Below are 144,179 nucleotides of genomic sequence, written 5' to 3' on the forward strand. Positions count from 1 at the left end.
GGAAGAAACCCAACTGACTTTGTCATGTTTTTAACTACAGTTTTGCAGACACAACTGTTTGAATGGTTTATACAGAATTTTATCACAGAGGGAAACCAAAACATCTATGTCTGAGCTGCATGGGAAGCTGTAAGAATCCAAGTGAGAAGAAATTTATTTGATTCACATGGGAAAAATCTGGCCATGTAAAACCCAGTCTCTCCATACTGTAATTAAAAGTGAGAAAGGGATGCGTGTGAAGCAGAGACATATCTTTGTATGATGCCTTTAAACCATTGGAAAGTGCTTGTGTAACGGCACTGGGGGATCCAGGTACAAGCCTTTGTAAGTTACATTTGACTCTGTTAAGTAAAACCAAGTGAAGGACGTGGTGGAAGCTTTGCCTGTGGAGCAGGTGAATAAGGTGTCAGTGATCCCCTGACAGGGCACATCAGTCTGGTCCATACTCACATACATATTTTTCAAGGCCAGGCTGGATGGGGCACTGAGCATCCTGATCTAGCGGACAGTGTCCCTGCCCATGGCAGGGGTGTTGGAACTCGGTGATCTTTAAGGTCCCTTTCAATTCTAACCATTCCATAATTCTATAATGTCTTTTCTACTTCATGCCAAAATCAAGCATTGCAGAACTCTTGGGTGGTATCAGCTAATACAGTATGGGGAGACTGCATTTGTAGCAAGACTGTGCATGTTGTCTGTTCCAATCCTTTTACATCACTAACCCTTTTTTCAGGAGTTAATTTATTTATGAAAACCCAGTGACTTTCTCTGAGAAGTCTGAACTGCTAGGGAATTCAAATTTGATGATTGATTAATTGTGAACTTAAAAAGCCTTGCTTTAAAAATTTACTGCATTTGAGATTCTTGTCCTCTGTGCTCTGAATGAAGTAGTTTTACCCTGAATTTGTTCTGCTATATCACATTACATGGTCCTGTGCTAAGTAGCAACAGCTGAATGGCTTCATCTGTTCAACATTGTAGTTATGTACCTTATGCAAAATCCTTCTACAGCAAGAAATTATGATCAAGTGTTGACCATTGCTCATCTCTGCAATTCCATGAATGATTTCAGAGGCCCTCATGGATCCCATCCATTTGTCTTTTCCGAGCACCAGTGTCCTAATTTTTATAGCTGTAACTTGTCTGGAAGCTACTCCATGCCCTTGGTCACCTTGGTCACTCTCCTGTGTCCCCTGCCAGGTTCTATGGTCTTCTTTTGGGAGGACTGCCCAGGATATTAGACTGCACAGAATATTAAAACCAGGTCTATAGAGTGGCATAAAACTTTTTGTCACAAAATGATGATAGATGCTTCATCTGCAAACAGGACATTTAGACATGACCACTGCGTAAATAAAATGTCCTTATAATGAAATTCTCAAGCGAATTTTCACAATAAACCTCTCCATTTGTCTATCTTTCCCCACTCCTCCTGAAACGTACGATAACCTCTGCCAGCTTTGCACCTGCCTGGGTGGAGCCCTTTTCCTCATTGCCTCTTCTCCCGTTTCTGTCTGGTGATGTGCTTTACCCAGACTGTCCTTCTCCTCGGCATTTCAGCGCACGACGTTACATTACTCGAACCCTCCCTTGCAAGCACAACAGCACTGTTCAAACTAATAATGATAACCATGTAATGAAAGCTAGCCACACCTTTTGGCTACTCTCATCTAAACTCTCTAATCAACTCGCCTCATCAGGGGTTGAGGAAATATTAGTGGATAAACATTTATGAGTCACAGAGGCTTCTAGAGGTCACCTGCCCGGGAAGCAGGAAAGTGCCCAGGCTCACGTAATCCCTCAGCCAGAGAGTTCTCTCAGATCAGCACGGCATCACTTAAGACAGATTCAGACCCACTTCTACTTACCCCCCCCCCCCCGCCCCCGAAAGAGACAACATCTTCCATGTTTGATCATCAGGTAGGTGTTTTGAAAAAAATGTTCCTGTGTTGTTCTTTATTTATTAGTGTCAATTAATACCAAACAAAATCCCACTGTCAGGACAGCAGGAGCCCCACTATGAATTTCCAATAGAGTCAATCATTATTGACTGTTTGTACTATAAAAGTCTATAAATACACCCAGTCATTTCTGTAACTATGTATTAATCCTAAGATAGTGGCAGTGCAAAAGCCTGGTATTGACACACCTTTCTTCTTCCTTTCTTCTGTGCAGGCAACACACCATCACAGCAGTCACTGCTTTTCAGCTCTCAGTATTTTGCAGCCTCCTCTGCCCCGGGGTGTTCAAGCAGATCAGACAGACCTCGTTGAACTCCTGGGTGACCCCCTCCAAGGCACTGAAGTGTCCCTCATTTATCTTTAATTCATTTCCCTTCCAAACTTAAGCAAACCAAATCAAATTACTGTCACAGTAATTCTGCGCATGTGTCTCTACACAGAGATTAATGCACTTGAATTTGTAAACTTTAAAAGTTAATTCAGATTAACTTCCCTGGCCACCCTGTGCAGCAAAGCCTTCAGTGGTTTCCCACAGAGCCGTGAGACTAGCATCTTCTAGGGAATTAGAGAAATGAAAATACCTAGGGTGAGATTAATGTCTCTCAAGCTCATAAAACCCTTTTCTGGTCCATGCAGGGCAGTGAGGTGCATCTCTGCTGTCCTCTTGTGGACCAAGGTACGTTAGGAAGTGCCCTGGAGTGGTGAATGGAGGGCAGCTGGACCCTGATGGGTGTTTGGCACCATGTCAGATGATTCTCCCTCCTTAAGATGGGTCAGTATCCTAAATGTGAAGGAAACAGCATTAGTTCTGTAATATAGTGATCAGTGATGGCTATAATGTCCCTTGAGCCAACTGTGCTCCAGAAAAATGCCCCAAATAATTATGAAGTGGAAGAGCTCAGCATTGTGAGAGGCAAAGTCCCCTGAATGTGGGAGCTGGACTAAGATTCATCCATAACAGCTTGGAATGACTTTGCAAAAAATTGAATTTCTGTCTTTTGTTTTATTCAAATCAGTTTTCAGAAATCATCCCTGCAGCATTACCTACTGAAAACGAGTGGATCACACTCAATTCCCTTAATCTGCTGTGTCACATGCCAAATGGGAACTGTATAAACACGGGCATCTAGTGCCACTGGAGGTGTCAGGGAGCTCAGCCACCCACAACGGCTAGCAGGTATGGGATGGGATCCACAGGGAACCCACGTATTTCTGGAGCAGTGAAGGGAGACTGGGATTTCCTGAAGCATCATAGATGGCACTGTTTGCCCCTGTCAAGGCAGAATCGCTCCATTTACTTCCTTATTGCTGGACCTGGGTCCTCTCCTGTCTCCAGTTGTTGTGCTGACGAGTGCCCATCTAGACGTCCCTAGAGCCCTTCCTTAGATGGCTGCTAGAAATACTTTGTCAGGATAAACTTATCTTTGTGTGAAGGAAGGAAGAACCAGCTCTACTGGTACCTTCATGGGCCTCACAGGGAACTGGTGAATATGGGATAAGTGCTTAAGATTGTGGTTTCATCAGCATCTGATCCAACCTGATGGTTCCATCTTCTCTCCTGTCCTTCCTCCTCCTCCCTGCGATGTGACAGCTCTCCCTCATTTCCTCCTGGCTTCAGGCTCATTGGTTCCTCCTGCAAGATAGTTCAAAATTGTCAACCCATTTCTGGTGGATTAGTGAGTTAAACTGGCTCAGAGCAGTGTTGCTATAGTTGGCATAATGTAAGCATCAGAAACACGGATGAGAGCAGAAGAGGCAATTGGCGAAGCGGAGTGGTGCCTCTCAGCAGCAGTGAATGGTTAAATTTGCTCAGATCGCTGCGTGATACCCCACAAAGGATAAATGTCTAAACTAGACAGCACAAATGTGTTCCTGAGTGTTTTCCCTAGTACCTAGAACATCTGTGCTGACTAGCCAAGTGCTAAAACAGACATAAAATCTAAAAATAATCAAACTTTTAAAAAGATCCAAAGAAATGTTGATATCCTTTATTGTGTCACTCTGACACAACCTGTTTTTAACCAAGATGGAGACCAGTTTCTGTTTGGAAAGATGTGAGTTACCCTTCACAACATAAGACATTCCTCTTGACAAGAGATCGAGCTTTTCTTCCCCAGAGATTAAGCTTTGTTTTTCTTCCCCATTTGCTCCTCAACACAACTCTTTGCCAGCACTTGAATGTGAATTGCAAAGCTACTGCACTGAGTAGCAGAAGGACTACGTATGCAAGGTACTGCATAGTGAGCCAGGTCTACTCTTTTTGTGTTAATTGTATTAATTGCAACAGCTTGTTTATCCTCTTTTGTGAATAACATTTTTTTAATACACAAAACAGGTTTACTTTTGCAGAACTGGGCAGTACAGTGAACTATGTACATATTTTTATATGAGAGATGAAATGATCAGCTAGTTAATACTCACTGTATTTGGTCAGCAGGTTGATGGTTGGTTAGTTTAATTAGGTTAAGCAAGACATTGCTAAAATATGCCTTTGCTTTGCCCCAAAGTTTACATTTGTATTGCTCTAAGAACTAACAGAAACGTTTTGTTTGCTGTATTGCTGTGACACTGTAGAGCATCATTTGCTGTATGAATAATTTGAAAATATTATACTGTGCTTGCAAATGCCCCAGGGAAATAAGGAGCTAGAATCATTCCCATATTGCACCTGCATAAGCTGTAGCTCAGAGATGATGCATGACTTGTGTGGTCACAGTAACATCGACATTGTTACAGGGAGCAGATTTCATCCTCAACCCTGCTGTAAATCCTGATATACCTGCATACACCATTGCCAGTATCAGGATATAGCATCATAAGACGGGATCACAGGAGAAATGAGGTTGTAAAGGCTGTTGGGAGGTCTTTAGTCAAACCTCTTGCTCCAAGCAGAGTCAACCATGAGCACAGATCAGGTTCCTCAGGCCTTTGCCCAACCAGGTATTGAGAATCTGCAAGGACAAAGACTGTACAGCCTCACTGAGCAGCTTGTGTTACTGCTGGGCTGTCCTCATCATGACAATATTTTTTTTTTGTATACCCAGGGCATACAGGGAGCAATACCTCTGAACCCTGGAAGGAACCAAACTCCAAGCTTTTCTTGTACATATCCACTCCACCAGTCTCTATTATCTTGGCCAAACTTCCATTGATTTCATTGAGATATTTGTAGACCAGGAAGATAGCTTAGACTGGTAAGTATGGAGAGGTCTGTGCATATGGAGAAGGAGCAGAAATTGTATTATTAGTGTGGCAAATACCTGACTTGCATGAAGCCCGATGAAGGAAGATGCATACCCCTTTTTGGCATAGTTGTACCTCAGAACATCTATTCTGTTGTGTTTCTGGAGCTATTTTGTGAGCCAAAATGGTGGCCGAGTCATAAGATTGTTCTACCTGACCACAGCAGCAGAAAGAACCCACTCGTGGCAGGAGGAGGAAGAAATGTCTTTGTAAAGGAGCACTGTGAGCCAAAACCACAGAATTTTGTAAGGCTTCACTAAGCAGCTAGCTACACTTGTACACTTCACTGCTTTGGGAAACCTTATCTAGAATGAAAGTCATGAATATCATTAAGTGTTTAAACAGCCTCACCCTACTGTGGCGGATATCTTGGTGAGTTAATCATAAACACTGGCAGAATCCCTATGGCAGCTCAAGGAAGAAAAGTGGTGTGTCTTGCAGGTGCTGGATGAGCTGCTGAAGGCCATTTTGACATCGGACATCAGGAAAGCGTAGGAGATGGAGGGAAAAAAGCCAAGGTAATGTCTCTTTTATTTTTCCCTTTTTTTTTTCTTTTCCCACTGAAAATATAAGGCATTCTGGAGCAAGAAAAATAATGTTTAGAAATACTTAAAGACTTGAAAATTTAACATTCAGGTACTTGCGTTAGGGTTTCATTTATGTCAGCAAATTTTATATTGGTAAAAGTTTATCCTTTATAAGTCCTTGAGGAAAGAGCATTAATTCCACCGAACTGCAAACAGGAGAAGATGAATGTTATGTCTTTAGGGTTTTCTTTTCCTATCCACTGTTTTTCAGAAGTGAAAGTCTTTGGGATTACTCTGGTTCACACTTGGTGTGCATCAGGTCATTGTGCAAGTAAGAGATCAACCTGGAGTGCCCTGGTCTGGGTCTTTGGGGCTCAAATGCACGAGAGTGGTTTCTGTGGTCTAACATCATTGGGATTTCTCTCTGTAGTTTTGTGATTCTGCCTTGAAGTATGTAGAAAGAGCAGGACATGCTTCTTAGGTAGATGCATGTATTCTGGACTTTACTCTGTGAGAACTTATTTTGATTTCAATAGGATGCATCTAAAGACAAAATTTGACGATTAAGTCTTTTAGTGCTTAGGCGCAGCAGCTGGAAATAATCTCATTTTCCTGAAATTAACCCAATTAATGATCTGAGGATTATCTCTAATTTGTGAAGTGCTTGTTTTTCATAAGGAAAGGATACTGGCTTTTTGCTGAATGAGAACAGAGGAATGTATGGATGCTTCTGCCTATGAGTGTATATGTATGCATATAACCTTGCTTATTTGTATGTTTCTGTATTTCTGTTTACAGTAAGATTATTGGTGTCCTGCGTATAGAGTATTTTCTTGTTTCTACTTTCTTTTGCAGTAGAGCTGAATGTGGTATTAGCAAACAAATTTTGTCCTGGCTGTGGTTGGCAAAATCCAGAACTTTGTCATGGATTTTATAGAGTCTTTACAGATTCAGAGATGTGGAACTGAGATAAAAGTTTGGCCAAAGTGCTCAGAGGGTTTGCCTGAGAACTTCCCATAAATTACTTTATATAAATAGTAAATAAATGATAGTAGTTAAATAAATTGAACATAATGACAGATTTTAATTTGTGCCTGCTCTAAATTCTAGGACAACTGCACAAGGTTTTGTGCGTGAAGAGAAAGTCATGTTTTGTTTCACTAGTTTGCTTCCTTCATTGAAAAAATCTAAGCAAATGTACCTAAAACTAATCTAGCATTAGCTCTGGTAAGATTTAGAGAAACTTTCCTATTTCTTCTATCGAAATAGATTTTTTTTCTGCTGAGAAAGAGAAACGGTTCTGGAACCAGACTCATTTACTGTTCTGTGGGTTTGATCCTGCAGAGAGCAGCAATCTCTGTTTGTTAGATGTTTGGGCTGTTGGATTAATCTCTGCACCAGAGAGTCCTCAGGCTCGAGGCTTTTAAAATTCACTCGAAACAGTTTATTAGCTTTGGAAAGTGATAATGGTGGTTTCTTTCTTGGATTCATCTCATTTCAGTTGATGTAGTTGATTTTTAAGAAGCCATAGTCACAATAATGCAAAGTGTTGCAAACAAGCAGTGCCAAAGCACTTGGGAATTTGAATTGTTCACGGGAAAATGTGAAATAGCACAATGGCATGAATCCAATCTGAAAAATATTAATACCAATTTCTTTTGCATCTTTTGCTTAGATGGCTCTTTCTGACATCAATAGATTTCTGCTCTGAGGATGCTGAACTATTTGGTTATTTCATGCAGTTCCTGGTCTCATTTTCTTATGTACTGCTGTTGTAACTTCAGAAGAGAACCTAGTTTCTATGAGTAGTAGGGAAATATGGGTAATATCAGAGCTGACATTCTACTTATTGATTCTGATTTTGTCTCAGATGCTGTTCTGGGATAGCTCTAGAGAAATAAGTAATTGCTATAGAGTTTGCATCAGCATACCCTGCAGCAGGATTTTATCCACTAAGAATACATGATGTGACTTTGGCTATTTATTAAGGTGTAAATGACTGATTTCAAAAAAATTGCACAATTATTACAAATGAGACCAAAAATTGTTTTACCATTGAAAGCAAAGTATGGTTGTTTTCAATTGTGTATATCTCTTTGCCACCCCAAGGCAAAGGCAGCTTTGGGCTGAGGTAGGCGGAAAAACCACACAACATGCAGCAAGGAAGGAGCTGGGCCTCTCCTTGGTGAGTTCGGGGAGGCTGCAAGAAGCATCTAGGTATGTGGACACTGTCACTGCTTTGAAGAAGGGTTTTGGTTTCTCTGTAAGCACTCATAGAATTGTGATCCCTCATTTTTTTGCTCCGTGCTATGGATTATCATCTGCACCACTGCTGTGGGAAAGGCTCGGGGAGAATCCCCTCATGAGCTTCCTTGAGGAGCATTTTACTCTCATCAGCCCTGTGCCTAATGGGCACAATCTTGTCCTCATGTGTGAGCATGAAATCAACATCTGCTGGGGCTCCGGGGCGCTGGTGTGTTTTGCTGGTCATGGTGACGTTTGGCATCTTCAGGCTCCATTATCGGTTGACCTCTCCTGACTTGGTTTCCTACTTCCAAGTGTGGGGTTTGGATGTGTCAGTGTTTGCAGTTTGGCTCAAGCCAGCACTTCTCCAGCCCTCATGTGTAAAAGTGCTGGTACATGAAAAACTTGAGAGTTCAGATTTAGAGTTCTGAGTATTGGGCTGTTGCTCAAGATACTCTTAATTCATAGCAAGCTGTGCACTATGGATGCAAATTTTGCTTGCTGGGAAAGGCAAAATCCAGCTGTATGACCTGTGTAGAAGTAGCTCCTGGAGATAATTCTGTAAGCACAGAAACCTTCTGCTGCTGATTTTGCACCTAGATAAAGGATGGTAGCTTATGAGGCCCAGAAACACTGAGAAACAAACAAACAAAGAAATCAATGTATTCTGAAGTATTTTGAGCAAGTACCTCCAGAACACTTTTTGCCTCAAGGATGCATAAAATGCAGCCTTCTTCCTCTTTCCTCATTACATGCCTTGAATAATTTTTCCTGGCATTTTCATGAGTCAGGGAGATGTGCAGACACTGGAGAGCAAATGTGTGCCTCCAGTAGGTGACCTGGGAAGTCTGGGAAAGCAAGGTTCTGGTTTCACACTCTGCTGATGGAGAAAGCTGCCGTGGGGAGAAAGGGATCTTCTACAGTCCCCTTTCCCCTGGGTAATGTAGGAACTCATTTGTGATCTGCTGTGACAACCAGCCACTTGGTGCACACATGGTGGCAGTGAAGCACTGGGACACCCCCTGCTATCGGTGAAACTGCTGCTCTTTGAATCAGGTCATTCCTCTTCTTCCTGACTCCTTGTTACTTTTTTATTGGTATTTTGTTTTCATGTTAGTGCCTTTTTATTGCTTATTACAGAGCTACTGTAAAAGCTCTGGGAGGTTGGCCTTCAGGTCTTGCTCCTAAAGCTGCTAATGGTATCACAGAATAACTTCACCTAACTAAAAGGAACTGCATGGAGATAAAAGGTGACTGATTATGAGGTCTTTGGATAGGACTTCGAAAACATGCATTGACTCCTGTGTGTAACACCAGCCTTGGATGCACACACCTCAGGAAAGTTTTGCTGAATTGCTTCTGATGCAGCTTTTACCCGCTTTCTGTTGTATTTAATGTTACTTGTACCAATATTTACTTCTGTTTTAAAGTCTTTATTAAAAGCCCATCAAATAAATATGTTCAATGGGGACCAGACATCTACAGGCATCTCCATTCCTGCAAAAAGCTTGCTACTCATAGGACACAACTCAGCCCTTTTTATCCTCAAAAGATGCCTGTATTGATTCGACGGGGCTTTGAAGAGGCACCACCAGGTGGCATTTGAAGACCAAAACACTGGTGGCACAGGCATGCTTTGCAATGTCATTTGCTCCTCCATCGGAACAGAGTGATGGATAATCTCACTCAAGAGTGGGGAGATTTGCTGACTCCAACCATCAGCAGGCAAGAACTCTCACCACGGTTTCCCCTTCACCAACCCAGAGAAACGCGGGCATCAAGTTACTCATGTAGAGCCCTGAGGTAGAACTACACTGGTCATGGTCATAAAAAGATGGGCTGTGCTTCATGTGGAGGTCAGTGCAAGAGCAGGGAAACCCTTATATTTGGGCTTCTCTAATGAAATCCCTGAGATTTTACAAAAACTTTTTTTTTTTTTTAACCTCAAAACACTCTAAACCTATCTCTGTATTTGAAATCTCTCTCTGACTCATTAAGAAAGTTTGATAGATGGTTATTTTGTTGGTTTTACACCCTCTTGCTCAGGTTTGCCACATGAGGATGAGATTAATCTGGACAAATGCAGATGTCTGAAGTGTCGAGACTCCCTTCCCAGTTGATGGGGAGAAATGAGCACTTCTGGTGTCTGATTCATTTGGACACATTTCTGATGTCTACTTGATATGGATTACCTGGGATGACTGGCCTACCTTTAGATGTCTGAAGCTAGGTGAGATAAATGTCACTAGTGTCTAGATGTGTGGCCACAGATCATGCTCAAATAAACACCATACTGTGAGTTTAATGGGGTATTTATGTCTTTTTCCTCTCATGCTTTTTGGTGGAAGTGCTGGCCGGGTGGCTGAGCTGGATCCAGCTGGTGTAAGCAGGGAAACTGTCAAGGAGACAGTCAACTAAAAGTCTAGCCTAAACTTCTTTTTCAATGTTTATCCATATTTCCTACTTTACTTACATGCAAGTCACTCTGGAAATCTTGTTTCCTGGGATTGTTTTCTTTTTTTCAGATGTACTTGTCAAATGTCAAAATTGAAGTGTATTTTTTCTGCTAGCTCTTTCTCTTGCTGCCTTCCGACAAAATGAGGTGGATTTTCTGGGCATTTTATAGAATTTCTGAAATACACAATCTTTTCAGTGACAATGGATATCTTATAATTTTTTTGTTTCTGGCTGTGCAGATTGAAGCCCCGCAAAAAGCCTGGAAGAACCATTATCCAACCTGCCCATGCAGACCGAGGCTGAGACATGACCACTCTGCCTGCTCAGCAGTGACTCTGGGATTCTATACTCTTAGAAAATAGGAAACTATTTGATTTAATTTAGCCTGCAACAACAGACATTTATGTTAAGTGAAATTACTTGGCATTTCCTGCAGTTAATGATCTATACTAATACAAAGCAACTCAATTGTGTCTGAACCCTGTCGTTTTGGGCTGTGTCTCTACCAAGCTGTAGCTCAGGGTTTTGGCTAACTCTAAAATGGTGTTTTAACCAGCACTGTCAGAAGTGGTGCCCTGGTAGAAGTGGCCAAAAAAGGCACATTACGATGGACTCCACAGATGGAAAACTATCAGGCATTGGTGTGTCCCTGCTGAAGGCAAAGTGGTCCGGAAGTTTTCTGTGCATTGTGGCTTCCTCCAAGACAGAGATGTTGTAGGATGATCTCTCCACTGAGAGAAAATAGTTGTATTGCCTCCTCCAGAGTGTCTCGTATTGCTCCACCTCATGCTCGCTTGTACTGGAGATTTGTTGGTGACAGGGAATTATAGAAGATAAAAAAGAGACTTGCTATAATGCACTCCTTGTGACAAAAATAAGTAATCCTTTCTAAAGCCAAAATCAGCTTTCACTTCTCACCTTTTTTTTTTTTTTTTTCACATGCTTTAACTATGTCCCAAATAATCCTGCCTTTTGTGAAAGCAGATAGGAGCTGTGAGCTATGACTTATAGCCCAGCTTCTGTAGGACCATTAACTTCTCTGTTCCTTGATTTTCCCATCTTTAAAAATGAGTCTATGCTTGCCTTCGCAAAGCTGTCTGAAATCCTCAGAAGAAAACATTTCTAGCTATTATCAGATAGATATTTCTGCTGCGTTACTGAGGAATAAACAAAAGGAATTGAGAAATAAACAAAAGGCAGCGGCTTCTGAATAGGGCTTATCACAGTAGGAAGGCAATAGGATGCTGGGTGGGATTATTCTGATTAATTTTAGGTATTGTACAGGATCCAGGCTGCTTGTTGTCATTGAGGGAAGTATTCCCGCTGAGAACAATTCACAGAATATGAGATAAGCCTTTGCTGTTAAATGCTGTCTGCAAGAGCCTGTCTGTCACCACCGGTCTATTGGGGGGGATCCTGCCTGCTAATAGGCAGTGGGACCCTCCCTTCCTCGACCCCAAAAATGATGGTCTTAGTGGGTGACTTTTATTTCAAGTTTGGGGCAATAGTCCTATTCACTACAGCTCAGCAGCTCTGTTAGGGATGGCAGCAAAAGGAAATCAATTGTGCTAGGGAAGAAATGTTTTTGAAATAGCGGATATGGAAAATTTCTTCAGTCATGTATCGCTTTCCTCCCTTGGTAATATAATATAATAATATAATAAAATAATATGAATACCCTGAGCAAGTTTACAGAAAACACTAAGCTGATGGGTGTGGTTGATTCACTAGAGGGATGGGATGCCTTCCAGAAGGACCCTGACAGGATTGAGGAGTAGGACCATGTAAACCTCATGAAGTTCAACAAGACCAAGAGCAAGTCCACATGGGTTGGGGCAATTCCCAATGTCAGTGCAGGCTGGGGGTAAGGAGGCTGAGAGCAGCCCTGTGGAGAAAGCCGCTTGTGGATGAAAAATTGGACATGAGCTGGTGAGGTATACTTGCAGCCTAGAAAGCAAATAGTGTCCTGGGCTGCATCAAATGAAGCATGGCAAGCAGGTGATTTTGCCCCTCTACTGTGCTCTTATGAGACCCCACCTGGAGTCCCCTGCCACAACTGTGTCCAGCTCTGGGGTCCCCAGCACCAGAAAGTCATAGACCTGTTGGAGCAAGTCCAACAAGTAAAGTCACAAGAACAATCAGAGCAATGGGACACCTCTCCTATGAAGAAAAGTTGAGAGATCTGGGGTTGTTCAGTCTGGAGAAGAGAAGGCTTCAGGGAGATCTTATTGTGGCCTTTCAATATATAAGGGGCACTTACGAGAAAGATAGATGAGGGGCAATGTTGTTAAACTGAAAAAGATTGGACATAAGGAAGAAATTCTTTATGATGAGGGTGGTGAGACACTGGTTGGTCTCTGGACCAGGTTGCCCAGAGAATTTGTGGATGCCCCATCCTTGGAAGTGTTCAAGACCAGGCTGGATGGGGTTTTGAGCAACTTGGTCTAGTGGGAGATGTCTCTGCCCATGGCAGGGGGGCTGGAACTCAGTGATCTCTAAGATCCCTTTCAACCCAAAACAATCTACGATTCTGTGATTCTATGAATAAAAGATTAATTATTTCCCTGTATGCTTATACAGATGGGGGCATATTAGTTATTCCTCCAACAATCTTTCTTCATGTAATAATCTGTATCTTATTTCATGTTTGTTTACTTTTCTTCTTTATTAAATAGTCCCAGTAGAATATGAATGAAATTTGAAGCATGAGGCTTGCAGACCTGATCCTTCACAAGGAAGCTCATTCCAAATTTTTATTTGGAGACAAGCTCCTTGCCAGATTATGCACACAGCTATTTTTGGCCAGCCATTTCCATCTCTGATACTAACAATGCTTGCAGCAATTGCTGGAGCTTGGCTGCTTCCAAGCACCTTCAGTAATACTGAAGTAATTGAAAATGCTGAGTTCAACCAAATGTGCTTATTGTTGACAAAGTGTGAATCATACCCCAGAACAGCAAGCTCCTTTGAGTTGCACCCTGGGAAGGCAGGCTGCTCTCAGGGGCATTGATGAGAAGCAAATATTGAGACATAAAGATGTTTATTTTAGGCTCTAGTAGTGCTCTAATCATTATATACAGCCTTTGTTTGAACATCTTCCCTCCGACTCCAGTAAAATAAAGGAACAATATTGATGAATGATGCCATATTGATGGCTATGATAAAAGTGGAGGGAGGAGATCTGCAAGATACAGCTGACTTTGAATGAAAGGATGATTTTGTGGAAAATCTGGGCTGGTTGCACACTTTCTTTTTACAAGTTTGGGCTTTCTGTGGCAAATGGAAAGTGAATTGCTGCAGTACTGGTTGAGACTGATTTCCCATCCAGTTTAAAAGGGTTTGGCAGCCCCAACATGAAGTACATGTACTTGTGGCTGGCCATTGCTACTTCCCTGATCAGCACCTCCAGCAGGTCACCTGGTGCTGAGTGGCAGCTACCCAGTGTCCTGCTTGGAGTCCTGGGAAGCTTCCTGGGATTTGGCTTGGGAAACAACCTAATGCTCTACAAATAATTGTTCAAGGTGATATTTTTTTCTCTCTCTCATGACTAGTTCAGGACGGAGAAGAAAGGAGTTTATTTGACCTGGCAGGGTAGAGGCTATCCAGAGGGACAATCAAATCACCCTGCAATGATTCTGTCTGAACTTGGACACAATTGCTGTACCAGCTATTTAATAAAATGCTCAGTTTAAACTCAGTATCTATAGAAAAGCTGAAGGCAGCATCTGCTCTTCTGGCTTTCAAAAGATGTAAGTCTGTTATGAAGATAATCCTCTAAAATCGTACTGAAGATTAATTTGAAAGTTTTGCAGAACAGGAGGTTATTCTGGAAAATACGGCTGCTAAACTCCAACATTTCACAGCCCCACTGAGCCAGAAATAAACGAATTCTTAGCACTTCAAGAGAAGTGGGATATTCATCCTGTTTCAAGAAATGTCAGAAACACCTGCTGGTAGCCTCCTTATCTGGGAGTGTCTTTTACATTGGTCAACACCTGTCTTGTTACTTATTCAGACCAGGACTGATGTAGGCACAATAATAACAGATTTATGCTGGAAGGATAGGCTTAAAAAGGAAAGAGATCCAGTGTTGGTGAAGTAGGATCACAGGAACATAGGAATTGAAAAGTTGTTGTCAGCACATGGGCAATGCAAAAATCATGACTTTAATCTCATACCTACACAGCTGTAAATAGACAACTATATTATGTGCTCAAGAATTGGCAGTAGCTTGTAGTAAAACTCTGGGAGGGCAACCTACATCCCTTCTCCTCCACATGTGCCCATCAGGGTCCTTGCTACAACATTTCTGGTGATAAAATAAAATTTTAAAAAAGGCTGGCTGCCAGATAGAGTGACTTTTTAGCTGCTTTGTGCTCAGACACCCTTTTGTTTACAGAAACCAACCTTCTTGGCCAGCTGAAACGTCTTTAAACTTCATGTCTACTTGGTAGAGAATCTTACCATGTATGTGATTAGCTCAGGTGCTAGCACTTCCTACAGCAAACAGTCTGGTTTTGTTCCTTTGCCAGAAAGGATTCATTTGGGATTAATACTTCCCTGCTGAACAGCCAACAGTTATGTTCCAGTGCAAACACCTTGCTGATAAAACAGAAGCATCTTTGCAAATGTCACTGCTTAATTGGCAGCACAGAATATTTTATGTCATCACTGGAGAATGATGAACTGGTCAGAAGTTTGGAGGTTGTATTGGTGGGATGTGGTTTTGGGCCAAGAATCCTGGATGCAGGACCCTGCACTGAGCAAAAGGTAGAGCATTGTATCTTTATCAGAGCATGAGAGAGCCCATGGCTTTGCCTTTGGGACCAACAGGGTTCAGTAAAAAATAGGGCATCCCTAAGGATGTCTCATATCCACAAGCCAGGCGTCCTTCAATGACTGGGAATGTGTGTGTGGGGGAGGGAGGGAGAGGAGTTAAAAGTTAAACCCTGTGGCTTGATTTGTACTTTGACAAAAGACCAACTTCTGACTTGGGAATGATCCTACAACCATGCCCAAACCTTACATCTTACTGTGTGCTAAGTCCACCCAGATGAACTTATTATTCCTCTCCCATTCTAGCTCCACAGTAATTTGCTGACAAATCTTGCCAACAGTCTTCAGAAAGTTGAAGATTAAGTATGTTCGGGGTACTGTAAAATAACAAGCCCCTTTGGGAGAAGCAGGATGCACAGCTGAGCTACAGAACACAGGCTTGTGGCCCTTCTCTATAACCACTGTGGTTTCAATCAGAGCACTTCTGAAACAACACTTAAGTCTCCTGAAGCTCTTCCCATGGGACAGGTAAATGTTTTAAATCCATTAACTTAACAGACCACCCAAAACTCGGGAAGTTAATGGTTGTGGCAGGAGTGAGGCCAGAAATAGACTCTATATCTTGACTTCCTTCTTACCCTTACCCTTTCACCGGAGACCTGGCTTAGCCCAGGACTGGTCTGTTTTTTTTTTTTTTTTATGAAGAAGAGGGGCTGAGTCACTTTTTAAATGTATTGACTATTGAAAACCTCCCCTTATGTAAGCTTTCTGTTTCTTTACACTCCTATGACTTGGTGCTGGGCAGAACCCCCACCTTGGTTTATCAGGCAGCTCCGAGAAACACCCCTTTTGTAAATACAAGGGAGTTTTCTGTTCAGTCTCAGGTAAAATGAAAGCCCAGCACTTTCTGTTGAGCTGTTCTCGTGGTACAGAGCAGTTCATCGGGCAGGGGGATTTCTGTCCTCCACTGCCTTGCACAGCCAGCACGAAGGCATCGGTGCTGTGGCCGACAGGTGATGCTCACAGCCCGGTGCGGGGGGTGTTTCTACTGGATGGCAATGGGAGACGCAAAGCCCAGCCGGTCTCCCAGCACAGTGGGAAAAAATAAATGAGTTCAACAAGTATTACCGGGGATGGATTTACTAGGGGAGGGGAGAAAAGAGGCAAGGCTTAGGGAAACATCACCCCCCAGGCAGTGATCTGTGATGTGTTTTGTGATCTGTGAAGGACAGGTGGTGAAGGCAGGGGACCTGCGTGGCTGTTTGTTGTCGCTTTCCTGTGTTAACGTCACAGCTGGAAGCAGCCGCCTTTATTTTACAACATTTCAATAAGATGTTGTCAACAACCTGCTGAAGAAAGCTTCTGTTTTGGCCAACGCCTCCCTGAAGCCTGTTATCCTAGTCCCGGGCACTGTGCCCTTCAGGGAATATTTACTGCATGCCACAGCAATAGCCATAATTATTCTGGTGATATTTTTCACTGCCAGTGAAAATGGCAATTACAATGGCAGCTAGAGGCCAGGACTCCACTGTGTTTGGGCCAGGATATGTGCACAGAGGTAGTCTCTGTCCCAGCTGAAAGGATAACTATGTGGTCCTTCCTGGCTGTGAGAACAGCAGATAGCACCCTCACAACTTTTCCTTACCATTACTACAGTTAGTTATAAAATAAGTCAGTGGGGCTTCTCCTCTATGCCAACACTTCCCAGTCTGGAGGCACATGGACTGAGGACCAGCGTACACGTTTACATCCATGTCTTTCAGCATTAAGTCTCCTCTTAAAAAGCCCTGTAGGCAGCTAAAGAAAGGCAGGCGTCCCATATAAACTGGGGGCTGATTTACACCTCTTTGCACATTGAACCTTGACTGTTAAAGCTCCTAAGTCTGAAAATATTTCAAATGTTCAAACAAAATTAAACAGTCAAACCACAGAAAATCTCTTCTTCTTCCTTCTTGCCAATAAAGTAACTCCTCTTTAGACCTCTTAAGCAAGAGCTGGTTTTGTTACCATCTCAAAAAAAAAAAAAAAAGAAAAGAAAAGAAAAAAGTTTTGATTAGGAGAGAGCAACTGCTAAAAGGTCACCCCAGCTTTTGCTGCTCAAGTACTAATTGCATGCTCAGGGTAGAGCCACTGTTACCAGCTGAGGAAAGGAGATGCTTGCTGTTTCAGTTCTTATAGGAAGCTTTGTGCACTTAGGAAGGAAGCTGTTTGGGACCCAGATGGTGTAGGTGGCTTGCAGCCTTTCTAAGGAGACTTTGGTTGCCTGTCAGGATAGGATGCTGGTGAGCAAAACTGATCAGGCACTGGTGGGTGCCCAGGACTGTCTCTCTGTGAGACCTCTGCAGAGCTGCTAGTTCAGCTCATTCAGTTGCAAATTTTAGGGAAAGGTAGGAAAACTGTTCTTTGTTGGTAATTAATATTTTCTGAATTCAGCTCTGCAAGAGAGATGTAGCTGGAAGTCATGCAGTGAAAATTTGATGTTGTCTTTTTGTCTTTTTTTGAGAGGGCTCACTGGCTGCTCGTGGTGTTTGGGTTTTCATCTAGAAACGCAGTGCTGTAAAACCTGATGTTGGTGAATGTGTGTGTTGTGTGGCATGTCCCAAGGGATCACACTGTTCTGCTGTCAAGGAACTCGATGATCTTTAAGGTCCCTTCCAACTCTAACCATTCTATGAAGTCTCCCTGAGCTAGATGTGCTATTATACATATTGCTATACCCTTCCTTAGATTAGCTCCTAGTTTTCACTGAAGAAGTTATTTAGCCTTTTAAGGGAATCAGAGAGCTAAAGCAACACTAACTGCCTGGGGCATAGGCACATCACCGCCAAAGGCATGTGCTGCTGGTGATTTCTGTTATTGTTATTATTCCTTATGGTGGCTTGTTTGGTTTAAAAAGGGAAGGAAGATGAGAGTAAGTAAGAGAAGAAATTGAAGAAAAGCACCCCCGTAAAAGACCAAAGTAAGAACTTGGGGCTAACTGTGAACTTCAGAAGGGTGAATGAAAAAAAGCAATTCATTTTCTGCTCCACTGGAGAAAAGGGGATTTGGCACATGCTTTTTAAAGATATAGGATTGTATGAGATATCTGATTTAATTACCGTTTTTCCTCCTAGCAGAGCTTTGCCCAACCACTCAAGTCAAACAAGGGTATGATCGGCAGGGCAGCTTCTGGACAGCTAGGCTGGAAGCCTGTCCCTTGTTGAACTGAGGCAGAGCAAATAAACTTGACCTGCAGAAGCAGCTGTCTCCAAAAAGTCACCCAAAAGAAACAAGAGGATGTAGAATTTTGAACGTGGCTGATCACTTGGGTTAAACTGCCTAACGTTGTTATTTCTCTGCTGTACTTCTCACTCCAGTAAAGCCACTGATGCTTCACGTGCACGTTCCCTTCATCACAGCAAGGAACTTAATTCTGTGTCCTGGAAGAATGAATCCCCTGACTCTGCTGTGGTTCAAATACTTAATTCCAAAGATACCTGCAAAGAGATGTTCAGCCTCATGGTAATAATCCTCTCTATAGGCCAGTTCCCATAATAAAAGACTCTATTATCTGTTATCTTCTCTATAGGTCAGTTCCATAATAACAGACTGTCCTCTCCATGGGTCAGTTACAGTGCCTCTGTAACCTGTTCTCAGCAAGGACTGGAGTATGCCCAGGAGGAAATGTCAAGGAAGTAACTGTACATATAAGACCGGAGGCAAGAGTGGTGAATAATGTGAAAGTTTACTAACTAAAAATAACACATATTAATCCTTTTAACTGGGTGAGATGGGAGGAGTAGAAGGGGGAACCACATTCCCAAGCCCTGTATGTTGGGCTGCAATAGAGAGAAGTCAAGCAAGTTATGGGTGGAAAAAGTGAGAAAACAGAGAAAAAGAAACTGTGGTTTTATTAAATAATAACTGGGCGTAAATACATGAGCACTTAACATAGACCTGTTTTTCCCAACAGTGGTTGCTTGGTCTGTCTGAAATCTAAAGCTTTGCAAAGTGTCTTGGTGGGTGCGAAAATCTCAGTGTCCTTTTAGCTTGGAGCTGTTGCTCGAGGGCAGCGTGTGGCTCACTGGTTTGCTCCCACAGGTCTCTGCAGAGCAAGAGTAGTCAGTGTTTGCACAAGGATAAGTCTTTGCTCTTGTTCAGTGTTTACCAACTTAACTAACCAGGCACTACGCTTGCTACCAGCAAGTAGCAAACTTCAGTGCAGCCTTAAATGCAAATATCAGCTTGGAGAGACTGTTCCTGATGTAAAAGGTAGTGACTGGAAGAAAGACAGAAGGATGGACCCCTCAGCAGTGGTACCTCAGGCCCACAGGTATGTCTAATATCCTCAAGTAATTCTTCCAAGGTTTGAGTTAAATTCAGCTACTTATATTTAAAGAACTCTTCTTAAAGGAGAAGAAAATAAATGAGTTGTTCAATGCTTGTTTAACTGTTCCTGGCAGATATGATTATTATTGCTGGTATTTACCTATTCCATACTGCTCTTTTGCTTTCTTTAATCATTTCTACCTGCAGAAAATCATGGTAGACTTTCTGAGACCAGCACTTGATGGCTCAAGCTCCCTGTGGAGGGAGGAAAGGATTCTAGGAGGGGGAGGAACAGGAGAAAAGAACCTCCAGTGTGTAATAACCCCGTTCTTTGTTTTGTAGGCATATATTAGTATTTAGTAGATCTGTTACCCAGCTCTTGTTAATTGACATAAGACAAGTCATTGAAAATGACCACTAATTTGCACCTGTTCAGGATGTGGCGTCTTTGCTGTCATGACTCATGATGTATAAGGGTGCTAAACCTGTCAATAAAAAGTCATTGCTTTTCTGCAGAAGGGACAATATTTGAAAGAACCAAGGCTGTATATACCTGGGTAAATGGCCACTGTTTGCAAAGGTCCTGTTCCATGGTGCTGCTGTCTCTGAAGCCTTCTCAGAGCTTTGGAGTTTAAGATCATTTGTGGCAGAACTGTGCGCAATTCAAAAGTTCAAATTATAGGTTGTTCAGAGCATGTTTGAATATACTTGGCATTTCTTCTTCCAGATCATCTTTTAGTCATTCTGCATATAACAGTGTATAGGGAAATAATTTTTTTTAATTAAAATGCTAAAAGCATGGAAGCAACTGGGTCAAACCATAAGGTCTTCTTCACCCTAGCGTCTGCCTCCCAAGAGGGGCCAAGGGCAGATGCTTGGGAAAAGAGTCTGTGAAGCAGGTATGAGGGAGGAGAGATCCTGCCCTTAGCAGTCTGATGCAGTTAGGAAGTTTACGAGCTGGATGGATATTGGACCCTCTGGCCACAAGCTTCATAAATTTACCTGAAATCTCTTTGAATTCTTTGGTCTCAACAACCTTCCTTGTAATGTACCTTATGATTTATGTGTCTCACCAAAGAACACTTCTGCTCATTGGTTTTAAACTTGTTACATGATAATGTAATTGGGTGCTCCCATTTTTTGGTCTGGGGACCGAAACTGAGAAACTCCTTCTCTATTCATCTCTCCCTACCACTCACTATTTTACAGTTTACTTCCAAATATAATTTCAGCTGCAGTCAGACAATACAGTAGATCCAGGTACCCCTCAAGAACGTGGTGATCACATGAGGCCATGCTAATTGGGGATGAACTTACCTTCCTGTTCAAGTGTTTTCCAGGAATGGATTAGTTTTTTCACTATCAGACTTTATACTGGATTAGGTATAAATATACCTAATTTTTGGAAAAAGCTTATGTTGTGTGTTTTGGTCATTCTGACAGAAATGTGATAATGAACTCATATGTGATTCAAATTTAGCATGACGGCCAGGTGTCCCAGCCAGGGACAGATCTGGTATTTATGATCAGGGAACCACCAGAACATGAGAAATACCCTTTGAGGTCAGATCCAGTACCATCTGGCACAGTGCTCTGTCTCCAGCAGTGGCAAAAGGAGGTGATATTCAGGGAGAGCACACAGGCCTGAACACTCTCTGTGCTCTGTTCCCCAGCATCCAGAACATTTTTATCATGAGTGTTAATGGATACATCCCTGCCTGGTCCTTTTAGTGTTTTCTAGACCTCTTTCATCAAGTGCATCCTCATTCTAGTGTTGTGGGTTTTGTTGAGTAACAAGCAGCTCTGCTTTCACCTTATTCACCAGCTTAATTTTATAAACTTTGATCCTATTTCCACTTAGTCACCACTTCTCCGACTGAAGAGTCACAGCTGTTTCAGTTTCTCATAAGGTGGCTTCTCCTACCCTTTTTCTGCACCTCCTCTAACCCCGTTGTCTTACTTGAGAGGTGAAGAACAAAGCATCATACGGTAGCTGAGATCTCAACCTGAATTATTCTGTGATCCTGTCTTACAATCTTGTGTGGGCTCGCCAGCACTTTAGACGTAAAATGACACTCACTGACTTCTTCATAATATCCATCCTGACAATACCCCACACTGTTGGCTTTTTTTTTCTTTCACTGATCCTGCACACTGAGTTGCTGGTTTCAGAGACCACCAGTGATGATTCCAGGACTGTCTCCTTGAGTTGATAGCCAGTTCAGTGCTTCTCAGGCATGCTTGATCACTTTTACCTCACTGCCCCACCTTAAAAAACACGGGCTATCATCTCTTTTCCAGCCTGAATAGTCTCTGCCAGGAGCCATTACCCTCCTCTCATCACACTTACCACTCTTTTCTGCACATTCATGAGTTTTGAGTTCCTTTTGAGAGGGGCAATCAGAGCAGCAAACAGTAGCCAAAATGCAGTAATTCAGTGGTGTATGATGTTTCCTGTCATATTTTTATCTTATTTTTTACACTTCCCAATGGCCGATTACAGTTTTTGATGGCCGCAGTGCAGTAAACTGAAATTTTACAGAGAATTCTCCACGAAGAGAGCAGAATGTCTTTCCTGAGTTGTAATAGCTAATTTAGAGCCTGTTCTTGAATGTTCAGAGTTGGTGTATAACTAATACTGACCACAGAATTGTCATCTTGCAATTTTGTTTTCTTATTGATGAGATATTAATATATATTATTAATGTCATATGTAATTCTCATAGTGACAATAATGATAAAATGTCATAGTGTCACATAGATATGAAAACTTCCCAAGCTTCAGAACTGATACATGTTTGTGTGTGACAGCTGTTTTTTAAATAACAGCTTGTCATACAGGATTGTGTACTTACCTTCTTGAGGAGCTGAAGCTTTTCCATTGCAAATCCTTGCACCTGTCAAAATAGTGGAACCAGTGGGAAATCAGGAAAAATGGGGAAAAGTTAAGACAGCTAGTGAGAGCTCTGGGCTGTGAAAGAACCACAGCAGAAATAATGGATTTTAGGATAAAAAGAGTCTCATTACTGAATCAGAATAAGGTATCTGGCAATATACTGCATGAAACAACCCTGCCCTGGCAAAGGAGATAAATTACATGAATACACAGGCAAAATGTTCCCTTAACTTTTGTAATCCTGAGAAAAGAAGGCATGAAATGAGTACATCATTAACCATTCATTAAGTTTTTTTTTACTTTCCATATGTCCAAGAAAATAGATAATATTTTATTTAGCCCTCTTTGACAATTAAATATAATGCAAAAAATTTCTTCCCTGGGACTTCATTTATTATAACAAATGACATGCTAGCTTAATAAAAAATGTTTCTGAATTCACCAATTATGCTTGCATTATAGTTTTAGATTGATTAGGCTATTTATTTTGAAGCCCCATCTTTGTATTGTAATTATGTTTTATTCTTTGAAATGAGTGGTTTAAATTAGGAGATGATTTACTTTTTATTTCCTTGACTAGTACATATTGTGGAAGTGATAAAATTAGGCAGGAGTATTTCTTATGTTTTTGCTTTTAAAAGGAAAGAGAAAACACTTTTATAACTGTGAGAATTGGGTTATTTTTTGCTTGTGTTTATTTGATAAAAATTAGAACTAATTATATGGAGATAATTATTCACCTAGTGCCATACCGTTTGATCTACTGCAAAACTCTTTGGAAAAGAAAGTTATACTTAAAGAAGCAGAATTTTAACGAGCTGCAAAAAACAGGATACACACTTACTAAATGCAAATAATAAAATGCGAAGATACAGAGCCACCTATCAAATTTTACATTCATGTCTGAGAAGGCTGAAGGCTGTTTTTCCTCTTTCTTCAGTGTCTAACACTTTCTCAGCCAAGGCAGTCACTTACCCATAGCTTTACAATCCTTAAGCACTGGATCTGGCTCGGATCTGAGCTGCACAAACCTTTGATCGTCCCTGAACTAAATCATTTTGATGGTGTCAAAAAGTTTTCTGAGGTTGCTGCTTCCAGGGAGGAAGGGACTTGGGGGAAAAGCAAGGCAGCTGCTCCAACAAGGGTTTTCTGCTGCCGGGAGCACGCTGGCAGCTCACTCACCCTCTCCACATGAGGACTTCTTGATGGTCTCAGGAGACATACTGGATAAAACAGAGGGTTTTTTTCCTGTGTCTGCCCTCTGTGTTTCCAAATCTCTCTCCCTCATGTTGTTCCTCTGTGCCCACCAGGAGCACAGCTCATATGCCAGCACTAGGGAAGGGCTCATGGCTGCAAAAATGGTCCTTGCAAGTGTCTTGGTCTAGTGCGGGTTAAGCCCAAGACTGGATTTGGCTTGAACAGAGGTACAAAGCTGCACTGAGAGGGGGGCCTTGTGGAAGAGCACAGAAGGTCCCTCCTTGAGCTACGCAAGCCTATGCTTAGATGGCTTAAGTTATTCTTCTGACTTTATAACCAATGGAGAATGATTTCTGCCATTCTACATCTATGGTGAGTTAGATAACCTGCACCCTAGACCTGCCTCTTTGTCTCTGGATGACATGTGACCATTCCCACAGCAAGAAGCTGTTCTCCTCATATGTCAGTTCTCCGAGAACATGGACATCTGGAAGTATTTTGCTGCAAGAAGAACCTAAGTTTAAACAATGTAAAGAAACTCCAAGGAGACTCAGTATTTAGTAAGGTCACTTTACTCTCTTGCTGACAACTCTAATGTGCTTTTTTTGCCAGCTTTCCTTTAAATTAGACTGCAAATTGCAATTATCGGATATCTGAGAGAACATTATGCAGTGCAAGAAGTGATCATGAAGCCTCTGTGATGATGTGACAGCTTAAATGAAAAAGAAAGGGCATGAAAGGATTTTTTGGAAAGCTAACAAGCTGGAAAGCTGGAAGCTGCCATGGGTAAATCTTGATGAGAGGACAACACAGTTTGTGAGTCTTTTTCAAAAAGAGTATGAAAATTAATTCAGAGACCCAGTAGACCTGTGGCACTGATAATGGGAAATGAACCCTTGTATTTACAGATTTCTGGTGCATATACAACGTCCTGAGTATAGTCCCCCTCAGTTTTAGTCTGGAGAAGAGAAGACTGAGGGGGGATCTGATCAATGCCTACAAATACTTAAAGGGTGGGTGTCAAGAGGATGGGGCCAGTCTTTTTTTCAGTGGTTCCCAGTGACAGGACAAGAGGTAACAGGCACAAACTTGAACATAAGAAGTTCCATCTAAACATGAGGAGGAACTTCTTTACTTTGAGGGTGACAGAGCCCTGGAACAGGGTGCCCAGAGAGGTGGTAGAGTCTCCGTCTCTGGAGACATTCAAAACCCGCCTGGACAAGTTCCTGTGCAACCTGCTCTGCATGGAACTGCTTTGGCAGGGGGTTTGGACTAGAGGTCCCTTCCAGCCCCATACAATTCTGTGATTCTGTGATGGTCAAATGTTGTGATATGGCTGGTGTCCTAGTCTTATTTACTATTTATATAAGGGAAACCTCAATGAATCAGTCATAAACTAGAGCCCACATTTTCACTGTATGTACATAGAAGAGAAAAAGTTGTCCTTACTCCATATTTTTTTACAATCCCTGTGTGGAAGGAGTTAGGAGACACAGTCCTCTTTGAACTAAGCAATGTTCTTGATTAGTCAAGATGGGTGATTTTAAATTGCTTCTAATCAAGGCATTTACAAATGTTGGTAAAAAACTGCTGGTAGCTTGTAGGAACTCTTTCTTTCAGAGGGGTTTCTGCATGGCCACAGCTGAGACAGCCCTTGGCTGAGGTAACCGGTGGGAACTGGGGTGCAGGAGATCTCAGGTGCACCCTGATGCCTCTCTGTGCCTGAACCTCTGGGAGACTAAAAAGCTGAGATTGAAATCTGGTTTCCTTCAAAGATAGATTTTGCTGTTGGCACCTGTGGAGTCATCCCAAGCTTGGCTGTTTCTCTTTCTGTCACTCTGTGGCACCTTCTGCAGTTCTGTCTTTAAGCAGTTTGGGTGTTATGTAAATATAATAATCATGGAAGACAGCCCAGTTTCCACATCAGGCTTTATTAATGGCCATTCCCTCCAGTTGTCCTCTGCCTCCTGCTTTGCTTGAGCCATTTTTTGCCATAGTACTACATTCCCACTCGTACTGGTCAGGTTTTGGCTTTACTTGACCCACTGAAGTTGTGCATTTTCTGCGATTGTGCCCAGCATTGCTAACATTCCTCTTGGGCCTGGCCAGTAAGCTTAATTTGCTTGCTCTAAATGCAACTTTTAAATGTTATCAGCTTCCCTTTCCAGGTTGCGGTAACTTTCCCTCCATAGCTAAATGCACCTCAAGTTTGCAGGTGATTTCAGATGTTTGAGCAGTGATTGCTCTCAGGTTTGCTCAGCTCGTAGGTGCCTGCCTGTTTGGGCTACTTAGGCTCTGCGCTCCCCCAGCTCAGTTTTTATTCTTACAGCAATTTAGGCAAACAAGTCCTCTGATGATAGTGGAAAAATATTAATGTTTATCGCTGCCTGCCTGTGCTTTCAGTACCTGAAAAAATGTTGCCATTATGCTAAATCCTGTGTGTTTCCACTCTCACTGCCTGGTTGGTTTGTCAGTAGAGTTAATAGCTCAAAATTCTTGAGCAGCATAAGTTGTTTCTCTGTCTGAAATATGTGGCATATTTGTTTCTTCGGAAAAACTCTAATACGAAATCATGCCCACAGAGAGCTCCTCTTGAACCAATGTGACTAATAATTAGGAAAATAGTACAGAGTGGTATACTAATAATAGTGAAGTTCCAGGTGGGTTGAAATCCTCTACTGTTTGAAAATTTGCATGGGATTTAGTGAATGTTTCAGCTCTCAATGTGAGATTTAAAGATTATATGTATATTTTCAAAATATAAAAGCAAGTAATTTCAGCATTTCAAAATGAAATGTTTTGGATATGCTGAAATGTTTTTCTTGACATTTCAAATTGAAAAGGACCAAATTGCCTGCAAACAGAACCACATATTTCAGTACTATATAATATGAGATCAGAACTATGTCCATTTCAGCAAACAGGTAAGATCTGCAACAGTAAGATTTACATTTTGACCATCAAATAAAGTGAATAGTTTGCAATGACTTTGGATTTCTGATTATAAGTCAGATTGGTCTGGTTAATTCAAAATTCTAAGTCCACAGGCTTTTACTTAATGAAAATAGCCTCTCAAACCTGGTTTGGTTCTACTGATTTCTTTTCTCATTTTTCTTTTTTGTTTCAGTTCAGGCATTCAAAGCCAAGAGTCCATTATTGCCCACCCCTGCCCCTAGAACTGTCCAGTTTACCATTAAGGAAGAACTTCTGTGTATATTTCTTACATTATTGTTACTGTTTTGCTATACATATATTCGCAGCAGCATAGAAGTGCAGAGTCTAAGGGTCATTATTAAGCACTGGTTCAAGCCTCCAGAAACCTTCAGAAACATGGAAAAATTAAACTGCACACTTCAGTGCTCAGGAATTTGATTTCCACTCCCCATCCCCCTCTCGAATGATGAATCATGGGGCTTAAAAACACGCACTTTGTAAAAAGAAGAAAAGACAAGAAGACCATGAAGATAAACAAAAACCAGCCAGTCCTTTCCCAAAGTGTAAGGCATTTGCAAGCCAGACAGCTGCTTCCCCCTTTCTCCAAAATCTTGAGTTGAAAGGGGCTTTCTGGGCACAGCTTTAACACAGAAAATGCTGTCTCTCTTCCTTGTTGCTGAGAACAGATGCTGTGCTGACCCTGCTCAGGGACAAGGGAGGGGGAAACTGCATCTTCTTCCCATAACTTTCCTCCTCTGCGGCATCAGCTCCTGCCTCTGCTCTGGGGTGTGAAGCTGGAGCAGTAGGTTCAGGTGTGAGCTGGAAACTGTTGAAGTTATTAGCCTTGTACTCATACACTGTTTGGTGCTTGCAAAATGCCAGAACAGCATCAGTGTCCTATTGCAGGACCAATACTCCTGGACCACAACAAAATAAACAAAATTAGATGAAGCATAAACCCAGGGCTTTCTCTTGTTTGCTTTCAGTAAAAGGAAAAGCAGAATATAATGATCTCACTTGGAAATCAAACTCCCTCTTACCACTCCTTGAGTTAAATTAGAGTCCAGCACAGAAAAGAGCTTGAAGATACTGCACTGATCACTTTTTTTTTAACTTTTTCAGAAAGGGGCTGTTTGCTGGCATGAAGCTGAAGAAGAAGAAAAAAGGCGAGAAAGGGTTGACTATTGCAAACAAAGATGCACTGGGTAAGGCCTCATAAATCAATACTGCAACTGGGAGGAGCAGGTGGGGAATTATATTCCAACAAATTTCATGTGAACTCATTTAAACCATGTCTTAGGGCTTAGTATTGATAAAATGGGCAGTAAACTCCATATCACTCCCAAGTAAACAGAAAGCTAGTTCTTTTTGCATTAACTCTTTCATTAAGCCCACCTTCAGATCCTGTGAGTTCAGACTGCTGTATCTGGTAGAGTAAAACCAAAATGTCAGCTGGACTCACCATAGAGAAACCAATTTTTGAAAGTTTTTTTTTCTCCTATATAGATAATTCATTACAGGTGTGTCATTCCTCCAGATCTGGTTCTTTTAGAAACCATAAGAACATAACCTGAGTGGGTTCTGATGTTGGATGGGGTGGCTTAATAAAGTAGGGAGCTTTATTTAGCAGCAATTCTCCTCTTAAAAGTGCAGCAGTTGTTTTATTTTATTTTATTTTTTATTTTTAATTTTTAATAATTATTTTTTATTTTTAACAGAGGTGGATACATGCATTAGACATGCTGAGTTTCCTATTTCTTTCCTTTAACACACCACTGGTTTCCAAGCAAAGGATACATTCCCCTGCATATCCTACCACTGTCATTTTTCTCCTATCACCACTGCCCTACCATTCACCAAAACCTGTAGTTCAGCCACAACAAAGTCTTCACCTTCTGTAGCTTTATTTTGCAGTCTCATGCCTCAAATTTTATGGAACTTTTAAAAGATGGACTACTATGTATTTAGTGCAGGCCTTGAATTACAGTGTTGTAATAAACCAGCCATATGTGTCTTGACTCCCCATTGGGCAGAAACACTAATAAATATTTTGTGCCATAAGCATCATTTAGATAAAGGGCACTACTTTTCAAAACCTTCTCCTCTGGCCCTTACAGGAAGGGGCTTAGGCTTTTGGAGAAGAGAAAACTAAAGACCATTAAACTTCTTACTAGTTACAGATATGTTGGAGTTTACTTACATTGTGCTTCATGCTATACAAGATACGCTATACTGTAGTTTACTTTAGTCTTCCAGGTGAACATGCAGATCTCTGTTTATTTCAAATTATTGTGTTAGAACCATTGGATAGATTGGGATCCTTATGCTGCATCTTCATCTATTTCATTAGCATCTGTGTTGCTGAAGAGTCTGAACTAGCAAAGATAGAGCAATCACGAGTTTTCTCTTGCCTTGATTAGGAATTGGACTTAGAAGATTTATTGGAGATTGTAGGGGAACGTTGTCATTCACTGAACCATTTGCGTTTTCTGTCACTGAATCCATACAGGGGAATAATTCCTGCTGATCAGTTAAGCACAACATACATATAGTTATTGAGGGGAGGAAGGATAGCAATTCAGACATTAGAATGTCAGGAAAATGGAGCTGTAAAGGGAAAGAAGCATTGCAAGGAGTTTACATCTCAATAGAAACAACATGGAACTTACAGACAGTGGTGAAAACAGGGCGTCACACTGACACATGCCTGTCCCCAGCTGGGATGAAGCTTTATCTGCTTTAGCCTCAGAGCAAACAATACTACAAGCCCATAATCAAACAGCAAACAGCTCTAGAGTAAATAGGATATGGAGGGTAGTCATGGGAACTTGGTGCTACAGATGCAAAACGGCAGACAGATGCCTTTACCTCAAGGGCTGAAAATCAGGCTGTGCCTACACAAATACAGAGACCAGTTCACCTTCCCTGTTCTAGGGAGGCTGGGCAAGAAAAGCAGTCAGGGAGCTTATGTGTTATATGAGATTGCTAGTGGAGGAGCCTTCACTAAACGTATGTTATATGAGATTGCTCATGGGGGAGCCCTCATGGAGCTGGTTCATGCCTGGCTGCCTTTTAACACATACCAAAGTTGTATCTGTCTGTACCTGTCTGTTGGTTTGCCTCAGACTAGGGTCTTGCGTAAGCCAGCCAAAAAAGGAACATTCAGATCTGATGAGAGCTATCCAAGTGAGTTTTACTGTACAACGGTTGTTCCTTTGCTACCATCACTAGTTCCTAGACACCGCTCAAGCAAGCATACTGTGGCAAAGAGACAAGGAAGCATTGCTACAACCCTTTGTCTAGTTTTGTAGTGGGAGCACACTGCTGTAGAGTACTTGCAGAAAAGGCACTTGGATGTTTCATTTGATGCAAGGTCATCCGTAAGGTCACGTAAGCTCCTGGATATTTCTGGGCAAGTCATCTTTACTGTGGTGGGTACCCCTTGACAGCTTTTAGACCAGAAATAACTCATGTCCTGAACATTTCTTGCTTATAAATATAATTATTGGAATGAACTACAGGCACAAACATTTCAAACTTTCACCTAAAACACACAGCTCCCTTCCCAAGGCAGATGTTGAACACAGACATGCTCAGCAAGGGGCAGAAATGCAGAGCAGTGTGGGAAGAGCTTCTCTGGCCAAATGCAGATGCGTACTTTGGAGCTACTTGCAGAGATTCTCCTTATGGTCAGGAAGAAAAGGAAACGCTTCTGGAAGTGATTTGTCTCATCTGACTATAACTGTCTACAAAAGAACCCACGAATCATGCTCTTCAGCTCCCTTTTTCTGTCCTTGATCTTCCAACTCATCATCTCTGCAAAGAGGAAAGGTGGGAAATGACTTTTAAGCTAGGCTCAGCTTTGGTCACTTGGAAGGGACCGAAGTGTGTCAGATTGTTATGACAAACCATGGAAGGCAGATGCACTGATGCTAAATAATACATGCAAAACCTGGCAATAATCTGTCCCACTATTTTTCTAGCAGGTGAGAGATGGGGCAGTCAGATGCGGTTAGTGAGCATGTGCCTGTTGTGGGTGCACATGGGGTGAAGAGATTGGCCACAGCCCCAATTTATATGGTATATGATTTTGCACAGGAGGAGAGCTGCTGTTGTACTCAATGCTGCTCAATACAAACCACTACTGTATCTCTAATTGTGATACCCAAATAAACAAAATATTCAATTCATGATGATGAATTCACTGATCTGCTCCAAATTAGCTTTTTGCTAGTAGAAATCAGAGGAGGGTTTTACTTTTTTGATTGTTTTCTTCATCAGGTGATCATGATGAAAGTACAAATCTTCACCACGAGACTCTCGGAAGACAAGAAGAGGGAGAGGAAGACCTAATGAGTATCAGTGAACTGTCCAATGTTTTTGGATCCTTAAGCCCAAAGAGGAAAAGGTACTCCTTGGTGTACTATACCTAACGTCCCCCAAAACACCTTTTCCATCCTTCTTAGGAATGGCATTGCCCTAGGACAATGCACCTGCTGACAGAAAATCCATTTGCTGACAGCAGCAATCCCTTTACTCCTGCTTTCCCACATGACAGGGTAGGATGTACTTGACAGCAAAATATTATCAGCTCAAGACAGATTGTTGCCAGATGCCATCCAGTGCAGGGAGAGATTGAAATGGATGCTGAGAGTGTCTCAGCTGTGCTAATGAACTCTGCTAATGAAAATGAACCAAAGGGGACAGCAATCTCCACAGCAAAGAGCTTGTGTAGTTGTTTTTTTCATACAGGGGGAAGAACGGAGTTATGTTTGATGGGATCAACAAATGAAATCATTCCCATGCATGGCAGGTAGCTGCACTGGTCTGTGTGATTACAAAACATTTGCCTTTTACCAAGAAAATGAGAAATACAGAGGTGGTCTCTGCTGATGAAATCAAGCAGAATCACAGTTCACAACAAAGCTACCTGCCATAAACAACGCTTGCATTGTAACGAGAAGTCTTTCCAACATGTGTTCAAGTACCTTGTACAAGCTCTTGCCTAGAGATGCCTAATGACCTGTTTTGTTATTTAAACAGGGCAAAGCTGGTGACCAGGATTCATGAAGAGGAGATGAAATCCCAGAACTACCAGGTGAGCTGGGGGTGACAGCCTTTATGCACTGTGAAATCCCTGGGCAGGATGGACCTGAGCCCAGGAGTGAGAGTGGTGTCCTTGTACCCCACAGATTGCCATCACCATCATTGAGGCCAGGCAGCTGGTGGGTGAGAACATCGACCCTGTGGTGATCATCGAGATAGGTGATGAGAAGAAGCAAACATCAGTAAAGGAAGGCACAAATGCCCCTTTCTACAATGAGGTAGGTGCTTTCTCTTGAAGAAGGCACTTTCTTCAATGGCTCTGGGTGGTCTCCACCACTTGGTAGCTTAAAAGGGGATGAATTAAGTTTGCACCACCTGCATGTCTGAGCAGGGAGGTCTGTCCAGGAGCTGTTTGAGTTTTAAGCTTGGCCAAGCACCAGCAATAGCTCCCTTGGGTTTAGCTTGCTCTTTCTTTTCTCAATCTCTACCCATCCTGTTTTCCACCCTTTCCACTGCATTCTACCCTACCACCACTACCTCTGTCCTTTCAAATGATATATTTGGGAGCTTTGTCTAAACTGCCCCCCAATCTCCCTTTTCTACCATTTCACTCTTTCAGCCTTTCCTTGACATGTGTTTGTCCCAGCTGGTGACAAATAAGAATAAAACAACTCCGTAAAACAGCTTTGGATTTCCTTGTACCTGCTGTCCCTTTTGACAATACCCTCTGATGTGGCATGAAGGCCACGGGCATTTGCAAAGGGCAGTGCTGGGCATCCATGCAAGGAGGAGAGCAGAAAACAGGTCTGGGCCACAGCAGCCATGAACCACAGAGCAATGAAAAGGTGTCCACCACCACATCCCCAGCACCCCCAGTATCTCACCAGGACTCTGTGCAGTAACCCAAAGAGCTAAACCATGCTGCTAATGGGGCTGCCTACCAGCACAAGGGCGATTCTGATCTGCTGTCCCCTTTTCCCACAGTACTTTGTGTTTGATTTCGTTGGACCACAGGTGTTCCTGTTTGACAAAATAATCAACATCTCTGTAAGTACCTAGCAAAGTTTAGCACAGTAACTAACAACCATTTTTGTCTGTGTCACTTTGGCTCTAAATGATTCTTCTTAATCTAACTAAAGTTATGGCCTCTATATTTGTTTCTGTCTTGGTTAGTATCAGCACAATAGTACTACACTACACTATTGAGGCACCAACTCTTGTGAGCTACTGCTGCTTGGGAATGTATAGCTATTTTTCTTCAAGATACAGCCAGTCTTTCCAATCTCACATTCTTTTGATAAGGATTCTATATATCCAGTGGCAGACAGGAAAGTGCCAACTTTCTGGCTGTGTGGAAATGTGTCACCATAACCTGCTGTAAATCTATATGGTTTCATCAGGCTCAGCAAACTTATTTGATTTATAGCTGGGGAAGGTGTAACACTAAGAAACTAAAAGTCTTCTAGATGAAAATTTCTTATTTTTTTTTTCTAAAAAAAACCACCCAACAAACTAACCCAGTGCAATGCTCATATATGCTACTGAAAACAGAGATCCATTACCTTGCAGCATGTTTTTGGAGAATGCAATATATCAGGGGAATAAAAACAAATAGAGGAAATATGTGTGCTGGGAGTGAAGGAACCTCTGGGGGATAGAAAGTTTCACAGCATTTGCTTAGCATGAATCTCACTTAAGGAGAAACAAAGATTGGCAACCTCCATTATCAGCTGTCATTCATGCACTGAATTTGATTAACCTGTGAAAAAAAATTCATCTGCATATAGAAGTTCAAGGAAAACAAAAAGGATTTCAAACTTTTAAGCTATTCTGAAAGTAGGTGAGACACGTTTTTGGAGAAATACAGTTCTAGAGCAATTTTTCCCTTTGAAGATGTTGCTAGCCTCTGCCTTGACTGTGAAGTGAAGCACATGCATGTTTTTGAAAACTAGACACAGAAGCACATAGATCCAGGAGGCATGACAAAGGAAAATTATTAATTAAATTTGAATTGAATTGAATTAAATTAAATTCATTACTTGGCAGGAAGGATAAGGGGACAGACTCACTCTCACACGGGCCTGCTTGCTATCTCATTTACATCTATATCACTTCTCTGATTTCATTAATATTGGGGGGGATAAATCAGAATTGAGTCTCTTGGTTCATGTGCACATTGAAATGTTGCAAAGGAACAGTTTAATTCTTTCTCCTCTGGGTGTACTCAGTTCTTATGGCAATTCAGCTATTGCACAGAAAGTGATATGATTTATGCAGCTTCATGTGAAACCAGTTATGCCCCATGTGTTTATATTCATTATGATTTATTTAAAACTGCCAGGATAAGTAATATAACTGCATCTGCTCTGAAGACACATCCATCTGATTCCTGCTCTATATAATCCTGGGACCTGGGATGAACCTGTGTGATTCCACTTGGATGGAATATAGAAACTGATATAGATTGGTTTCTAAATTGGCACAATATTGGGTAAAGAACAGATTTCAAATGCTTGCTGAATCTGCTGTGGCTATGGACACCCAGTTTTGGGTGGTGCTGTATGTCGCTGCTTATTACCTCTGAACCAATTGTGATCTTTGTTGGGATTGCTCTTTCTTATGCTGATTGGGAAGAGAGAGAGTGACATTCTTTAACTGGCCTTTTTCTAACAGGTTATGCACCATAAACTGATTGGGAGCATGCTGATAGGCTCCTTTAAAGTAGATCTGGGGACAGTGTATAGTCAGCCAGGTAAGTGGTGCATTTTCTTCCCTTTTTGTGTGTTAAATAAGATGTGAGGAAGGGAGGCAAGGTGAGGCAAGGAGAGGAGAGGTATGATGCTTTTCCACTTAGATGCTTGTGGCTTATGCCAAGGGAGAAACTTAACAAGGTTTTGGAAGGGTTGTTTTTCTATTTGGAAACCAGAGCACCAGTCAAATTTTTGGAAAAAAGTTCAATGCTGAAAATACCTAGACAATATGCCCATTGGTGGGAAGCACTTATCAAGGATGGCTTTTCTTTAGCTGGTCAGAGTGGGCAATTCAGTGATCTACAAAACCCAACTTCACCCATTCATTATGGAACATCCAAAGCTCTGCTGCATGCGTTGGGGTAGGAGAGATGGAGGGAGGGAGGGAGAGCAGAGTGGAACATGAGAGGAGCAATGGGGAGAGCATGAGACAAGAGGAGAAGCAGACCATAATGGGAGAGAGAAGAAGGAGATGACATAGAAGTGACCATGGGTCCACTTGATCTGCCATCCTCAGAGCTGTCCAGTGCTTTCTAAAATCAGAAGTGAAGAAAGCCTACCTTTTTTTTGGCCTGTTTTTACAACCAACCACAAAACATGTATCTTTCTGTCTTCCATAATTACTCAAGGACCTGATTTCTTCTCAGTCTTTGGGAATAAACATATTTAGGCCACTTGCTATAGATGTTACCTTGTTATGACAAAAGCGTAGGGTCATTCAGGCCGTCCTGTCTTCAGGGCTCCTCCAAGTGTCAGTAGAGAGAAATTGCCTGACTGAAGCGAGCAGTCTATGTCTGTACTCAGACTGTGTTAGTGTCTGAATCTTGCCCTGTATGTCCTGCTCACACTTTTAAAGGACGGTGGTGTCTGAGGGTTGATCTTGAGCTCATAACCCTTGTACACTCCGGTCTCTCCCTCCCACTCCTTTAACACCCAAGGTGATGGCCAAGGACTTAATGTAAGGTTTTAGGACCTTGCTTGAGAATCAGAGCTGAAGCAAGGGCTGTTGTAGGTGAATTTTCTTGTTTGTTTTCCCACTGAAAAGATGGGGCTGGATCTTCTGGCTGCTGCTCCTTCCCCTGATGGCCATCCACTGTCCTTCCTCCCTTTCTCAGCTGGCTGCCAGTGTTACACCTGGCCACAGCTCCCAGCAAGGGATTTGTTGCCAGAGAGTTCTGAGACCTTAAGACAGTTCTCATAAAAAATTTGGCCTTTCCTTATAAAACCTCAGCCTTAATTTAGATGCTGAAATCTCATCCAAACTTCCACTGGTCTTTAGTCACTGATCTTAGTAACCGTTGATGAAAATGAGCTTGTTCCTGATGAGCTCTAGATCAATCCTTTATTTGCCTTTTGATCTCACAACATCTTGGATCCTCAAGATGTGCCTGGTAAAAACGTGTACTTCAGCGTGATCCTCCTGAAAGCACAAATGTTGTTTGCAGTGCCCTTTCTGGAGGTGGAAAGGAGAAATATTTGCACTGTTTTCATCCTATATTTGGGTGTTTAAATTTGTCCATCTTACAGGTCATCAATTTTGTGACAAGTGGGCGCTTCTCACAGACCCTGCTGATATTAGGACAGGAGCCAAGGGATATCTGAAGTGTGACATCAGTGTGACTGGGAAAGGTGATGCAATGCAAGCTACACAGAAGACAGCTGATACTGAGGAGCAGATTGAAAAGTACTAAAATAATTTCCTTTTTTTCTGCTTTCTTCTTTACTAAATACATCAAGAGTCTTCTGCCCTCCTTTCAGTCCTTTCCTTGCTAACTTGGGGTTAGTAGCAGGATAGCATTGGGGTTAATAGCAGAACCTGGCTGTTCCGATGTGTTCAAAGAGAGTTTTTACAATTCTCTCAACTAAATTGAAGGGCATGTTAGGGTCACTTTTCAGCAGCTGATAGAGTTGACCATGTCCCGTGACTAAGTGCCAGATTATCCCTGACAGAAGGTTCATTGATCCAAAACCAGTTAAATATTTCTGAAAAGCAGTGAAGAAGGAAAAATATGAGGAAAAGCTCTTCCTTCTCCTCTGTCAGATGCGTGTGCATGGATATTTTCCATATCCTTAGATAAACTCAAGCCCATTAGTATTCTTCTTATAAAATACAGAAGTTCAAAGTAGTAAAGTATGTTGCCAGCATACTCCATGGAGAGTCACCAAGATGATGGAGGGCTGGAGCAGATGGTCTGCAGGGAAAGGTGTGTGTGAGGTGTGTGTGTGCATGTGTGTCTGTGTGTGGCAGGAGTGTGTGTGCAATTTGTTTCTTGAACCTTAAGAAAAGCAGGTTAAGAGGCATCCTACATGAAGAGGATGGAGTGAGACTCTTCCCAGAGGAATACAGTAGGATAAGAGGCTTTGGATGCTGGTTAGATCAGAACAGATACAAGAGATATTTTTTTATCATTAAGGTGCTCAAATGTAACAGGAGCCTAGAGAGAGTGGGAATCTCCATACTTGGAGATATTCAGAATTTACTGGACAAGGTCCTGAGCAACCTGATCTAACTGGACCTGGTTCTGTATCACATAAACAAGTTTGCTGAGTGATGCTGTACTGCTGAGTAATGCTGATGTGTCCCTTTCCATGGCAGGGGTTTGGATCTAGATGATCTTTAAGGGTCATTCCAACTCTAACCATTCCATGATTCTATGATTTTCTCATGGTAACCAGAAAATGTTTTGGTTTAGATTCAGAAGCAAATTCATATGCCTTTCTGTGTTTTCTCAGGATGCAAGCTAACTCGAGATTTTCTTGGAAAAAATATCACTTTGTTGTCTGAGTTTTCAATTTAAAAGAAATGGCTTCCTTTTTCTTTCAGGAACCTCTTGATCCCCAAAGGTTTTCCATCTGAAAGACCATGGGCCAGATTTTATGTGAGAATTTACAAAGCAGAGGGACTTCCGAAGATGAACTCTAGCATCATGGCCAATGTCACCAAAGCATTCATAGGCGATAGTAAGGACCTTGTGGATCCCTATGTGGTGGTCATGTTTGCAGGTCAAATGGTAATTGGGATCCTCTTGGTCACAAATGTAGGCCTTCTTTCCTATTAGCTGTGCTACAGGCAGGGCGTTATGCTGATGTCCTTTAACTTCTAGTTATATAAATTAAGTAAAACACATATTACAGTCATGAGAAATAAATTTTTCAGTTCTTAAATTATGCAGGAAGAAAGTGATGGAAACACTTCATGCCAGCAGATCTAATACCAGCCTCACAGCAGTAGGTTAAAGTCAGGCAGCAGGAGGGGAAAGAGAATTCTGTAGATCTGTTACTAAAACATCAAATTACAAGACAGTGAATTACCCAGTGTGGTTTTAGGCAGGTGATATGTTCTGGTCTCCCTCAAGTGAAAAAAAGGAAGCAGGGCTGAACTTGGTGAAGATGGTCCAATCTTTAGGATTTTAGGGCTGTGTATCAACTTCTGAATTGCTCTGCTGTAATTTCCTCACAGCTTTTCTGTGGGAAACAGAAGAAGAAATATTTGAGTAGACTCTGTCTCAGTGTTGCCTGGTTTCATTGCTCCTGGAATTCCTTCAACATGAAAGATGGTGCTACAGATTGCTGCTGTGAGGGACCTTCTGACTTTGATGGAAGAGGAGTGCAAAGGAGGTCCAGGGGCCTGGTTCCTCTGGGGTGCACCCATTAAACACCGTGTCAGGGAGCTTGTCTTAAGTACTGGTGTAAATAAGGAAAAAAACAAACTGGAAATTATTTTCAGCCAGCAATGCTTTCTGTGTGCAAGGAAGCCTTAGGTAGAACTCCAGTGAAAACTTTATGGACCTTTCAGCCACTGGAATGAAGGCCTTGGTGCTGATTTGGATACCAGAAAGAAATTCTTTACTGTGAGGGTGGTGAGATGCTGGAACAAGTTGCGGATAGAAGTTGTGGATACTCCATTCCTGGAAGTGTTCAAGGCCAGACTGGATGGGGCTTTGAGCAACCTGGTCTAGTGGGAGGTGTCCCTGCTCATGGCAGGGGGGTTGGAACTGGATGATCTCTAAGGTCCCTTCCAACTCCAACCATTCTATGATTCTATGAGAGCAGAAGGCCTGCCACAGCCTGTGGCTGCACGGACTGTGATACGGTCATGCCGTCTCCTTCAGGCGAGAGGGGATAGCTGTGGTCTCTACATCCCTAGCACACAGGCATATGCCCAGAATGCGATCCATGGTAATCATATTTTATGCTAGATAAATTGCCTCATTTAAGGTAATTCCATTGGTACATGCAGCCTGGCAGCTGTAATGAATTTCATCTTTTATGAGACAAACTGCACTGCATTACTACTACCCTGGTATTTCAAAAGCCATTTGAAGATGTGCAGTTTGTAGCAGAAATGCCAAAGTCTTGCTTCACAGATATGTTTTGTGCATAAGGGCCCTGAAGAATTAGATCTTATTTCAGGCTCTGTTGTGTGCAGGTGAGAATTCTTCAGCTATAATGTGGTCTTTTATTAGATGTGGAGGGGAAAATAAACAAGCTAATAGAAAAGCTGAAGTACTTTCATGATAGGATATTTGTGCTTTAGAAATGATGGGAAAGTACAATTTGTGCTATACTTATTGCCATTCTCCAGAGTCTGACCCCTCTGGAGTTAAATTTGCTGGACTTTCATTTCAGGGTCGGACAACAGTGCAAAAGAACTGTGCAGATCCAGTATGGCACGAACAGATTATCTTCAAGGAAATGTTCCCTCCACTCTGCCGAAGAGTCAAAATCCAGGTCTGGGATGAAGGCAGCGTGAATGATGTGGCCTTAGCCACCCACTTCATAGACTTGAAGAAAATATCTAATGAACAAGATGGTGACAAAGGTAAAGGGGAAAATATCTGTTCCAGAATATGACCTTGAGGTAAAATCTACTTGCTTGGGATCTGGGCACTGGCTAATCCCATTTTAGGAATGCCTAGAGCTCAAGTGAATGTCCATAGTTTTTGTTGGTTCTGAGAGACCTTTTCTTGCTTAATTTGAAGTTATATTGCATTGTGCTCAGTGCATGGTGGTCTTCCACTGCCTTTCTCGTTACAGGGCTGCTACATAGTTTGGCACCTTCTTTCTGTACTGGTTACTGTCTGGCAATGAAAGCACAAAGTGCAAATCACAGGCAGAGCAGGCTTGTGTTTCTGATCTACCCAGTAAGAGCAAAGATTCTAGGGAGGGTGCTATCACAGATTAAGGACGTACCATGGACTAGTGTGTTTGTCCTCACATATGTGAGGTAAAGCTCACTATCTGGAGTCTTTTCACTGATGCTTGAGCCTAGTTGTATATCTTTATTTATGCTGTGTAATTGAAGTGTGGAACATATTTAACTGTCACAGCTCAGCAAAGGCACAGTAACTCCTTAAACTTGGCAATTCAAATGTGGATTTGAGTCCTTAATCAGAAAATAAAAGATAAATCATATAAGGTAAGTAGTGGCATGGGCTTGGGAACAGTTTGGGCAAGGTAAAAAGGCCTCCATTCCTCTCCCACCATGTCCCAGCCCTCAGTCTATGGGAGCAAGCTCATTTTTTGAAGAGGTGCAACAGGCCTCATACCCCAGCCCATGCGGTATGAACATCTGAGAAAGAGCTCCATACCAGCAAAGTCGCTGGTTGGGTGTTGGCAGAGGCTCCTTAGTGCCTAAGAATTGTCCTACAAAACAGTGCTTTATGTGAGGTAGTCCCCAGCTGCATAGAAATGGGTCCAGGTTTGGCTTTTGTTGTGCAAGAGGGCAAGACTTCTTGGAGCAGACAGTGAGGAGAGCATGCTAACACCTAACAGAAATGCCAAAAAATGTTCTTTATCTGCAGGTTTTTTGCCTACGTTTGGTCCTGCCTGGATCAATCTCTATGGCTCACCCAGGAACCACAGCCTCATCGATGACTACCAGGAGCTTAATGAAGGTTTTGGAGAAGGAGTCTCCTTCAGAGGACGTCTCTTCATTGAGATTGCTGTGGAGATACTTTCAGGAGGAGCCCGTGAACTGAAGCTTTCAAGTATTATCAAGGATATCAAATCGTCATCCAAAGATAAAGACTTCAAAGCACCCAAAGGAAAAGACAAAACTGAGAAAGCTGGAGAGGATCGAAAGTCAGCTTCTCCTTCAGATAAAATGAATTCAACTGAAGTGGAAGTTGAGCCATTTGATGTGCCTTTAGAGGTCAGTATGATATTAAGAGATTGATTGACGCATGTCACTAAACCTCCAAGAACAGCACTGATGTTTGTGTTTAGGTTGAGGCTATGCAATATGTTTTTTTTATATGCTCTCTACAGCTTCTCCATAGTCTTGGGGCCTTCCCATAATAACACAGCACAACTGTACCTGTAACTACTAAAAAAGATCTCAAGTAGGACTTGGTTTCCGTAAAACTTCACCTCCTGGCCTGTTGTCCCTTCTGCACCACCTGCACCCATGTGTTCCTCCTAGAAACTTATACAATGTAATGTATGCTGAATGACAGAGAGCCCATGGGGGCAGCTGGTAATTATAGAGTCTGATTTCCTCCATCCATTTGAGAAAATCAGTAGTTGTCAATTGAAGTCAGTAGGGAATCACTGAAGTAAAATTCATGGAAATGCAGAGAGATAGAACCTGGCCTGTTTTACTCTCCTCCTTTAACCCCACATTGTCAGTGTAGTTTTAGGTTGCTAATTGTTTTCAGAGAGGGGCTGGAAATCACGTGCTCAGCTTCAACCGATAGTACTGGTGTTATCTGATGTTACTTTCCCAACTCCACCTGTTGTAGGGGGTTACCCCACAGGAAGATCTGTGCTATGAAGCTTTGAGAAGACTTTGCAGTTGCAGCAGGGCTCAGGTGCTGAGCCAGTACTTGAGCTTTGATTCTCTGCTCCATCACATCACTGCCTGGGAGCAACACCACACTGGTGCATATGCAGGCTCTATTTTTTTTTTTTCAACCCAATAAATAGGAAGGAAAATAATCTTATAACCAATTTTCTTCCCCCTTCAGTATGTCATTGATCAAAATTTTGGCTTTTGTAGTGGGAGTCCCACCTCAGAGTTTATGGCACTCATGACTTTTATTAGATCTGATTCTTGGTCTTTTGGTTCCATCTCTACAAGTAAATAGGAGAGGATAAATTGTTCTTTGGTCTTGAGGCCTAGTCTTGACAAGTGCTCCTCCTTATCCTGTGCCCTGGCATGAGTGCTAGCTGGAACCGGTCAAGGACTGTGTTAGCAGAGCAATGGCAAGGGTGATCACAAACCAGTTGTGTGAACCTGTGCCCTGGTCTTGCTTTATACACTCATATAGTTGTAAATTACCCCTGTCTCTCAGTTCTTCTCTGAAGACTGTAATAGAGATGACATGAGAAGAAATTTATTTTCATATAAATTTTCCTTTATATGGAAGAAATCCATTCTTGTGAGTGGCTCAAACACTATACTCATAAGTGCTAAATACTCCTAAATACTCCAGGTAGAGGAACAAACCCTGCTGTAACACCAGTAAATATTAATAGTAGTAATAAGGATTTATTTCTGACTACTGTGCTTCAGTTTCAGACTGAGTAAAAGCCAACAATATAATACAGTGATGCTTGATATTCTTTTGTTTTTGACATTCAGCAATATTTCATGCTACAGTAGACACAGTAATTGTATTACAGTTCTCTGAAAGGAAAAGCAGGAACTAAAGACATTACAAATACGGCGAAAAATGTCTCATAGAGCCTCTGAGACAACAGAGGCAAATTACCCAGCCACACAGCACAACTTTATTGACCTGTTCCAGCAGCAAGAAGACATTAAACATTTGCAGTTTTCTTTCTTTATAATGGGAGACAGATGTGTGTGTCATAGTTTCTGAGTCTCGACTTTATTAGGCACCCTGTGCTCTGGGTTCATGCTGAAAATAATCAAGGCTCAGGGAAACTAAAGCTACTCTGGAGCTGCAATCTGTTTGTGGAGTTAGCTTTGATATGTGATGCTGCTAATCCTTTCACTGAAGACCTGTGCCCTTCTACTCTGTATAGCAGAGATTTTTCAAAATGAAGCAATCATGGGCTGTGTCAAAAGATGTTTCTGCTTTGCAAAAGTCAGGGAAACAAATATTCATATGCTGATGATGTTTTATTCATTGCCTCACTCTGTTGCAAAAGAAACTAGTACTGATCTTGCCTAAAGGACTTCAGTACACTAGTGTCCATGCTGTGAAATCAGTAGGGTTTGCATTGGAGCAATTGTGGCAGCCAGGGTGAGAGTTTGGGGAGAACTCAAAACAAAACACTTATCTCCTTTGAGTTTAGTTTTGGTTTGTGGCTAAGAACTTGTTTTGTTAATGAGCCAACAGCTCTAGAGGTATTAGCTAGCCGTCCTTGCATGAAAGTGTGTGCCAAGGACAGGCAGATGCTGGGGCTCCAATAGGTTTAAACAGAGCCAAACAGTGCCTTAAAACTCCACAAAAGGTCATTACACTTTTCAGGGTGTGCTGCTGCACCAAGACCCTTTGGTTCCTATGCTTTCAAATTCTATGAAAATCTGAAAACAGGGTGACTGGTTTCTTTGTTGTGACACCAGGGAAGGCAGAGAGCAGAGGACTGCACCCCCTGCAATGAGACCACCTTTGGGCATGTAGTTTAAAGCACAGCAGGATTTGAAAAAATGAAGCATTGGATGGTTTCAGCAGGATTTTGCACAGGACTGCCATCTAATAAAATGTGGATGCCAGAAATCTTTAAGTTTTACTGCCATCACTGAGAACTGAGTGTCCCTGAGCAAGATCAAAGTCTTGATGGTACAAACACAAGGGCAGTAGGTTAAAGCCATCCCTGGGGAGAGCAGAGCTGGGCGAGCACTTCCCTGCCTGGATGCGTTAGAGTGGCCCATTTACTGTTATAGTGCCAAGGAAGGCACTGTGCTGTATTTGCTACTAAATGACTTCTATCGGGATGGTGATATTTTCTTGCTTTTGCACTAAAAGGGCCCTTGAGCTGCCATAGATGTACAGTTTGAATGATGGTATAAAGACTATGCGAAGATATTGAAACCATTTGATAGTGACTGCTTGTGAGGCAGAGTATGAAGTGAGGGATAATTACTTTTATGTAATCAATTACGATATAACTGTGAAATGCCGACAAGACGAAAGTCACACAGATTTATTTCTTTTTCCAATCATATAAATTTCTCAGAGAAGAGGTATTACTTCTTCCTACAAATTGTGCCTCACTGACTACCTCAGATGGATAGATCTACAACAGTAACACAGCTGCTAGAGACTTACAAAGACTCCTCTGTGCTGTAAAAAAAGAGTAGAAGGTAAAATAAATGTCATTTTTCTGCCTCCTTCTTCCCCAATAGATATATGAAGAGAAATCTGAGGAATTCCTCCTCTTTGGGACATTTTTTGAAGCCACAATGATTGATAGGAAGGTTGGGGACAAGCCAATAACCTTTGAGGTTTCTGTTGGTAAGTGTATTAAGTTCTTCTCCAAAGCAGAGAGGGAGTCTCAGGAGCAAGGGGATGCTGCATGTTATTGACAGCTGTGTCTCAGGGCTCAGGAATCAGCTTCAGAGCAGGGCTTACCTGTTTGAATTAAACCCTGATCATCATTTCTCTGGGTAGCAGCCAAGCTGGGCATACTGATGCTGAGGTCTCTCTACTCCCAGACACCCTGTATCAATACAAATCCTCTCACCCAATACATACAGCGACTTACACGGTATTTAGCCTCCTGATCTCTTCAGAGACCCAACTCAAATAATTTACCCCAGGGTAGAGTTCATTCTGTGGTACCCATTGCAATTAGTCCCTGGCTGTGAGGGAGTCCCTTTGCAGGGAGGATCCATGTGGATCCTCTTGGCCAACTCCATTGACCTACATGTGGGTCTGTGAAGAAGAGAAAATGAAAGCATTTTCATGAACATTGAGTGGATATTTGCAAAGCAGAAGAAATTTCCCTTAAGAGAGAAGCTTGAATTAGTCTCATTTCCCTTGTAGGGGTTTGCTTATCTCTGTACTAGCCCCACTTAGAGTCCAAGTGCACAGTATCACCCTGGCAGTTCCCATCTTTGTGCTTGGGTTACCTGTGTGTGCTCAACTGTAAGGCTTTATATGCAGGGAGAGCTGTCTGTAACAAACAGGGCAATCAATGAGTGATATTGATTCCTGCTGGAACTTAGCAGTAAGCAGACCTGATAATGACAAGAAACTCATTTGTGTAGTTGGGTGAGAAATTATACTGATTCTGGTCAGAATTAATACTAAAGATGAATCTGGCCCTGAATTCTGGACATGAACTTTTACCAGCTATCTGTGCAGTTGAAATTTGGATCCAAATTTGGCAAATGGCCATTATTTGCATGAAAGGCTGAACCAAAAGTCCAGATCAGAATGTCATATGGAACAATTTAGCACATCCTTCTCCTGCAGGGTATGTTTTCTTCCTGTTTCTAATAAAATCTGTAATTACAAGTCTGATGGATGTACCTCTTTCCCAGTGCTGATAATGCACCTACTACACAAAATTTGCTTGTCTGAAAATGGGCTTTAGCACTTCTGAGATCATCCATATGTTGTAAAGAAGACATACATTTGCTATGTAAATCAAACACATATTGGGGTTCCTGCATCTAGAAATATCAACAGCAGTATTGTTTCTGCTTCTGAAATTCTTTAGCAAATGCAGAAGGTCCTGGGGATCAGCAACCATAGGATCACATCACTTAGTGGTGAGGGTAGTTTACTAGGCGTATATCACATAGGGCATGTAAGGAAGCATTGTCCTGGAGTCTGAAAAGTCATTGAGACCAATGTACTCTGTCAGGACCTTTATAAACTGTGGTATGGCCAGAACAAGTAATGAACAAGAAGGGACAAAGATTTTTCACTGGTATGACTGGTCTTTCTCTTTTTTTAAACCTTGTCCAAGTTTATCACCTCCAAGCTCTTCACTTGTAACTCTGTGTTTCTAGGTAACTTTGGAAATACTACTGATGGGGTATCAGCAGGAGCTGGAGGGAAAAAGAAGACACGTGATGGAGAAGCAGAAGAAAGCCTGTTGCAAGAGGGGGAGGATGAAATTTTTCGTGACCTTGGAGTATCTCTGATATCCACCACACCTCCTGAGAAGCCACTGATCACAGGTGGGAACAGGTGAGGATCTGAGTTTCAAAACCTTATCATGCAGGACTCTGGTTCCTATTTTATAACCCTCAGGACTCATTAATGAACCCCAGCAGCATGAAACAGGTTGTGTGGAAATGAGGCTTTCAAATCCTCAGTTGCATCTTTCACAACAGTAAATTTTCTAGGCTCAACTGAAGTGAGTGGGCTCTGAGCCATTTTATATTCACCTTCTCGTCTTGGCCTCATGGGCTCTGAACTTCTGGGGTTTCCAAAAGGACTACATTATAGCAACTATAGATTGGAAAGCTATAGGAAAGTGCAACTCCTTCAGTGCTATCCCTGGTTTAGGGGTAACATCCACCCAGTGACCAGCTCCAGAAACAGAATAACACATCAAAAATACTGAAATCTGGTCAAGACAAAGTCAGCTTCCCAGAATGCTTTCCAGACTTAATAATTATAGATGTAGTCTTAAATGGCAACAGAAGTAGGAAAAAATAGTCCTTGAAAAAAAGAATGGAGCAATGGCTGAAAACATGCACAATAGTTCTTCTAAATGGCCTTGTTTATTAACAGAATTGTAAAGGTTTAATAAATTTCAAAGGCGTGCACAGCCATTGCTTTTGAAGAGGTGATCAGATTTTAATCTTTGCTCCTTTTTCCCTGCTGCTTCCCACCATTAACAGTATTTCAGAGCTTCTCTGCGTGAATCTGCCTGGCTTTTCTCCCACCCTGGAAAGCACTGAAATTAGGTCCATTCATTCAAGCTTTTTCTCTTCAGGGATCTCAGAGATAGCATAAGTGATGTTTGTGTTTGTTTTTCCCAGTATTTACTGGTCAGCACATGTGAACTTGTCCTTTCATGTCTGCAGTTTCTGTGCTGTGAGAGAGCACCAGTTTTTCTTTCCCACACCTCTCCATGAAGTCCTCTCTCACCTGTATGATCTGCTCTGTACTTTGTTTTCACAGGAACTACCAGTATCTGCCATACGATGAGAGAAAGCCCTGTATCTGTGTCAAGAGCTATTGGGGTAACCAGACCTTTCGTCTGTACACTTCCAACACTCTTGAGAAAATGGCAGAACACCTGGTAGGTGGCAACCACTCTCCCAGGCTCATGTAGTCAGTAGAGTACAGCAGTGAGAGGTCACGTTCCTCGAAACAGGCCTTCAAAATTTCTCCTAACTGCACTTGTTGCTTATTTATGAAAGAGTAGATCGTATCAGCCCCTTCTCTTTTATTTCTTTCCAAATTGCTTTGATCTATTAGAGCTAGTCAAGCATTCCTGTCCTCAATTATTATTTTTCTTTGGCCATAAGGATATCTTCTTTTCTCAGAAATGTTTTATTCTTTATAAGAATAATCAAACAATTAAAATATGAGATATGAAATAATTCTGTCTCCTATGGCACTTCCTCTGATGTCTTTTTGCCCAGACCCCATGGTTTAACCCATTTTTATGCTGGAGATTGTTTAAAAGATACTCTTTGGTTTTAGTTTTCCTAAAAACATTGATAGAGACAAAATGGAATACCGTCTCATGGGCAGTCACTGTGATGCCCTAGTCATACTGTTTTCCCATAATGATGGGTTTTCTACCCTTGTTTAAAGTTGACTACCAACAGTCTCAAGAAAGTAGCAGTATTTTTTTTTTTTCAAGTGACTTCTAATGCTGACTATTTTAATTTTGGGCACTTAGATTAAGAGTCTGATTCATCCCTCATTTATCCTTATACACCTCATGAGCAGCTAACACTGAAGTCACACTCATGAAGGTAGTACCCTGAGAAGACAGTAGCTTACAGCCCAACATTTTGTACCCAGGTATTTGAAGATTAAACATCTGAATATATATATGGAGAGATATGTTTGTCAGTGTACTTCAACAACCACAGGCCTTGCTGAAAATCCAGTCATTTATTTTAGTTTGTAATAACAAACTCCGTTTCTCAACGATAACAGAAGGTGTTGCAGTAGACCTTGCATATGGATTCAGGTGCCCACTGAAGTTTAAGAAGTTAACTCCAGCAACTTACTAAATTTAAGCAGCAGAGCTGGAAACAGAACCAAGGAAAACTACTGTTTTTCCTCCTGCCTAGTGCAGAATGTTTCCCACTGACTGATCTTCACCAAAGAAGTGAGAAAACAAAGCTGCTCCAAGCAGTAGTAGCTTGGACTAGTACTTGGAGAGACTGGGGAAAGGTCAAAATAAACCATGATGCCAGAGTCTTCTCTCTGCACACTTCAGCGTAGTGATACATCAAAGGTCCTGTTCTGTCAGGTTACAAAGTCGCCTCCCTCATTCTTGCTAATCATAGAGTGAATAATAGTGTGATAACGCTGGCAGAATGACAAAGTGCCCTGCTTTACATAACAGCTTTTTTCATATGTTTTTTTGTAGGAAGAATCATTAGAGAAAGTAAAGGACTTGATCAAGGTTTCAGAGGTTGCATCTGAGGAGAAAATGAGGACAACTCTAAATGATTTTATCAATCAAAGCAGGTAACTACACTTACTAGAGGCAAATAGAAAATCAGCTTTAATGTTCACTACAAACTCGAGGCTAGACAAGGAAACTGATGATAATTTTTTTAAAAGTACAGTAAACTTATTGAGATAGATATTTTATTTATTCTGCTATAAAAGCAAAGGCCTTCCCAAATTGCAGTTTATATTTATACAGAGAAAATATTTTATTGTTATTTTCTATATTCAGTATTGAGAGTAGACTACTGCCAGTCATTTTTATATTATTTTGGCTTTCTGGACTCTAAGAACAGAACGTGTATGGGATAACTAGGATTTAATAAAGTGTGTGATAGACATACTGTAAAAAAGAACAAGGTTAAGATAAAAACAAAGGATTGCACATGCTGGGAGAAATCACCCAATGGGCTCTGTCAGGTGACATGACTGGGCTCAAAACAGATATAAAACCTAATTCCTAGATATTAATGCTGTTTCTGTGAAATGTGGTGCAGAGTTTTTGGACTCGATTCTTTGACTCTTACAGGTGTTCAATATTTATTTTAGAGAACTTCAGCATCTCTGTCTTCTGGTTCATGTGCTGCAGCAGACAGGGAACGTTTCTTTCCAATGTATTTTTGCAGCTCACATTGAAAAAATAACACATTTAAAGAACTTGTTGTTCTTGTGTCATAGGGCCTTCATTACCATTGCTGAAAAGAAGCCCAAAGGGTTGAACTATACTGCTTTGGACAAAAAGAGACTCATGCTGTTCAAGCAAGAGCTGGTATGTGTCTTTTTTCCTTCAAGTGTCGATGTAATGATGTTAACTGAAAGCGCAATGGTTGTATGTATTTTAATTTCTATTTGATTTCACCGTACTGGAGTGCTTTGTAATTAATATGAATATAGTATCCAAGAACATTTTTTTAAGTAAACCCTACTGTGCTTAATAAAGGGTTGTAAGATACTCTAAAATAATTCAGAATATGTTGTTTTTAAGTACAAATAAGACATTATAATAATGAGCTGATTTTTTTTTTCCATGCATCTTAAAATGGGATGAAAGTCCAGTGGAAAAACACCAAATTAACACTACTGTTAGGCATCTAATTACTGTTGTGGGCCTGAACTTCAAGACTAGTAAAGGCTGGCATTTGAAATTCTTGGACTTAGTCAGCTCCTCCAGGAAACCAGTAAGAAGAAACCAAACTGGGTGGAGGTTGTCTCAATGTTTATTAGCTTTATTTACTTTTTGTAGCACAGATTTCAGTTGACTTCTGTCAGGATTGAGGCCCAGCAATTCTAGGTGACAATCACATCTCTCTTGGGACTTCCATACATGTGGTATGCATACAAAGAGAAAATGGGAGACATTCACATTTTATGTTACTCAGTTCCAGAAAGTTGATTACTTTCTGTTGTGACAAAGAAGATAATGTTACCTTGAACCAAGTGTCCCCATCTTCTCTTTTCAACTTGAACTGAAGACTGTTTTCTCCTTCTGTGTTCAGTTGAAACTACTTGACAATGCATAAAAAATGCATATTGTCTTTCCTGACTGCAGGAAGCAATGTCCGATGATGCCAAGGGAATTGTTCAGCAGCAGAAAAAGAAGATGCCTCTGGATGAAATGATGCGTGAAACTCAGAACTTTATAGATAAAATTCGATTCTTGGTTGATGAGGTAATCCACACAGAAATTCACATAAATTTAACATCCAGGGCTTTACTTTAATTTTCATGATCCTATGTGAGTAATAACTCCTGGCCTGGTTTTCCAAAGAGTTCTCCTTTGAATATCTGGATGCAATCCTGTTTTGCTTTAAATGGAGCTGTTGACAGATTGGGGTAGGAAACACTGGGCTGTGTGATATGGAGAGGATGCAATACAGAGCAGTTTTTTCTTTTTTTTTTTTTTTTAAATAAGATCATCCCATGTGTACTCTGGTGGTTTGGAGGCAGCCTGCTTTTTGATCTGAATTCATGTCTCCACCTGTATGGACGCAGTGATTTGAGCTCAGGGGTCTCTATTCTATACTTCACTGTGCACACACTGCTTAGAGATGCTATTAAGCCTGAGAATAACAGAAGAACAGACATATTTGGTCAGGCCAAAATCCAGCCGGTGCAGTGCCTCCAAGCCCAAGTCTGTGCTAGCAAACTACACAGGGCCATGGCTTTTCCCTGGCTCAGAGAGAAAGTGGCACAGTCTGGCATGGTTTGCAGCCTACACCCAAATTCTCTTCCTTCCCAAAACAGAGTGACCTTGCTCATGGTGTCTCCTGGGAACAGCCCCTGGGCTGGTCTTTGCTTCCAGCCACATTCAGGCTTTGCTTGGGGGCAGAGAGTGTTTTAACAAAAAATAATGGTGGTAGCTCATAGAAAGAACTCAGTTCAATGTTCATTGTCATTTAACAGCCGCAGAATACGGTGCCTGATGTGTTCATCTGGATGCTCAGCAGCAACAAGAGAGTTGCATATGCAAGAGTACCAGCAAAAAGCATACTGTATTCTCCAGCAGAAGAGCAGAGAGGCAAGGATTGTGGGAAGATTAAAACCCATTTCCTGAAAGTAAGTCTGGGGCACTCTGCAAACACAGGTAATACGTGGGGAGCATTCAGAATTCAAATTCCTTCCAGGGTTTGTATTTTACAGGCTCATCTTTGAAATGTACTAAAAATGTGTGCATGTTTATATCTGCCATCTATTAATGTTTGCTGCTTACATTTATGCTTGTCCTTCTTGAAGCACTGTGTCATTGCCAGACTTTCAGTGTATGAGTAATTAATTCTCTCATTACTTGTTATGGCGAGTATGTAGAATTGTTTATCTATAACTGTATACATAAACAGAAGAGGTACAGCCTCTTTGCTAGCAAAGATGTCAGAATGTAGTGCATGGAAGTCCGTGAGGAGACTGGTAAGAAATAGGCAGGAAGGCAGAAACTCAGATAGCAAAGAAACCTAGGTATTCAGTGGTAGTACAGAAATTATTTATGCTTGCTATTTATAATGTGCCAAAGTTTGTGCAGTATATGTCCAAAATATTGTTATGGAATTAATCATCTTGAAGGAAAGTCTTAGTGGATATACTCCTACAAAGGCAGTGTGACCGGTGGCACCTGGCAGTGGAACATTATGTAATGGAATTGTTACTATGGCCATCAGGAAAAAGCCAAACACATAAGAAAATAATAACTGCATATAATGACTTTTTAGTCATTTAGTTATATGGGAAGACTCCCATATAACTGCAGCTGAAGAGCAGATAGAAATATCTAAGCTCCTGATAGTTGCCATAGGTACATTAAGTGCAGTACTGTTTGCCTGCATGAAAAAAAAAATACCATAGTTAACTTTTCAGCCCCGATAATATCAAGAATTACCTTAGGAACAGAAAATGCTAAACACTGAGCTTGGCAGAGCAAGACGGAGTGGGAAGAGGGAGGAAGAAAATAAGAGTATTTTTTGTCAAGACTAGTAACATTTTATACTGGAATATGCTTTCTGATGTGCCCAATAGAAGAATATTTTTAGTAATACATGAGAGTAACTACTGGAGATGAGCAAAACAGCATGAAATGGAAAGTGGGCTGAAGTCTGTGAAAAGTAGGGGATCAGCTGGCACTGGTATGCTTGCAGCTATTAGGTAGCCTGGACACACCTCTGCGTATTAGGCACTATGCCATTTATGTAGACTTTCTTCCTTAAGAATCAGAGAAGTTTCTTGTGCTAAATGAGTCTCAGGGCCACTCACTATGGATAAAGGCTGTTTATCAGTCTGTCAACTCATTGAATGCTCCTTTATTTTACTCTGGCTTGGTAGCACTCAGCATCCAGCCATCTCTCTTTCTTGAGCTTGTTGGTGATGGGTGTATTTTGTTCTTCAGTTACCGGGCAAGCGCCCACTGGGCTGGACTGTGCAGGCAAAGGTGGACATCTACCTATGGCTTGGACCTGCCAGCTATGCCCACAGCATCATGGAGAATTTGCCTGTAGGATATGAGACTGAGTTACCATCTGACACCAACTCAGGGCACAGTGCGGTGCCCTCATCTGCCTGCCTGCTGTATAAAAGTAAGGAACTGTTTTTTCTCCATATTAGCAATTAAGAGACATGGCCCCAGAAGCTCTAATTCAGAGGGTGGCACAACCTCTATGTAAAATAACTGTTCTAAGATGATCACGACTTAGCATTTTTCATCAGAAATGGCTGGTTTCATTTCTAAGTCATCGGTGTTGCCAGTGACACTTTACAGATGTCAGGGAAAGAAAGGACCTGTTTGCTTGCAATTTCTGTTCCCTGTCCCTTGGGTCTGTCTCCTTGTAATAAGGAAGCATCTTTCAATTCTCCTGATGAAGCTTTGGTGCTGAACACTGAGTAGATAAACCAGTGATGCGAGATAAAAACTGGCAGTTAACAACCTTTCAGTAGAGACTTACATCAGACATTGATTTTATTCTGAGTGTCTCAGGTGTTTCTTTAGTGAGACATCACTGGCAACACTTGTCCCCTTGTCAGATCCTGGTTGGACAGCAGGTGATGTCTTCCCTTCCTACCTATGTGCTGCATCATTTCCATGAAGCTAACATAACTTTTTCTTTGCAATGACATAGCCCCACACCTCTTCCAGCTGAGAGCCCACATGTATCAGGCGAGGGGGCTCATTGCAGCTGACAACACCGGGCTTTCCGATCCTTTTGCAAAAGTTACTTTCACATCGCACTGCCAGACCACGAAGGTAAGTTCCAAAGTCTTTCAGTATATGAAACTCCCCTTTTTTTCCCCCTGATTAAGCCATGAAAAGGAAAAATCTTAGATTTGCTAGTAGGTACCTAGCAGGAAAAGTTAGATGCCTGCTGTTAAAGGGCAACTCCTGACAGTCTGCTGCAAGCAAAACAAAAGTTTAGGTGTAATCTATTATTCTAACATGAGGTGCAGTAGTACTAGCTTATTTTAGCTCAGATGTCAGATTCTCTGGGGCTACTGGGACTTTGTAGCGAGTGACCTTTCTCTACATCTTTTTCTATATATTTTAAGTTTGGGCTGTTATTTCTTGGTATGAGGATGAATCCCTACAGTTCTCTTTTCTGTAATCTATACGTACAATGATTGAGCAAAGAGTGAAGACCTTTATTTGGCTTCTGTAGCCATGTGAGCCAGCATGGCTGTTTGCAATGGACTTTGGCAAAGCACTTTGGTGGTTTTAGAGTGGCAAAGTTGAAATGAACTGAAAAGAGAGAGGTGTGAGACTTTCTGCACCAGTTAAATGCTGCAAAAAAGTGCCCACAGGGAGTGGTCTCACATCTCCCTCAGGCATCTCCAGGGGGCACATGGTCTCCTGTGGATATTTGATGGAGCCTCGAGAGAGAAGGGGGAACTTCTGCAGAGCTTCAGCAGGAAGGCTGAAATAAAGTAGGAGAATTCTTCTTCACAGAACATGAAGACTGGCTTTCGGAGGTCCCGAGCCCTCTACAACTACCCCAGAGTTAAAATGGGGCCAGGAGTTCTGAAACCCGTGCCACAGGCAGAATTTGCTGGGCCAAATACAGTCTTCCTTCAGAAAAAGTATTTAACCACCACCACTGCCATCTCCTCATCCATCCCCTCCCTCCAAAACCTCCACAGAAGATAGTTTTAATTTAATTAATTCTAAAATTCCTCTGACACCCACTTCTCTTACAAAGTGAGTTCTGCTGCCAACAGCAGTGAGAAGTAAAAACCTTTTCTCTCCTCTATTCATAGGTATCTCTTTGTGCTGCTTTTGCCTTAAGGATGTTAATTGATTTTTTCCTGTAATGTGTTTTTAACTTCTACTAGACATTGGTGGATGAAGCCAATGAAGTTATTGTTTAGATGCACCAGATTCAGGAAAGTAGAATTTGGCCAGGGAAAACTAGGATTCTATAGGCACAGAAGTGTTAAGTTTATTCACTGCCTTAATAAAATGTTGCAGCCAATAACTTGCATGTTTTTAGAAGTCTGTCAGCCAAGTGCCAATAAAGTGTAGTCAAGAGCCTTATTTCCATTCAAAAGAATGATAGCAGGTTATGAGTCATTTTGCAGTTGGCACATATTTTCCTCTTTAAATGTTATCTTTGTTAAATATATTTCCTGCCAAGACAGTTAAAACATTGTCTATGATGAAATGTCATAAGCATCCACATAAGCCAAATTACAACAAATTAAAAACTATTGATTTATTATGAGTGATTCATTAAAATACCTTTTTTTTTTTTTTTTAATAAAGTGTTGTATGTCATTACACTGAAGTAAAAACAAGATTGAAAAAATGTACCCTGGAGAAGTGAAAACTTTAGAGCAAAGGCTTTATCTTAGTAGCACCAGGCACATGCCTGCTTTCCTAAACCAACAGCTTTCCTCTAAATTTAATACTGAGCTTTGTCTACACAGACCTGGTGGTCATGTATTGATATGCCCATGAGGGGTCTGTGAGCCAAAGAGGGAAATAAAGATAACAGAGATGCTGGCCTCAAAGCAAAAGAATCATATCTTCTGGCTGGAAATAGCTGCTGGAAAATGTGGTGTCTCAGACAAGGGAGTTGTCCAGGCCTTGGGAAAGGACATCACCAGTAGATCAGTACATCCTGCTGAAACACACCTAGCCAAGCAATGCATAACTCATTAAGCATTTCCTCTCTTTCATTAGATCATTTCTCAGACATTATCTCCCACCTGGAACCAGATGCTGCTCTTCAACAGCGTTGTGCTTCATGGCGACAGAGAGGAGATCGCTCAGTTCCCACCAGAAATTGTCATTGAGCTGTACGATGACGACGCAGTGGTAAATTCAAAATCCTTTTTAGAAAAAGAATCGGACTTTTACATCTTACTGCCAGTGTAACAGCAAAGCATGTCACTGAATAGGCATTAAATGGAAAATTGTCAATCAACATGCATGACCCCAGTGAATGCAGCTCAGGGTTACAGTGGTGTGCAGTTTAACATCCGAAAACATCCCTGAGACTCACTTTCTGTCCTTGCAAAGCTGTGGCCTTGTTTTTTCCCAAGTGAATATTGCTCCCAAAGACTAGCTTAGAGAAATACGAAGCATCTTTCCGCCATCTCCCTTGCACTCTCTTGTAAATAGTGTGTCTGAGGGAAGCACAGATTTTTCTCTGACCATGCAAACTCTGACACAGTCCCACCGGCTGAATATAGAGCTCAGAAACTTTGGGTGCTCTGAAGAGGTGACAAGTACTCAGTGCTTCCACTTTCATAGCTGCCTCACATTTTACCTCGCTGTTTACTTCAGATGAAGTTTTTTTTCACAAATACTAAACTCTGTATCATCTTGGCTCCTAGGACAGCGCTGAAATTCAAACGCATTTGACACCTATATTTTCCTTTTTTTAGGGTAAGGCAGAATATATTGGGTCTACAGTGGCTGCCCCTGTGGTGAGACTTGCTGATGAAAACTATGAACCGCCTAAACTTTCTTACCACCCAGTGCATTGTGGAAGTCTTTCAGGAGGAGACCTTCTTGCTACATTTGAGCTTCTGGAGGTAAACTGGACTTTCTGGACCATTACACTTTTGCACCCTGGGCTTACAAAAAACAGCCATTGCAGTGACCTGCTCTTTGGGCTAGCTTATGGCCCTGACTTTAGCAACATCAGAGCTCTCAGTACTACTTTCTCTCTTAGGAAAAGGGAGTGGTGAATAATAAGGAATAGATTAGGGAGAGTGAGTTTTCAGATACCCCTAACATATTAACAGAAATATTGCACTGGTTTCCAACTGCAGGACAAAAGGCAAATTCAATCTATCTCTGGGGCTGGCCCAGCAGATGCATGAGTGGGGTGTATTGTGTCTGGGATTTCGGGGGTTTTCAGTGGAATTTGCAGAGCCACCAGTTAGAGGCAACTTATCTTTGCTGAAAACTTACAGAAGTTTATTCTGAAATATGAAATGGGAAAAATGTGGAACTTCGTGACACATTTTACGGATATTCCCAAGATTAAACAGGCTTTTAAGCATGATGGCCTAATTATATTCTTGGTGAAATACAACACCATGTGGAACATTTCCTCATTATGACGGGTACCTAGGGATAGAGTCTAGTACCTTAGCCGTAATTTTTCCATTTTTTTATTGAAATCCACTTCTTTGTGAACAAAGAAAGCATTGTATCTTGTTTTCCATCTTTCGGTACAAGGAAAGCAGCAGTGCTTCTGGGATATACTCAAATATACCCCTAAGACTTCTTTAGAGAGTTGACAAGAACTGTAAATAAAGACCCTGCAGTCAGTTTCATGGGCTGTATTATTCCTCTCAGTGATAACACTCTAGGGCATTCTATGATTCTATGATCTCACATGGCAGATAATAGCAATATAGACATTAAAGAAAATTTCAGGAAAAGATACATATAAACATCTGTGAGGCTTCAAAGCACTCCCAGAGCTGATGTGCTGGTGGCTCCTTCTAATATCAGGGGATTCCTGATGATGCTCTTTGTGAGGATGGACACAAAAGTCTCTCATCAATAATTTATTCTCATTCTGAGCCCATAACCTTTCCCATGACATACTGTGCTCTATAACTCTGATATGCAGGTACCATTTGGTGCAGTTGAAGAAATGTTGTGCAAGTGAATGCTCCTTTCTCAATATGAATACTGTTATACTAGGGATATATAGCCGGAGGGATAAAATGATTTTTACAATAAAGCACCCTGGCATTTAGAAAAATAGTAGACTAAAAAAATACTAGGAATCTTGATTTTGCTCAAAGTGGGCTCAGGATTTACTGATTTTCTTTTTTTTAATCACAAGTGCAAAATCCCCTTGTAAATATACTTTGTGGGTATTTCCTCTATTGCCTTTTGAGTGCTAGATCCTTTTTCACCTTTTGTACGGTGCAGTTTCAGTATGGCCATGAAGCAAAGTCCTCTCTGAGTCATACCGAGCTAATTTCAGTGAAATCAAGAGATTTTCAGTTTTTAATGCAGAATCACTCTCAACTTGACTAGTGGTTGTTAGGTCTTGGGAAACTGTGGCCCTTGCAATATATTGGAGAACTTTGTTCAGTTAACTGCAATACTTCAAAAGAACAAAAGTGAAGATCCAAGGAATCTTGATTTGACAGCAATCTTAGATTTTGCAGTCTTGAAGTGCAGTTCAATCAAACTCTTTGTGAGGCAACTCTGTCCTCAAATGGCAGATCTCTCCCAGCCTTCCTTCCCAGGCCATATCCTTGGGAACTAATCACTTCTTACAGCTGTAAAAAGAGATGCAAATAACTATGTGTGTTTTAGTTATTATTCACGGTATTATTCACAAAGTTGTTTCTGTCTGGCTTTTTAAACAGCGTCACAGAGGTGGCTGATAGAAACCAGATACATTGGGGAACAACAAAATTAGACCTACATCTCTGGCCTTAAGTTCTACAAAATCTATGAAATTAATTGCTTTGGATTTTTTACTTATAAAGGGCAATAACTGTGCATGTGAATTATTGCTGTTAATTATGTATTAATTACTCATGTATGCTGTAGGTGCTATGCTAGAAGATATGTTTTCCATCCATCTCCTCCTTCACCTAGAAGGTACTAGGGAATACATCTTTTCTCCTTTATGCTGATTAAACTCCCACACAACTGTACCTAGCTGCAAATAACAGACAGATGGCCTAGTTAAAAGAAGCAGAAGACTTCAGCTTTACAGGTCCTTTGAGAGCTGTACCTCAGATGCTTCACCTTTCAACAGTGACAATTTAGCTTAGGAACGATGAAGCACTCCATAAGTTGTGTTTCTTTTTCCCAGAAGCTGTAAAACAGTACACTTTAAGTACCATACTTCATAAGAAAGACAAGGAGACCTCTGCCTGCAAGTTGTTAGCTCACCTGTGAAACTTGTGTTCCTGCTGTTCTTTGCTTTTACAGCCTGAGCTTTTGGTAGGAGGGATTATCAGGTCCTGGCTTTAACTGGTTTATGTGAAAATTTGCTAAATCAGGCCAGGCTTCAGATCTGCCCTGCATGGGCTGAGAAGGTCATAAATACATGGTTAAAAATTAGGAAGGGATTGGGAAGTGAAACCAGGGAGCTTTTCCACAGAAGGTGAACCAAACAGGCTGGAGAACCTGGGGCACAGCAAGAGGCAAAGAGATGGTCAGAGGTGTGGTGGAGCGTGCTCTCCTCCCACCCACCTGGCACAGGGCAGCAACGCACGCCCAAATAATCTCCTGAACGTGGGACAGGCTTATGTGCAATCACACACAAAGGACTTAAGTGCCGCCTGCTGCAAGATTTTAGTAGTTGCACAGAAGCCCTAACACTGGAGATGTGATTTGCAAGTGGTGACAGCATGCAATAAAGCAGGACCGCTATTTCCTGGTGGTTTAAGAAGATTATGTGTGTAGGGCAAATGTGCAGTTTAGCTGATGTGCACTGTCTGTTCACCAGCCTTTTTTAACTAGAATCAGATATAGAATTTTCCTGTGAAAGTCTTCTAAGTACTTTTGCTCAGGATTTTTGCTAAATAGAATTACCATGCTTTCCATTTTTAGCAAATAGAATTACCATGCTTCAGTACATGCATGTCTTTAGGGCAGGCTATGTCCTGCTAGGACAAAGGAGATTTCTTTTCAGAAAGGTGCATTAACCCAGTCTATTGAATACTCTTCCTGCCAAGTGTTTCAGCATCACAGCGGGGCAGATAGCAATCCAGGTCACATTCTTCTCACAGCACCACCCGTCTGCTCTGCAATGTGTTTTGTAAAACTGCATAAAATTGATGTGTTCTATGTACCTTTTGCAGACACTTGTGATACTGGTTTTATTCTTCGAAAAACCAGCCTAAGTTTTGACTGCATAATTTTTCAGATTCCTCAGTCAGATCCAGATGCACTTCCCCCCGTGGATCCACCAGATGTTGGCCAGATTTACCCAGTCCCAGCCAACATCCGACCTGTTTTAAGCAAGTACAGAGTGGAGGTGAGTTACTTAGAATATTTCCGTTTCCAAATCTCAGCTCCTTTTATTCTCTTATTGAACTGTAACAGAAAGGGATGATGAGAGAGTGGCTGATGGACCTGCACTCTGTGCACCCAGGGAAGTTTCTGCTGGAGAGCTTCTCCTTGCAGATGACCTCACTGAAGGTGAAGTTCAACATCAGCCTTTTCTGGGTCCCAAACTTCAGCCAAGCAATGTCGCCCACCTGCATACAAATGTTTGTGCCTTCTCTCCCCTCCATTTGGACCCAAAGTCCCCTTGTGTTAGAAAACAGGGAACTGTGGCAGCTTTTCATGTCAGTGTAATGGATGCTGCCCACCTTCACCGTTCCTTGTCACTCATCCTACAGCCTTCACACCACCTGCTTATTTTCCATTTTGTTGTGCCAAGTCAGATCCTGCTTGTGTAACCTGGTGGCCCTTCCCCAGAAATACTCATTTGGGAGCCCAGAAGCAGTTCCAGCTTTGCCTTCAGAGATCAAGCAATTGAGCTGCTGAGAAGAAAAGAACAATTATCAGCTCTGCTATATCATTTAGTTAAGCTACTGTTTTCTGTACATAGCGAAGAGGTTTTATTAGTGGTATTCTTTTTTATACCTCAAGTTGCAAGGTAAATAAGCCCATGAACTACTCTGCTGATGCTAAAGGGACAACTTAAATCCTTGAACGTAGGTGTTCCTCCAAGTATTGTGCTATGAAGGCCTTCCCATTGCCCCTGCAGCAGGGTTTCCTTGTGCTGCTTGTACATTTTCTTTATTATGCTGCTGTGACACTCATCGCAACTATCTCTAAGGCACCCAGCTTAGAAGCATCTTCACCGTAGGCTTTTTGTTTGGACAGCTGAGCAGAGCAGCCACCCTCCCAGAGTGATTCAGAGCTTAAATAGATTAAATTATGTTTTGGAAGCACATCTCTGTCTCCTTTGGTTCTGTAGGGAGCCCATGACAACTCTACTCCTCAGTCTGATACCTCAGGCACCTTAAAATCAGGGAAATTGCATCCAGATCCAGATCGCTTAATTGCTAGGAGAACAGGTTTATAGTCAAAGTGTGCATATATATAGTGAAATATGAACTCTGGAGGGTATCCAGCAAGGAAATAACATGGAATGAATATAAACCAGCTATTTTTGTTAAGATATTGTAAATTCTATCTCACACTGGTTAAAATGGCTGTGGAGCTATTATAACTACAGAAGTGTGCCCAATTTTAACTGGGAACCTCTGGCAACAGAGCAGGATCCCACTGATCCTCACTCCCCTCCAGTGCCCCTTGCCACTCCCCGACTCACACAAATCCTCAGTCCTGTCAGCGTTCAAGGCGTCCTTGAAGGCCCCCCACACTCTATTTCAGTTCCAGTCTTCATTTCAGATTCATGAGACTCATGGCTTCTCTCACCAGCTGCAATATAACCATTTTCCCCTGCCCCAGCCCTCTCCTTCAGGGCCCCCCAGTGTGTGCTGTTTAAAGTCCTGTTTTTCCTGTAGAGTCCTATTTCACAGATCCAGTCTCCTTCTTGTCCTCCAGACCAGGAGCACGGCCCTTTGAAGGAAAGCTGCTTGGAGACCTCCTGCCATCCATTGCAGACCTGAGGGCTAGCTCAGCTGGCAAACCCCTGTTAATCACCTCTGATCCTGTGGGATTTGTTTGCTCCTTCAGCAGCTCTGACACTTTAGAGAAGTTGAGCCCCTGCAGTTCAGATGAATAATCCCCTTACCTTGCTCAAAAGATAACTTTAACAGATGTGATTACTATGGCTTGTAGTTGGCAATAACTTCTTGATAACTGTTCGCTGTCATTAATTGGCTTAACTTCCACCATAATCCTGATGGTTATTGGATATCAGATTTAAGTTGCTTATTTTTTTTCTGGTAGTCCTCCATGCCAAAAGGAGGGGTCTCTGCAGGCTACCGATGTTTCTCTCTGCCCACCACAGGTCCTGTTCTGGGGTCTTCGAGAGCTGAAGAAAGTCCAGCTCCTCTCTGTAGATCGCCCCCAGGTTCTCATTGAATGTGCGGGTAAAGGAGTGAAATCATCTGTCATTCAGAGCTACAAGAAAAATCCCAATTTCAGTGGCCTTGCAGACTGGTTTGAAGTGGTACGTACAGCATGCTGCTCCTTGCCTGGAGACCATGCAACACCTTGCCTGTTCTCTCATTAGGCAAGGTGTTAATTACTAATTTCCTTTCTTGTCAAATAATTTCCTCTGTGTCTTGATTAAATACTAAGGGGCATCGGTTCTTATCTGAAAGCTACTGATTTGGAGATGCTTTAAAAGATGTCTGCTACAATTGAATGATAAAAGAATGTGATGTTCCTCATGTAGTATCCTAAGCAGGAAAAGAAGTATGTTGCAATCAGATTTTTACTGATAGATTGGAACTTGTTAGCAGATAGCAGGAATATTTTTAGTACTTTTTTCCTCCTTTCCCATTTTGCAAGGTAGTGCTCAATTTCCTTTATTTTCTTTCAATTCTTTCAATTTTCCTTCATGTTACTGGGCTGCTAAGGGGATGGATCTTTTCTGGCTCATGAGCTCTGGACCTTTTCATATTTTAACACTTGCTGTTGTGAACTGGAATTGTAATTATTGCCTGTTGGCTGAGCTATAAGAGCTGGTACTTTCAGTGGACAAAAGTCAGCATTAGAAAAAATAAGCTATTTGATTTGCTCTAGTTGTTAGCATCAAAAGAGAAGTTTATTTACAAGACAAAAGGATATCAAAACACTAACCTGGATACTGAAGTGTGATTGCTACAGTATTTTTAGCTTCCATTGTACATCACATGTCCAAAGATCTGCTTTCCCTTTTTTAATTCATCCTATAAAGCATGTAACCACCCAGTGTCCATATCTCATGATTGGGCAAACTGAGGCAGATAGGCTTTATAGCCTTCAACAAAGCACCAGTGGCATTAAGACCCACAACTTCCAACACAACGTTCATTCCTTCTGAACATTCCTGATTCTCCCAGTTTGTTCTAACAAGAGATGCTTGTATATGACAACATGGGACTCCACTCAGTTGCACAATCCATATGGTCCACTGTATTCTTAAGGACAAGGCTTTGCAGAAAACTGTGGACAGAACTATATTGCCTATTCTGTATGCATTTTGTGTTTTGAGGATGGGGAGCAGAAGGGAGGGAAGATTAACAGTCTTACTGCTGTGCACAACAAATATTCTATATGTGTTCTATATTCTGTAGTTCTCATGCTTCCATCTGTCCTTCTCCACTAGGAGCTTCCTGAAAATGAACTCTTGCATCCGCCACTAAGCATCTGCGTGGTCGACTGGAGAGCATTTGGGAGGAGTACTCTTGTTGGAACACACACCATCAATTGCCTTAAGCAATTCCTATGTAATACCCAGTTGGGTCCTCAAGCTACACCAAACAGACTAGACATTGTAGAAATTGAGAAAGGTAAATGTCCAAACCTTACCCCAAATGAAAAGACAAAGGACCTACTCAGAGGCTTAATAATAGGCACATACTTAGAAGGTATGCGTTATTGTGCTGAGTGTAGGGTCAAACCCCTAAGCATATGATCATTTGATGATGACCAAATGTGATGATAGCATTTCTGGCAAAATCTTACCTAACTTGCCAAATTTCAATTTCAGCTACATCTGAGTCATCCCAGCCTGCTGAGTTATCCTATGAAGAACCATTTTTCGCTGATAACATCTACGCTGAGGTAGAGCAGGGTAGATGTACAGTGGTAGAACCAGACCCATGTCTCTCAACACTTCCTGCCCCTGAACCAGCGCACTCTGCATCTGAACCAGAGAAAAACAGAAAACAGAAGGTGGGTAGAGCTGAAACTGCCAGTTAACTCTTTGTTGAAATCTTGCAGACTCTAGCCTTTCCTTATAGAATGGTAATCTCTTACTTATCTCAGGATTAGAAATTCTGGGTGCTGATGTTAACACGCACACTATCTTGCTGGCCCTTGAGAGAATGTGACTTTTGTTTTTAATGAAACAAAAATTTCATTACTTCCATTAATAGAGACTTCCTTCTTTCCTTTTATGCTAGGTGATCATCTAGCACGTGGGCAAGTACTGCTAGAGCAGTAGGATTTTTACTTTTTGTGGCCTTAAATGATCTATTTAATTGCAAAACTCTTGCTGTGATTGACTGATTTTGTGTCCCTGGTGTTTAGGCAGTGATGAAAACCTCTTGTGTTAGATGTTGTACAAAAGTGGAGGAGAAAGTCTGTTTCCAAAAGATCTTACATTGTGATCATGGTGAAGTGTCTTGTAATGAAAGGCAGAGACATTTTATTTAGCTCTTGGTGGTTGACATTTTCTTCATATGTGTCTGTTTATGCTTGATGTCATGAGTAGGGTGATTAGTTTTAATAAGCTCTATAATTCAACAGTCTTTTCCCCATGCTTTGGTAGGATATGAAAAAATCCATCCGACGATCAACAAAGCGGAGAAAAAGAACGATTGCAGATGAATCAGCTGAAAATGTTATTGACTGGTGGTCAAAATACTATGCTTCTGTGCTCAAAATGCAAAAGGTAAGTCACCCAGCGTGCCCAAATCTCTCATGGATGAGCAATGTCGTAAAAGTAGATTTACTACTGAATGATTCCTTTTCAATGTTACATTCATAATGAGGAGTTTGTCCATCGTCTTTTTCTTTTGAAAGGCAAAAGAAATATTTTCCAGTGAGGGAAAACCTGAAGAGAGTAAGTAAATGATTTGCATTTTTCTATTACTCTTACTAATAATGCTTTGCTTCTCTACTATTCTACCACCAGCAATGTCTGGTACCAGAGTACTGCTGATATACTGGGCTCTTTCCTCTACAGCTGGCCAGATGATGGGTAGGTTAAAACTTCTCAGGCAGTGTTGGAATAACATGGGTTTCCTGTCACTGAGCTCTCATGCACAAAGGTTTGCAAATTCTAAGTTCTAAATGATAGAAGATGGAGATTATCCTAATGTTATGTTGCACTTGTAAGAGTTCAGACAAAGAAGCTTCTCTCAATTTTTAATCCAATTCAGGATCAATGATGTAGGAACAACTTCTGCTAAGAGACTCTGTAGCCACGTGTGTTACTTCCATAGCTGAAAAGCTTTGTGTCTAGCTCAGGCTCTAGTGGAAAGATTTGTTAGTTTACACCTGGGAGGAGTCAGAGAGGAAGGAAAATGGTGTATCACCAGAGTGATAGAGGACATTGTCGCACTTCCTCCTTGAAGCTCATCAAGAAGGTTTAGCCACAGAGAGGATAAAATGCCACCTTCTGCCTGGGAGGAGCAGTGGGAAAAGCTAGGACCCTAAACTTGGCAGTAGAAGACTGAATGGAAAAAGAACAAAGGGGAATCTTCAAAAATGTATTTTGCATCTTTATCTGAAGCATTTTGTGTGCTTTGCTCACTAAAAACCTGTATGATGTCATGAAATCTCTGCAGACAAGCAGACTTCTGACCACATTGCACTGGTGATAGAAGAGGAGCCAGACAAAAAGAAGAAGGATAAGACATTAAAATGGAAACAGAAAGAAACTCCAAACCTGGCAACACTGCAGGTAAGAGAGAAGTATGGCTGAGGGGCAAGGCTGTTGCTATTCTCTTTTGCCCTGAAGCTTGACATCAGTGGCTGAATTTAGCAAACCTTCCTTACCAGACACTTTAAAATGAATAAAACACACAAAATTATATTTGGTCATGCTCATCAGCATAAGGGACCCAGAGAAAAACAGAGTCTTGTAGCGTGGATGTGACCCACTTGGCCTTAGACCTTTGGTTTACCAGTATGGACACACCCAGAAAGAGAAGAGAAAATTCAGTTTTGTTGTTTGCCTGTAAAGCACTGAATTTGGAAATTCCAAATTTCATGTTGGAAATATTGCAGCCTATTAAGAATGACTTAAAAAAGAGTATGGAAAGCATTGCTGCAATTGCTAGTGCATCCTGCCTGATGGGGAGGTAATATTCAGCTTGCATTAGACTTGGTTGGGTAATAATAGAAAAAGTTCAAAGAGAACTATATGGGTCATGCAAAATGACTGGAGAGATGAGGGGGATTGAAAAGACTAGGAATGCTTGGATTAGAATATAACTGAATAAAGGGGAATTTGAAACTGCTGTATCCAGTTTTTAGGAGATGGCACTAGTCTAGCCCCTTCTATTTCACACTGAATAACACTTCATAAATTACAGGGGGAGAGTGTTGAAAAAATACCCATCCTTTTAAAAATGATTTGGTCTTTTTGCCTATCCTAAAGTTCTGTCCCCACAGAACTTTATTGCTCTGCTCTCATGTTCTGACACATTAACATAACAGAACGGGTCCGTACATCAAAGACACATTGCAGAGAGGAAATAGAAGCAAAGAGCAACAGATCCACACCATTTTTCACTCACACTAGTGCTTACAAATGTTCATCCTGACCCTTCTAGAGCCACTTCTACCTGCTGCATTACTGTGCTGTTGCAGTAGCTGGGAAGGACTTTGGTTAAGAACAAAACTGCTCCTGTTTTAAGTGGGGAATTAACTTTTTTCCCTCAAGGACTTTTGCAAAACCTTGGTTTTATTAAAATCTGTATTTTGAGTCAAAATGGATTTCTAGTCATCCTGTAATAAAAAAGTTACTATAAATATATTCACTGCACCACAAAAAATAAGCATTCTCCTATTTTCAAAGATTTATGAAGGGGACTTGGAGAGTGAATTTAATAACTTTGAGGACTGGGTGAAAACTTTCCAGCTATTAAGAGGAAAATCTAATGATGAAGTTCATGCTGACTCTGAAGACAGAATAATAGGAAAATTTAAGGTGAGCTTTAATGTTGATTAAATGGGTAATAATTTAGAAACTATGTTTTTATGCATATTTCAGGTATACCAAAGATGAAAGAAAAAGACATTGACAGTCTGTTGTAAATAGAGTTATCTTTTTTACTGGATTTAGAGTCATATTTTCCTTTCCCACTATCTGGTAGATGAAAGCAGCATCCAGCACCAGGTGTTCACTGTTGTTATGAAACAAGGAATTAGAAAAAAGTTTTAAATCACAGAATGGAAAGAAGAGATATATTATGTAGCCCAGATTTCACTAATGCAACTTCATTACTGCACTATCAGTTACAGCACTTTCTATATAATATTCAGTAATTTAAATGGAGGCCCTTACAGCAACTCCAGTTGGAAACAACTGCACAGCCTGATCCAGGGCACCATTAGGCAATCTGAAAATGTAGTTCAAAGCATGAATAATGATAGTAGGATTGCAAGCACTTTGTAGTTTAGAGAAACTGATTAAACTCATTGATACCTCAATTAGTTTGCAATGCAAATTTCTGTTCAAATGACTTGCTAGTTGGTTTCAGGCAGTATGAGCTACTCAGCAGCATGAGTCAATATTGATTTATGTGAGTGGTATAGTGGCTGCAAAAATACAGTTGGATTCCAGTCACAGTTGTGAAAATAACTCAGTGGAATTATCAATTTGCAAATATACAGTTAAGGGCAAAATATTATTTTTAGAATATTAAGAAAACTAGATTCAGAACACCTGCATGTGTTAGTCCTTTAAATAATAAAATAGAGAGCATGCAAGTGCTTCTTGCAGTCACTTAGATGTGATGGTAGTACTATGTTATAGAGCAAAGACATTTTTAAAGGCATTGTTTAGTGCACCGAAGCCTGTGTTTCCTTTGAGTGGCACCACAAAATGTGTTGTGTATAAGCAGGTGCTACAGCGCAGGCTGCATGAATGATATTTTGTTTGTATTCAAAGGATTGTTTTTGTATTGCACTTGATCTGTTTTCGAGGGAGATAAAAGAGAGTGTATTGCCAGGGCTCCTTCTGCATATACCCGAGTCCTGAGGATGGCAGCTTGCTGGATGGAGGGCAGCCCCGCATCCTGCAAGGGATACCACCAAACCACTCCGTCCAAGTCCTCATCAGGGTTTATATTGTGGCAGTAAGTATACAGATATTCTTTTAACCTTAAAATAACTTGGATATTTCTTTTCAACTCAGTGTACCTTCAGTGTTTTTGTAGTGAAGCCTCGGATCCTAATATAGATCATAGAAATGTTTTTAGTTGTATTTCAGACAATGTTTCATTCTGTAGAAATGGGTGTTCAGAGTAGAAAAAGTTACATATTCCTCATGATAAAAAACAAGACTGGAGAATCACTTTACTTGTTCAAACTGAAAGGGCTAGAGATGTAACTAACATGGTATGGACAACCTGTTCCAGCCACGTTATGCAAATGCAGCCAGTTTTAATCAGTAGAGTTGTTCCAAAATGACACACATCTAAACAAAACTTTCTCAGTAATGGGAAAATGGGAGAATATTTTTTGAGGGCTGTGAATTGCATGTAATCAAAGTGGTAGGCACTTTCAGAATACCCATAACTGCACAGGAAACCCACAGTCCTGTATCATGACCCAGCTGTACTTAACCAAGCTTCTGGAGGACACCACCATCTTTCTTCCTAACAGGCATTTAACCTCAGCCCGGCTGATCCAGATGGCAAGTCAGATCCTTACATTGTGCTGAGACTGGGCAACACAGAAATTAAGGACAGGGAAAACTATATCCCCAAGCAGCTAAACCCAGTTTTTGGAAGGTCAGTGACGGCTTATTTTTTTATTCAGGGGTGATTTCTGCTTTATCACTTGCCACCACTATTGCTGTTACTATTACAAAGTGTTTGTTATATGCTGATTTCTCCCTGTTTGGATATTTCATTATTCTGCTGGCTAAAATGTTGAGAATTGGTGCCACCATGTATGATTATAAATTATTTCATTTTCATACCAGTCAAAACACATCATGCAATGCAATCTGTGAGAGGTTTTGCAAAATGGTGCATGAGAGGAAATGAGACAACAAATTATCTCTTCTCTGTGCAAATTAATGCAATTTTTAAGTTTAAAGTGAAATAAATATCAGCACAGGAATGTGTGATTTCACAATCTTTGCTGCTATTTCAGGATGAATAGAGTGCCAAGTAAGTCTTGTAATTTTAGGACTAGGACCAAAAAGACAGTTTTTTGAAACCACCCAGTCTTCTGAATGGGGGAGCCAGGCGAAATACAAAGTTGATGTCGGTACACACCAACTTTGTATTATCATTGCTTTATACTTGCTTATATGGTTAATGTTAATGGCTGTGATTTTTTTTGCCAGTAACTTTCCCTGTTTTAAGAAGATTGAAAATGCTTTGAACTGGGATGGAGTTATTCTGTAAGAACACTAAGACTTAGAAACTATACTATGTTGGACTGAAGGCCCCCTAGGCCAGAGTCCTGTATGCAAAAGCAAAGACTTAAAGAAAAAAGTGTAAGGAGAAAAGACAAGAACAGTGTGGTCCCTCCATAACATGCCATCTCAGTTGCTGTGATTTGAGCTCTTCCTTAGTAGAGGTTGCAACTGAACCGTCATTATGATAAATTGCAAAGCACAGCTACTATAGACATATAGATGGAATGGGAAATCACCACTGTGTCTGTTTTAGACAAGTTTAGGAATAAGCTGTTCATTTGGGTAGGCCTTGCTGCTGCTTCCAGTGGCAAGACTGGGGTGACTGGCCCAGCAACTCTGTCACAGCAGTAGCGTCAGTCGTGGTAACCACTTCTCACCATCCTAGAAGCCCTGGTCAGAATGGTGCCACCAACCTCTAGCAATCCCAGAGCTTTCTCAAACCTCTCTCTCCTCCAAAAACTGCTCTGCTGTTGCTACAAAATTGACTTTAACCACTGTGAGAAACAGCATAAAACTCGACTTTCAGGAGGCAAAGCTCAGTTTTGCCTGTGCTGTGGGGAAATCCAGAGCCAATCTTGTGCTGATGAACATGTCCTACCTTCCACTAATCTGTCAAATCCATTTGAAAATCACTTTTATACTTTCAGCTTTGCTAAACAGCTCAAGGACAACAATTCCTATCCCTTTCAAATGGACTGAGTGAAAAGGGACTTCTGATCTATGCTTTTTTGTATCTTGTTTTAAAGCTTTTGCCTGATACTTTTTTTGGGTGCCCCAAGATTCGTATATTCAATATGTAATCTGGAGCTTTTAGAAGAAAACAGAAAAGACTCAGATGTCCCTTTTGGGGGCTCTGAAAACCATTAGTCTTGTAATTTCCATACTTCCACCTGTATTGGATACAGGATAAATCACTGCAGCTCACCGGCTCGGTCACATTGCTCTATCTGCTGTAGTAGAAACAATCCTGTACAGGGGGCGGTGGGGAAGCAGGAGCGAGAAAATACGTTTGCACTGTGTGTTTCCAATATGTTCAGATATTTCATCAAAAAAAACCATACTACCAAAAACCTCCCACTGCTTATTAGAAGAGACACATTGTTTGCACAGTATTCATTAACTTAGTCTTTTAGACTTCAAAACTGATTTGACTGCAGGTAGTTCTCTTTTTTTTTTGCTGTAGATCATTTGAAATCCAAGCTACATTCCCCAAGGATTCCTTGCTCACAGTCCTGATCTATGACCATGACTTCGTGGGAACAGATGATCTCATTGGAGAGACTAAAATTGATTTGGAAAATCGTTTCTACAGCAGGCATCGAGCTACTTGTGGTCTACAAAGTCAATATGAAATGTCAGTACCTCTTCAAACAACAGAGAACAGCACACAGTGAATGACTTGACTTGAAGGAGAAATTCCAGATGTGGCTAAATATTATACTTTCTCTAGCACAAAAGTGTCACAGGAGGTATTTTAATTAAATTTCACCAAAGACCTTTGGGTAGCTGCCAGCCCCAGTACTCATTTACCAAGTATTTTAGATAGTAAACAGCCTATGTGTAACATACATGCTTGATAAACTGCCTTTGGATAGGCATACAGAACATATGGAAAATAATCTGTCAGAGAAATTATGACAGTCCTAAATTCTGCTCTCCGTTATTGAGCTGCAAGGGGCGTGATTGCAGCAAGGCTGGTGGGACTGGCATAGCACTGGGAGGACTGGGAGCAGTGCAGGGCTGCTGGCAGGACAGTTCTTGGTCCCAGTCACACAACTGTACTCTCAGGGCCATTTTGCGTAAAGGTTAACGCAGGGAAATTAAAACTAAAATAACTCCATTGCCCTGGCGTGGGGCACTAACCTGGGAGAGTAGGGTTTGGGTTTCTTCCCCTATGATTGTTTTGTTATTTTATCTACAAACAAAGGGTGGATAAAACAAAAAAACAATCCAGGAGCGCAGGCCAAACCCCAGGAGCTCCCTTGCCAGCTCAGTCTCCAGTATGAGGTATTTCTTTATATCCTTGTTGCACGTCCCAAGATAATCTCAGTTTCTCCTCTGCATGTGGGAGCAGCAGAATGCTTCTTCCTTAAATGTCATCCTGGAGGTAGAACATGTAGAATTGAATCCTTTAGTTAGAACAGGGAAAGAGCTCTGGTCCTTGTCTTCTTGGGGAAGATTCTGGTGGCTGGGCCACTTTACCTAAACTCCAGGTAAGGCTGCATCAACTTCTGTGTTTTAAGAGAAAAGAGTGATTTGTCCTAGGACCTGAGCAGGCCAGAGGGGTTGTCTCAAGTAAGAGGTAGCACTGACAGTTCAAAGGAAAAGTTTGGCTTAGCAAACATCAGGGCTACTGGTCACAAAGCAAAAGCCTGCATGGGAAGTCCTGATTTGCCAGTGAGTTTTGCTGAAGGAAAACCTCACCCATTTCTCTCCACTCTCTGTTCCCTCCTTGCAGAGAAGGGTACAATGCATGGCGAGATGCAACCAAGCCAAGTGAGATCCTCACTAAGCTGTGTAAGGACTACAGAATAGATGGTCCTTTTATGCGGCCGGGGGAGATACAAGTAGGAACAAAAGTCTTCAAAGGACAGACGGTCTTCATGGAAGATGAGAACGGTAATGAAGTAGTTTGTCAGTTTTCAGCTGCACTGTAACAGCACCAATAGGCTGCCCAGCTGTAGCTGGGGCCCTGTCGTGCTATGCACTTTAAAGTCACATTACTGTAACCTGTCTGTTTTAAAATACTTGTATAAATGTGGTGATGAAGTCTGTGTCTATATTAGCTATGACTGTAGCTTCTTTGCAGAGATTCTGTAAGATGAGATGGTTATTGTTGATGACCTGACACCTCTATAGTCGGTGTTAGGGGGTACTTTGGACTAGGTCCTGCCTGGTCCCAAGGATGGGGTAACCAGGAGTGGCTGGAGTGCACGGGATCCTCTTGGAACACATATTCTGTCCTAGTTTCATCTGAAGGGAGTACAGTTTGCATGCTCTGAGACCCCTCCACACAGCAAAGCAAAGCACAGGAAATCAGGATTACTGGGAGATTCTTTTCCAAAATATGTTCCCTATCTAAACTGAGACACTAGTGTAGACAGACCCAAGCAGTAAGAGAAAGGGGAAAGGGAAACACAGATGTAAAGTGAGCTACTTGAAGTCAGACAAGTCTCTATTTGACCACAGTTAGGTTCCAGGCCACTTATCTGCTAGTCCTACCTTACCTACTTGGCTTTCCACCTCTCTGTTTTTTGGGGTTTTTTGGTAGTGTTTTTTTTTTCTTTTTTTTTTTTTTCCCCTTGATTATTACCACTCTGACTGTTCTTCTGAAGCACTAACACAGCTCTGTGTAAATTCAGGTGGAGTGGGACAGAGCTGTCGCTGAAAGATGTCCCTGCCCATGGCAGAGGTGGTTGGACTTGATCTTGAAGTCCCTTCCAAATAAAACTATTTTATGATTCAGGTTTATACTTAAGGTAAAGAAAAGAAGTGTGAGGATGGAGATTTTCAAAGGGGAACAAAAAGATCTGGTCTTGGAGACAGTAATGGACACTGTGACAGTTTAGGGAAACCTCTACTCACTTATCTGTGGTTATTCATCTTTGAGCAAATTCACCTTGGCAGCTACAAAATACAGCTCACATCTTAAGTGTAAGGCTGCTCAGGTAGCATTGTTGAAGGGAAAAGAGTTGATCCATTTGGTTACTTGGTCTGAGAGATTTATGGCTCCAATATTGCTGTTTGTTTTCCTCACTAGCAGATGATTGAGTGAGACTGACAGCAACAGATCTCTCAATAAAAATTCCGGTTTACTAAAATGAGCTTCAGAAAAACCACCATCAGACAAGATGATGGAAACCAAAAGCAAGGAAATACAGAACCAGATGGTAAAAGCAAAGAAATGTAGAACCAGATGGCAAAGTCCAAAGTACTTGTGTACACAAGTTTTTCAACATGTTATAAAGAAATAGTTTACAGCATACAGTCTTCTGCATAATTCTTATTCAGATTGCTGTTCTGACAATTACATCTGGGTCATTGTTTCCTGCTCTGTTCCTGTGCTGGTTGTCTTTGGTCTGTAAAACTAACAAAGACCATAGATTTGAGCTCTAGAGGAATACTAAAGAGGGGAGCAGTACCATTTCCACATTATAGGTAGAGAAAATTATACATATGTCTTACATCCAGCTTTAAAGTTCAAGGGAAAGAATAATTTAACTTTTTCTCTAGGAGCATACAGGTTAGATATCTACTCCCAGATGGTCTAAAAGTACCTGTCATCAGTGGGAAGAAATATGCATCTTCAGAGGGTGAAAACAATCTTTAGAAAGGTGCCTGAGAGAGGGCTTGGGTTATCATGGGACAATCTGTCCTGCTTGCCACTGAGGTTGCTTGACTGAGTAGCTCAGCCTAAAGACCTTGCTTTTAGCTGGCGAAAATTAGATGAAATACATCACATCTCAAACACATGTCATTCCCCAAAAGGGAACCAGGACTCTTAACCACAGTGTCATCCTTCCTCCCTCTCTGAGCAACTAGGAAGGGTTTACTACCTACTGTTTAAATCCAAACCAAACCTTTTGTTACCTGCCAGCAACTCAAGGATAACAATACTGTGAGAAAAGTGGCAACTGCCTGCTGACACAATGAGCTCTTAACTTCTTCTTACTTAGGTACTTTTCTCCTGATCTAGGAGAAGCCTCTCTTCAAAATTCTGGGTTCCTTTCATGTGGAGCCCACACAAAAAGGGAGGAAAGAGAGGCTCAAGAGCTCAAAAGGCTTTCTCTGCTTTCCAGTATCCACCCTACCTCTAATATTAACACTGATCCTTCCTTGATATGCCCTTTTGGGGTCTCACTTCCTCCAGTGGCCAAGCTGAGCTGGTCAGAAATGTTCTTCAACTTCAGCCCTCTTCCCTTGAAGTGTGATTCAGTTTTCCACGGGGGTCTTTGCTGTTGCCATCACAAGGCAAAATGAAGTGTAGATATAACTCCTAGTGCATATTTGCTCTCAGCTCCATCAAAATCCAAATCTCCTTGTCTGTAATGAACTGTAAAAAATCCTTACATTTGCATTTTTTCATAAAATGAGTAGTTCATGGGTTTCTTTAATCTTACTATTAGAAACTGCTGCTGTAATAGTGAAATGATTCACTGTGTTTTATGGATAAACTGCTGCCTAAGTGTTAATCTTATAGTTACCCCCATGAGTACCTTTATTTACAAGAATTAAATGCATTTAAAGACCCTTCTTTACTTAGCTGGGATACATAAAACCTTCCTTGTAAATCAAGCAGATTTTTAATAACCAACTTTAATAATTAATGGAACATATTACCAAGGGGTTCAAAATTATAATTGAGCTCTCTTTGTTCTTTTTTTTTCCTACAGAGGAGCCAGTTGAATCATATGAACACCTCTCCTTAAAGGTTTTACGTGCTTGGGAAGAAATCCCTGGAGCTGGATACCAACTGGTCCCAGAACACATTGAGACTCGGCCCCTCTACCATAAGGATAAGCCAGGCATGGAACAGGTAGAGCAGCTCAGAGATGGTGGTGATGGTAGATCCAGGAACAGTTTTCCTTTCCTCCAGTTACTGTGGTTTCTATTTGTATCTGCAAACTTGCAGAGACAACATCCAAGTGTTAGATCATACCTGAGACTTTGTACAGTATCAACCTGGAAATTGTCACACATGCACATATACAGCCGGTTCCCTCAATACACAGTGCCCACCCAAGGAGTAGCTGCATGTTTTCATTCTTTTAATTTAATTAGTTGATTAAGTTAACACAAACTCTTGTGCTTGTATTTGGACTTTGGTTCTTTTTTCCCTTTCATCATGTACTATTTTTATATGGACTTTTATCTTGAAGTTGCCTATGGCTAAGCTCAATTCCAACTTCAACAAATTCCTGCAAGATTGATAGAATATGTGTATGAAAAAAATATATTTTATAGTAAGTTAATAGATAAAATCATAGTTACATGATAATGAGCTGGTTGCTTATAGAGGAGGCGGTAGTTTGGCTATCAAAACTACTTTAAAAACCTTTTAAAGTCTCTCTAAAATAGGAAACAGGGTTATTGAGATGTTTATCTCTTTTTTTTTTTTTTTTTTTTTTCTTTCCCCTTTTGTATAAGACATCAGGAGTATCAGATGCTTGCCCTAAGGAAGGAGTTGGCCTGAGCTCTGTCTGCAGGTTTCCACAGGTGGAGATAATCTCATATGGCTCAGTCTTTTTTTTTTTTTTTTTTTCCCAAGGGTCGTGTACAGATGTGGGTCGACATGTTTCCTAAAGATATGCCTCTGCCAGGACCCCCAGTAGACATTTCACCAAGAAAACCCAAAGGGTAACAGTTTATGCTTTCCTCCCAACACAGTGGCATAAGTCTTCAAAGACTGAGACTTTCTTAAGCTTCTGGAAAGAGCTATAAAAAGAAATGTCACAACAAACTTCTGTGATCCTGAGAAAAGTTTAGGTTCACATGGCTTCAAGTCAAGAGAGCATTTCCATTAAACAACATTAAGTCTCCTCCGTTAAACAACTCAAGAACTGAACTGATGGTGATTTTTGCATCAAGGGCTACCACACACCTCTTTTAGAAAGATATTACTTTTTCATGTAGAGATTGCAGGTGGCTAAAGGCAAGAGTCCCTTAATAATTCTGATGCTATCATCCAGTTGTTGAGCTGAAAGAAGTAATTCTAGTTTTATTACCTATTTCAGCAGGATAACATACTTGACCCTGGTTGAGGTCTTTAATCTGATGGAATAGTATTGCATCTATTGGATTTCCAGCACTGGGTTCAAAGATCAAGAAACACATAAAGCAGCAACAGGCAAAGATACATTTGGAATAAGCATCTCTCAAATTTCAGACAGATACTTATGCTACTTTATATGCAAAGTTACACATAGCTCTCAGTCCACCATGCATCAGCTTTATTCCAATATTTTAGCAAGGCCTTTCCTGAGAATTTTATGTCTGAAGCAGCATCAGGTACTATTCCTGTATTTATGTTTGAAGAAGAAACAAAGTAATAAAACTGTGTTTCTTTTCCTTTCCTTTTACAAAAGCCAAGATTTGACAAAAATAAGAGTCTGTGTACAATACTCTCTTCAGATCAGAACTTTCTCTAATGAACCTTAACAACAAGCATTTTCCAAGCCCAAAAAATTTAAAACGATACCCACAGAAGCAGAATGTGGCTGCCATTTTTGTAGTCTCCAAAAGTAGGGAAAAATATTGTCAAACCATTAATTATGAGAAAGCAAGTAAACAAGCAAACATGAGTTACACATTTTTCCAAATGCATATATGAACTCCTTGAGCTCTGACAGGTTTGGTGCCATGACCACTTCCCTGGGGAGCCTGTTGCAGCGACCAACCACCCTCGCAGTGAAGAATCTTGTCCCAGTGTCTCAAGGCATACACAAGTTTTTGAGTAGCAATTTTTTATGTCACTTGCAACATCTGTATTTCAGTTTCAAGCTTCTAGAGCTTTGGAAGACCATCATAAATGTCTGTATGCAGGGAGTGGAAAGGATGGGAATTCCTTTTATTGTTGCTTCTGAAGATGATTGCACTTGCTTAAATGAAAATATCTCTAAGCAGTGATTCTCTTCCCTTTTAATGCACTGGATTGCACCAAATACAATGTTTTTAGGCATTTCTTCTGAAAAGCATCTCCCAAGGAGCTCTGATTTTTATTAGCAAGCTGCTCACTGTCTTGGAGGCTGCTCTGATATTGCTCAGATCAACTTTGCCTTATTTGACTGCAGCATTTTTGTGAAGAGAATTGAAAAGGAACAGGCACATAAAAAGCAAGGAATTTTCCATCCCTCCGAAGCTGGCAGTGACCCCGATCTCGTCCCACACGCTCCAAGAGCTGAGAGGAGTCACCATTCCCACTCTATCACTAGGCTCTCTTGTAAACAGAAGGGGCCTGAAGCTGATGCTACTTTAAAAGTTTTGCACAAATGCAACATTTCTCACTTTGTAAAAGCATGATTGGATAGAGGGTTACATTAGTGTCTGACCAGAGCTTGAGTATACACAGGCCTTTCTTTTCTTTTTCAGCTATGAACTGAGGGTAATAATCTGGAATACAGAGGATGTAATTCTAGAAGATGAAAACATCTTTACAGGGCAAAAATCAAGTGATATCTATGTAAAAGGGTAAGTTCTTCAGGACTTGTCTTCAAATGGCCAACTAATATTTCACTCAAAAAGCAGACAAAAAAAATATGTTGTGAGAATATGCGATAAGCTATTTCTGTGACTTTGGCACTTTGCTCTAAATGCCTGCCCAAATTACTCGTCTGCTTTACCCTCCCCCCCGCCCCCCTCGTCCCTTTTTTTCCCTCTCAAAGCCAAATAACTTTAAAATGACAGTAGTCCTTGCCTTCTGCTCAGACAGATTTCTCACAAGAAGAGAACCAAGCCCACAGTTTAGCAAAAATGATCAAACACTTACAGAATTTGAACTGTTAGTGCTTACACAGATGCTGAGACGTATGAAATAATCAGAGAAAATGGAATTATGATCACATTAGAAGCAAGAAATCTGGTGCTTGCCAGGCTATTTATATGGGAATTATTTTCTAACCTCACTTGGGGAGCATGTGTGGGTGAATGACCATGGCCATGCTGGGGAGAACATCACGTAGGCTCGTACTCCATCCCCCTTCTGCTGCAGACAAAATGCCTGTCACAACTTCAGAGATGTCACTGGGATAATCAGTAAATGGGAAGGATTTCACATAAATAAAATGAAAAGAGAATGAAAGGTGAGATTACACTCAAACTAGCTCTTTCCTGAGATTGTAGCAGATTACTTCTTAAAATTACTTGCCTATTTGGGGTACTGCTTTGCACTGTTTGCTTCTGAGCAGGCACCAGAGAGGGGTGGGGGAAACTGGCCTAAGTGGCAGTAGGAAGTACTGGAAATCTCAGGTGAGAGACTGGTCTTAGATTTCTTGGTGTATTTCCACTACTAGAGGGTGAGATTAATATGCTAGCATGAATTGTGTCTTTGTGGAGTCCTGGAAAAATTGGAATTTGTGGAGCACTAAGCATATTGAAAAATGAATTTTCCTAGAAACCTGTTGCAGTATTGCCACTGACCAGATACAAAGATCTGGAGGAGGCAGCACTGGGGCTGATGGAGTAGAGAAAGGAGGATTTTTCACTTTGCAGATTCTGAAAATCATGCGAACATAATACAAAATCCAAAGGACATAAGGACAGGGCAGTCTGGTAGTGGCTCTTACTCCTGTGTAGGGTATATCTGCATGCATTTTACCAGGGAAACTTGGTTTGCTCTGACCAAGCTGTGTGGGGCACCAGGACTGGTCCCACTCCTTTGGAGCAGGCGATATTAGCCCAGGTGAAGGAGGCACTCATACAGCCATATGGCCCCCAGTGTGCTGCAGGTGCAGTTATTGCACACCCTGGCTGAGCAAACCTCCCCTTGCAGTTCCCTGAGAGCAGCTACTCTGAAATCACTGCTGTCCACATGGATATATCCAACTTAGCAATAAACTAAAGTGTTCAGAGCAGTAGCAGAGTAGCTCTGAGAGCACAGCATTGAGGAACTAAATAGGGAGCCAGCCTTTGTGTTGAGCTGTGTGGTGACACGAGGACATCACTATCTATGCCAGGGTGGTCTGACAGGGAAAGCCAGGAGTGGGTAGCTTCTTGCTTCTGCGCCTTACTAATGAAGACACAAATCTCATTATGTTCAGACAGTGCACTTGGTGCTGAATCTGTTACTGGGCATGGATGTGCACTGGGGGCAGTGTCGTACTTGGGATTGTTAGTTTTTTTCCCAATTCATTTTTGAAATAATGGGGTTTGCAGGGATAAAGGCACTCTTTGGATGCAGCACAAAAACGCTAGTCTTTACTCAAGCTGAGATAAATGAACTTCAGAACTAAAACATACCTAGGTGGATCATTACCTCGTGGAACTCTTCAGAAGAGATGATTATGTTTAAGAAAGCATTGTCCTTTTATAACATAGCATTGCACATCACATGCCATGCACACTGTAGCAGAAACCAAGAGGAAATCACAATTAAAACCAGAGAAACTTCTTCAGCATGCTTATGCCATGTTTATACCCCCAAACAGCAACCACAAACAATTTAGACTCTAATAGTGAGCACTTAAATCAGTCTTGGGACATTGACACAGAATTTATTAGTGTGACACAACATGAACACAGGGTGATTAGTAGTGGATAAATGACTGATGTTGTCTTTGCCTCTCCAGAAGAAGACAGACGTCTTAGCCAACAGTAAACGGCCAACTGGTATTCTGGGGTCTGATCTAAATAAAAATCACATTCACACTCTCAAAAATGCAGGCCATTGCTCTAGCCTGTGCCATGGCTCAGAGGTAGCTGAGGTGCCTGAGCCAGGGCTGTCACTGGGTGTCACAGTCCTGAATGATGTGTTACCTTGCAGTGGTTAGCTACCCAGCTGACAGCAGTGTATTCCCATATCTGCTTGCCATAGGTGGATAAAGGGTCTGGAAGAGGACAAGCAGGAGACGGACGTACATTACAACTCCTTGACAGGAGAAGGCAACTTCAACTGGCGCTTTGTGTTCCCGTTCTACTATCTCCCAGCAGAGAAACAAATGGTGGTTAGTAAAAGAGAAAACATATTTTCCTTGGAAAAGACAGAGCGCAAAGTACCTGCTGAGCTGGTGCTTCAGGTGTGGGACTTTGAAAGACTCTCTTCAGATGACTTCTTGGGTAAGTATGCAATGGATCTGCCCAAACTTCACCCGAGGTCTTACCAGACCTATATTTTGTAGAGGTATGTACAGAGTGGTGTCTGAGACCCAACTTTTGCGTGTCTTTCTCTGAGGCACCATGTTGCAAATGTATACATTTCTTGGAGAGGGAATAATTAGGAACTTGGATGAGATGATGCCAGGGCAATACAAATGAATAGTTGACAGTACAGAAAGATCCCCAGCTATGAAGCTTGGGCCCAACCTACTGCATTGTTCCATGTATTTCATCTGGAAGCTGCTGTTTGAATGAGTTCACATCTTTCTGGTCTCTGAGTGTTGTCATGTTATATCCCTCTCCAGGTACTCTTGAGTTGAACCTGAATGGGTTCCCTCGAGCAGCAAAGACAGCCAAGAGATGTGACCTAGGCATGGTCATGGCAGCAAGTGAAGAAAACAAGATCTCCATATTTCAGCAGAAGCGCGTCAGAGGCTGGTGGCCTTTCATCAAGGCTGGGGAGCTCACGGTAGGCAGCTCACTGTAGATGAACAGCTTTTCTGTGGGGCTGATATTGCTCTGCTGAGGTCCTGAGACAGATAGAAGCTAATTTTGGTTATGGTATCTGAAGAACAATCACCACTGGCAATCCATAGGGCTCCTCCAAATACTTCAGTGATCCCCCATAAATTTGGTTCTGATAATCCCAGGCAACCAGAGCTCTTTGTATTTTTTCAATTCGTTGCTGTGAGTGCAAGGGGAAACCAAATATTTAACGCTTATTTAGGAAGCTCTAACTCCCATAACAGAAGTTACAGTTGATACATAGAGTCCAAATAACTCAGGTTACATATTTCTACTGCAAGGTGTAAGTCATGATATTTTATAAGTACTAATATTTTTTAACTCAACAAGCTTTATTGGCTTGTAACAATGAAAGAAGCAGTAAACCAGCAGTTATATTCCATTATAACTTTTCCAAATTTTAGAAATTATCAGTAAGTTGATGCTGAACAAATCCTTTTGTCACAGCTCTGGGTGTCATCGTCTGGCCATTCGCCAAGAAAATTGAATCAGAATCCCCCTGCCAGACTGCTCTTCTTTTAGCCTGAACAGAGCTCTAGGACTGCATGACATTTTCTGCACACAGATTTCATTTCTAGCCACCTTCCTTTCATGAGCTGAGGCCCCAGAGCTCAACTGCTCCAGCACTTGCGACTGGCTGAATTTGCCCCCATCAGTGGGCTACACCCTGTCTGCGTCAGCAACAGAGCCTCCATCTCAGCCATTCAGTTGTGCCAAGACATGTGATAGAAGACAGGTCTTCTCAGATTAATTACTTTATAATTTAGGAAGTAGAAAATACATTTAGGGATCTGGAAGTAAACATCCTACCTCTCTTTCTTCATGGTCCTTGAGAACAAGTTAGGAATTTGGTGCCTGGGTTTTCCTTTGTACTTTCTCTTTAACTGCAAAAACTTAATCTTCATTTCTTTAATCAATTTCCTTCACCCTCAGATGGTTCCATAATTTCTTCACAAGCCAAATGCTGCTGTGATTTAGTGATAATAACCCAGGATTGCTTGCTTACATCTGTTCTCTCTGATCCAGGGCAAGGTGGAAGCTGAGTTTCACTTAGTCACAGCAGAAGAAGCTGAGAAGAATCCAGTAGGCAAAGCTCGAAAGGAGCCTGAGCCCTTGGAAAAACCCAAGTGAGTAGGAGCATACTCATTAAACAGGCTGGGGCAGGGGCCTTCAGCAGGAGACCAGGAAGAGCAGTTCTCTTTGCTCCTCTCCTGGCCTTTCTCCTCCTGTAACCTTGAGGAAGCCATTTGTCCAACTTTTGCATTGCCTGGCTGCTGGCACTCATAGCCAACAGCACCTTCCAGGTTAGGTGAAATGCCTTCCTCTGGAAGCCCAAATAAATTACATTGCTGCATGTTTGTGCTCAGCTAGAGTTCACATGTGGGCTCATTCCATAGCTGACATGCCACATGGTAACCTCTTAAGCCATCGTAACCTATACATGCACCTAACACCTCAGTTTGGTCACCTATAAAGATCAAAGATCAAGATTATATTTATTATATTAAGAAAATAACTATAAGCCTATAATATTTAAGTGCTTTAAAATGGCTGTACAAAATATTTCCTATGTCCATTTTTTTTTCCCAATATGATCATTAGGAGACAGTCTTAGTATTAGGAAACAAGAATTTTGGATATTAGGAAAAATTTCTTTACTGAAAGGGTTATCAAGCCTTGGAACAGGCTGCTCAGGTTGACTCACTATCCCTGGAGGTATTTAAAAGATGTGTAGATGTGGTGCTGAGGGACATGGTTTTTAGTGGTGGACCTGGCAGCATTATGTTAACAGTTGGTCTTGATCTTAAGGGTCTTTTCCAACCCATATAATCATAATTCTATGTTTCTAAGAATTATCTGAACACATTTAAAGTTGTCTTAGGTGCTGTCAGTGGAAAACTGACCTCTACATGCATCTAGTTATTTTTGCATAAATGAATCATTTACAGATAAAGGCACACAAAACATGAAAATAGGGGCCATACAGGAATAATACAACTTCAATCTATCTCTAATATTTTTGTACTTAATAATCAAAGAATGAAGATGTTTGTTTTTCACTATAAGACATTTTAATGAGGACATTTTAATGAGGACAATTTAAAGTGGTTTAACAAAGGCAGATGATCTAGGAGGAGCATTTTGTCTTTCAGAATTTGTCACATTAAAAAGTATAATCAGCGGAGATTTTTACATTCAGTAAAAATGCACTTCTAACCTATTTTGGTTCAAGTACTTTGTTCTACTAAAGTAATGAGCTAGATTAAAAAAAGAAAGAGAGAGAAACTGATGTTATATTTCCTGCTACCAAAGCTTCTAAAAATCAATTGTTAAGCATAATGGTAATCATTGCACATTCTGTTTAATTTTATTGGTTTGATACATACCTCAGGATAAACATGAAAAAGGAGAAAACAGCATAAAGGTGGAATTGCCAATACCCCTACGAAGGGGATAAATTTAGCTTGAAAATTAGAGGTATCAGAGACTTATTGAAAATTAGCCTTGAAAAGACTTTAATCGATCATTTGACCCAACATCTTTACTCACAAGCAGGATGAGCTATGCCTGACAGATATCTGCCTGAGACATTCCCAGTAACTGAAATTAAAGCACTGTCTTACAGAGAAGAGAGGACTGGGATAGCTCTGTAATGCATCTGGTGGGAGGCAATCAGCCCAGGTAGTTTTAAGAGGGAGTGTAGTGTGTAATAGAAAGATTACACACCCAGAAGGTTGTCAACAGGATGTGCAAAGGCACCCTCTCATTTTCCTCTCATTTTTTCAGCCCAGCCCATGCACCCCAGGCAGCCTGGGGTTCTAGGGCTCCCTGCGTTTTCACCTCAAGGGCATTTTATCTGTAAATGTGCTGTTGGGTCAAAAGGTTGTCTCTAGCTTTGTGTCCCCTCCTCTGCTGCACAGCCAGCACAGAGGTGTTTTGACCCAAAAGCCACCAAACCAGAGTGTTCCTCCAGATCTTACACTGAGTAACCATAGAGAGGCTCCGCATCTAGGTTTTTATGATTAAATATGCAGCCAACATAGGACTTAAACCAGTTCTACTTTTAATTCGGATGTATGCCTCCATTAAATTAAAATTATGGTGAGGCTAGTCTCACTTGACGTTACCCATCTCAGAAGCAAGCCATTCAGACTCCTTTTGAAGCTGTGCACGTACAGGTGAGGGAGTCATCTGAAACCTAACACATGTATCTTAAGATGGGAGCTGGGGAAAGAGATGCATTGTCCTCCAGAAAGTCCTTTCTCTCCACATACAGACAGCCCACATGGCTAATGGCTAACCAGGCTGGGTATCTAAAGTTAGGCAAAATAAAGCCTAAAGTTACTAAAGCAATATCAGCATGTGGGTAGTAAATACTATTTTAGCTTACTGGAACAGAAATAAACTCGTAGCTGAAGACATTGCATGCCTTGGTTCCATAAAGCCAGTATTAAAGTTTACCAGCTCAGTGCCCCTGAGTGATGGAATATGTATTTCATACATGCAGAGAAGTCAAAATCAACTGAGAGATAACAGATAATTGTTTCTGTACTTCAAATGGGTTCTCTTCAGAAAGAAATGGATGTCAAGGAGCTTTGCATCAGGGCCTTCATATCTATATGCCAATACCATAGGTTCACTTTTTTGTTATTAATCGTGTAGGCTCACACAGAGAAGCAGAGAAGTTTTCAGATTGTTTTGCACAATTAAGTTTTGTAATTAAGAAACAAAGTAATTTCAAAACCAAAATTATCTTCTAGGAGCTACTAGGCAGTAGCAGACTCGTTAATGTACCAGAGGGAAGGTATACAAAGATTAAATGTCGGGGAACTAAAGAGAAACATGCAAATAAGATATAAGGTGCAGTGAGTGTAATTTCCTGCTGGTCAGAGCACTATGAGGTTATCCATCTCTTCATCTCTGCCGATCAAGACAGGATGCTTTTCTGGATGCACTGTGTTATAAGCAATACACTGCTATAACTGGTACTGAATTCTATAGCTTACGTTGCAAAGAAAACAAATTAAATGAGCAACAGTCTGGCTTTTTTTGCCCTGTCTTTAAAGGTTATGAAAAGCCCTTAAGTGGTTGGAACACGCAGACTAATGGCTTTGTTACTCAGGTCTATGACTGAGTAAGTTTTGCTCTTTACAATATCCATTTTTTAACAATTCCTTTTAACCTGGAGGGCTTATTTGTTGATTTATTTCTGAGTCATTTCCACCACAGTATAAAACACAGTCTTTAATTAAAATATATTCAGTTGGCCTTTTAGATTTACAGATTTTCTGTTCCATTCACTTCCACATACAGAATGCTGAATTCTCCAGATGACTCAGACATTGCTTACATTCCTTAAACAGCTTGCTAGAATGAGACATGACCATTGCTTTTTGTGACCCTCAGTCTTAATTTTATTCTCCTTATTGCTGAACCATCTGCACGATTACAGTGATATTGGATAAGGAAGACAACCTGCACCCAACTTTGCTGGTGTTCATGTTGCTCCACACCACCATACTCGTCAGGTCATCTCATCATACAGAGCTGACAGATGTTGTCTCAGCTCATCACAGAAGTAGGGCTGTTGAAGTCAGAGGCATAGTGACCTCCCAAGCTGAGTGGCTTGCTACTACGAGACACTACACCAACAGGGGGGTTGTTGGAGAATATTTTTTTGCTCTCTGTATGCAGCCAGCTTTGTCATACAGTGTGAAGAAACTCCACGTTATGGAGACAATATGACATAGGGCAATATTTGGGAAAAAGTTAGGACTGTGAAGTGCAGATAGTTACTACCAGGAGAAGGTGGTTCTTCTTCCCTTTATGTACCCAGGCAAACTACCTACATTTTGGGGTTCATCTCACCTCCTGTTTTCAGGATGCCTGTTTTCAAACTCCTTCTGAAAATGTGCCATTTTGGGCTGTCTGCCAGGCCTGAGCTGGCTCTACCTGCTATGGCACCGTGATTATTGCTGAGCAATTAGATTTTTTGTAGTTGCTCATTAGTCCTTCTGCAATGATAAATTCCATGCAATGATTAGAAAGATTTTAATTTATAACAATTTTGTCTGTAATTTTGAACTCCATATCTTTTCTTAAATTTGAGTAGTTATGAACTGGGAACTGGAATTTCATTTCCAGTGGTATGTGAAGCTTGGGGTCAGGAACTCATGGAAGTTGTCTCTAAACTCTTTAGTCAGTTCCCTGGAGTTAAAGGTCCTTTTGACACCCAAATACGTATTTTGCAGTGGGACACCTTTGGAAATAACTGGACCTATCTTTACAAAAGTTTTTCTATTTTTCTTTCTTTCCCTTTAGCCGACCAGACACATCCTTCTCTTGGTTTGTAAATCCTTTCAAGTGTCTGTATCACCTGATCTGGAGAAATTACAAGAAATACATCATCATCGGCATAATTCTACTTTTTCTTGTTGTCTTCTTGGTGCTGTTCATCTACACACTGCCAGGTGCGATCAGTGAAAAGATAGTTTCAGGATGAGCATAGGCTATGACTCTCATTGTAACCAGTCACATGCTCCGTCAAAAATAAAAGTCAGGCATACAGAATTTATGAACCTGAAATACATCTCATTCCTTTTAAGAAGAAAACATAAATATTCGTATCAGAAGCTGGAGTTCTCTTAGAACATTTTAACATCTTGCTTCTTTGTCTGCTCATTCAGACCCAGCCTTAATGTACATTATCATTAACATTCTGCTGCAGCTTTAGTGACAGACAATGAAAGTTTGAAAGTAAATTCCTTAATGCTATGCAGAAACTGATTTGTCAGTCAAGTATTTAAATACTAAAAGCAAAATCTGTACATGGAGATAAATGTATAGCTCAGTCTTTGCATAGTTTTGTCATTAATTATTTGAACTGTTTTCCAATGACCTATAATGGCATAATTATTTTGAGATAAAAGGTTTATTAAAAAAAAAAATCTAAGGTTAAACTTTCTAATTTGGTGTCATGCACTGAATTCATCCTGCGTCTCTCAGTAGGAGCTCTGTGCTCTATAAGGACATCTCACACACTTATAAATGAGGTAAGTGTCAGTGACAGGAGAGATAGAAGCAAAGATGGGAAGAACTTTTTTCAGCTGCGGTTTGAAAGTGCTGGAGGTCACTGGAGGAGAGGGATCAGGAAGATGAAGATTCAGCTACGGGCACTGCAGTAGCAAATGATCCTTGTAAAGGAGAAGGAACAGGGAGAATCCTGCTTCATGAAGAGCAGACGAAAAGAGGAATGGAAAAGAGAAAGTCTGCAGAGTGGAACAAATCATGGAGGATTAAAGAACGCAAGGAATAAATCCTTACACAGTTGTCAATGTGAAAATCTTCATCCTACTTAAGAACACAGAAAATGCTGCAGCCTGTGTCATGCACAAAGCAAGGCTTCATAACTTAATGACCACACTTGGTCTTAAAATGAGTGGTTATGATTTTGAAGTAGCTACAGAAATCTCTAGTCTCATTCACAGGCACGCTAAAATGAAATCTTTATAAAACATTATTATGTGAGTCAGAAGGAAGAAACATTGCTGCCATTGAAGAGCAGAGATGTGAAACCACTCGCTCTAACAAAGCAGGAGGAAAGTAATAGAAAATCACTACTAGATCTTTGCTGTCAGGGTCTCCCATGAAAGGGAACAATACTGAAAAAAATCACCAACAGATTACTGAGTCCTTGAGAAAAGTATATATTCGTTTATACCCATGTCATTTCTATTGGCTCAGTTCAGGAACATTCAGTGGCATGGCAACACTACAGGCAAGGAAGAGCATGAAATGCTTAAGAAGCAGCAGAAGTTTTGAGCTCGGCCAGTGAAAACAGGTACCAGTAACCAATATCCCGCCTGTGGGGTTTGCCACAATCTTGCTTGATTTTCTACTGTAAGAACAGAAAAGAGCTGTTATCACTGATTTGGCTACATGATGACGAGGTACACGACAGTAAAAGGTCTTATGAGTATTGACCTCTTTTGACAATTTTGCATTCCCATATAGCTAATTAGAACAAAAAAAACCTCTTATCTCACACTGCATGGTGTAGCAACACCCAAAGAATACACTTGCTGTTCCTGACTCTTGCTGCAAAAGTCTGCACTTCCACTCTGACTTCAGCACAATGAAAGGTGGTCACAATTTTCAATATCAGAAAAAGTAATGCATTACCCAGACCTTTGAACCTTATTCCTCACCTAAAGGTACCCCAGACGCCTTTAATGCTTAACTATCACCACTCTGCCGTGTATATAGATAAAGAGAGAAAGCTGTATCCATCCTACATGGAATATTATAAATCAAAAGTCTGTCTCTGTGCACCGTGTTCTTCCACAAAGCACAAAATTATCTTGTGATACTGCTGTTGCTGCTGCTTCTAAAGTGTTTGTTGGGAAGGTGGTTCAGTTGGGGTTGTGAAGCCAGTGGGGTCAGCGAGGGTCTGCAGGGGCTCTGCCCTGCTTCCAGCTTCCTGCAGAATATTCTGTGCCACCCTCCCAACCCGTGAACAGCACTGCAACCAGCAGACTGGCCTCACACTGACTAATGACTACATTAAAATGACTTTTACATTTTGGAGGAATAAATCCCCTGATGAGGTGATATAAGAATTTGTTTCCTCCACACGTTAGTCACAGAAACAGCTTTTGATTGCTGGGAGGAGCTCCTCATTGCGCTGTGTGCTGGCTGTGAGCTCCAAAAGGGATATTTATGAGCTTGGCTGAATAGCCTGTTTGCCTTCAGCTCCGAAGTGCAGACTGCTGTCTCCTTCCAGACTAAATTATACATTTTCTGTCAGCTATTTGTGACTGGGGAAAAGCTCTACCCAATATCTGATTCCAGGCTTCCGGGCTTTTGGTATGTGACAACCACCTCTCCCTTCCACTTTTTCATTAAGATCTCATCTCAAAGGCAAACAGATAACAACTTTTCTCATCTTTCTGATGGGGAAAGGATGATTTATAAAAATTTTCCAGACTGTATCTCTTTTAATCACTTCTGCAAGCAGGTGTAGAGACCAATCAGAGTTATATTAATTAGCAAAGTCTATGCCTTTCCTTCCTGGATGCCTCTGCCTTGGCTCCAGGTCTCCACAGCAGTAACAGGCCACCTTCATTAGGAGGAAGAGGGAAAGATCTCTAGCTGTTCTCTCTCTCCCACTGACAGAAAAGTGGCCCTGGCAGAACTCTCTCTGATGACACTGACAGGTAATTAATGGGCTAATATCAGCACCCTGCTCTTTCAGAGTTACCTGCTCACCACAACACAGAACGTTTTTCATATTGCAGCTCCTCAAAAGGGCTGTGCTTAACCTGCTGGTGTAGGAGGACACCATTACCAGCAATACCTTCCCCTTTTGCTGCATTCATGGGTGGTATTCTTCCTGCACTCTTCCCATGCAGGCAACCGCTGGCTCAGAAGCTGGAGTGAAGGGTCGGCTGGAAAGGGGGGAGGAAACTATCTCCAGTTTCCCCAACCTGCATTTTCTCTTGCTGTTCAGGCACTGAAAACATAGCAGACCTGCAGGTGCTATAAGACCTCTTCCCCAAATGTCTTTTAAGACATGTACGGAAATTTGGCATCCACTAATGGGCAAAACTGAGAGTCATTGGAGACTGGAAAATACAGGACCACATATAAAAATACATTAAAAATACAGACCAAGAACTCTTTAGTTATCTACATTGCTAGGTGGGATGGATGAACAGTACAGTTAAGTTGCCATCACCTTCCTCCAGTGGTTTCTTTTTACTCCAATTTTTTGTTGTTCTCTGCAGCTTGCTTTCAGTTAAGCCCTCATCCAGAAGAGTCTCTGTGTGCCCTTTCTCCTTGAACCTGGACAGCTGACCACCCTGGGGTATTGCATCTCAGAGGGCTACAGCCTGCCTAGTTGCCTCATTTGGAGGCCCTGCCTCTTGAACCTTCATCCTTGGTCAAAGCACCTTGCCCACATGCAACTGCATGCCCCCGCTGCAGTAAGGGACAGATTTCAGGCACAAGGACATCCAAACAGGTTTGTTGTGCTCAGAGCATGCTGGTCCATGCTGTTTAACTCTGCACTGCAACTTACATGCCAGATTTCAGAAAAATATTAGAGAAAGAACCAAATGCATGAACAAATCCACAGGCTGTTGGAATGGCGTGAGAGACAAGGATTTATTTTTTTGTTTACTTATTTGTTAGTGATGTTTCTTTTTCCTGACAGATAAGCGATAGTTAATACACTCCAAAAACAAGCACACAGTTCTAAGATACTGACACAGCATTGGCCTGTCAATACGACTGTAGAGCAAATAAATGCTGGCACCATTTGGTGCATGTGATGAACTTTTAATTAGCCATTGCAATAAAATCTCACTGAAACACTAAACAGAGAACTTTCCAAAAGCCTGTGGCCTGTTGACACCATCATTATCTTCTTGGCTCTTGGTGTATGAATAGTTTCACCCAAGATAGCAGCTCTGCCTTTCATCGACAGCTCTCCAGAGCTGGTATCCACAGTGCAGGTGGATGTGCACAGTTTGTGCGAAAGAGCTACACTATCGCAGCTTCAAAAGATTTTTTAGAGCCTTGGAACGCAACAGCAGTGAATAACATCTAGTCTAGTCAATACATTAAGCAAACAGTAATAATAAGATCAACCTGTTAATCAGAGGATTAGTAAGAGTCATGTTGTTCTGCTCAGTTCCTGCATTTCTCCTCCTTCAATATCTTTATTTGGAAATTATTTGCATGCCCCAGGCTCTGTTTTGACTGATTCCTGACGAGGTGCAGCTCATGCAGATGCCCCGTCAGCTGCTATGGCCACAAAGAGGGCTCGCTCACGGCTCTTGGAGCATGGTTGGATTTTGATGTACCAGGGCCAGGTCTTCCTGTTCTTGGCAAAAGGAACTGGAGTAGCTATTTGTGAGGAGCACTTATCTGCTGGATGTGTAAAATGTGGCAATATGGAGGCTGGGCTTCAAAGCCAGGCACTGTGATTTCCCCTCCCAGGAGCATGGTAAACCCTCAACTGAGTTGAATATCTGCCTTCTCCAGCACTGTCTATGTGATCCTGGGTCAACAACTCTCACGGGTGGTGCCCACTGCCACCACGACAAACCTTCAGAGGGTGGGGCCAACACCTGTGTTCAAGAAATAGGAATATATTAACTCCTCCAGTTGTTTGAATTTTGGATACGGAAGGTTTCTCAGCCTGAAAAGTGAAGCTGGGATGCTTTGACAGCATTTTTATTTTTATATTTTCTGTAACATCTGTGATGAGGAGAGGAAAGATGGAAAGGCTGAGCCCTTTCTGCTGACTCCACAGGGCCTTTTTGGATTGTAAAACCAAAGATTGTGCAGACAGATAAAAAGAGAAAGTTTGAGAACAACTATGATTGTAGATGAAATCCCATTAAAGCCCTCTAAAATTCCAGTGATTGGAGAGCTCCTGCAGCCCCTCGGGTCAAGTCTTAAAACACCTTTATTTCCAAGAATCTCACTTTCCCTCTAATCACCTTCAGTTTTGGGACTGAAATTTTATAGATTGGCTTTGGTGTTTCCATCTTCGTTAGTGGTCTGAGAAGTCAGCTGGATTTAGGGACAGGGAAGCACAGACTGAGCAGAACTTGGGGCTGCTGCATCAGGTTGGACCTCAAGCCATTGAAGCAGCTCCAGCCAGCTCCAGCCAGCAGCAGCTGGCAGAGATGGTGGTAGAGCTATGCACAAAGCTGTATGAGGGAAGTGGTCCAGGTTAAGCTCTCGCATCAATCCTTGGGGGCCTGTATCACAAACATGCTCCAGACAGTGAGACCTTGCATAGCTGAATGCCCCCCTTGTCAAAGCCATTTCTTACTACGTCGGGCAAATTATTTCCTAGCAGGTGTTAGGTTATCTGAGGTGCTCTTCCCACGGGACCCAAAAAGAGCAGTTGTACCTGTAAATCACTTGCACCTGTAGTCACTGGGATGCTGGCTGAATCCCCTGTGGCATCCAGGCATGCCGGGCATCCCCAGACACTCAACCACTTATGCCAGAGACAAAACCTTTTTTAAGTACAGGAAAAAAAAAGTCTGACATCTGCCTGAAAGGTTGTTCCACTTGGTTAGTATTCAAATATGATAATTTATTCATGGCAGGAAAATTATCTTGCTGCACACAAAACTAAACACTGACTGCTGCCATCGCTTGCATTTCAGTAGCTTCACAAAAAGTGATGGGTTTGACTCTGAATATACTCCCATCCGTTGTGTTCCCTTGCAAGGGAACTCCTCACAAGTCACTGCAAGCATCCCAAGGACCTCCCAGACAGGCTGGGGGACTAGAATCTGGGGAGAGGAATATCGATTCACTGTTTGTGTCTAGTGTTGGCAAAGCTGTAATATTTAACAAGCCCTGCTGATCGTGCCTTACTTTGTAATTGATCCCCTCTGACAGGGCTGAAGGATGAACAGAGCATGGGATACGAATCCTACCTCTTAATTAACTTTGGGTGACTCCCTGCTTTCAGACCTCTCCTCTGCATGCTTCAAGGGAACAAGGTTTTCCCTGCAGTCCCTAATTACAAAACTACAAGGTTTCTAAATGAGCTTTCACTCACTGCTAAAATTAAACATACGCCATTGCCAAGTGATTCGCTAAAACCCTGTTTCTTTTCCCTGTGCCACACGTTCCTAGTACTCCATGTAATTCCCTCTTTGGAAGAAAGAAACCTCAAAGATTCTTCTTTCATTTTAAATACTGACGAGACAAGCTCATCTTCCACCAGCAGTGAAAAGTAGACTCACACCTGGTTTAACTGGGCTCAGTGTTGCCTTTTGTGGTGCGAAGCACCCACAGCATGTTATTTACTGAGCCTGTGTTATTGAATTTCCTCAGTTATTGGCTGTAAATTAAAGGATAAAAGCAGGTGGATCACATCTCTGCACTCATTGGGACTGGGAAATATACAGCCTGCTTGGAAGTAAGCGAAAATGAATTACAGAAACTGCATTTTACAAGAAGGTTTGGCAGCACAAATCAGACCCAGACCTGGAACCCAGCTCCTGCACATCCCAACCTGCAGCAGGAGCACAGAGGAGGAGCCAGCTCCAAATTTCACAGGTGGTCCTGCTACCACCAGGTTTCAGAGCAGCTTGAGCACAACAGGAGCAGACTTACCAGCTGGAGCGAGGTGTCCTGTGGGATGTGTGATGGAGGACGGGCTCTGACACTGCTGAAGCTCCTCAGCACTGATGAGGATCAGCCTTTGACAGCACCAGCCCTCCCCTACATGATCTGGTTTCATCTCAGCTCTGTGGGTCTGATGACATTTCAATACTTTTTGCAGGTATCTATTAAACTTCTCCTAGACTATAGTTGATTCAAAACCACTGGGACTGTGTTAAATAAATGATGATCCCTGTCTCAGAAAAACAGGTAGTATTGTTTTGTCAGTGCTTTGAGGGGGCAAGGCAAATTTGTCAGTGAAAAATGTTATTTTAACCTGAGGCAGCTTGCAAGTACTTCATACCTGAGAGCTCTTTGATTGCCCTGCTTATAATTACATTAACTTGGAGCTTTCACCGACCTTTTGACTTATGAATATGCATGGCAGATCTCTTTCTTAATCCATCAAAATGCCTTTCATCCCAGGGTTGTAAGGTCTTTTACACAGGAATCCTCATGGGTTGGTTTTACTTGCCACCACATACCTCACCGAAAGGGAAGCAAAGGGAGTGTGGCTCCCAGCGACGTGTGTGTGGTTGCAAGTCATCTCCTGGGCTGCCTGTGCCTGGTGTGGGTCCTGCTCATGCCTGCTCTCCCCCGGTGAGACCCACCATCGGAGCAGAACTCCTGAAACACTGGGATGCCGGAGCATTCATGCTCAACTAATTACCAAACAGACAATATGGTTTGTGTGGTCAACTATCCCCAGCACAGCTGAAACATTAATCTGAAATGACTCTCTGCCAGCGTTCAGCCCTTGGTGTAGCAAAGCATCACACAGGGAAGCAATTCTGCTCTCGCTGAATGCAGTGGGAGTTTTGTTTCTGGTGTGTGCGGGGACTGAGATTGCCATACTTCAAACAGTCTACAGATTGAGAGCAAGTAACTTTGCTGCTGAAGGCTTTAGAAAAAAAACTCTGTTGCCTCTCATCAAATATATGTGTTTGAGATAGTTTTGTATGTGAGATGAAACTGAACACACAGCAAAGAAAGAGCCACTGTGATCAAATACTGCATGATAAAAAAGCTGCCGGTAGCTTCAAGATTTCACATTGTCAGACTTTTGTTGTGCGGGACTCAAGATGAGGACTCAAGATGAGAAAAAAAAACAACAAAACTCTCTCTCTCTCTCAAAAAAAAAAAAAGCCTCTCTAAACTCCTGCAGTTTGATTGCAGTCCTGGAGATCAATTTCCTTCATCCAGGATCACCAGGTGCAGCTCTGAAGGAGTGGGTGGCATGTAGGAGCATCACCTGGGAAGGCACCGAGGAAGGAGTGACATCAGATGCCCCATTTGCACTGCGGGGGTGGTGCAGGCTGTGAGGCAGAGCAGAAGGGGGACAATCAGCCGCTTGTGCTCACCCCACCGCCCCCCATTGCAGCACCTGATGTGAGGACCTCGCCAGCCCAAACTTCCTAGCAGATCTGCAGATGTTTCTCCAAGTCTGGATATGAGCAACCCTATTGCTGCCCTTACAGGACATATTGAGATGGGGTAAGTGATACCACGAAGCATTTCCAGCAGTCAGTGTCTGCCGTATTGAACCCACCTAATCAAGAGCATTTAAACGCTGAAAAAAAAGAGCATACACCACACACCAGGGCGATTCGAAGTGACAGCAGGGAGAGATCTCCTGAGTTCTGATTGCTTTGCAGCAGGGACCCAGAGCAAACTGTTTCAACAGACCTAGCAATCAAATCATCATGGTTATGAAATAGTGCTGGATTAGCAACTAGAGAGCTCGGCAGAGCCAGGCTGGGCAATAGACAAACCTACTGTCTTCCTTTTTTGCTGATTTCAGTCCTCTTATTGCAGAAGCTGGTAAGAAGTCAAATGAAATAATTTCTCAGTTGTGGCAAACAAATGAGTAACATTTCTGTTTGAAATTGGGTAAAAATGGAGAATATGACCAAATGAACATGCTGTAGAAGATCCTAGTACATCACTTGTGATTTTCAACCATGTCATTTTCACTATGTTTTTATTGGGATGTCCATTTTTACCCATAATCTGTGCTGTGCTTTCACTGATCACCTCTTATTGTTGACTGAAATAGAGCAGACTCATCCCAGAAGTCTCTCATCTCCTTGTAACTCCCTGGAAGTTTATATATTGGCTTGCCATAACCCAACTGGTAAAGCATAAAGTGACCTGTTTCATTAAAGGGCAAAAATTAAGTCACCCACCCAGAGTATTACCATCTGTTCTTTTTTCTGTGTTTTCTGTTTGCAAAACAAGCAATTAATAGTTACATGCAGTTATATTTTTTAAGTAAGTCCTTTAGCAGGAGAGCTGTTACGCGAGTGTAGTTACCATGCTGCAGGGACTCTAAATCCACCTGGGCTAATGAGGAAGGTGGTGATGCAAATGCATCACTCTCTACACTGCAGGCAAACTGCAGCAATGACCTCAGTCATTATGGTATCCTATAGCAAATCCCTACGTAAACATTTCTTTAAAAATTAAAGAATATAAAAATTATTATGTTGGGACAAGGTACATAAATTAAGACACTATCTATTTTTAGACCAACCAGCACAAAAGGGAAAATTAGGCAAGTTTTTGGCCACACAATAATTTCTTCAGATATGCAATAGAAGCAGGAAGCTTCACAGGCACGTAACAGCAGAGAAAAGTTGTCACAGTTTGATGAGTTTTGTATCAGACCATCTCGGAAGGAAACGTGGTTGGTACCTCTCCAGCGGAGAGATATTAATAGGATGGAGAGAAAGGTGCTGAGGCAGATATCGCCTGAGGAAAGAGAAGGCAAGATAGCGCAGAAATGTGGAGCACAGAGAGGTTATCAGGGAATATAGCAATATTGCTACAGGGCCACTGATTTTTGGTACTCAATAAGAATATGAATTTTAATTCCCAGTCTCATATTTGGCAGCAGTTTTGTAAGTTTCCTTAATTTGGTTTTTGAGAGAATAACTAGGAAGAGTTTGAATTTTAGGAAGATTTTTAAAACTCTCTGCAGCAGTATACCTTAGCAGGAATGTGTGTCTGTGGATGCAGTATAATTTGCTACTGCTTGAATATCATGTATATTCAAATAATATCTTCCCATAACCTATCACATCGTCTTCAGAGAAGTCTTCCATCCACTCTGAAGAACTGAAAAGAATGTAGCCAGGGCAGTGGGTTGTGCTCAGTGCCCCTGTGTGGCTACTGGGAATGGAAGTGGCTGCTTTAACCTTGGTGGAACCAGATCAAAAAATATATCAAGTCTGTACATTACACTCTACTTGCAAAAGAATTTCAGCATTTGTTAGGTTGAGAAAAGTAATTGCCAATATGCTGCCTGCCTGGGGCAGGCATAGGGAAGGGAGATAGGAGGTCTGGGTGGCCAGTAATTTCAGGGACCATACTTGCTTTATAAAAATTCAGTATTTGCAAACTAATTTTTAGAGAGAAGTTGAAATTTGATTCTCTCTTTTGGAGAATATGAGATATCTGTTTATTTTTCTTCAAATTGTGATATCATTTCTGCATTTTGATGGCTGTTCTAATACAGAAGTTTCTAGGACTCTTGCCTGCAGTTCAAGGTATTGCTGTTCTTCAAGTAATCAGCAGGAAAATCATTGCAGAGACTTCAGAAATCAAGTATGCTCTTACAATCTGCTAATTACTACTATTAAAGCTAACTAGCTGAGGAATTAAATTGTGCTGCAAATAGTTGTTTGATTGAAAAAATTCCCATTTCATCATTAAACCAGCCCAGAAACTGGATGCTGGTTCCATGAATGGCAGCAGAGAGAGTAGATCCTGTTCAGAAAGGCTAACAGGATCAGAACAGCCTTCTCCACCTGAAAGCATCAGCAGGATGCAGATGAAGACGAAGGAACCTTGTATAGCACTACAGCAACAAAAGCAGCTGATCAGTGACCCTGGCAGACTGACATCAAATAGATGGCAAAGGCTTGTACTTTGTCTCAGTTTGCAAATTTGAAGAGAGTGTTTAAAGTTATCAGAGATAAAGGACTGAGATAGGTCTATATTAATTCTTAAAGAGACACCCACACTTGCATCGCTTTTTCATTTAGTTTTCAGGGGGAAAAAAAGCTTCATGTGAGATGTTAAAGGCATCTTGTGAGATTTCCACGTACTGTGAAAAGTAGCAATATAAGAAACTTCTCAAACACCTGGTCAAACTTTATTTATTTCAGGAGACATTAGGGGCTGAGCTCAATTCCCTGAATGCAGAATCTTTCTGTTCAATACCCACAAAACATGAATGTCTCCTTTGGGTATGTACAACCAGAGACTTTGAGTTTTTTAAAGTAGCTCCTCCAGTTTGGATTGGATGATTGAAAATAGCAAAAACTGCAGTCTTCCCAAACCTAATCCTTCCAGTCCCAGTCAGCAATGGAGCCAAAAGAAGAGGTGGAAACCCAAACTTTGTCACTGCTTCAGCTGAAAGTTTTTCTAAACCTCAGGTCCAGGGAGATTTCCCAGGCTGGGAAATTTCAGCTCAAAGAATTGCATTTGAGCAAAATTACAAGTGATGGGAAACATGCTCATAAGGCAAACTGTAGGGCTGGAAGGATCCTGCCTTCAGAACAGGCAAGTAGATTATTCCTCATCCATTCATCTCCCAGAAAGTGTTTTATGCTTTCCAATCTGTACCTTCTTCCATGTTTCTTTGATTACTTCTTATCCTGCCCATCATGGGATGGAAATGGGGATTAGTCCTTTCTCCCTTGCAGGAACCTGATGTGTATTTCAAGACCTTTTTAATGTTTCTTCATCACTGCCTCTGAACAGACCCCAGTGCTCCAGCTGAGACCTCATCTGGGCTGAACAGGGCAGCAGGGAAACCTCAGGGGCCTTGAAGGCTAATTGCAAAAGTCACCTTAATAATTTCCCTGTTCTGAGCAGCTAAGCTGTATTGCTTGGGAAAAGATGGGGGAATCAGGCAAATCCAGTCATTTACACTGTTGTCTGTGTTTCGTAGGTGTGTACAGCAGCCAGCCCAGAATGAAAATAGTCAAAGAAAACTGTTTATTTTCCACATCATTAATCTCAGTGGATCAATAAAGCTGTTCTTAAAACTTTTCAGTTAAAAGGTTCTTGGGGAGCATAAGAGCATAAAGACAGATGTGCACAACACATTGAATTGTGGAAGATGCCTTATCAAGGTACTTCTAAATCTTTTTTACTCCGTTGTATCCTTATATGCAGAGTAACCTTATGAACTATTATATGCAGAATCTCACCAGAAGAGATAGCAAGAAAAAAGCTCCTGTAAAGATTCAGAGAGAACATGCCATGTAAGGGGCAGATATGTGGCTTATTTGCATGCCATCTAAATTCTGTGTCTTATCCTGACCTCAGAGCAGATCACAATCATTAAGTGAACTTTGTAGATCAGGCACAAAATGTACCACATAACAGTATCCCCCAGAGACTGTCTCCAATGCAAACTCAGACTCCCACTTCTGTTAATAGTGGATTACTTGTGACAGGCTGGGCAGAAGATTGATTATTGTAATAAATTATTTCATGATCCCTCTTCTGCTGCAATAAAAAGCAGTGATTCAGCTATCCAAAGAAGGGTGAATGGAAAGAAATGAAGGACTTAGTTAAGAGTAATTCTAGATCAGAAATTGGTCGATGAAAGATTGTTGAATTCATTTAAAATTCCACTCAGTTATTTTTATTTCTGTAATGTAGCTCCATCCACAGTAAATCAGCTATGAAGTCAGTAAAGATTACATCAGTATTCCACAGTGTAGGGTTGTACCTCAACTCACCACAGCCATTGACACTTTTTCAAACAGTCTATTTCTAGTCTATTTAATGTATTCCTTTGTTAAATTGGATTAATATTTTCCCATGTTTTCTACAGAGTACTGCAGTTTCTTTATGCGTGTCAATGCAGCATGAAAAAATTCCAGAGGCTGAAAGAGAGAAAATAAGTAAGAGAAACTGGTTTCTGCTAGTGGAAGAAATTAATGTACTGATTATAAAATGGGTGCTATGTTTTCTAGAAGGAAATCTAAAGTGGATATTAAAAGGATATAGCTACATATCAATTCAGGTTTAAAGGGTTAGACAACAAGGATTTTTAGGGAAAAAAATGGGATATTGCATCAAGCAGGTCCTGGGAATGAGCAAGAGTCTTAAAGAGGGGTTTAAGAGTCTTAAAGAGGAGTGAGCAAGGTCCATGAAGGGAGACGGCAACATGCAGCATCCCAGCCCCAGGACACAAGCTGCTTGCCCCATCTCTGAAGCTCTAGTCCTGAGCTCCACACCCAAACTCTCAGTGCGATGCATGAATCCTATTATGCAAATGCCACAAGGGACAAATAAGAGTGGTGCAGTCCCTAAGCCACAGCAGAGCATGTGACAGGGAGGAGGGGACAGGTGAAATGCACCTTTCTCTATGAGACTTTCCCTGGAGTTAACACTTCAGCCAGGGCTATCCTTTCTTATGGAAAATGGTGGAAGAAGTTGTTCGTGTCCCATCGCTCACTAAATGGAGCAATAACCCTGTGATTGCAACAGTTCAGCTGGAGAAGGCTGAGGTATAAATCCTATTACTTTTCTGTAATGGAAAATAAAATTTGAGGTTTTCCTTTTGTCCAATTTCTCAGTCCTAAAGCAATCTCTTGTTTGGTTCATAAGAACTTATTCTGTGGGATTGAATATAGCTAAAATAATGCCATTTTGTGTATGCAGACTCCATGTTGCTTCAATGAGCAGGTGATATATTACCCTGTCTCACCGTTGTTTGTGCTCTCCCCATGCCAGTAGAAAATGATGTAAATCCAGTCTGATTGCTGTTGCTGGGATACTGTAAGCAAATAAGTGCGAGACAAGGCAAAATAAAGGATGTAAATCTGCAACTAACAAGTGGCAGAGCATCACAGACGCAAAATTTCTCAGTAAAGGACCTAAGCAGTAAATAGAAATCACTTTATTTCGGATTCATCTATATCATGGCATTTAAAGATATTCAGCTGGAAGCTAACAATATTTTAAATTGAAAGGAAAACACAGCAAAAATAGGGGCTGGGATCTGAAGACTGAAAGCCCATCAAGCATGTTATAGGAATTACCCCCATCCTGTGGCTGGAGGCTTGTCCAGTGAGGTCCTGAGCAAGGAGGGATATCACCTGCACATATTTTTTTGTTATTCTGCTTTATTAGGCAATAAATTAATGTAACTCATATGACAGGATGAAGGTTTCTCAGTTATCTTTGCCTATCCAATTAAAACAATGGTGTAATTTTGTTGTATTTTAGTTGTAATGGCTGTAATTTTGGTGTATTATTGAATTTGCTTTTTCTGAAAATCGAAGCCATAACCTGAAAACATTTCCATGAAGTTTTTCTCTCCAGACAGGGGAGAAGTACATCTCCATACAGCCGTATCTCAGGTATCGGGTACCAAATCTCAAGTATCCCCAGCTGTCACAAATCCAGTGCCAAGACCTTTGCCTCTGGCTCTCTCTACCAAGGACTCTGATGGTGGCAGCCTCTTTAAGAGGCTTTTGTCAAGCTAGCCAAGAATTGGTTGTTACATAAAAATAGGAGGGGAACATAATTAATTGGATTTAGGGTATTACATCTCTCTGAGGGCGACTCCAAAAATCACAAGGTGGAATTGAATGTAATTACTGCAGACTCAGTGATGAAACTATTTTAATAATAAGAGAAGCCAGGTCATCCTGTAGCCTGTGTAGGTTTGCATCTGCACAGTGTTCCTCTGAAAGGCAAGGCAAGCAGATATGACTGGGGTTTAACCCAGGTCTTTCATTCAGAACGGGGTGAACATGCGGTCTCCAGGAAAAGGAGCAGCATTCCAGCCCTGGAAATTGATCAGGGATCATTCCGGGGTTAATTGTGCAGCTGTGATTTCCACCTACCCATCTGTCACTGGACTGAAATGCTGACTTTGAAGGCTCATTCCTAGGGTGGATCACTTCACTCACTGGGCTGTTCATTCCACAGAGCAGTGTTGTGAACCCTTGGTGACTAGCAAAAGCACTAGAGCTGCTATTTGGTGTCCAGTGCTGGAGAAGCATCAGGCCTGGAGTTGTCTGGAGCTCTCCTGTGCCCAGGGAACATGGCAGTGGACTTATACTCAGACGCAGAGGACCAAGATTATACACTAAAAAAAAAGAATGTAGCCAAGAGTCTCCCAGACTCCAGAATTTTCTCACCAATTATTTCTGGCATCATGAACCTCCTGCAAAGCTGTAAAGGCAGCCTTAGAAATAATTTCTTCAACAGCAATGAAATATGCCAAGGAATCTCTGCAACTTCCTCAAGTCATCCAGCACAACACTTTTCACATCTTATTTAGATTCCATTTCTGAGCACGTAAAGATGATTTCTCTCTCAGTAACATCCTGCGGAATACCCACAACATACCCATTTTTCACCCTTAGTTGCAGTGCCTTGCTGGAGCAAGCCCAATGATCAACACAGACTTCCTCTAAATCAAGCACATCAGGATTCACATTGCAATATGTTCCCATGGACCTAAGACAAGAGGAGAGTCCCCAGTGTAAATCTTCCTCACTGAATTGCAAATGCTTCTGGCACCTCAGGGAGTCTCATCCTGACTCCACTTGTATTTCCCTGGGGGATTGTGACCTCTGAATCTTTCACTTCACTTTAAATTTTTTTTTTCCTTAGCTTGAAGTACTTAATTAATGCCTGCAATTCTGTTAAAGCATCTAAGTGATCTGATGTCTGCAACCCACAGGGAAAAAGTCTCCCTCCATTAACTGGTTCCACTTGGAGTTTTCTAACTTGCTCTTCCTTGCTTCTAACTTTTCTCCATGGAAAATAAAATGAAGTAATAATATTTTTGCATATGAAAATCCAGAGTGATTCATAATCTTTTGTTTCCTGGAAAACAGGTGTTCAGCTACTCCTCGCTAGGACCTCTCTAGCCAGGCTTGCACTGTTTTTCTTGTTGGATTCAAGCAGGAGATGTGTGCTTAGTAGGGTTTCTTGGTAGGGTTTCCACCTCTTTTTATTTCTTGCACACAGAAGTGCTGGAATTTGATGGAGATGCCCTGATTCATCCTCCTACCTGAATTTGTTTTTCTTTTTCTCCACCATGTTGGCTGCAATAATGTCTTCATTCTTACAGCCATGAAATTAAAAAAAAAAATAATATATATATATATATATATATATGTATACATTAAAAAAATTAATTGTGAAAAGAAACCTACTTTTCTGTTTTCTGGATGTGTTTCGAGAGTGTCTCGTAGACAGCGCTGTGCAGAACGAGCCATTTTCAGGGCACAAACTTCTCCCCAGCCTCAGCCACCCTGGGACTGCTCTGTGTATTCCCGAGTGCCATCTGCTGGCACCTCCACCGTGGAGCTCTGTACGTGGAGATGAGACAAAGCTCCTCAATCTGCAACCCTCAGTGATCTGGTTGCTCCATCACTAGGTCAGAAGAAGTCCAGCTGAAGGGCACATAAAAATCACAGGAGACCAACTCTTCAAAGGTACTTAAATATGATCATGCTCAACTTTTCCCTCCTGATCATCTACTAGAAAAAGTTTTAACCTCGAACCTAAAACTTTTCTTATAGGGAGGGGGACTAGCAAGAACAGGTACCAGTAGGATGTTCTGAAGCTCTCTGTTCTAATCAAAAAAATGGTGTGAAGTTCTTACGTGCACCTTTGTGGGCCTTTAACCCTAGGTAGGCTGCAGCAGGGCACTGCCTGTGGATTTGTAAAAGCTCAGAGACAGAGAAACACAATGTCTGAGGAGTCAGGCTGAACTGTGGAAGATCTGGTGACACCTACATGGTAGCCTGCCTTGCCTAAAGGGGCAGATGGCCACCAAATATCCTTGATAATTTCAGTCTGGGTACACAGGAAAATATCACCCCATGGAAGTCTTGCATGAAGGATTCAAATCCATGAAACTCAGTGACTGGAGAGTGAGGTAACAGATGCAACTTCTTACAGTGCATCTTCTTTTTTTAGTGAACAGACACTACAAAAAAATGATAGAACAATGGGACAGAAATCAGGAGGGAAAAAAGGAAACTGTAAAACTGCAAAAAGGTGCAAGAAGAAAAGATGACTGACTTCAGTTATTATTATGGGCCTAGGTTCCATAACAATTAAGTAATTTAAAAAAAAGGTGGTCGGGTTTTAGGGCTGTTTGCTTTTTTTAACTTTCCTCTCTCTGTTTCTTCTCAGACCACCAGATAGCAGGTTTCTTCTATTCTTATTGCAATTTCTAACATCTCAGCAGCTTTATCTAGTTTCTTGATTTGGATACTTCTAGATTGGAAGGGACCTCTGGAGGTGATCTAGTCTAGCCTCTGGCTCAAAGCATGGCTAACTTCAAACACAGATTGGGATGCTCGGGACCTCGTGCAGCTGAGTTTTGGAAATCTCCAAGGACAAAGACTCTTCCATCTCTGTGGGCACCTGCTCCTGTGCTGAACAGACCAATGTGCCCCCTCCTCCCTGCTTTTTCTAGGCAGTCTCACCTCTGTACAGGGACACAGGGACCGGACCAGCACAGATGATCTCTGGGTTTTTTTCATATTCTCATCGTGTTCATTTTTCAGTGGTTACAGACCTGAATTAAGACATAGAGTTGCATGTGTAAGTAAATAAGCATTGTGAAGAAATCTCATCCTATCTTTTTTTGCTCTCAGCACTGGATATTTCTAGATAATTTGAAAGCAAGTACAGCATAATGCTTCTAAGGAAGTTCAAGAAGTATTTCAAAGGCACTGTCAAAGGGGCAGCTTGAGGGAAACATACAATTTCCATTTAAAGATTGCACAAGTAAATTGTTTAGTGCATTAGAGGACCTTACCTAGGAATATTTTCCATTGCTAATGGACTCTGCCTGTGTGCATAAACGCAGCTTTTACGATGCAGACGGCAGACAGTACATATAAAATCCATCGGTAGTCAGTTTACATCCTCCATCATAAATTTGTGCAGAAATGAGGCACAAATCAACTTCTACTGAAGTCAACCAATCTCCCCAAGGACTCCTCAGTGGGACTGGACTGAGCACCAGGGACTGGAAGGCATGTCTTTTTTTTCGGAAACCTCTTTCTGAAAACAGCCAATACAGGTATTTCAGCTACTTCCAGACTCATGGTCCATCTTTCCTTCAACCTGTGGTCAGCAGGTAAGGTCTAGAGCAGTCATCTCTGATAACAAAGGAATCCATTCAATCAACGAGCTAGCTGACATTTAGACAATAGACATGGCTTGAGGTCTGAAATTGTTCTGCTCATGCTTTTATGTAGAGCAAGCATGATCCTGTACTAAGACAGCTACGTCAGTTAACGCTGTGAGTGCTGTGAGATGAGAGAGCAGGCAGTGAGTCAGTTTGGAGCTACTGCTCCTGAGCAAGGTATATGTGACTTGGAAGAAAACGTTGGTCCACTGGGACACTCAATATATGACTATCGTACATGCTTGAATGGAAGACTTAAAAATCCTTTTCGTCTGGACTTTTTACTTCCTCTCACCAGTTTTGGTTCGTCTTTTGTTGGTTTGTTTTCTTCTTCAGCTATGAATTCAATCAGCTCAGCTTAAGAGAAGACAACAATGACATTGGAAAAACCAGAAAATGTGTTTATTCAAAAATTCTCCTGGAAATGGATATGATTTCAAGCTCAACATGGCTCAGATAAAGCTGATTCTGCCCTGCACAGACAGTCACAAGAATGCTGTGAAACTCAAACATATTCCTCCTTTACTTTTCAGTTTACTATTTTATTTTTGCTGACCTGGTCTGCAAAGCTGACATCTGTGCAAGACTTAACCCAGAGGAAATGGAGTCCTTATCATTTGAAAGACACAGACAAAAAATGAAATTATGATCAAGAATCCATCTGCCCTTTATCTTTCTCTTATGCATGTACGCAAATGAATGTCTTGATTTCTGAATGTAGTATTTGCTTTTCAATATGATTTAATCTTTCCTTGTTGATTATATCAGAACTTTTTATCTCAATAATTAATTCAGCCAAATGGGTATGATTCTTTAAACATACCCATCCTTCCACTCAATTAAAATTATGTCTGAGATGCTTTTATTTTTATCAGGAAGAAATGATAATATTTTATCTCCTCGTTTCCCCTAGTTAAATCAAAGTGGCCATTTGAGGCATGGCTAAATAGTTCCTGTGGTACTAAGACTATCAGGAGGGACTCAAATGAGATTCAAGAATAACTGCCTCAGGAAGATGTGTATCCCTGTGGCTGTACACAAAGATGGAACGACTGGAATTCATCCCAGCCAAAGACAGCCAGCTGTATTGAGGTGTCTCACAGAGTTACAAGACACTTTCCACATTGCTTACTTAGGAGATACATTTTTGGTCTTCTTTACTGAAAAATATAATGAGTGAAAAGTACTTAACTTTAAATTTATCATGCAAGATCATAAAACTGAAAATAAAGAGAAAAGGAGTAGAACATGCTCATACTACCTAGAGATCTTGGCTCTGCATAGTGCCAATCGTTCAAATGCTCTTTTCCAAAACACCCAGCACAACCAAAGACAGGTTCTGGTGAAGCAGGTGACACTGAGTAAGATTGATAATCTGTGATAATTTAGAACAGGACATTTCTTACCTGGGATTGGCAACAGGCCATGCTTGGAAAAACATGGGTTTCTTCAGAGACGTACACCTGAATATGATGGGTGGGAAAGACAGGACTTTGAGCAATCACAACAGTCTACAAAGCAATTCCTTCTCCAGTTGTTCTTTTTTCCTGTTGTTTTTCCCCCTTAATAAAGGACAGTTGGTTTTAAAAATCACTATAATGCTGAATAATGTCAGGACCACAAAAACGGTCCTTGTTATAATGCTTTCTCATCCTCTTACACAAGTTCTGGCTGACAAATGGCCTTGGCAATCAACTACTTTGTAGAACTTTTTAGTTATAGAGTTTGCTGAATCCATGACATAAGAACTACAAGTTGCACTGAAGACCAAGCAACATCAAATGGTCTCATTTGTACCTTGGAACTGAGTCTGAACACGATGTACAGTACATGGCAGCAAGTAGTCTTGATGGCGTATCAAAACTAATCTCAGTGAACACTGACATTTATCACAATGGATGAAATTCAACTCACCAAACATCAGCTTTTAAAATACAGACATCAGATGCCAAGCTAGTCATCATTAAAATAGGTGCAGTTCATCTCATCCTATCATAGACATGATGAATCATACTCTACTTCTCTCCACTGACTGAAAAGAAGAACTGGGCTGACTAGTTCAAATGGAGATGTTTGAAGTTCAGTGAATTGATTAATGTCCCAGTCTTCCATTAGAATTATTCTCTTGGGTGACCCTTTTTATATAGAGGAGGCATGTGCAAACTGTTAAGACTAAACACGTAAACTTTTAGATGCCTAAAGTCTGGAACAGATACTCCCCTACAGTCCTTATTTCCCCCTTCTGCCTCAGACACCTGTATCTCAGAAGAATGAGATGCCAACTTAAAGACATTGTTGAAGTGTTTGGAGAAACATGAAAGATACGAGCTAAAAAGTATTACAATTACTCACTTACAGATGTCACAAGGACAATTTTCTCCCCTGAGGACGGAAGGTACAGGGAGCAGACTGGGAAAGAAGGGAAGGGAGGAGGCAGAGAGGTTGAAGGTGTTTTGCCAGTGAGATCCCTCTGCACGGTGGTGAGGGAGGAGGATGCCAGTCGAGTCTTGGCCTCAGCAGAGCTTACCCTGACGGGCAGCTGTTGCTTGTGGAGGAAACGTTAGAAGGCCAGGACAGAGGTGAAGTGAGGTGATGGCTGCAGAGTCCCCATGGGACTGCCTTGCTTGGCAGTGCTCTGTTGGTTTTAGGTAGGACCCAGAAGGTACTGAAGAAGTTAATGCTCAAGTGCCCACAATATAAAATACTCTCCTTTTTGTATCCTGAGCATGCAAATATATGCACTTGCATTGCTTCCTCTAATGTAAGCACAGAACAAAATCCATTTGTATCCTATCATACTCTTCCTTGATGCTTCACATCCATATTTTCTATCAGCTGGAGTAAAGCTCTTCAAATTCACTTAACCAAATCTGTCCCTTGCTTAGGTGCATTGGTTTACACCACAGAAAAAGCAGTAAGAAGTTCATTAGCATAAAAGGAAATACAGGGAAAATGCTCATCCCCTGAATGTGCACATAAGGTCATTACTGACATGACTTTTTAAGACGGATGATTTCTTTTTAAATGCAGAAACGCAGAAGGTGATTCCACATTTTACATCTTTAGAAACTTGCAAAATGAACACATTCCGTGGAAAAAACCCAAAGAAATGGCAAGAAACTTCAGGAGAAAAACAAGGAGAGCAGGATAGATCTGCAGCAGAAGTCAGGGGAAATCAGTCACCTGAATACCAGAGTATACCAGAGTGCGCTACTGAAGACCAAAGGATTTGGGGGGACCTTATCTATGCCTCAGCTCTTTATGGGCTGATATACTTCTGCCAACACCCGTCTCAGCAGAGTGAGAAAAGACTAGACTTCCTGTTCTCCCAGCAATATGCTGTAATGTACTCTGCGAAGTACAGCTCTTGCAATCCTTACGACTGCTAGGAAGCGAAATGGGTAGTGCTCAGGCATCCCTGAAGATACAGAGATGCCAAAAAAAAAAAAGTCCAGAAAAGACACTTGCTTCAGATGGTGCTGCCCCAAGGGCAGGAGTCTGTTGCTAGACATAATCGTCCCACTAGGTGCTGCTCTACCTGGGACTGCCCAGAAAAAAGTCAGGCACTACTAGTTCTAGCAAATCAATGAGATTGTCAAACACTGTAGTTGAACATAAACCAACATCCACACATGGGGCAAAGGATTACAGTTACTGGGCAGTACTGAGTCTACACTGGCCAAGCTCTCTTAGGATAAACCACTTCTTTGATGGGATTCATGTGATCAAGAGAAGAGTCTGTTAGAGGCATTCATCTGACATGCCTTAATAATGGTTACAATTAGGCATACCAGTGTCCATTATCTCACTCTAAAGTTTACATCTAAAATACACCATATAAAACAGACTTAAACTGGCCTACTTTTTCTTTCCATTGATGGTGGCAGGAGCCTACGATGAGAAGCTCAGATGGAGATACATGCACTACAGCCACGTAGTATGCTGAAACTTAGTTATGATGTACTTTTCCCTATCCAAACTTAGGTATGATGTACCTTTCCCTATCTAACCACAGCAGAGGTAATTTTGGCACAACTCTATGCCCAGTCTATTTAAAAAGAATAATCTGCAAAAGCATATACTTTGATGACTTGGTTATTGGTTTGCATGTGGCATATAATCGATGAAAATGCTTTGTTCTTTTTGCAATGCTTTGTTCTTTTTTTTTTTTATTTTGTTGCACTGCCAGTAAATTCCTGTACTGAGAGTGCATCAAGGCTGTTTGCTAAGAGCCCCTTGGGAATGACTGATAGATTGCTCTGGCTGTTGTTTGTTTCCTTCTGCCTATTCCCATTTCTGACATAATCTGGTTAGTTTAGGAGTAGATCCCTTCCTCCATTGCCAGAGGCAACAGCCCGTAAGCATTAACAGGGATGCAGTTTCAGAGCCCTGGAGAAACTGGGGAAAAAAAAGGTCATCTTTGACAGACAGTAAATCACATTTGTAAGAGTGTCTGGCCTCTAAGTAACCTCTCAAACCGTAGGAGCGAAGAGAATACCAATAGACTAATTGGAGGAGAGGCAATAGTTCATATTAAGCATTATCTTAGTTTACCCATGAAGGGGATTCTCAATGGGAGGACAAGAGATTTCCTTTCCTGGCTTCTTCTGAATCTCAAGAAACAAAAAGGCTGGATGAAGACGGTGATATCCTCCACCTTAGCATTTCAAATGAAAATCTGCTGCAGCCACCTGCTTGTCTCCAGGACTTTCTGTTTTGCCTGACAACTTCTATTTTTAAACCAGCTGAATTCCTCTCTGTAAGGAATTACCACAGCTACTGTCACTGCCCAAGTTCTACCGTGCTCTGGGCTCTGGATTACATTTCCTCATACTTTGTGCTCTTGTTGCTATTTTATGACTTTGATGGGGTGTTTCTCCGGTTCCTTCACAACACATGCTGCGTGGAAGTGACTGGCATAAGTGAACGAAAGACAGAAATGTGTCCCAATCCTTTCTGCATGTCTCCAGGCTACAGAGCACACTGAATTTTGCTGCTTGCTATTTTTACTTTTTTTTCTCCACTTCTTACCTCTGTCCTTATTTTAAATATGATTTTTCATATTTGATTACCGTGGTTTGTAATTGGTCTTGATTTAATAGTGGAAAAAACACATATGTTGAGTGTGTTACCTTGCAAGTTTTGGTAGCTTTTGCAGTGATTTAAACCTCAAGCAATACTCCCCTAATAGACTGGAAAAAGCTCATTTGAGTATTATCTCTCATTCATTTACATGACACTAGGCTGTGTGTGCCACATGCAAGACACAGGATCTCATGGTGTTATGTGTTAATGAATAAATGCAAGTATTTTTAGCATCTGACAACAATTGATTTCTTTCTCATCTGAATTTTTTTAGTAATTTTCTTTTTCTCTAACTACTATGCATGAATATATGTTTTTCCTCTGAATGATTGAGGGGGGCATGCAGCCAGCACAGGTCACAGCACAGGACCATGCCCTGTTGCAGATCTCAGTCATGTTCTGCATCACAGAAAATACAGCACATCACAGCACACAAAATAGTTCACGGAGCTTAATGAGATTTGGAAGGGCTGTATATAATTTCCCACTTTAAGTGTATGTATTTCCCATGAAACACTACCTGGTTTCAATCTAATTCCTTTCTAATGCATCCTTCACAAGCACACATTTGTGGCCCAGTTTTCAGAATCAGGCCCCCCTACCACTGATTGATTCTATGGTTTTATAAACATGATGTGAGCCAATAGTTTTGGAAATCCAGGTCAAAACCTGAGTGTAGATGGGTCAGGACCAAAACTTCAGCTCTGAACAGAGGCATGAGCGTGCCTGCTTATAGCCTGTGCTCAGCTTTATTTATCTCCAGGTGGTAAATTCATACAGGCAGGGGTTTTGTTTAGGTTTTTTTGTCCAGAGCTTCATGCAGCCTAATCCTGGTGTTTAAGAGAAGCAGTAAGTGTTGCAAGGAAGTTTTTCACATGGGTTCAGGTCAAACCAAGACCTAATCCTTCATTTCCCCAAACTCTGTGGTTTCTTTATCCTTATCCTTATGTCTGATTACATGCCTACCTATAATCTGTAACAAAGAACAGAAGGAAATTAGTGTTCACAACAGCATTCTAATCCTTTTCAGTCCCTCATTATTGCTCAGTCCCTGTTTAAAGGAAAATTTCCTCCACCCTCCCAATAGCTTAGCCTTCTAAACAGGCATTAATGAGGGAAAAAGGATTCTTTTTTACAAAACTTGTCCTGCACCATTTTGTACCCTTAGATATAGAAGCCTACCACCCTGTGAAAAAGCAAAAATAAACCTACAGACAGGAATTTAACTGGTAATAGTACCTTCTGTCCTGACCCAACACTGAGATCATAAAATTATAGGATAATTTAGGTTGGAAAAGATCTTTAAGATCATCAAGCCCAACCATCAACCTAACACTGACAAAACCACCACTAAACCATGTCCCTCAGTACCACATCTACACCAGCCCAGGGGTGGTGACTCACTGGCACTTCCACTTCCCTGGGCAGCCTATTCCAGTGCTTGACAACCCTTTTGATGAAGAAATCTTTCTCAATATCCAATCTAAGTCTCCCCTGGTGCAACTTGAGACCATTTCCTCTTGTCCTATTGCTTGTTACATGGGAGAAGAGACCAAACCCTCCCTGGCTACAACCTCCTTTCAGGTAGTTGTAGAGAGCAATAAGGTCTCCCCTCTGCCTCCCCTTCTCCAGGCTAAACAATCCCATTTTCCTCAGCAGCTCCTTTTAAAATTTGTGCTCTGGACTCCTCACCAACTTCATTGCCCTTCTCTGGACACGTTCCAGACCTCAATGTCTTTCTTGTAGTGAGGGGCCCAGTATTTAAGGTGTGGCCTCACCAGTGCCATGTACAGGGGGATGATCACTTCCCTAATCCTGCTAGACACACTATCCCTGATACAGGCCATGATGCTGTTGGCCTTCTTGGCCACCTGAGCACACTGCTGGCTCATATTCACCCGGTTGTCAACCAAAACTCCCATCATCCACATGCCTTGATCCCACACTCCTGCAGGATCCAGTTGCTGATGTAGGTCCACTGCCACCCTGTGACACTGGTAATTTCAGCCCCAAACTGCTCAGATCTTGCAAAAGTAAAATGAGGCACCAAGTTCCCTGTGCTCAGCACGTGGGCACTGCTCAGTGTCCTGGAGCATGGCCCAGAGAGCTAATAATAAAAGCTAACAAATGTAGCAGAACTAGGCAGCAGCTGCACAGGGGGTGGTAAAGACCCTCTTGATCTCATGCAGGCTCTTTGGTTTTGCTTCAACAGTGGCCTTTACTCAATGGCCTTTATACCATTTAAACAGTACTGCTTTAATAGTCCTTCAGAGGGGACTTAATTGACAGCTGTTCAACCCATCCCATCCTCTGAGAGATGGTTTATGTTTTGCATATTAAAGACTTAATGCATCTTGGGAAAAGATATAATGCAGCCAATTTACATACAAAGGTCTTGGCTTTACAAAGGCATTGGGCATCCTTGTCTTCACAGCAGGCCAAACCCAGCCTCAGAGCCAATACAGCTCCAACTGGGGCAGCCCAGAGCAGATCACTTGTTTTTACTGTATAATCATTTAATTTGGGTTTTCTTAGTCTGGTTTTCTTAGCTAATGAGTGAGAGAAACAACCCAGCCTCTGCAACTGGCCTTTTGCCTCCTCATAGGCTTTTTTGGAGGCTGCAACATGTCAGCCGTGTAATTCCCTTGGGTCTTAGGGTGCAGAAGGACATCCCCCTTGGCACTCCACCTCTCTGCACTGCTCCCAGGCAGAGGGCTCGAAGTGCTCTTGGGCTGCCAGCGGGCAGCTCACCGTGCCAGCAAGGGCCTGCGGGCAGTATCAAATGCTTTCCCAAGACATGTGGAGGTCATGTCCCTCCTGGCTCACAGTAAGGCCAGGGTTGTGCAATGTGCTGGGAGATAGTTCAAGGACACGCAGACATATGCTGCTTTCTGCTTGCACAGCACAGAGAGGAATGGATGGAGCGAATCCTATGGGAGTGACAGGAGGGACACAAATACAGTCAGGAATGGTCTGTGGTACTCTGTCTTAGCTCCTTTTCTGCCCTGGCAGGTGGAACCTCCTTAAGCCTGCACACTGGGACCCCCTGCGAATCATACTGCCCAGGTGAGGAAGGGGCTGGTGTTTGCCAGCTTTCACAGTCCCAGTGCCAGGCAGGGTGGCCTGAGGGCAAGCAGGATGTGACAATCCTCTCTTTATAATTATTTGATAATAATTTCCCCAAATCTTTTAAGTAGCTGTCTCTTCTGTACAGAGATTGTAAGCAATGCTAATTTACCACTGCGTGTCCAGACTCTGTGAATTCTCCTGACCTAATTTAAAAACCTAAGACCCCAGCGCATAGTCCATTTACTTGCCACTTTATTCCTTTCATGAACGCTGGGGTAGCATGAAGCAGTTGTTTGAAATAATACAAGTGAAATAGCTCTACCTCTTACAGGAAGAGGAGGACATAACATACAGCAAGAAAGAGAGCAAAGACAGTATTTCATCCACATGTTGAGGAAGGCTTATTTTTTTAAGCATAGCATCTTTCATATTTCAGAAAGTTCTGGAGATTCAAACAAAAGATGAATGGAAGAAGATGGTCTTCAGCTGATTTAGAGAAGGACACTTGATTCAGGAGCTAGAGAGTGTGGGGCAGCACAATACTGGTCATGTCTGGCAATGAATTATACCAAACACCTGGGGGTTAGCAACACACAGGAGGACAGACCCAAAGGACAGCTGGCTTGAACCATAAGGTGAGACTCATCACTAATTGATTGGAACTCTTACAAAGGAAAAAAAGAAAATGGTGTAGATACATCCTGCAAGTCTTAGGAGCTTATTGGCAGTAGCAGGGGAAAATGCAGAAATGACAAGCCACATTCATGCGTACCCGTGAGCGTGACCCTGCACCACCAGAGGTAATAGGTCCTTTTATTCACATTCAGCGATTGCAAGATCAGGCCTCACCTGCAGAAGAAAACACGTGGCCTGTGCATCTGACTGCATTGGCTGTGCAGTTAAATCAGGGCTATGTTGCGTATGCGTTTCCAAAAGTAAAATTAATGTGCATAATCTGCAAGAAGAGTCCAACTTAAAAAAAGCTCTTTAAGTCCTTGAGTAATTGAATTCAGTTTCAGAGCATGATTACTACTAAATTACTTTTATCCTCTAGGCACTTTTCAACCTAATAAACAGTGCTGCAGTGAATCAGCATGAACTTGTGGTAATAGTTTTACAGACTTAACTCTAACAATTTGAAGGGTGTGGGAGTTCTGGTGGGCACCTGTGTTCAACTCTCCAGTCTTTGGACAGGTCTTCAAAAGTCACCCAATCTTTTGTTGGTTTTGGATCAGCAGACCAGCTGATCCAAAATGAAGTGGATACTCCTAAGAAAATGAAGATTCAGGTATATAGTGTGTTAAGGAGCATTAACTGGGTAGTACAGCCAGGATTCACCTGATGAAATACTGTCTTCTAAGTTCCCCATGTCTCCACCTGAACTGCATCATCTAGACACCCATTGGAGTCAGCAGAGTAAACTAGGCAGATTTAATATGCAGTTTTACAGTGGTGTTTAAATAGTCAGGATGGCTTAGTCCCTACATGTCCTTATCTTCATTGACTATCAAGAGAGATTGATATGTGAGGATGTTCTGTAGGTGGACAAAGTTCAATGATTTTGACAAACATTAGTAAATTTGGCTATTAATAACTGTCTATGGGCAAGATACTAGCTCTTACCAGTCAGAAAGTAATGTGACAAACTTTTTGATCTGGTGCTTAAAGTTGGTCTGTATTGCCTTTCACTGAATTTTGACCTACTACCTCCTATTTGGGTCATTATGCCTTATTGTAGTAATTTGGACTACTAATTTGAACGTACTACAGTTCAGCAGACCAGAGGTGACTTATTCCATCTCTGTTGTTTAGTAACTGAGCCAGACAGCAGTTCAAAAGCTACAGCCATTTGAACATGTGGTAATTTTTTTCCATGTCTATTGGCAGAAATTTTTTACTCTAAAAACTCTAAAATCTACAAGGAACATAGATTTCTAGAGACTTACAGTCTTTTTTCCCACCTCATCATTGCAAGCCTATTACCAATTATACAACTTAACATAAAAGACCCAGTTAAGAATCCACTTCTAGCACAGGTTTTGATTGATTGCACTGCCAGGTGGAGCCTTAGGGGCTTGGTCAGAGACAAATACACATATTTGAAAAAACACATGCTGTTCCTGACCTTGCAAGATGTGAAGGAGGCACAGGACCATGAGCTTGAAAACATACCTGAATAATGAGATGAGGATTCATTTCCTGATGAGAATATGCCTTCAACTTGTTCTTCCATGCTACAGATCAGCAGAAGGAGGTTAGGGAGGGATTTTATGGCATTAGTAAACCAATGATCAATGAGCAGCAACAGCTGTGTGGTATAACACATACTGTAATCTGTGTGTGGTCTAAACCAGACTGCTAAATACACAGGTAAGTAAATGTGGTTTCAGCACTGGCTGAAGCGATTTCCTCACGTTTGCAGTCTGCAGCACTGACCCAGCAAGAACAAAATAAGACAGTATTTACAATGCACTCTCCATGGAGTGCTGTCTTTTCATTCTGTTTGCATGGGACCTAATGCCTGTCACATGCCACACTGCTCCATGCCCAAAATTAGGCACCACAGTCATGCAGTCACCCAGTCCAAACTGGGGAAGATATGCAGGTATTTCTTGCCTTTTCCACTCTCAAGTGCTGGAGCAGGGCCAAACATGCAATAGCTCAAGAGGACTTCCTGCTCACACAGCTATGTTCAACATTCCAAAAAATAGACCAGAGTTGAGAATCAGAAACAGGAGGTGTGACCTTACCTCTGAATCAGATGGTCTCTGATTTGAGGGGAACCATTCTGTGGCAAAGCACTTGTTTGTGTACTAGGTGGTCCCGCCCTTACACCAGAGGTGGGAATGAGGCAAAAGAGTCATGAATGCCCATTATCTCCTTCTTCTGCACCAGCATGGCATGGGATAAGTTAGAAAATTTACAAGTACACTTTTCATTTCTCCTAAGATATACTGCTAATTTGTGCTCCCATCTGATGTTGAGGACAAAAGCTATTTTTACAAAATAAGGAAAAAAAAAAACCAGCCTGCTTTTAAAGAGGGCTAGAAAGCGCTGAGAGCTGAACTCTTGGTGTTGCTCCAACCTTGCTGTCTCGCAGGTCTGTGTCTGGGTTGTATGCTCCTTGTCACAGACAGCATGCATGTGAAAAGTCAGGAGAAAAACTGGAAAACCTTCGTGAAACTAGAGCTGCAAACATCTGCTTAATGGTTCACAAGCCACCTAGAAATGAGCATCAGTCATTTAAAATTCCTGTAGCTGCCAACTCCTGTGGCTTTAAAGTGTATTTTTCTGAAAGCCTCTGGTGCTGATGTAGGTCATATTTGGCAATGAAAATATCTAAATTTTTTTTAAGCTGATTCTATTCTAACCCTTAGCATGGAGCCGAGACTCTTCTGCTTCTCTGGAAATCTTAACGGAACAAGATGTGTTTCTGGAAGGCTTGTTTTACTCAAACACATGCTGTTAGGCTTCGTCCAACAGTCCCAAGGTGGAAGTCTGAGCTCCCTCCATTCAGAATATCACAGCAAATTATTTAACAGCCTTTGCTGGCTTTAATATTTATGCACTTAAATAATAAAAAGGAGATGGAAAATGAAAATAATCCCATTGGGTTTTGTTGTTCTTTTAAAATAATCTTGTGGGGTTTCATCACTTTCCTGTTTATGGAATGTTTGGCAAAATTGATACTGCCTTTGCTCTTCAGCCTGAAAATAGTTTTCCATTCATTTTATATCTAACACCTACAATGCAAAGAGATCTAATAAAACAGACAGTGGGATAGGCCCAGTGATGAGTATGAGCATAGCATCATCAAAGACAGAGGCCCTAAATTGTGTCTGTTGATGAAAGCCAGACCTCAGAAGTTCATTTAGTCTCACAGCATCTGCCGTTAGATTTAGCATTGCTATTTTGGGTTTACAGATGGAAAAAGAAGGTACTAAGAGGTTATACAACATCAGTGTGGTCATTCAATCTTTCATACAGTTGGGAAGTGGTGTGGTTTTAAAAATAAAGACATTTGCAGCCATTTCGTGGCCCGTATTAGCAATGCCTGCATTAGCGAGAAATTTGGTAGATCGGAATATTTGGGGCTCCACAAAATTTGCCCCTCCACAGGCTGCCCCAAGAAGGGCTGCATAGCTCACGTGTGCCATGCCAGTGCAGGGAGCTAATCACCTCCCTCCTTTCACCACCCACGCAGGGCTTGGTACGTGGAAGCAACCCTTGTTATTGCTGGTGCTCCTGCCTTATTTCACGAAGAAGTTCCTATTTATATAAAAATATCCCATACAGCCTTTGTGCAAGCAGCTGGTTTCATCACTTTGGAGGGGGTTAGATTTCAGCGTGGAAACAAGCCAGGCTGTAAGCTGACACAAAGCTCTTCCTTTGCCAAAAATTTCCTTAAAAAAATAGAGCAAGTTATCTCCCCAGGCCCCAATGCATCTCTGCTCTCTCCCTGTTTATGAATCCTCCTCAAGTGGCATGCAGCAGGACACAGGAGCACGGACAGGACTGCACTGAGTTACTGCTTCGGTCCCATCTGAGGGGCTGCCCGAGGCTGGGAAGGCAACCCCTCCTGTGAGGAGAGGGCTGTGCAGTACCAGCAGAGCTGTGCAACCGTGCTCTGCAGCTCTGGCGCTCTCTAGGCAGCAAGATGAATTCTCAAATGAGAAATTTGTCAAAACTGATAAGCGGTGGATATGCCAGTCTCTGGGTAAAGAGCTCTCAGCTGAACCATTTCCATATTAACTCTTCTGTGGCATCTTTCTGAATGCTAACTTAAAAAGTTCAAAACACAGGAATCAAATACAGAAATCATGTCTTTAAAGTTGTCAGATCTAGACAAAAAAAAGAGAGAATAAACAACAACAACAACAAAAAATATCCTTTTAATTTGCTTTCTCTCTGGTATTTGAGTCATGAAATTTATTTTTCATGTTTTTTGCAAGCATGAGGAACGAGGAGCTCAGGCTGTGTCAAATATGACCATCCAAGTCAGGAACTAGGGGTATGTGAAAATAGCCACCAGAAGATGGGAGGCAGAAATAGACAATCCTTTCAGATATCTTTCTGAGTAATAACTGAAACCAAACAGAAAATTTTGCTGTTACTATAGATACATAGTTCCTCTTTGACTTCTTCTGATGTCTTCAGCCTTTTTGTTATTATTTACCTGTTCAGGACTCAAATCAACAGAGAGACGGTGTTCTTTTGGGCTACTAGACACCATTTATCAGAGATAAAAACAATATGAGCGGAAACAAAAGGTAAAGGAATTTAAATATGCTAATATTTATAATAATGTATTTATTGCCTTTTTATTCCCTGCCTTTTACCCATATTACATAAATCACGGCAATATCTAATTGTAGGCTATCAGCAAATGAAAGGTTTTATAGCAACCCTCAACACACCAAGGACAAGGGTTAGAATTTTATCATGCTGGGAGGTGATGATTTACATTTCCCAAGAAATGTGAAACCCTAACAAGTCCTAAATTATCAGATCTTTAAACTTTAGCCTATGTTTTATAGCTGCTATAAAATGGCATATGGAATGATGGTTTAATGATGTTACTGCTTTATTCAAACAAAATTCATTGGGTTCTGTTCAGGAGCAACTTATGAAACTTAATGACCTATGATGGGTACACTAAGTTTCAAGCTGTCCTGTGCTAGCAAGAGTGAGAGGCTTAGAGGCATTAAGGTGCCTCGGAACCTTTACTGAGAGACACAAAAGTGTCCCAGGAACCTTCATAGTTAATCCATGTAGTATTTCTAGAAGCTACTTTTCAGAATCAGATACACAGAAATGTTTCTAAGAGGTTGAAAGTACGGCTGTGCTTCCGATTAGAGGAGTAGGGTTGGAGAAGGAGGTTTCATTGGCAGGGGCACTAAGCGTGATGTTACACAGATGAATTACATACACTAGGTGCGGATTTGAATTCTGGATGGGATTGAACCCTTTTTGCTGGTTTTTACAGCCACTTTTTGGCATGGAAAAAGTTAATTCCATTTAATGTAGTTTTACTAAGGATCTTCAAAAACTTTGAGTGAGTCAACACCCATCAAGTCTTTCTTTACAGTCTACCTGGCAGGTTACAGCACTGGTGCAGTAACCGTGGGAGTGGGTGCTCAGTAACATCTCAGGATCCTTTAATCATAGCAAAAATGAGTTTCCTCGGCTCCCTTCTAGAAGTGTTGAATACAAAGCAGAGGATATATTTATTCAGACAGTGGATTACAATACCATGCCAGCAGGTTGGAAAAAGGTCCTTTCTCCTACATGAAGCCAAAATGGTAGAAAAACGGGGTCACACTTCATGCTTCCACCTGTTTGGCCCAGCTTTGTGTATTTGTAGCACTGAATGTACTCACACAATTGACAAAAGAATAAAATTGTCAAGAGCTGGGGCAATCCCACTGATCAGACATGAAATGGAAAGGCTGAGTTTTCTGACTAGTCTTAATATAAAAGCCATTCACATCTTCCTTTCAAACACATGTGCTAGCTGAGGACATGCTGCTCCTCTTATTATTTTCTTATAGCTGTCTGTCTTGTGAGTGTTTCAATTATCAAGTTGGCTGATTCTTCAGTAATTAATAGTCTGAAGTTCTTTATATATCTCAGCAGAGATCATGACTCAGAAAACAACCCAGTCTTCTGAATGGATCATTTAGACAAAGCAGTTCCATCAATCATTTGATAAACATTTGAAATATATCCTGGTTTTCCTAACCATCCTTCTCATTTGGAGTTCTGAGCATGATTATGTGATAAGAAGGGAGGATGGATGAGCAGCTGAGGGGCAGCACAGAGCCCAGATTGGTCAGGTTTGATTCATCCCTCCATCCCTCCAGTGGTGGAATCACTCTGCTTGGCATAGACATAGGACTTCACAACCCAAAACAAGATTTAAAAACGAGTGTGTGTTTTTGTGCTAATAGGGAAACAGACATAGAAAGGACAAGATATAATTAGATGGGGGGTACTGGGGATGTGGTGGTGTTACTGAATGAAACTGAAACTATAGATTTGCTGCTGAAAAAATCCAGGACCCACTTTTTCAAGATCTGAGGCATGCAGCTTTCACTGGTGGCTAGAAGGCCTCCAAGAACAGTGAAACTCCTCCAAGGCTGAGCTGTCATCCCTGGGCTTCCACATCCAGCGATAGTACCAAAAGGAGCAGAAAAGGGCATGCAAAAAACCTCAGTGTTGTTCCATCAGCCACCTGCCAGGCAGGTGGCTGCACCTCCTTTAACACCTGCACCTCCTTTAACAAGCCCAGCTATGAAGTTGCCCTTCTTATTAATCACCTTGTGCTTTTCTTTGTTTCAAACCTATTACCTAGTAATTTGGGTTCTGTCTGTGGCATGTATTATGAAAAGTTACGAATACCTTTCCACCTTCTCTCAAATGGTCATAGTTTTACAGACTTCTGTCACATCCCCTCTCTGTTGTTTTCATTCCAGACTGAGGTCCCTTTTCAAGTCTTTCCTCATACTAAAGCAATGAGGTCATCCTTGTTGCCCTTCTCTGTTCAGTTTTCAGTTGTACTGTATCCTTTTGGAGACAGGGTGACCTGACCCACGTACACTATTCCACATACTGATGTATTAAAGATAAGCATGATTAACCTTTTGGTCCTTTTAGTCCTTTTGGAGAAAACCTCACTCACTATTTGCTGCACTGATAACTCTGGCGGCACCACAACACTTTGAAATTAGATTTCAAGATAATATTGGGGAAAAAAGGACTAAAAATTTGAAATGAGAAAGAGACAGAGCACAAGAAGGGTTGTCTATATCATCTGATGTTAGATTAAATAAGTTAGGGAAAGCCACAAAAGAGTCAGAAGGCAAAGTGTTGAATTTGCAGTCTTTGAGGAATCATCTCATTTTGAGCGACAACTGAATGCCAAAGTTACAAGTCACTGAATTGGTTTATCTATTAGAAAAAAAATATCTAGATAACAATATGTCACATAAATAACTTTTAGTTAGGGCAAGTCTTAGCTCCGAAACACTGAATTCTGTGTTGAGGAAAGAGACAAACAGTAATTCTGCCATTCAGTCTTAGTGAAGTGCTTTACACCACGATGCTGCAGCAGCAAAAACATAGAACTGACCAGAGCACAAAATTACCCTTTCCAAATTAGTGTATTTTCATTAAGTGCAAGATTCTGCCCCTTTATAGTAAATACGATCTTTGTTGTTACATTCAAGACATGCAAGGAAAAAGTAGTTTCTCAGGAACATTTTCAAATCCTAATTTCTTATGGAGAAGAAGTTTATAATTCAGCCATACAAAATGGTGAAATTGCATTTCTGTGCTTTCTTTTGCTCTGTCGCAAGTAACTCACCCTTCTTGCTTTGCAATAGAGACAAGCACCCTGAAACTGCTTCAGAAGGTACTATATGAGTGTGACTATAAGATGTGATTAAGGCAGGGTGCTAGACATTCTCATCTAGTCTTGCTTTCCATGAAAGCTTGGACCAGATGACCTCTTGACTTCCTTCCAGCCTGCAGTGTTCTATGATTCTTCCAGGGCTTGCTGTACAACTAGAGCAAGACGAGGAGTTGGTGTGTCCCCACTTGTGTTTAATGGGGTCATCAGACCACAGGCCTGTTCAGAGCTCCAAAATGGGGCCACTCAAGGCCAATAGGGGCACCTCATTCTGAGACGTTCAAGTTACACGTGCCTGTTGCTTTCACTGTAGGCTCTCTAGGAGAACAGAGGGAGTAGATGGTAGCACTATTATGATGCATTTTCTCTTTAAGACTGGCTGAAATTTTTCTGTTAATTGTTTTTCCAAGTGGAAACTGAGTTTTTGAGAGAACTCATCAAACCTGCTTTCTCCAGCCATGTGCAGAGATATTGGCTCAGTGCTAACTCAACATGGAAACTATCTTATCTTTTACTTCCATGCTGCAGCCCCAGGAGAAGCCTGCTCCGACATATCAAGCAGAAACTCATGTCAAGATGTCGCAGTTGTGCGTAAGTGACCGAAATCTGTCATATCACAGCTCAGTCCCGAAAGCCCTTGGGCTTCTCTCACCTCTCCAGCTGCTTTCATGTGTAAGTGATGGGATAATCACACACCAGCTGAACATCCAAATCTTTCATGAAGCTTCAAACATGGAAATCCTATAGCTCTGGGGGAGGGTGTCACAGATTCGGAAGGGTCATAGTGGGAAGCAAACCTACAGAGACACAGAAATCTGATCACCTCCAATACAGAGAAAAAAAAAAAAAAACCTGGAGCTCTTTGTTGTTACATTCAAGACATGCAAGGAAAAAGTAGTTTCTCAGGAACATTTTCAAATCCTAATTTCTTATGGAGAAGAAGTTTATAATTCAGCCATACAAAATGGTGAAATTGCATTTCTGTGCTTTCTTTTGCTCTGTCGCAAGTAACTCACCCTTCTTGCTTTGCAATAGAGACAAGCACCCTGAAACTGCTTCAGAAGGTACTATATGAGTGTGACTATAAGATGTGATTAAGGCAGGGTGCTAGACATTCTCATCTAGTCTTGCTTTCCATGAAAGCTTGGACCAGATGACCTCTTGACTTCCTTCCAGCCTGCAGTGTTCTATGATTCTTCCAGGGCTTGCTGTACAACTAGAGCAAGACGAGGAGTTGGTGTGTCCCCACTTGTGTTTAATGGGGTCATCAGACCACAGGCCTGTTCAGAGCTCCAAAATGGGGCCACTCAAGGCCAATAGGGGCACCTCATTCTGAGACGTTCAAGTTACACGTGCCTGTTGCTTTCACTGTAGGCTCTCTAGGAGAACAGAGGGAGTAGATGGTAGCACTATTATGATGCATTTTCTCTTTAAGACTGGCTGAAATTTTTCTGTTAATTGTTTTTCCAAGTGGAAACTGAGTTTTTGAGAGAACTCATCAAACCTGCTTTCTCCAGCCATGTGCAGAGATATTGGCTCAGTGCTAACTCAACATGGAAACTATCTTATCTTTTACTTCCATGCTGCAGCCCCAGGAGAAGCCTGCTCCGACATATCAAGCAGAAACTCATGTCAAGATGTCGCAGTTGTGCGTAAGTGACCGAAATCTGTCATATCACAGCTCAGTCCCGAAAGCCCTTGGGCTTCTCTCACCTCTCCAGCTGCTTTCATGTGTAAGTGATGGGATAATCACACACCAGCTGAACATCCAAATCTTTCATGAAGCTTCAAACATGGAAATCCTATAGCTCTGGGGGAGGGTGTCACAGATTCGGAAGGGTCATAGTGGGAAGCAAACCTACAGAGACACAGAAATCTGATCACCTCAATAAAGAAAAAAAAAAAAAAAAACCTGGAGCCTCCCAGAGCAGCTCAGCTCTGGATAATTTTAGACACATTAAAATGCAATTAAAGTGATCTATTTTTTATAACTGTCTTATAGAGTATAGATCTAAGTCTAACCTGCAGGCTGGCCAGTAAGAGGAATGGTGATGCTCCAGTATGTTATTGAAACAGTCGATTTCAGGTGAATCAACAGCACCAAATTTATAATTATTAGCTGCTCACTTTGGTTGTCATCTTGTTTTTCCTACCTTTAAAGTAATTTAATGTAATGTATGACATATTCTCCTTCTGCAAGAGTTTGTTTGAAAGGATTGCTGCAGTGCAAGAAACACAATCTGCTTTCATATTCTGACACTGGGATCTGATAAGGAATGGCAGTAAATGTGCTTTCCTCACTGGTCCATCTAGCTGGTAGGTTTATAGACTTCTACCACAGCTTAAAAAAATAAAAGTCCCTTTAGGATAACAAGAGAAACAGAAATGTGAACTGAAGAAATGTATCTGCATTTGCCATGTTATCAACCTGAAAACAAGTCGACTGTTTCCCTGTAAGATTTTTCTTATTTTCTGCTGTTTTTACATTTTAGAAATCTGAGTACAATCTGAATACACAAACACATATGTGCACACTTCTTAAAACTATGTCACTGTTAATCTCACCCCTGCATTTGGCAAGCCTAGACACTCAAACGCACTGTGACTGTCAGTAACAGGTCTATTTTGATGTGTGACCATTTCTTCTGCTTTTAACACTTTTTTGAAGATGAAGACTAGTGTCTTAGACTGCTTTCGAGGTGTCATTTTTCATCATTTGCCTATAAAAAGCAGTTTCAACCTGACCAAGATTACAAGGCAGGGGAAGGGGACATCCCTGCACCCACGGGGGTGGATATTGGGTTGTACTGGAGCGCTGGTGATGCTTAAGCACATCCTGGAGCCCTTGCATGGAGGGACATTGAGTTGGAGGCAGCTTCCTTTCAGTTCTGAGCTGGATAGAGCCCTCACAGGTTGCTGCCTGTCAATACATCAAAGCACCTCTGTTGGTCACTCCAATTTGCTGCCTTGACAGATGTAAACCTGCAGATGCAGAGACCGAAGAAGCCATACAGGGCTACCAGACAGTCTCCTGTGAGGCTAAGAGAGACCTTCTCCCATCAGTCCCAGCTCTCGAAACTCTTACACTACATAGTCCAACGTACATGCACATACCTGTCCCTTTGTAGACAGAGGACTTTCAGCAAACTTTTTAGTTCTTCCAATTTTAGAAGACTGGAATTAACTTTTCCACAAGGATAAATTTCCCACTTCTGTCTTTGGCAGAACACAGAAAATCATATCATAGGCACAGGGAAGGACTGAACACTCTCTTATCCACCACATCTCAGGTGAATGTAATCTGTTTTGGGAAGCCAGAGAAAGGAGATATTTATGTTGGCACATTGTTATTCATGCAGCTGTAACTACTCTTAGAGGATGCTCAGAGCTCTTGGTAAGGGCAGATGTATCTCCTGATGAGTGGGGAAAATGTAGGAAATAGACAACTCACCGTGCTTCTCAATCTGTTTCTTTTGGGGTTCTGTAGAACCATCCACTGGTCTCTTAGAAGGCTGTGCAGAACGTGGGAAAAATGGGAGCATGAAAAACTGCAGCCACAGTGCAAAGGCAGCCTCACCCCCAGCTGAGAAGACCTTGTGTTTGATGGTGGTGCTGATGCCTTCAGGGATCCCTGATCATTTCACCTGTCCTTTGTTTCATCTTTCACTACTTAAATGTAAGAGGTCAGGAGCTGTATGTATCTTGTCTTTATACTTTTTCTAGCCTAAGCAAGACCAGACCTTACCTGGAAGCAAAAAATCTGGTGAGAGATTTATTTTAAAAGTGCTCCCCCACCCAGTAACTCAGTGATGATGGTTTTCTACAAGAAGACTTGAACAGATGATTCATTTTTAGAAAATATGGAGTCTGGGGAATTGTGCGAAACCCATAATTTATTCTTATTGCCTTTTAAAATTCAGTGCAGTCCCAAGACACTTCCTCATCTACTAGCAGCAATATATTGTCAATATCCTCATTAGTGAGCTTTGGGAGAAAGAAAGTAAAAAAATCTTCAGGAGATATAAGGGGGAGAAGACAGAGGAAGCCCCAGCCAAGCAGTTAAGAACAGCAGCGATTCAGCTCAGGCTAAAAAATATCCTCATTTCTGGTGACGGGATCCAGCCGTGGAATGAACGCCAGTTCACGTCACTCAGCTCTGACCCAAGCACATGGGGTGAGAGTGTAAGCAAAGAAATGACAACTAAACAGAGTTATGAAATTGTGACTCATGAGCTCAGAAAGCAGCAGCATTCCAGTTCCCACAACAAAGAAACCCAGTTAGCTGGGCTCACTCGTAAAATAATAAAACCAGCCAGTGCTTTTTATATCCAGTAGATTTAATGGCACAGGAATGTCAAACACGCCTTTGTCAGAGGCTAATCTCTGTTTTCCAAGCTCCTTTCAGCTCTCCATGTCAGCTGTGAGCTCCTGAACTCACTGCAGGTTTCCTGCTTTGCTTTCAGTGGAGAGCAGAGCCGGAGAGCTGGCAGCGTTTCTGGCCGGCTGCCCCCGTGCTTGGCCACCCCGAGGGAGCACTGGGGAGGATGGAATCTGAGGGCAGAAGAGCAAGGGGAAATATCTTTTCCTGGAAATATCTTTGCTGACTTGCATCTTCCCCGTGCCACTGTTATTTCCAGCACAGCCATGGGCCCGAAGGGGCCAGAAGAAATTATGGTGTGTCCTCATTGCGGGGTGCACATCATGGTAGATAATGCGGAAAGAGGAGGGCAGGGAAGGAATGTAGCCTTGCTAAATTCACCCTTGGAAAGATGTGTAAGTTAAATCAAAATGCTTCAGCTGCATAACACAGCTGGATACCCTCGTGGGTAGCCCTTGCCTGGGCAGTGTGCCCTGGCAAGACCTAACACCACAGTTTTAATAGAGCTTTCCTTTAGCAACTGTGCCGGGTGATACTGAGGCAGAAAAATTAGAAGAGCAGCTGACTTGGACTATAGCAGAGGAGAGAAAGAGCCCAGCAACACAGAAGAGCTCTGCTTGCTCCTTCTTCCCTGCTCTTCTAGGGAAAAAGGATAAGCAGACTTTTGCCCTCTGTCTCTGAATCCATAAGGCTGAGAATAAAGAGAGAGCGAATAAAAAGGCTGCCCTATTGATGCAGATCCTGGTAAGGAGACAAGACCTTCTCATCACTTCCCTTAGTCCTTGGAGAAAAACTTCCAGGGCTGGAAGATGATCAAAGGGGCAAGGGAACACCGAGCTCCTTTGCTGCAAGGAGCCATGTTAGGAGGTGACTCCTGGTAACTGGCCTCAGCTGAATTACATGGTGACAACTGTGCCTGTGGGACCCAAACTCCTTTGCACAGACATATCCTGGAGACCTCGCAGCACTGAAAACCTCTCAGTCTGCAAACATTAAGGACCAAAAGATGAACAAAAGAGACCTTTAAGTACCATTTTGGAGATACTTAAACAGCACTTCACGGTCTTTTTGGCATCCTTTTTGTTGTTTGTGAGGGAGGTCCCTGTGCTTAAGGAAGACCTGTAAAGGTGAGTAGGGAGCAGGCAGGGTGCTCAGTGTAGTCCAGTATCTCACAGGCTAAGGATGATCACCCCAAAGGGAGGCAGAACTGTCACAGATATGGCCATGAGTCCAGCTCAACCATGTTGCTGTTCAAGTCATACTAAATGGTCAGCCTATGAGCAGAATGATGCCAATAAAAGCTCGGGATTACAAATATAAGCAACCTGTGTTGCAGGTAACAGGGAATTAATCTGGCACATACTTTCTGTCTTGTGGAACAAGTTACCTCTTAATTGGTTGCAGTAAGAGCTTGATGTATCCTTCTTTCACAGCATCTTAAACATGCAAGGAACTCCTCCTCTGTACCTGGGCATGCCCTTTCAGAACACAAAATATAAATGTCATTTTTTTGGTTTGTTCAAGTTGTAAAAGAAACCAGGACTGTTAGAACATATGAGGCCCCAGGCAGTACACTCATGCTGCCCTTCGCCCTCACTCTTGCAGAGAAGCTGGTAGATCCAATTAAGCAGGTAACCAGGGAGCTCACACTCACATCTTTATTGCAATGGTAATACTGAGTGATTTCTCTCTTCTTGACCTTTCTGAAACTTACTGGCACTTTCTAAGCTCCTCATCTTTGTCAAGATTGGTCAAAAAGTTGGATTTGAGAAGTACTGGGAGGCAATGACTTACAGACGGACAGACAGAAATGCAGTTGCATAAGCTTTGCCTTATTGGACAAAAAGGCTTTAAAAAGATTCTCTCTATTAACTTTCTTTTTATTACCAAGATCACTTCAAAACAAGACAAAAATTCATGATAAAGCAAAAGTGCTGCTGCTTAGAAGAAGCTATGCTTGGTGTTTCTGCCTGTATTTCAAGTGGCCAGAAATCTATTCAGTTTATAAGAAAAAATATTTGTTAGGTGATTTAGGCTGCACGGCCAAGACCAGGTCATGTTTGGTTCTGTCTGGTGATAATGTCACAATGAGCACACTGCAATTTTTACAGCTTTTTTCCATCAGGCCCGTTATTTAGGTGAGACACACAGCAAGCAAGGGACTACCAAGTCAGCTTCACTCCATACAGTACTCAAAGCACAGTCTTCCATTTCTAAGAAAGGCCATCTCTGGAGGGTCAAGAAGGCGCAAGAACTGTCCCCCAGGACAGTTAGGCAATTATTCTCCCCAAAAGATGGCTTCCTTCAATCCCTTTTCATTTATATCAATATAGCTTGTGACCTAGAACTATAAACTAGAAATCCATTCAACAAATGCACAGACGTTTTTACACTGTCTATTCTAATTTCAGGTACTGCTGTTATTGGTACTGTTGCCTTTTCCTGGACTCTTTTCAGTTGTCCCTGAAAAGCAGTTGTTTAAAATACTTGAGCCTTGTTCTGGCAGGTTATCTGGTCCATTCCTCTGCAGAAAGCTTCACTGCAGGGGCAAGTGTAGTTCAGGTTTCTACAGAGTCCCTCAGCATATGTTGTCAATATTTCTTTCTCATGAGGGGAACAAAAAAGTCCAATAAATAAAAATATTGATGAAGCGTTTCTATGCATACGATTAAGGATTTCAGTCTTGAGGCTGTATACTTTATGTCTGTTCCTAGGTGTTCAGGTGTCCCTTGAGTCTGGTTGCTTTGGCATCTGTAATGCATGTTGACTTAGAGCATTGCAGAAAGTACTGGGTTTCCTACAGTTGTTCAATAATTTGCTGTTCATTTCATGTCAACCATCAGCTCAGACCTTACTTTTCTCCCATGTGCAACCTGGTTGAAATCAGAATTGACAGAATCAATATCTATGGAAAACCCAGAGAAGTTAATAAAAGAGTTAAAAGCGCAGGGATTTTGAAGGCAGCACAGAGTTGCTCTGTTTTCCTGCCAGTTACCTTATATTTCCACAGCATTTGAGTTATACTCTTCAAAACTGTATCTACAAAAACATCCAAGCACATTCTGTTCCTGACTTTTTTGGCTGTACAAGGAGAAGTGACCAACTGGTTTTAAAATAATAGCTCTATATATCTCTTCTGAGGTATATGCCTGCCTTAAGCAGAAAGCAAATCTCCAAGTATTGACTGAAAGGTGATTAAACTGCATCTGCTCTAGAAATAATGTTAAAACCACAACTCACACAACAGGAAGCCGCCTGAAGCCTTTCTGGGCTCCATCACTCCCAGGACAGATTTCCACTCTCCTTCAAGTTGGAAAGCGAGTTGTAGGTAAAGGCTTGGCTGCAGATGGACAGTGGTGGGTGCTATTCCTAGGCTGCTCCTCCTGGCTCCTCGTGCTGGCCATGGCAAACACCTCTGCTGAGGTTCAGGGAGAGCCAAATGCATCAGGACTTCACCATACAGCTGGCGGATTCCCAATCCAGCAGGCAAGCCTGTGCTGGGAGGAGCATTTTAAGAAATGAAAATGACTTTACTATAATTATAAAGTCAGAATCTAACTTGTAGGGCTGGGACTGTCTCTTGTGCTTGGTTTCTAACTATTGTGTCTCATCACTTGTTCCCTGTATCATGGGGCTATCAGGATTTTTCTTTACGACCAATGGGTTCAACCAGCCTTTACAAACAGGAATGCTGTGGTTGGGTTTGTTTGTTTCTGTATGAAAAGCTGAAATTAGTTTCTATCCCCTCTCAATGAAAGGGAGAAGGTTGTATCTGTCCACATTGTCCCAGCAATGTTACAGAGGCAAGATATGCAAGAATGGCATCGAGTGCAAAGGCAGCACAAATCATTCTAGTGAGTATGGTTTCCATTATCAGCAAGGATGAGTCGCATCTTACCAAAAAACGGGCAGTAAAGTGTGTGCTCCAAGGTAGCTGCTATACACACACAAAATAGGCAAACGCTGAATGCGGGGGGGAACATACTTATTTTGTCAAGAAACAAAAGAAGAAAAATGTTCCCAGCTGAACAGAAAGCAGAAAATAAAATAGCAGGTATCAGCCTCCAGGTTTTTTAAGCTGTCTACTTCTGCTGTTGAATCAGGAGACAGAAGGGACCTTTCTCTCTTTTAAAACTCATTCCTTGATCTTTCTGCTGTGGAAAAGGGAAGGCATGATTAGACCAAGCCAGAACAATGCATCAAACCTGGCTACAAAAAGCCCTTGGGTAGCAAGAAACCTGAAGGGCTTTTATGGGTAGAAGGGCTACAGTTTGCACACAGAAAATACCAAATCAAAGTATATCCCTGCCTGAGTAGGTGAAAATCCTATCATGTGTATGGGAATGGTATCTAATAATTATATACCAAACCCATTAACAGAAATCGTTAGTAACTATTTCTAATTTAGACAGAAACCGCATGTTTGATGGGATATTGCTAGTTTAATTTGTGATTAATCCAGCACACATTGAGCTGCAATTACTTGGGTCTGAGTAAACTCCTGAAGGATGCCATGTGATTACTAAAAGCACTTTAAATCTTTTTTTCTGACAGAGTTTCATGCTCCTTCCTAGTTTACCAACAAATACTCACAAAAGCATGATTCTGTGACCTTATTCGTATTTTCAGTTGTGGAAGTTCACTGACACTGAGATGGGATATTTATAACAATTTGAGAAATACTAAAGCCTTGCTTACTCTGAGACTAGAAATGAAAGCCTTCCTTAGAACTTATTCATGACAATTTTTTGCCATGAATAACATAATCTTTTTTTACATCATAATTAGTGTAAATTCCATTCAGAATTTGGTTTCATTCTTTTCGATGTAAGAATTTAGTATCACCTTTATTATGCCCCTGCTCAAGTTGTTTTATAGCAATTCATATTTCTTTAGAATACCTATTGATCCATAAAGAAAATAGTGGACAGGATTTGTTTGTTTAATAAATACTTTTTTCCTAATTTTTGCTAACATTTTTTGCATAATTTTGCTCCTCATTTTATCATAAAACTCTCAATACTTCGTTTTTTACTTAAAACCAGAGCTTCTGAAATCACATGGTGATGTGAACATTTCTGCTTTTAAAAAAAGCTTCTCCCACAGGGTTGCCAAATAAAAAAGTGAAACATTCATATCATGAGTTTTGGAACTTGATTTACAATTGAAATTTTAAGAAGGGGATCCTTTCTCCAGCTAGGCAAATAAATATTTGTATTAATAGAAATAAAGCAAAAATCTTGTTTTCCTCAGAGGTAATATGAAAAGGAAATACTGCTGTTGTCTTTGTAAACAACAACAATTTTTACTTTGACCTTAATATTTGGCTGCCCATCCTGTTCATAATATTTCAGACACTGTTAATACTGACCGTAGGGAGATCTACAATAGAAATTTATTAGCATGCTCAAGACTATTTTCAGCTCAGCATGAAGTAGGATGTCTCAGTACTCATTACAGTAACACCCTGCTGGTTTTGAGTCTTAATTAGTGGTTGATAAAGCACTTTTAAATCTTGAGATGAAAGATGATATACATTTCCCAAATATTATTACTGATTTGCTTACTTTTTGATTCCTGGCTGATCATCTTTTACATCATCATTTCCTATTTTAAAAAGAAAAAGCATGAAAAGGCTGTTTAATGACCATGCTGAGCTCACACTTTACAGATACTGGTTGGGCTCACTCCTCAAAGCATTTTATGATAACACCAGGTGCACACATCTCATGTAACAGCTATGTTGAAATACTGACAGTTCACCTACTGATTTGAAGAACGGGTTTATAAGATTAACTGTAGAGGCAAAAAAGTTTAAAAAATCAATAAGATGTCAAATGATCAATGAACAAGCCAAAGGAAATCAATCTATCAAGAAAATGTTTGACAGGGTCAAAATAAGAACTGCAGCTACAGTGCTAAATAAAGTCTAAGTCAGCTTTGATTCATTTCCCTATACCCTAAATACACTCAGGTTGTAAATAGAACAAGGGAGGGAAGAAAGGTCTAAGGTACTTGCTGTATTTATGAACTCATGCCCATACCCTGGCACAAACGAAAGGTCACATTACACGATGTCCTCACATGCGCTACTGCTTGTGTCCCACCGCCGTTAGGAGCCTGAATGCATGCTAATAATAACTGCACAATCTAACCTTCCTCAGCGAGGCATGGAGTAAAAGTGCTACGTACCATACAACGAGGCCCAGCATGCTCAGGAAAATAAACCTGATGGGCTTAGCCAGCCAAATTCAGGCATTGGCACTCCAGTTGATATTGACAGCACCATCAAACGAAGAGCTCATCTGGAGTAAACTACAATACATAGCTTTCAGCATCCTTTTTCTAATGGAATACTTCACATTTGATTCCCTGGTGCATGGGCAGCCCATTCTCCTGGGACGTGGCTGCAGTGGGAATGCCAGGGTGAGGGGTCTCCTGGGACACTGGAGAAAATGTGTAGCTCGTCAGGACTTCGGGATGGCGTGGCGTGCTGGAGCTCCAGCAGTGTGCCCAGCTCACCCCTCTAGACTCCAGGCAAAGACATAACTTGTATGCCTGCACCAGAAGGTAGCCACAGCTCTTTGCTGTTGGAGGGCATTTGGCTTGGTGTTGGACAACTCTCCAATGAGTGCAGCAACAAAAAGCCATACAGAGCCCTGTGGTGTGTCTGGCTGCACTGCATCAGGGTTTTGGGCAGCACACAGGAGATAACAAACCAGGTCCATGAAGTGGGCTTCTTCTTCTGCGGCAGAGAAATAGATTAAATATCTCCTGGTCCTGCCTCCCTGCCTCTCCTCCATCTTGGGCTCTCAGTGCACGTCCCCATGGCAGCAAAGCACTAATAGATGAGAATGGGCACGGTGTGTGAAGCTAAAGCCAAAGAAAACTTGTTATTCTATCTCTGATAATGTCCAAGAGCAGATGCTTTAGGAAGAAGGACAAAGAACCAGAACATAATAGTTAATAATTCATTTTTCTCCCATCTTCAAGGAAACACTTGTCCAGTCCCATGTAAATTCTTAGTACTCATAATGTTCTGCAGCAAGAGTCCCACCTGTAGCTGTATGTTGCAGGAGGAAGTCTCTCTCATGTTTCCTTTGAAGCTGCTATGTAGCACTTCTCATTCATGCTGTGAAGACACACTGACCTTTTGTTCTTTTTTTAATTCTTCTGTTTGACCCATGATTTTACAGACTTCTGTTGCACAACCCAGCAGATGTACGGATAATCAGAGATGCACCACTGACATCAGCGATCACAGGGACACAAAATGCTTCAAAAAGCTTTAGGCAAGGACATTTTCCTCCAAACTGACATACTCATACTACCAGTGTTGCTGTGCTGATTCTGTTTCTGATGGTCCTACCATACTCTCGCTTCCTTGGGAAATGAAGAAAGATATCAAAAATAACAATCTGTCCTACAGCAAGGAAAGAATATTAAAGGAGCAGATGCTGGATGATCACGGTGTGAGCCTCTGGCAATTTAAGTGACCAATAAAAAGGTTGTACGACCAGGCTGGAAGCTACACAGCAAACATTTTTGTTACCAGTGCACATTGTGTTTGGGATGCTGTTAGAGAGGCCAAGAGAGACATGCAATTGCTGGGGACACGGGGATGAGCCATCTGCTGATTTCCAGCAGCCAGCTGCGGGGCAGGCACGAGAGCCAGCCGAGGCACTGGGGGAGCCTGAACCACATAGTCTGACATAGCTGCTTGTGGCAAATATCACAGTGTGATACTTCGTGCCTGTAGAGTCAGGAGCTGCTTTTTCTTTCCTTCTACAGCTCTCCAGATCAGAAGAAAGGAGTTGTTTTATGCACCTGCAGCAGAAGAGAGGAGAACTTGGCTTTCCACACAACAGGCATCCATGATGCAATGTTAGTACACAAAGTGCTTAGAAAGCAAAGTGCCTCCTGGGATCCCATGAAAGTCTGGATGCATTCAGTAGTCCTACTCTCCAGTGGAGAAAGGGTCTTCCCAAGAGCTTTCTGACACATCACACTAAGAAGGGAAGGTGCATGGAGGTTGTACCCAGTACAATGCCTCCTGAGACGGCCCTTTGACTCTTTGCTCTCTGTCTCTTTGAAGTGCTCCAGTTTGCTCTTGCAGGAATCTGGAGGACAACTTTGCATGCCTCTTAGTGCTTTTGTCTCTCTTTCAGACCTGCTTTCAGACTCTGAAGCTTCATGCTTTTCTGTGAATGTCTTTGTTATACATTTTCTCACTCTATTGTGGAAGGTGTCAGCAGGTGTAGCACGAACAGCTCTTCAAGATACTATGAGCTCCAGGGTAAGGTGAACAGCTTGTGTGTTGTTGCTGAATTCAAACAGGTTAGCATCAAAATATGAATATCACTCCCCAAAACAGAGACAAACAAATACATATGACTATAAATATTTTTGTATCCAAGGCTGTTGAACAGCAGCAGATCTCAGTGAGACCATGGGCACCCTTCTGGATCTTCTAATGGTGTGGGTGTGGATGGGCTGTGTGACTCCAGGGAAAACACAGTGCAAGCTATGAATTTTCTGATGTATATTTGAGAGCATGTTGGATATAGGCTCTGGGAGGATACTATACAGCAGACAATCTGTGAGACATCCTGTGGCTTCCCACCACCATCATATAGTAATTACTGTCCCTCAACAACCCATCTTCTCCAGGATCTCTAGAGGTTTGCATGGGAAACATCCCTGAAGTGGTGAGACGAATGGGGCAACTCTGCCTACAAAAATCCAGGCTGCGAGCAAACACCAGCTGGGTGAAAAGTTCAGCAGAGTTTTTCCAGAGGAGCTGAAAATTGAAAAAAGGAGCAAGCAGAGATAAACCACAGCCTTTACAAATGACAAAAAGCTGTGATCCTGGCCAAGTTACGCCCCTTCAGGAAATCAGGCCTGGTTTAGCTGTTTTCAGAATCTAACTGCAACCTTCAAATAGCATATTATAAAAACTTGTGTTCAAGAACTTTGCAAGACTTTTTTTTGTACAAACTCTTGTGGTCTGGAAGCAGAATTATTTGTGGTTCAAAAATCCTTTTCTAACTCCAGCATATTTCTTTGTTAGCAGGAAGATACTGTCACCATAGCTACCCTGAAGGCTTCGGTACTGCACATAGCTTACCATCAGGGAAAGCTGATTTATTCATGTGAAATGTGTTTTGTTGGATTACATTCCCACAAAAGCCTGAGATCTTTATGCAACAAAGCTGATTACAAAGTGTTGACGTGGGTAGACATTTTGGCTGCTCTCTCCTGGTTTTATTTTGTCGGTCCTCAATCGTGCTGCCAGGTCATGCTCTTAAAATTAGTGAGTTATTTCAACAGCAGAATTCCTTTTGTCCCTGCCAATGCACTGTCAGCTGCTGTCCAAGTGGGGAAAGAAAGTGACTTTTTGGAGGCTCTGAGAAATACATGAAAATTAATGGATTCAGTGAACCCTGACCCTGCTTCAGAAGGTAATTTGTCATTCTGTTCATCTGAGTACCAGTGAGGTCTTGGCTCTCTAAAGGTTTGCATCACGTCCTTCCAGCCAATCCTGATGGCTCTTCCTGGTCTTTCTGGAAAGTGATAGCATCACTGAAACACTGTTTTGTTCCTGAGAGCACGCAAAGGTAAGCTATCCACCATCTGCAAAGAGGGATCGGAACACTTCCAGGCACCACAGCTTCTGGGCAGGAAGGTTCCAGTAGGAATGAAAACGCGGGGCACAGGGACTGTGGGATTCTCCCTGGAGGAACGCAGGCATGGGTGCTTCAGCAAAAAGCCACACTTGGGGCTAGTAGGAGGCACATTTCACTCACCAAAATGGGTTTAACATCTCTTGGCTGCCTTCAGTGTGCTGTCAGCATGACTCAAGCTGTGTTGCCAGCCCACAGGGACACTAGTGAGGCTGGTACAACTTGGTAGGGCAGGGCAAACCCAGTTATAACTGGGTAAACCCAGGGTAACTGGGTAACTCATAGTTACCCAGAGTCCTGCAAAGAACGTGCTGCCTGGTACCTCTGGCACATCAATATCAAACACCTCATAATAGAGCATTGTAGATAGGAGGCATGATCCTTCAACCTTTATGCACAAGAGTAAAGCAAACAGGAATATCCATCTGTGGATGTAGCTTAAGCTCTATACACAGACTGAACCATGGCAGATATTCAATAAAACACGGGCCAGCAGCAGAGCTGGTGTAAGTCCATGTCCGTTAGCATCACTGAGATCAGTGTTTTTGACCTATTGACTGTACCGATACTGCTGCTAGTAGGATGAAGACTTTAACAGGGACAGAGTGGAAAAGAAAGACAAATATCTACATAAATTCTTTCTAAATAAAAGCCAAGTTTCCAAGAAATCACAAAATCGAAGATGGGTAAAATTATACCTTGCAATTAGGTTTCCTCAGTCTGCAGATGGGATCCATTTTTCCTAAAAACCCAGGTATCAGGAGATAATTCATGCTATCCTAAAAGCAGTGCTGGGATGATGGTCCTTCCAGATATGCTTGTCTGCCTCCCTTAGCTATCTTTAAAATTTTAAAAGATTGAAGGCAGCTGAGATGATTCTTGTGCTATGAGGGAAACTATGCACTACTTTACTGTGGTTAAGCAGAGGATGAGCATGGAGCTTGTCAGCTTGGATCATTATGAGGGTTGTTTGTAGCTGAGAACATTCAGAAGCTGGGTCCCCTGCCATTGCTATAAGCTTGCCCTCAGACAGCCCTAGCTACACCAGACCCATGTCTCAGGCACCACAGCAATCACGGGCGGCCAGTGAAGCAGCGTTGCCTCATTCATGCATGAGGCTCCAACAGCTTTTTGTTGCTTCAGCCACAGAGGAGGCAGGGAGGTTCAGTTTCCATTCTCCCAGCTCTTCTTGGAGGAAATTCCTCCTGGACCACACCGGTTCCCTGGCCAGAGGCACATGGTCACCCTGGAGGATCTGCCTGACTCAGTCTCTCCAGCTTGGCTGGACAGATCTGTAACAGTAGAAAGCTCTGGGTGACATAAAAGTTATGAAGATTTGTCAGCATCAGCCTGAAGTCACCCTAAAACCCTGTCATTGCTGTGATACCCTCCAACAAATCATTAATATAACCAGAATTTAGGTCTACCTTGCTGTAATCACAGCTCGCCCTGATGCTCCAGCCAGTTCCTTTTATTGTGAATTTTAAAGATAATTACAATGGCTACACCTGCACTTAAATATGGGCAGAAACAATGGTTAAATCAATCCTATTTATGTTTATAGGATTTTATCACCTGATGGCTCTTGGCTAAGGGAATTAGCCTATATGGGGTTGTGAACAGCATTTGGGGGTCTCTGAACAACTCCTGAGCTGAATTGCCTGGCTAAAAATTAATTCATTGACACTCCCTTGGAGGCAATTACCTTCCACTGCCTATTAAGACAACACCTGACAAGATTATTTACCATCTCATTACACTGCTTTGTGTAATTCAGCTGCTTTGTTTTCCACATTAAGCACTATTCAAAAACAGCCAATTTGTGGCATTGGCTGGCTAAAGGATATCCACAGGCTTTCAGTAACAGTGAGGAAGGATGACAAAATACTGAACAACTCCAAACCACACACAACTATCATGGTACATAAAGGCCACATTTTGGCCAAACACCACAGCTGCTGCTGCACCTCTGAGGATATTCATAACAGATTTGACTGTCCCCAAAAGGATTAGCCTTGCAAGCTGGAAGGGAGATGAGCTCCCCAAACCACTGCTTTTATGATCAATTAAAATCTTACCCAGTTGCTTTCTTGTCTTGGGGATAAAAAAAAGTGATTTTTTAGATCAAGACGAGAAGTCAAAACCTGTGAAGCCTGAAACTGCATGTCAAAAACAAGCTTGATGTCAGTGGAAAATATTTTGGTTTGATGTCATGTTGCATTTCCCAAAAATATTAACTTAAATAATTAAAAGCCATTTTGAGTCACAAATATCACCATTTTTTTGTGTTAAAAATATCGACAGGTTTTTTTAAAATTGAAACACTTGTCAATGAGCAATCATCAAGGCCAATGTTCTCCTGGGAGAACTTCAGTTTTGGCAGTATGCAATTTTTTATCTATTTATTTATTCAAGAGACACAAATTCTAAGTGTATACATCTTCTGTAAATCAATGATAACCTTCACCAAAAAAAAAATCACTCTCAGATCATTCATACATAGGAACAAGGTATATACAGAAACTATCTGGGGAACATTTCAGAATAAAATCTATTTTTCCCTATTTTCTATATGTGCTTGTAGATATTTAAAGTGCACAAACAGCACAGGCATTTTTCTTCATAGTGTGTATTTTCATCATTCAGAATTTGTTCAATGCTTATAAAAAAATTAATTATATGCATTTCCTGAAAAACCCAGCAGCCAGTACTTATATTTCTCTCCAATTCACATTTATTTTATATTGACTAATTGGTCTCCACTCAAGGATTTGTGGGACGTAGTCTGGTTAGTTTAGAAGTGCATATACACCACATGGCAGCATGCTGATCCCTGATTTTGAGCAGAAGCTTTGAGCAAAGCCACCATCTTAAACAAATGCCAGTCTGGGTTTACTTCCCCCCCCCGGTGATTTACCTTTCTTCCGCTCCTTATGCACAACAACGATCCCTCTGTTTCTTTCTCTTTCCTAACGAACTCATCTCTGCCCATACATATATACAGCATGGGGTTTTCCCTTCCTCAGTATAGTACCAGTTCAGTTATGAAGACCTGTCTTGTCCTCTTCAAAGCTTCAACACATGGCAGCAACCTGCATTGTTGCTGATTTCCAAAGCTGCTTCTGAAGACTCCTATCATCTCTTGGGAATTGCAGAAGTTTGTTTTCCTCTGTGCTTCCAGAGATCCCTTTCCATCATCTTCTTTCTATCTTATCTGAAAAGTCATTCATGGATCAGACATGGAAGAGAAAGGATGGAGAGCCCCCCCCCCCCCCCCCCCCCCCCCCCCAGAATAAGACAACTGATATTTGTGTAGTCAGAGGTGCTAAGTTTCATTCTGGCTCAGGAGTTATTCTGAAGAAATATGTATTTCTTTGCAGATCTTGGTTGAGTTCCACATATATTTTGGGACTGCAAGGCAAGTATATAATACTGCAGACGATATATTGTTATTTCATGGCTAGAGCAGAAAAGTTGTTTGGCATCTTAACTTATGTAATTGCCCTGAGGTAGAACTTCATTTGCATTTAAAGCACTTTTTTTTTTATGCTTTGGGTATTTATTGCAAACCTACAGTAGCTGAAATATCAACATTAGTCTGCTTCCACCAAACTCCCTGTTAAAATCCTGCAGCCAATCCTGGGAACAGAGTTCAGAGAGTTTAGCTCTGAGGGCCATGGAGTTCTACATTTGTTCCAGGAAATTGCTTCTGGCCAGATATTTGATAAAAAATAGCAAAATTGTTCAGAAGGCCAGAAAAATTAATGGATTTCCCTTGTAGCTGAATAGTGGCCTCAGGGGTTAAGCGTGGGAAATCAAGGCTGTGTTTGGGCTCTGAAACTTATGTATAAAATGAAGTAAATTAGCACAGCTCAATTTTCCCCTTGTCGCAGATTCACAAATGGTCACTCACTTTCTCAGATGTGCTGTGGAGATTAATTACTCAAGATTCTTTTTTTCAGTCCTAAGAAACCCTAAGTGTTGTTAATGATCATTCCCATAGTATGGTCAATTATCATAAATCTCTTCTAACTCATGGTCCAGCAAAAAATTGAAAATGGGGCTTTGAAGTTGCTCTGCCCATTGCAACCCTAAACGAAGAGACATCAAGGCACCTCCATTCTGCACTTTGCCAAGCAGGACAAATGCAATCTATCCATTGCAGGAAAAAATGAGAAATAATGCATGTAAAGTGCCTTGAGAGTTTAAAGCAGATATAAAGCATATCTTACCTTATTTCATCACAGTGTTACAGTGTAACACTTAAATAGAGTAGGCACCTCTTTGGCTGAGGGCACTTCTCTGGGCTAACTGAAGCAATGCCCAAGAGAATTTAAGGCATAGACATACATACAGTGAAAAACACAAGGGTTTCACATGAGTTTTTCTGTTGATGGTTACTTATTCTGAATCAGATAAGGCGATTATAACAGCCAGAAACTTCCACAGGGGCTGTGGGTCCACATCTTGTGGCTTTTGACACTTTCAGATGCCACCTTTGAAGGGTGACGATGAATCTGCAACAGCCTGAGATCCCCAACCTCAAATGCAAAGACATCAATGGATAGACCAGGACAAACTGAAACAGTAATCCCAAGCCACCCTGTATGCAACCAGTTTTATTTCTTTTTGAGAACATCTACAGGGCATAGTTATTGTCCAGTCAACACCCAAGTCACACTGCTTAATAAAGAAAATAACTTACTTTCTTTATTCCAACACCAATGAGAGCTAGAGCTGACTTTTCATGTTCCTTGGCCCATAGCAATGCTGTATGAGTTACAAAACATAACCTGACTTGATTAAGGAGGAGATCATAAGTTACTCTGTTTGCCTGAGGCAAGGTTAGATTGTTTAATGAAGTAAGAGACTATTTTGTGGATTAGAGCCTTCCTGACAGAGCTTGCACTGTGCGTAACGTAATGTATAGACTTCATGCAAAGGGATGGTAAGCATCATTCCAGTTATTTGAAATGAGACAAATCAATGGAAATGAGAAAACCAATTGCCCATATTGGTGTCAGTAAATTACTTGATTTCCTTGGTTTTATTTTAATGAGATTATCTAATGAACAACCTTTCCCTTTAATTCCCTACTAAAGAGCCAATGATTATGAAATTATTTTTTTTTTTAACTTTAACTGGTTATTTCAAATTAAACGGTCCATTTCCTTGCTTTAAAAACATTATGCTGTTTTTCACTGATGTCTGCACTATTGGTGATGGGACCAGCTTTGGGCCATGGTGGCATGTTTTTCCCAGCCAGTCCACTGTTTGAACTGGTCTCATAATAGTATGAAACTCAATAGCAGATGGTATAAAACTCCAATGTAATTTCAGGAAAAACACTGCCGATGATTGCTCACGGCATCATTCCTGTCTGGCTTAACTCAGTTCATTTCACAAGTATAAAAATAACCTCTATCATCTTCCTGCTGCCCTTTAAATCAGTTTTACACAGGACCACGTGTATATGGCTGCATTATCTTACTTCCCAAATACAAAAGGCACGGCAGACAGGTCTTCTCCTCCCTGGACCTGGATGGATCCTCACTCCAGCAGTGCTGCAGAAGCACAGGGGCTCTGAGCACCTCGGTTATAATGCGCTGCATCATTCCCCACGGGATGCAGCACAAGTCTTCAAGCTTCTTGAAGACCTGCCAGCTGGAAGTGTCCCAGTGCAGAGCGTGCAGGCGAGAGACTGGAGCGTGCTGCATTCCTGCAACCACCCCCTCGCTAGTGCAGCCACTGGGGACTGTGTGGGGAGGGCCAGCGGGGTGCTGGGGCAGCCCCCCACCAGCTCTGCAGCAGGACAGTGCCCTCTTCCTCACCCAGCAATGGGTGCTCCCTGGGGCAAGTCCTGCTGCTTTCTCTGCCTTTGTTTTGCAGAAGATCAGAAACCAAAATTAGCCCATTTGCAGTAAAACCTTTGGCCTTCTGAAGGGACTGCAGATGCTCCATGAGCGGCAGTGCTTGGAAGCTGAATCTGTCACCACCTCTAACAGAAGCCCCTCGAGAACTAATCTGATGACCTGAGATCTGTAATTGCTGCTTCCTGAAACTCCAGTAGATAACCCTGTGCATAAATCACTGTAGCAATCCAAACACCAGAAAAGCATTGCTTTTTCCTCCCCGCCCTCTAACAGCTCTCCCAGCTTTTACGCATGACATTCAAAGAGGAGGAAGAGGAAGGTCAGGACAGGCTAGCAGAAAGATAGTGGTTTCGCAGGGATTTTGACCAGAAAGGTTCTCATTACTAGGCTGTACAACACAAAGAGAGTTGCATTTGTACATTTAAAGTGTTAAATATTACAGCTGGTGTCTCACTGAGAGAAGTAAGGACTGCTATGGTTTCCCTACAGTTGTTTAAAATAGTGCATTCCTTCACAAAAAGCCCGCAGGTTTATTTGACTGATGGAGAGAAAAGGGTTCAGGTCTTCCCTCCTGTAATTCAGAGGCAGAAATGGCTCTAGCGCTGCAGTGGGGCTGTGCCATGATGCCAGCAGCTGCAAAGAGAGTAAAAACAGCAGCAGCAGGTCCGGCTGATAGCTGCACAGAGTTTCTCATTAGGAAAATCCCTCCTCAGTCAATCCTAAAAACATCAGAAAGCCCTTTCTCCAGGTCCTCATGGTGCTCAGTTGCTGCTCCAGCCTCCGGGAAGCGATGGAGTTGGCATCTGTTACCATCACGCTCTCTTTTACTCAGGGTCAGTTCGTTGAGTTCAGGGAATCCAAATGCACATCGATTCACAGCTCCAAAATCCCTCCCGTCAGGCACATAAATGCCAGATGCTCTGAAGTTTCAATCTGCTGTAGATTGTATTTGACTCAAGCTGCCACGGGCTGATAGGAACCTCAACAGTAATGCTCGTGCAAAACAACTAGTTCTGTTTTAAGTGATCATTTCCAGAACAATTATGTGATTTCTGAGTGGCCAATAATACTAGAAGATTCCAGTGTTTTAAAGCTTTTTAAAGACAGATTACCAGTTTTCTAAGTGTAAACCACCTAGATTAATCTTTAACCATATTAATTCCAAGAATGTGGAGCTAATTGGTTGCTAAATCACATTTTACAAGTGCAATGCATAAATTAGTGGTACCAAATGTTTTTAGTTACTTTGACGAGGATGGTGGAGAAAGATAGAGACAAAGCTGCTATTTTTTCATTTTTTTGCCCTAAGTACCAAAGTTTTGCATGGGAAGAACATATTTATCCTACTACAAAGAGCTTGTTCAGTGTCCTGGACCTCATATAGTCCAAGTAATCTCTGTTGTCAGCCTTTCAATCTAATTCAATGCATGGAGAAAACTCAAAGAATTCAATCAAAACAGCAACAGGAATAGAGAGAGCCTTTCCACATCGGGACATCACATCATCAGGACAGAGCTGCAAAGGCAGTTTGTGTGGCCAAGACAAGCGTGAAGCAGGATCCATATCAACAAACCAGCTGGCCACCACTGCCCTTGGAAAGCCACCCTGACCATCCCATGAGCTTACCTTCTCTGCTGTTCTCAGGCTGCATACCCTGTGTCTCCAAACCAAGTTAATACAATGTCCAGCTGTAGTGGATCAGTCCTTGTAGGGTAATCTCACTTTCTTCTGGGCAAATTAAGAAGGCAGGGAAACTAAGCACATAGCTCACTGGAGAAAAGAACCCAACCTTACCCTGTGCCCTTCCATGCTTTGTCCAGACTATCAGCAAAGTTTTCAAATACCATCTGAAGTGAAATGATGAAGAGTGAGAAAGCCCTTCCCTAACCATTCCAGGAATGCTGGGAAAACAGCATAAATCAAGACAACTCAGTATCACCCCCCTCATTCTGAAATATTCCTCTAGCAGAAAAGAGGAGTCAGGTTTACACTGCCTTCTCCTGACGACCGGTGGTCTTACAGAGAAAGCAGCTCTGCCCACCCCACCTTTCATTGCAGCCCCACATAAAGCACAGCTGTCTGGGATTTCCAATCATCAATCACCACTCCCAGGCTTACCTGCTCTGACCTTCAAGATCCAGCATGTCCTACCAGACCAAATTAGCCCTTCTCCTTGAAGGGCTTTCAGCAGACTCTGTACAGGATTTAAAAGAAGGAAGTTGGTACAACCATTCTTTTGATTTATATCAAGTTCTCTTTAGCTTCATATTTCTCCAGGGTTTTACTTGATATCCTTCTACTTGCCCCAGTGACCACATGCCAGTTTTTGTGCAATGGATGTACAACTGCCCTCATATTTTTGTTTGAGCTTTTCCATTACCTTTCACACTTAACCTCTTTATGCATTCCATCACTGCACCGTAAATAAATCTAGCCATGACCATCAGCTCAGAAATTCCTCTGCTCTCAGGTTCTAGTCTATTAGACACACGATACTGAGTGACAACATGGGGTGCAAAATTGGGGTTTTTTTGGATGTTGCATATGAGCAGCCATAAACTCATAAATGAAATATTTGTCCTAAGCCTAGAAGTAGCTACACCTGTGTTGGTCATCCATAACTCCCTTTCTCATCAATGCTGATGTCTATTTTAGGGATCTTGTGTAGGAATCGCTGTTTCTCTTGGTTGACCAGAGGGGAAGCTCCTTGTTCCCATACCAGAGTCATCAGTCAGATGAATCCTGCTCAACATGTCTGCAGGCACTCCCCAACTCTGTTGGACACAAAACGTATAGCTTACATCTTGCAGAAAGAGGAAATCGCCTCTTTCTCCCCTTCTTGTTACAGCTCATTCATAGCAGCTCCCAGATACATAGCATGCATGGCTGTGTTTACATTTCCCTGTACAAGTTAAAAAGACAGTCAGGATACTATTTCTCCCAATCAAGTCAGGAAAACATTCTCTCTTGTCAGGCAGTGTTTGACAGAATACACACAAAATTCTACAGCTCTGCTCTGGATGTCTGAATTTACTGCAGTTCCCAGGTGTGCTCAGTGGGACTGCAATTCAGATATCAAAAAAGTAGATCATAATTCTCCTTGTCCATCCCAGACCGATAGCCCAGATTGTACCATTGCTCCATGCAGGCTATGTCTTTATTCAATTTTAGTATGGTTAGATATTTAATCTGCAGAAGACATACCAGGACACAAAATGCAGCGCCTGTCCCGAATTATGATGCTGTTATCAGTAATGTCTCTCCAATAATGGAAAACAGCACAGTGTGCTGGGTACCAGACAGATAGGAAACAAAAAATAGGTATGAATCCCAAGATCTTAGAGAAATAGTTGTCACACCCTGTGAACAATCACCTAGCACAAATTAGCTTTCACTGCATAGCACATATGGCCCTGAGCAGGACCGAAGGGCAGGATTTTGCCCTCTGCTAATCTCTATCAGGTTGAGCCAATTAGGAAGCCCCAGTTCTATTTCTCCTTCTACTAAATGACCAAGTCATCTGCAAATTACCGACACATGCTTATCCACTCTGTGTGAACACTCTGATCTCACACTAGAAGCTAATTCCTAACTAAGTTAGGAATTGTTAAATCAATGCAGGACTTCAGACAATATGAAAAGAGCACAGTATTTGAGCAAGACTAATGGCAATGTGGAAGACAGCTTTTTCAGTCTAACGCCTAGCAGCAGGGGGACAGGCTCTGCTCGCTGCTTTCTGTCCTGAGCTCCTCCAGGCAGCTCTCACCTCTGATGAGGCTGAATCCCTCCTCGCTGGAAGCCATGTCAGGAAGGACTCGGTGTAATGAGACTGCTGCCAAAATGACAAGCAGGGGATGGAGTTTCAACCTTTGACTGCAGACAGGACGGCTGGCTTAGTGTCTGAATCAGTGGAGCAAGGGCAGGGAAAAGGAGATTCACTCCAAGGAGGTGTCTGGGGAGTTTTCTAGCTTTCAGGATAAGGGGTCTATGGACTTTTGCAGAAGCAGAGAAAAATTGAGTGGATGTTTAAAAACAAGACTCCTGGCATACCCTGCTCACAGCTCTTTGGAAATTGCCAAGATGAGCATCTAGCACTGTATGGCTGCTCTGCTGCTCCTGTTCCTGGAAAATAAGAGAGTGTGAAATGAGAAAGTCTTTCTGGGAAAAATAGAAGGCTAACCAAATTACTCTCAAATTCATATGAAAAAGACCTCAAATTTGGGTCAGTGAATCACCATTCCTGGCCAGTAGCTTTCAAATAAGTCACTGTTTGGATGCTTGGGTTCCAGTGACTCAGTAGCTAACCTTTGGTACATAGCTGAGCTGCTGCCATCAGCAGAGGGTACATAAGGCACAAGGGACAGAGGTGCTCTTTTTCAAAAATGCCAATCTGGATAGCAGTGATGACCTCACATCTTTCTTTTTAAAGAACAAATACACATAGGAAATATGACTCACGTCCCTATTATTACTAGGGTTTGAACTCCTGAACATGCTGAACAGCAAAGCTTGGGCTTTTGTGGCAGCCATAAAATGTACATAAATATAACACACATTTTCCTTTGCTCCTTCCTGCCTGAGTGTACTTTGGCCCAGTTATTTCTGTGTGTCAGATGGCAATTTATAGTCAGCAATAAGTATAAGAAAAAGGCACAGAGGAGAAGTGCATGAGGTCAATCATTCATGGGGGCGCAGGGAGCCAAGCCCAAAGCTTCCAGTGAGAGTTACAGGGGTTGGCATTGCTACATCGCACCAGCTTTGCTGTGTGGGGCTCCATACCTTTGCCATATGTAGCTCTGTGTGCCAGGGCTGGCTGGTTTATTCTGCAATGATGTGAGCCACACAGC

The 144,179-nt window shown here is 41.7% G+C and overlaps 1 protein-coding gene and 1 long non-coding RNA gene across 2 annotated transcripts; one reads left to right on the forward strand and one right to left on the reverse strand.

The window, feature by feature from the left end:
- Window positions 1-5,602: 5,602 nt before the first annotated feature.
- FER1L6 (fer-1-like family member 6) lies at window positions 5,603-85,245 on the forward strand. The gene is made up of 41 exons (XM_014965179.1): window positions 5,603-5,722; window positions 27,666-27,748; window positions 30,825-30,951; window positions 31,587-31,641; window positions 31,736-31,867; window positions 32,574-32,636; window positions 34,263-34,341; window positions 35,867-36,023; window positions 37,164-37,350; window positions 38,969-39,161; window positions 40,144-40,493; window positions 43,659-43,767; window positions 45,273-45,453; window positions 46,396-46,516; window positions 47,828-47,928; window positions 48,589-48,679; window positions 49,460-49,579; window positions 50,314-50,466; window positions 51,785-51,971; window positions 52,512-52,636; window positions 54,566-54,700; window positions 55,273-55,422; window positions 58,743-58,853; window positions 60,807-60,968; window positions 62,112-62,295; window positions 62,496-62,680; window positions 63,279-63,401; window positions 63,533-63,572; window positions 64,300-64,415; window positions 65,535-65,666; window positions 66,691-66,816; window positions 67,346-67,473; window positions 69,295-69,465; window positions 70,570-70,730; window positions 73,505-73,647; window positions 74,380-74,468; window positions 76,200-76,298; window positions 78,640-78,881; window positions 79,226-79,389; window positions 80,472-80,572; window positions 84,768-85,245. The coding sequence occupies exons 1-41, from the start codon at window positions 5,703-5,705 to the stop codon at window positions 84,946-84,948; spliced, it is 5,577 nt and encodes a 1,858-aa protein (XP_014820665.1). The 5' UTR covers window positions 5,603-5,702; the 3' UTR covers window positions 84,949-85,245.
- Window positions 85,246-102,166: 16,921 nt separating this feature from the next.
- Window positions 102,167-113,341, reverse strand: LOC106902129. The gene is made up of 3 exons (XR_001414435.1): window positions 113,161-113,341; window positions 104,241-104,297; window positions 102,167-102,216 (listed from the first exon to the last, which is right to left on the reverse strand). It is a non-coding gene; the product is annotated as an uncharacterized LOC106902129 (long non-coding RNA).
- Window positions 113,342-144,179: the final 30,838 nt, after the last annotated feature.

This window comes from Calidris pugnax, unplaced genomic scaffold, assembly GCF_001431845.1.
Source record: "Calidris pugnax isolate Ruff unplaced genomic scaffold, ASM143184v1 scaffold41, whole genome shotgun sequence".
Lineage (NCBI taxonomy): Eukaryota > Metazoa > Chordata > Aves > Charadriiformes > Scolopacidae > Calidris > Calidris pugnax.

Coding starts and splice junctions, on each gene's coding strand:
- FER1L6 (XM_014965179.1), top strand. CDS start 5,703: ATGGAGGGAAAAAAGCCAAG. Junction 49,580..50,313: donor TTCGATTCTTGGTTGATGAG/GTAATCCACACA, acceptor GTCATTTAACAG/CCGCAGAATACGGTGCCTGA. Junction 78,882..79,225: donor CTCTTCAGATGACTTCTTGG/GTAAGTATGCAA, acceptor ATCCCTCTCCAG/GTACTCTTGAGTTGAACCTG.